The 139,592-nt window shown below is 53.3% G+C and overlaps 5 protein-coding genes across 13 annotated transcripts; 4 read left to right on the forward strand and 1 right to left on the reverse strand.

Annotated features, from left to right (window-relative positions):
- The first annotated feature begins 40,065 nt into the window (after window positions 1-40,065).
- On the forward strand, window positions 40,066-62,624 carry LOC118725889 (rho guanine nucleotide exchange factor 18-like). The gene is made up of 11 exons (XM_036450093.2): window positions 40,066-40,164; window positions 48,512-48,636; window positions 54,604-54,863; window positions 55,789-55,939; window positions 56,457-56,571; window positions 57,737-57,794; window positions 58,030-58,074; window positions 58,653-58,730; window positions 59,724-59,829; window positions 59,924-60,065; window positions 62,467-62,624. The coding sequence occupies exons 1-11, from the start codon at window positions 40,089-40,091 to the stop codon at window positions 62,622-62,624; spliced, it is 1,314 nt and encodes a 437-aa protein (XP_036305986.2). The 5' UTR covers window positions 40,066-40,088.
- A 3,933-nt stretch (window positions 62,625-66,557) lies between these two features.
- On the forward strand, window positions 66,558-114,097 carry ARHGEF18 (Rho/Rac guanine nucleotide exchange factor 18). Of its 4 annotated transcripts, none has more exons than XM_045585974.1 (20): window positions 66,558-66,695; window positions 94,178-94,316; window positions 95,083-95,195; window positions 95,311-95,451; window positions 97,309-97,559; window positions 99,216-99,341; window positions 100,666-100,783; window positions 101,530-101,778; window positions 103,145-103,221; window positions 104,239-104,417; window positions 105,460-105,551; window positions 107,622-107,804; window positions 108,874-109,011; window positions 109,393-109,517; window positions 110,070-110,126; window positions 110,213-110,260; window positions 110,378-110,848; window positions 111,132-111,396; window positions 112,065-112,190; window positions 112,263-114,097. In XM_045585974.1, exons 2-20 carry the CDS (start codon window positions 94,249-94,251, stop codon window positions 112,394-112,396), a joined length of 2,961 nt encoding a protein of 986 aa, XP_045441930.1. In that variant the 5' UTR covers window positions 66,558-66,695; window positions 94,178-94,248; the 3' UTR covers window positions 112,397-114,097. The 4 variants fall into 4 exon arrangements, with proteins under 4 accessions (XP_045441930.1, XP_045441929.1, XP_036305977.1 ...); XM_036450084.2 differs by lacking the exon at window positions 66,558-66,695 and having other exon boundaries at window positions 93,934-94,316; window positions 112,263-112,412; window positions 113,474-114,097; XM_045585973.1 differs by lacking the exon at window positions 101,530-101,778 and having other exon boundaries at window positions 66,581-66,695.
- Window positions 114,098-115,594: 1,497 nt separating this feature from the next.
- Window positions 115,595-125,459, reverse strand: PEX11G (peroxisomal biogenesis factor 11 gamma). 5 transcript variants are annotated; one of them, XM_036450095.2, is made up of 5 exons: window positions 125,197-125,308; window positions 121,538-121,726; window positions 118,943-119,121; window positions 116,655-116,714; window positions 115,595-116,198 (listed from the first exon to the last, which is right to left on the reverse strand). In XM_036450095.2, the coding sequence occupies exons 1-5, from the start codon at window positions 125,254-125,256 to the stop codon at window positions 115,964-115,966; spliced, it is 723 nt and encodes a 240-aa protein (XP_036305988.1). In that variant the 5' UTR covers window positions 125,257-125,308; the 3' UTR covers window positions 115,595-115,963. The 5 variants fall into 5 exon arrangements, with proteins under 5 accessions (XP_036305988.1, XP_036305990.1, XP_045441933.1 ...); XM_036450097.2 differs by lacking the exon at window positions 116,655-116,714; XM_045585978.1 differs by lacking the exons at window positions 115,595-116,198; window positions 116,655-116,714; window positions 125,197-125,308 and adding exons at window positions 117,656-118,067; window positions 125,328-125,459.
- A 7,944-nt stretch (window positions 125,460-133,403) lies between these two features.
- Window positions 133,404-135,894, forward strand: LOC118725887 (testis-expressed protein 45). Its single transcript, XM_045585975.1, has 3 exons — window positions 133,404-133,980; window positions 135,391-135,509; window positions 135,589-135,894. Exons 1-3 carry the CDS (start codon window positions 133,425-133,427, stop codon window positions 135,805-135,807), a joined length of 894 nt encoding a protein of 297 aa, XP_045441931.1. The 5' UTR covers window positions 133,404-133,424; the 3' UTR covers window positions 135,808-135,894.
- Window positions 135,895-135,960: 66 nt separating this feature from the next.
- On the forward strand, window positions 135,961-137,939 carry LOC123651047 (testis-expressed protein 45-like). Of its 2 annotated transcripts, XM_045585980.1 has the most exons (4): window positions 135,967-136,228; window positions 136,561-136,762; window positions 137,151-137,236; window positions 137,680-137,939. In XM_045585980.1, the coding sequence occupies exons 1-4, from the start codon at window positions 136,208-136,210 to the stop codon at window positions 137,890-137,892; spliced, it is 522 nt and encodes a 173-aa protein (XP_045441936.1). In that variant the 5' UTR covers window positions 135,967-136,207; the 3' UTR covers window positions 137,893-137,939. The 2 variants fall into 2 exon arrangements, with proteins under 2 accessions (XP_045441935.1, XP_045441936.1); XM_045585979.1 differs by having other exon boundaries at window positions 135,961-136,228; window positions 137,151-137,820.
- The last annotated feature ends 1,653 nt before the right edge of the window (window positions 137,940-139,592 follow it).

A 139,592-nucleotide genomic window follows, 5' to 3' on the forward strand; every position in this document is an offset into this window, starting at 1 on the left:
AAATGATACATCTAATAAGAGGTTAATTTCCAAAATATATAAGGAACTCATACAACTTACCAAAGGAGGACAAACATTCCAATTAAAAAAATGGGCAAAGGACCTACATAGACACTTCTCCAAAATGGACATATAGATGACCAAGAGACATAGGAAAAAATTCTCAAAGTCACTAATCATCAGAGAGATGCAAATTAAGAAGACAGTGAGGTATCACCTCATACCTGTCAGAATGGCTCCCGTCAACAAATCAGCAAATGATAGGTGCTGGTGAGGATGTGGAGGAAGGGAACCCTGGTACACTGCTGGTAAAAATGCAGACTGGTGCAGCCACTATGAAAAGCAGTATGGTGTTTCTTCAAAAAATTAAAAATGAAACTCCCATTTAACTCAATGATCCCATTTCTAGGAATATATTCTAAGAAACCTGAAATAACTATCAGAAAGAATGTATGCACCCCTATGTTCATAGCAGCACAATTTACAATGGCTAAGATCTGGAAACAGTCCAAGTGACCATTAGTAGATGAGTGGATAAAAAAAGCTGTGTTACATTTACACCAAGAGATCTATACCATAGTAAGAAAGGATATCTTACCCTTTGAGACAGCATGGAAGGACCTGGATATTATTATACTAAACAAAATGAGCCAGTCAGAGAAAGATGTATCACAGGATCTCAATCGGATGTGGGATCAAATGAAGAAAATAAACTGAAGAACAAAACTGATCCAGAGACATAGAAGCATGGAACAGACTGACAAATCTCAGAGGGATGGCGGGAGTGGGGAGGGTGGAAAGATTAGCTGGGGAAACCATATAAATATATGCATAGCCCATGGATACTGACAACGGTGTGGTGAAGGCCTGGGAGAGGTGGATGGGGATAGAGGGGGTCAGTGGGGGGGGGGACATCTGTAATACTTTCAACAATAAAGATAATTTTGTAAAAAATATATATATATAATCTCTCTCTTTTTCTTAATCCTCACCAAGGACATGTTTTTTGTTGATTCTAAAGAGAAAGAAATGGGGAGGCAGGAAGAGGGAGACAGAGAAACATTGATGTGAGAGAGATAAATTAATCAGTTGCCTTCCATATGCTCTCCAACCGGGGATGGAACCTACAACCTGGGTTTATGCCCTGACTGGGAATTGAACCCATGACCCTTTGGTGCACAGAACAATGCTCTAATCAAGTGAGCCATACCAGCCAGGGCAAGATTCTCTTTGTCTTTAACCTTTGCCTTTTTAATTATGATGTGTCTTGATTGGGCTTTTTTGGTTTCATATTATTTGGGGACTCTGCACTTCCTGAACTTGTGTGTCTTTTTATGGTTAGGAAAGTTTTCTGTCATTATTTCTTCAAGTAAATTCTCAATTCCTTGTTCTCTCTCTTTCCCTTCAGGTATTCCTATTATGGGGATGTTGGTACATTTTTCATGTTGCACCCAAAGTCCCATTAACTATCCTCATTTTAAAAAAAATTTTATTTTGCCATTCTAGGTGTTTTCTGCTACCTTGTCTTCCAAATCATTGATTCAGTCCTCTGCTTCATCCAAACTACTGTTTATTTCTTCTGGTGTATTCTTTACTTTGGATATTGTGTGGATCAGATCTTCTTACTGGTTTCAATGTCCTTTTTTGTGCTTTTGCAGTCCTCAATAAGTTCCCTGAGCATCCTTGTAACCATTCTTTTGGACTCTATCTCTGCTTGCCTCCATTTCACTTAGCTCTTTTTCTGAAGCCTTCTGTTCTTTCTTTTGAGGCACATTTCTCCCCATTTTGGCTGCCTCTTTCTGTAGGTAGATCTGCTGTGGCTCCTGGTCTTGGTAGGTGGCCTTCAGTAGTATGTGTTCTGCGGGAACCTGTTGGGTAGTCTACTTGATCCCCTGAGTTGAGTGTTTCACCAAAGTCCCTTGTAGGGATTATGTGGGCCCTCCTCTTATAATTGAGACTTGATTGCTATTGGCCCATTCATGGGTGGTCTCCACTCTCAGCCTGGCTGGATAGGAGAATCAACCCTGACCACAGTGTGTGAGCTGCTGGGCAATGCTGATCACACAGAGTGGTATTCTCCTCGGCCGGGTCCGATGCCTGCCAAGATCTTCCTTCGGATATCCCACTTGCAAAGCTGACTGGATCCTGCTCTGATACTGTCTGAATCTGGCCACTGGATGTATGGTTCTGGCCTCGTGGGAGGGACTGAGGGACTGTTGCTCAGAGTCAGTCAGATGCTGTCTGTGACTGGCCCTGAGCAACCTGTTTGGAGCAACAAAGGGACCTACAGTTTGTGGCTACCTCTGCTGGGGTGCGTGTGGCAGAACCCACCTGTGCAGTAAGGCTGGCTTTTTTAGCACTAGGCCCGGGGACAGGTCAGCAAAAGTCCCAACGCACCCTGAGGTTCGCCTCCACCTGCCTCTGCTTGCCGGCTGCCCATCAGGCTGAATCGCTGAAAGAGCCTCTGGTGCTGCTCCAGTTGGACAAGGCAGGTTCTGTCACCAGGTAGGCGAGTGGTGTTCAAACTCGGTGCCAGTGCTGGGTCTGAGGCCACTCAGCACATGTCCCAGGGTTACCAAGTCTAGCTGCCTCCGTCTGGTGCTCACACACTTTCATGGTGTGGCAGAGTCTAGGGAGTCGGCAGGGTGAGGCCAGCAGAGTTTATCAGGTCCAAAAAGAGCAAGATTTGGCCCTGTGAAGGGAGGGCTCCGCACGGGTCAGATGTGTGAGGGGACAATGTTTTATTAGATCCACACAATTCAGTCTGTGCCAGTCTGTTCAATCACAGCAGAGGGCAAAGAGAGGGTGGGGCTGGCAGATGGTAGATTTCCTGTGAGGGGAAGGAGCAGGCCAGGCCTGAAGAAAGCTGGTGTGAGTGGCCTCGACCCCAGAGCCACACAGCAAGTCTGTCCTGGTTTCTGCCCAGACCTCAGCAGGAGAGGCCAGGAGTCAGGAGGGTGGGCTCTTGGGTCTCTCCTGCAAGGGAGGTCACACCAGTCAGATTCACTAAAAAGTGGGTGGAATGGCCTCCACTTCAAAGCCACACAACTCAGTCACTGATACCCCTTGAGTCTGCTAGGCCTTCTACACCCAGGCCCAGGCAGCCGACTCCTCAGCGGGGCCTCGCTCTTCAGGTTGGGTATCAGGGAGTCAGAGGATGGGCACTGCGTTCCCCCAGGCGATGCTGCATGGAGGGGAGTTCTCCACCCGGAAAGGTAGTGCCTTCCGTGTGGGAGATGGACTCAGCACAGCAATGCTGGCGGCTGTCTCTTCAGCTTCCCTGTAGCCACAAAGCCAGTCTCTCCTCAGGCAACTCTATTCTCTCCACCCTCCCTCCACCAGAGCCCAGGGTGAATGGCGGAGAATGATACAATACTTTGTGTATTGGCCCTTTAAGAGGGTGCCTATGGATCTAGCGAACTCCCATCTCTCCCAGGTGGACAAAATCCCCGCTTATTTTCACAGCCAGATGTTACGTGGGTGCCTCTTCCCAGCTCTGGTGCTTTGGCCTGGGGAGCCCAGCTGGTGATTGAAACCCCATGCTTCACAGGGGGGCCCTTTGCAAGCTGAGATTCTACTCATGGCAAGTTCAAAGGCACAGGACAGGCAAGACTGAGAACGGGAAGCTTGTCATCAGTGGAAAGCCCATCTCCATCTTCCAGGAGCGAGATCCTGCCAACATCAAATGGGGTGATGCTGGTGCTGAGTATGTGGTGGAGTCCACTGGTGTCTTCACTGCCAGGGAGAAGGCCGGGCTCACTTGAAGGGCGGAGCCAAGAGGGTCATCGTCTCTGCCCCTTCTGCGGATGCCCCATGTTTGTGATGGGTGTGAACCATGACAAGTATGACAACCCCCTCACGATTGTCAGCAATGCCTCCTGCACCACCAACTGCTTGGCCCCCCGGCCAAGGTCATCCGTGACAACTTAGGCATCATGAAGGGACTCATGACCACCGTCCATGCCATCATGCCTCCCTCGATGGCCCCTCTGGGAAGCTGTGGTGTGATGGGCGAAGGGCTGCTTCTGCTGGCCCTGCCAAGGCTGTGGGCACGGTCATCCCTGAGCTGAATGGGAAGCTCACAGGCATGGCCTTCCGTGTCCCCACCGGTTGAGGATTTGACCTGCCGCCTGGAGAAAGCTGCCAAATATGTGACATCAAGAAGGGAGTGAAGCAGGCATCCTGGGCTACGCTGAGGACCAGGCTGTCTCCTGTGACTTTCACAGTGACACCCACCCTCCACCTTTGATGCTGGGGCTGGCGTTGCCCTCAATGACCACTTTGTCGAGCTCATTCCCTGGTCTGACAATGAATTTGGCGACAGCAACAGGGTGGTGGACCGCATGGTCCCCATGGCCTCTATGCAGTAAGAACCTCTGGACCACCAGCCCCAGCGAGAGGAAGAGGGGCCCTCAGCTGCTGGGGAGTCCCTGCCCCAGATCGATCCCAACACACTGAGAATCTCCTGACCACCGTTTCCATCCCAGACCCTCTGAAGAAGGGGAGGGGCATATGGAGCCCTACTCTGCCATGCACCATCAATAAAGTTCACTGTACCCAGCCAAAATAAATAATAAATAAATAAATAATAAACAAATTTCAAGATTAGGTAGAAACTCATATATTGCAATTAAATGAATTTCAAAATATGAAAATTCCTTTGTACTTGCATTAAGTTTCAAAAAACTGCTGGAACTGTAGTTCAAGCTCAGAAAATAAAGCAACTGGATGTGACTTGTGATTGAATGAGCCTTAATTGTCATTGAAATGACTTTACCATACTGTAAGTTTCACCTATGAGCACTGTATTGTCTTGTAATTTTAGGCTGAGTTTATTGGACATTATCAAGTCTGCATCAAAAGCTAATTTCCAAAGCTATTTACTTAGTGTTCATTAATGGTAGGTTGAAGGCAAGTTCTTCTCTGTCAGAAAAGTTTCAATCTCAACCTGAAAAAAATTGCAATAAAAACTTTACCACTGCTAAGCCATTGAACTGCTTTGTGGGAGGGTGAGTTGGACTATTAATACCATCCTTTAGGCATTTTAAATTCAGTACTGACACCACAAACAATCAAAATCTATACAGTATCTATAACATCTGTTGACCTGTCAAGAGCTAAGCTAAACCACTCAACATCATTTGCCTTCTTGTTTAACTGACTATTGATATTGCTTTCAGTGTCCCCCACTATTAGAGCAGCTATTCACACCAAACGGCTAACAGTTTTAAACAAATGTGTCTTTTCCTGGACATATTTTTTCAGCTGCTGTAATTAAAGATGATTTGATTAATTCACCATCGGTAAATGGAGTTCCTTGCTTGACTGACAAATAAACCAGCAGAAAACTTAAAAAAAAATAAATTAAAAAAACTTGTAAGTAAACAACTCCAGTCTGGTTACCTCCTGGAATATTTGGTTTGGAATATTTCAATATATTTTTATTGATTTCAAAGAGGAAGAGAGAGATAGAAATATCAATGATGAGAGATAATCATTGATCAGCTGCCTCCTGCACACCCTCTTCTGGGAATCCCAACCGGAATTAAACCCGGAACCCTTCCAGGGCCTCTTTGGATGTTTCCATGCCAATTGTCACACGTGAGCTTCATAAATGCCCCTCGAAAGGCACAGGTGATTAAGTAAAAGGGTGAGCTTGGCTGGCTTCTAGAAACTGCATTCTGATTTAAAATTACCAAAAGGACAAGATATAACAAGTGCTGCCAAGATGTGGAGAAAAGGGAGTCTTCAGGCACTGTTGGTGGGACTGAAAACAGCAGGAAGGTTTATCAAAAAAATAGAAATAGAACTACCACATGATCCAGCAAAACCCATTCCTGGGTATTTAGCTGAAGGAAATGGAAACACTATCTTGAAGCAATATCTGTACCTTGTTTGCATTGCAGCCTATTCACAACAGCCAGGTTAGGGAAACGACCCAGTGTCAGGGCAGGTAAATAGATAAGGAAAATGTACACTAAGAAAAGAGAAATATGTAAATTAATCTTCACTTTGAGACACACACCAGCCAATCAGGAGTGAGTATGCAAATTAACCTGACAAAGATGGCCACGGCCCTGCCCCCCAGCAGCTCCAGGCCTCTGGGCAGCAGTTATGCAGGCGCTGAGGGGTGGGACACCTGCTATGAGGGGGAGGGGGAGGGCAGAGGGAGCTACAGGAGCTAAGACTGAAGGCTCCGGCCAGAGCCAAGGCCTGGGTCCCAGGTGCCAGAGGAAAACTGGTGCTGACAGCCAGGGGAAGGAAGGCCTATTGCACAGATCTTTGTGCAACGGGCCTCTAGTATAGTGTATATACAGTGAATTCTTTTCAGCCACAAGAAGGAAATCCCACCCACCGGTTGCAACAACATAGATGGACAGAGAAAGACCAGTCCTGGATGACGCCGTTATGCGAGGAAGCTAACAAACAGAAGGAAGCAGAGCAAAGCCCCGTTCCCAGGTGCGGAGCACAGGCTGCTGGGGCCACAGGCAGCGAGGGGGCTGGGACACGGGTGAAGGTGGTCACAGGAAACACGCCTCCAGCGCTGCCGTGTGGCTCGGCTGGGGGCGCAGTGTCCCCCACGCTGCAGGGCGGCAGGTGTGCCTCCTGGTCAGGGCGCACACCTGGCTTTCACATTCCATCCAGGTCAGGGCTTGTACGGAGGCACCTGATGCCTGTTTCTCTCTCACGTTGATCTCTCTCCCCTTCCTCCCTCTCTGAAATCAATAAAAACATATACTCATATGAGGATTCTTCTTTTTTAAGGGACCCAAACCTCCAGTTATAAAATAGACTAGTTCCGGGAGGTTGTGCAGTCATGTGACTATAGGTGATAATGCTGTATTGTAAACTTGAACCTTGCTAAGAGACTGGGTCTGCAAAGCCCTCAACACAACAGTTTTCAAGAATGCAGCAGAATAACCTCCTCTCAGAACTAAACTAGAAAAAAAACGAAATCGGGGAACATTCATCCTGAATTACCAAGTGAAGACAAGGAAGGGAGGGGTGGTGAGAGGGCTGGCCCTCACCCAGGGACCCAGCCTGGGCCCCAACCACCTAGCACCCAGCGCAGCTCTGTGGGGACAAAGGACTTTTCTTAAAGGGCCAGAGCACGGGCTCCTTGCTCTTAGCCACTCCCCCGGGGCTTTGGGAGGGAGAATGGAATGGATTGGAGTCTCGGAGGAGAGCCTGGGGTGGGAGGCACTGGGGAGAGGCAGGGAGAGCAGCTGCCAGGCTCCGGTGCTGGGTCATCTCTCCCCGACACCATAGCAACCACTTTCCCACTTTCCCCGGGGCCCTGGCCCCCCCACCTCCTCCCTGCAGCCTGAGGAAAGGCGATCACCCCTCTCCCTGGGACCCAGCTCACCCCGCCCTCAGGAATCCCGCTGGCCCCTCTCTGGAATCCCGCTCACCCCACCCTGCATTTCCATCCCTGCTGAGAAGGCAGCGGTGGAGGCCAGGCCTCTGGGTCTGAGCAGACACAGGGTCTGTCCCCCACTTTCCCGGGAGCCTGACTGTGCTTCTCCGGCATGGGGAGAGCCGATACACTCTCCTGGCTCCCACAGACCCGGGCCTGCCTCCCGGAGGCTCCCCATGGCCCAGGTCAGGGAATACCCCGGGACAGACTCAGACACGTGGCCCTGGGACAGGGGACCACTCCACCATCCTCCCTGCACCCTCCCACCACGGAAGAGCCCGAGGCCCCATCCTCCCAGTTCCCCCCAAAGCCCTTTCAGTGCCAGCCAGCCGGCCAGCAGGCAGAGGCAGGTGGAGGCAGTGAGGTGCCTTGGGCCACTTGCTGGCCTGCCCCTGGGCCCCAGGGTCTAGAAAGCGGCCTTAACGTGCCTCCTGGCACGTCCCTGCACAGCCCAGCCCGCCCGGCAGAGGCAGCCGCACGCTGCGGATTGCTTGAAGCTTCAAACACGTTGCCAAGAGCAAAACGTGGACAACTTCTGGCATTGATTAGCAGCAAAGTGCCTCCCTGGAGGCCCAAAGCTGGCCTACAACGCAGTCCCCTCAGACAACACAAAAGCAGGAGCCAAAGGGAGAGCCCAGGACGCTCTGCACTCGCTGAGACACACTCAGCTCACCTACCTTTCCTGGCGTTCCTTACTTGTTCTTTCAAATTGCTTTATGATGATTATTTTCTCTCTTTTTTCTTTAACATCTCACGTTTCTCTTTCCTTTTTCTTACCCTGCTTTTTTCCTTCTCTTCTTTTTTTTTTTTACTCATTTTCCTTATCTGCTTTTTTCCTTTACTTAATTTTTTCTTTCTTCATTTCTTTTTTTTGGTAATTTTTCTTTTTCTATTATTATTTTTGTTTTTCTCTCTCTTCTTTCTTTTCATATTTTTATTTCTTCAACTTTTTCCTTTTAATGTTTTTTGTTTGATTATTCTTGTTCCCATTTCTCTTTCCTAATTCTTTCGTGTGTGTGTGTGTGTGTGTGTGGTTGTTATTGTTGTTGGGTTCTTTTCTATGTCTTTGTTTCCTTTCTTTTTTTCTTTTGTTCTGTCAGCACTCATACAACAACCACACTATGTGGTTGGAGTTGAGACTCACAGTCAACCAGCCTGAGGAGAGATCCCAGGCCTGAGTGGGACAGCAATGATTAAGACTCAAGTTACAACAAGAGGCCCAAATATAAGGTGACCAGACGTCCCGCTTTTGGCGGGACAGTCCCGATTTTTAACAATTTGTCGTGTCCCGCGGCATTTTAAAAGTCCCGATTTTTGGAAAGAATGCACGACAAGCTAGGGAATGGCAGGAGAATGGGAAGGGAATATACGGTTTTTGGCGACCATGTGGCTATTTAGCCAGGATATAAATTTTATACTGATTTTGTTAATTTTATAATGTTAAACTTTAATAATAACAATTGTTGAGAACTGATTATTGAAATATAGTGGCAACCATACTTTGGTAAAAACTGCTGTTTGAATTTAACCTTGCTATCTGACTTCGACCTTCGATTACTTGCTTAAACAATAGGGTAGTTACAGGAGATTGACTCCCACTGACTCAGTAGCTTGAGGGGTAGAAACTATAGATAACCTTTAGTTCTGCTTTTGTATTATGGGCAAGATAGGGCCACATTCCAATGTTCAGCAGGATGTGACTGGGAGCCTGTCTTTAGAGTGTAGTCTTTAGGATTTAGGAACAAAAGGAAAATGCTTGCGGTTTGAACCTTTAAAAGGAATTGCCTACCCCTGAAACGGGGCAGTCGTGTGGAGTCCACCTGCGTGTGGTGCTCCTGTGGCTGTCCTGGCCACTCAATAAATCCTTGCCTGCTTTTTTTAATTAATTAATCAGCCTCCGGTGGTCTTATTTTTGAACCCAGGGTTCAACCCCACAACAATTATCAAGAACTGCTTATCAAAGTTCAAATTGTTGATCAGTTGTTAGAATTTGACCACCATTGTTTGGACTTAATGAACAATGGCATTTTTGGGGATTGGCAACGATGAAAACATTTTGTAAATGTCTCTCAGACGATACACATCGTACTGTGTGCTAGTAAGCTAGTTAAACAAGTGATGTCATTACAAATCAGCTATTCAGATAATTTACGTAAGTAATTTATTTATTTCATAAATACATAAATTTTCTTGAATTTAGCAGACAGTACTCGTATTATTTATATTTTATAGTGGCAGCAAAAAGTTTTGGAAGTGACACTTATGACTTACGTTACAGCAAATTCAGAGGAAAAATAATACAAGTTAGTATTGTTATTATCTAGAAAGAAATATAGGATTAAAATTTAAATAATTTTTAAAATATAGTTACTTTATAACAATCAAATTAATTTAATTTATAAACCAACAATAAAATATGTTCATATAATTATTTACCTACTTATTGTGTTTTTAAGCAATATGTATATAATAATTTATAATATCATATAGACCAAATTTTTAATCAAGAACCCCCACCTTCCCACCAGTCAATGGTGTCCCATTTACCAATGTTAAAATCTGGTCACCTTACCCAAATAACCCACACAATTGGGACATTCCTAGAACATCCAACTCAGGAGCTCAAAGAGACTGCACTGCTGGGTCCCACAGGACACGTTCTACGTAAGGCTGCCCCGTGAAGACGCGGAATTGTGGACAAAAGGGACCACATGCTAACCTGACAAGCTCAGGGGAGGCCTGCATGACAGTCTTGCAAACTCTGGGACCTAAAGAAACCACAAAGATGGTCTGAAATTAAACTTTAAATGCAGTTATGGTGGGTAGTTACATCCTAAGCCAGTATCTTCACTGACAAAGATCAACTTAGGTCTTTACCGAGCCCATTTGCCTTTTGCCTCTAAGATAAAACATCTGTGAGATGTTGAGGTAACTTGTAACTTCCTTTTTTCTGGAGCCCCTGAGGCACAACCGGATGTGGTGGGCGCCAGGACAGATACCACAAATTCCTTTATTATCATGTTAATTGTTCCTGCATTCATCTAAGTATGTGTCCATCATTTTACTTTTTATCCAATCCCAGGATTTTGCCACCACTTCACTTTATCCCACCTCATTAATCTATCACCAATGAGTTTCATGTAACCCACCTATGTCCCTCCTTTTATTGCAATGTATAAATAGAAATGTAACCCGCCATTCTCAGGAGCATTATCTCAATTCATTGAGGTTCTGCTTCCCGGCATATGTCAACAGTTTAGCTCAAATAAACTCACAAAAATTCTTTACAGGTTTCAATGTGTTTTTTTTTACATTAACAGAATCATAGTAGTTGTATTTAATATTCTAATACATAGAAACAAATACAAAGAGACAGTTAAAATGGGGAGACAAAGGGAAAAAAACAAATGAAAGAAAATGAGGAAACTCTAAAAAAACAAAAACAAATAAAATGGAGGCAAACAATTTATCAGACAAAGTTCAAAGTAATGGTTATAAGGATGCTCAAGGAACTTACTGGAAACTGCAAGGAATTAATGGGAACTATACACAACTTAGTGGTAACTACATCAGCATAAAAAAGGACATAGAGCCCTGACTGGTTTAGCTCAGTGGATAGAGTATCAGCCTGCAGACTGAAGGGTCCCCGATTCAATTCCTGTCAAGGGCATCTACCTTGGTTGCAGGCACATCCTCAGTAGGGCGTGTGCAGGAGGTAGCTGATCAATGTTTGTCTCTCATTGATGTTTCTAAATCTCTATCCCTCTTCCTTCCTCTATGTAAAAAATCAATAAATATAATATTTTTTAAAAAGGACATAGAATCCATGGAAAGAACCAATCATAATGGGAAAATAGCATATTTGACATCAAGACTACACTGGAAGGAATTAAAAGTAGGGTGAATGAAGCATAGAATCAAATCAGCAATTGCAAGAAAAGGTAGAATAAAATCACTCAATTAGAGCAGCAAAAAGAAAAAATGCATACAAAGCATGAGGATAGTTTAAGGGACTTCAGGACAGTGTGAAACAGAGCAACATCAGTACGTATCATACGGGTACCAGGGGAGAAGAAAGTGATCAGGGCATTAAAGAACTCATTTGAAGAAATAATGACAGAAAACTTCCCCAATCTGATAAATAAGAGTCACACAAGTTCAGATAGCACATAGTCCCAATAAAGATGAATCCTAACAGATCCATACTGAGACACATCATAATTAAAAGGACAAAGGTTAAATACAAAAAGGGAATCTTGCCGAAACCGGTTTGGCTCAATGGATAGAGCTTCGGCTTGGGGATTGAAGGGTCCCGGGTTCGATTCCGGTCAAGGGCATATACCTTGGTTGCGGGCATATCCCCGGTGGGAGGTGTGCAAGAGGCAGCTGATTGACGACTCTCTCTCATCGATGTTTCTAACTCTGTATCTCTCTCCCTTTCTCTCTGTACAAAATCAATAAAATATATTTAAAAACAAAACAAAACAAAAAACAAAACCAAAAGGGAAACTTAAAGACAGCAAGAGAGAAACAGATAGTTAACTCAAGGGAGTTTCCATAAGACTGACAGCTAATTTTTCAACAGAAACTAGACCACCTTCTTCCACAGCACACAAGAACAAACTCAAAATGGATTAAAGACTTAAATGTTAGACTCAAAACCATAAAAATCCTAGAAGAAAATATAGGCAGTAAAATCTCAGACTTTTATCTTAGCAATATTTTTTTCTGATATATCTCCTTGTGTAAGGGAAACAAAAGAAAAAAATAAACACACAGGACTACATCAAACAAAAGAATGATTGCAAAGCAAAAGAAACCATCAACTAATGAAAAGACAACCCACTGAATAGGAGAACATATTTGCCAATGATGCATCTGATAAAGGCTTCATCTCCAAAATTTATAAAAACATAAAATTCAACTCCAAAAAAACAAATAATCCAATTTTTAAAAATGGACAACAGACCTGAATAGACACTGCTCCAAAGAAGTCTTACAGATTGTAAATAGACATATGGAAAAATGCTCCCTGATCATCAGAGAGATGCAAATGAAAACTACAATATGATTTCACCTCACACCTGTCAGAATGGCTATCATCAATGTAAGTCAACAAACAACAAGTGCTGGCAAGAATGTGGAGAAAAGAGAGCTCTAGAGCATTGTTGATGGAAATGCAAATTAGTGTAGCCACTGTGTGTGGAGTTACCTCCAAAAATTAAAAATGGAACTGCCTGATGACCCAGGGATTCCACTTCTGGGAATTCATCCAAAGAAACCTGAAATACTAATTCAAATGAATATATGCACCCATATATCCATTGCAGCATTATTTACAATAGCCAATTTTTGGAAGCAGTTCGTGTTTCCATCAGGAGATGAGAGGATAAAAAAGCTGTGGTACATTTACTCAACGGAATACTTCCTGCCATAAAAAGGAAGACAATCTCACCCTTTGTGACAGCATGGATGGACCTAGAGAGCATCATGCTAAGAGAACTAAGCCAGCCAGAGAAAGACGAGTACCGCAGGATTTTACTCCTATGTGGAATTTAATGAGCAAATTGAACTGCCAAGCAAAATAGAGACAAACTTCGAGAGAGCAGGCAGACAGCACAGAGGGATGGCTCTAGTGAGGGTGGCGAGAGGGAACACGTGGACAGGGCAGCACTGGGCCAGCTGTGCTGTAAACAATACATTGACTACCGTGTCTGCTGGCTCCGTCCGGGCGGTCAGCTTGGGATGCTGGGATCAAGTAGCACCGCCTGGGCAGCTGGCCGTCCACGACCCAGGTGCAGGCAGTCAGTTCCCTGTGGTCGGTCTCCATGGCCCTTCCTCTGTTGTCCCTCTTTGTGCCCTCATCTCCTCTTATGAGGACCTCAGTCAGATTAGGGCCACCCTGCCAGGCTCACTTTAACTTAATTATCTCTCTGAAGGCCCGATCTCCAAATGCACTCACATCCTGAGGCGCTAGGAGTTAGGGCTTCAGCATATGAATCTGGGGGGGGAGGGGGGAGGACACACAGTTCAGTCCATAACATCTCACTGGAAAGTGGGAGTCCATTCTCTTTCAACTGGAAAGTAACAGAAACAGCTACTACCCCATTCATCTTGCCTTCCCATACATTTTCCTTTATCTTTGTTCTTCAAATGTCCAGGCTGGAAAAAAACAGCCGGAGGGGGATGTAATCACTGGGGGTGACGGTGAGATTTTAAATAAGGTGGCCAGAGAAGTCCCGAACGAGTCAAAAACGAAATCATGTGGACATCTGGGAGAAGACTGGTCCAGGCAGAGAGGGAAGCATGTGCAAAGGCCCTGAGGCAGAACTGTGCCCCAGCATGCCGACAGAACAGCAAAATGTGCACGGGGCTGGATCTTGAAAAATGGACCACCCTGAGCAGCCCTGGTAATAAAATAACAACCCCCACCATTACCACCAGGTTATCAACAGCCAACAAAGCTCCTGGGACTCAGCCTCGCCATTCTCCAAGGACCTCAGAGTCCAAGGGTGGGTCTGTCTGACGCCTTGATGCACGATCTAAACCCCGGCCAACCACACAGTCAGTCTGGAAGTCCCCCAAACTCTGCCCACGATCAGGCAAGGCCAGAGCAAGCAGCAGCTGGCGAGCTCTCTCCATTCTGAGCAGTTCCCATGCCCAGCCCTGGCGTGAAGAAAGTCACTTCTCTCTCCTTGGCTAAGAAATGTGGATGTGCTCAATGGTGGAGAAAACAATCTATATACATATATAAAAAGCCAGGGACTGCAACACTGTAAGGACCCGGATGACTGGTTGCTATGATGCCCACTGTGGCCAATCTCCCTCGACCCCTCCTCCCAGCCAGCTCTGCCCCCAAGCAGCCTGCCTCACACCAAACAGGGGTGGGACTGGGCAGCCAACCACCCATGGCCCTTCCTTCCCCTCCCCACCAGCCACTGACCCCTGATTGGCCCCCCCACATCCTTATTGGCCCTCAGCCCCTCCCCATGGCTGGCCCCACCCCAATCAGCCCTCCCACCCCAATCGGGGGCTGGGCCCGCCAGCCAATCACCAATGGCCCCTCCCCTCCAGGCTGGCCCAGCCCTGATTGGGCCCTGATCTGGGAGAGGCCAGCTGGCCATCCTCCGCCCCCCCCCCCCTCTCCTCCTCCTGATCAGGGCCCATCCTGCTGGACCCCACCTGTGCATGAATTCATGTACTGAGCCTCTAGTAAATAGATAAAATGATTAGAAGTGGGAAGTTTGTTAAGTTGGGACAGGGTTTCGGTTGACATTGGGGACCTGTGTGGTATGGGATGGTTAGCAGCATTGCTGGCCCCGTTTTCAGATGCTAGTAGCACCCTCTTCCCAGTCAACAATGTCTCAGACTTAGCCCAGTGTCCGCTGGGAGGCAAAATGACCACTGTGAGAACCACTGCATTAGAATGCCAGCTGCTCTAGCAAATAAACCCAATGATTTAATCATTTCATCTCACTTATGTGATCATCTCTTTCTAGACCTCAGTTTCTACATCTGTAAAGTGTGTGTTTACAGAACAAGGGCCATTTTTTGTGAATAAAGTTTTATTAGCACACAGCAATGCCCTTTCATCTACATATCATTGTGGCTGCTTTTTCGATACAACAGCAAACCTGAGTAGTTGCGACAGATACCATTTTATATGTAAAGGCTAAATATTAACTCTCTGGCCCTTTAAGAAGAAGTTTGCCAAATCCTGCTATGGAATATTACACCTTCCTTAAAAGTAGCATGCTAAGTCATGTTTTCCAGTAATAACATGGAAAGATAAACATGATCTATTACTAGGTTGAAAAGAAGTTGCAGGAAAGTATGCATAGTAAAATCCCATTCTGGCAATCCCATTTATGAGTGATAGCATTTTTTTTAGCATTTTATTTTATTTTTCATTTAAATTCTTCATTGTTTAAAGAATTACATATAATATTATGTAAGTCTCTTTTTCCCCCCATTGACCTCTCCCTGGCCACTCCCACCCTCAGCACATGCCCTCACCCACCTATGTCTCCATCCACTGGTTATGTTCATATGCACGCGTACAAGCCCTTTGGTTGATCTCTTAGCCCCTCCCACCCCCTCTCCCCTGCTTTCCCTCTGAGGTTGGACAATCTGTCTGATGCTTCTCTATCTCTGTATCTATTTTTGTTCATCAGTTTATGATGTTCTTTATATTCCAAAACGAGTGAGATCATGTGATAGCTATCTTTTTCCGACTGGCTTATTTTGCTTAGCATAATGCTCTCCAGGTCCACCCATGCTGTTGTAAATGGTAAGAGCTCCTTCTTTTTACAGCAGCGTAGTATTCCATTGTGTAGATGTACCAGTTTTTTAATCCACTCGTCTGCTAATGGGCACTTGGGCTGTTTCCAAATCTTAGCTGCTGTAAATTGTGCTGCTATGAACATAGGGATGTACATACACTTTCTGATTCTGATTTCTTGGAATACAATCCTGGAAGTGGGATAACTGGGTCAGTATGGGTGATATTATTGATTTATTTGAGTATAGATAGAGAACATAAGAAAGTGCATGTACAGGTATGTATGTGTGTTGTTTATTGCATTCTGGGAGGATATGTACAAGTTCAGAGTGGTTGAGATCACTGTAGGGGACTTCCACATCCCAGATTTTTATGGTGTGTTTTTTCCCCCCAATATGAATTATTTTTTTCAATTCATCAACTTTTAAAATTCTTAAGTTGTGGTAAGATACATATAACATAAAATTGACCATTTTAACCATTTTTAAAAATATTTTTTATTGATTTTAAAGAGAGGAGAGAGAAACATCCATCAGCTGCCTCCTGCACACCCTCCACTGGGGATGGAGCCCAAAACCCAGGCATGTGCTCTGACTGAGACTTGAAGACTTGGACCATTTGGTACCTGGGACAGCGCTCAGCCAGCTGCCCACACTGGCCAGGGCACAGGGGACCCTGTTTGAGTGCCCAGTTCAGTGACATTAAGTATACACAATGCTGAGCACCATCCTCCACCACCAGAAGGTTTTCCATTTTGCAAAACTGAAACTTTATCCCCATTAATCACTAACTCCTCCACCTTCTCCTGCAGCCCCTCACACCCACTACGTTCTTTTTTTTAAATTAAATTTATTGGGGTGACATTGGTTAATAGAATCATATGGGCTGTAAGCATATATTTCTATGATACAAAATCTGTATATTGCACTGTGTGCCCACAACCAAAGCCGAATCCCACATCTGAGTGAAATCATATGGTTCTTAGCTTTTTCTGACTGGCTTATTTCATTTAGCATACTGTCCTCAAGGTCATCCATGTTTTTGCAAATGGTAGTATTTTGTCTTTTCTTACGGATGAGTAGTACTCCATTGTGTATATGGACCACATCTTTATCCAGTCCTCTACTGAAGGAGACTTTGTGTGTCTCCATGTTTGTCCACCATGAATAATGCTGCAATGAACATAAGGTTGCATATATCTTTGAGAATACATGTTTTTGAGTGTGTGTGTGTGTGTGTGTGTGTGTGTGTGTGTTTTAGTATATACCCAGGAGAGGGATTGCTGGGTCATATGGTGACTCTAGTTTTGATTTTTTGAGGAATTGCCAGACTGTTTTCCATAGTGGCTGTCCCAGTCTACACTCCCACCAACAGTGAATGAGGGCTCCCTCTTCTCCACAAGCTTCCCAACGCTTGTTAGTACTTGTATGTTGACAGTGGCCATTCTAACAGGTGTGAGGTGGTATCTCATTGTAGTTTCGATGTGTATTTCCTAATTGCTAGTGAAGTTCAACATCTTTTTATATATCTGGTGGTCGTTTGTATGTCTTCTTGGGAGAGGTGTCTGTCAAGGACCTCTGCCCTTTTTTAAATTGGGTTGTTTGTTTGTTTGGTGTTGAGTTTTATGAATTCTTTATATTATTGGATATTAAATCGTGGTTGGAGCTATTGTTTTGCCATTACCATCTCCCATTCGATCAGCCACCTCTTTGTTTTGTTTCTTTGTCGGCTTCTTTTGCTGTGCAGATGTTTAGTTTGATATAGTCCCATTCATTTGCTTTTGCCTTTACTTCCCTTGCCTTTGGGGTCGAGTTCATAAAATGTTTTCTGTGACCAAGATCCACAAGTTTAGTGCCTGCTTATTTCTATGTGATTTATTATTTTGGATCTTACATTTAGGACTTTGAATTAATTGTTGTACATGTAATCCAGTTTCTTTTTTTTTTTTTTGCATGTGGCTTTCCAATTTTCCCAGTCCATTTAATGAAGAAGCTTTCTTTTCTCCATGATGTTTCTGGCTCCTTTGACAAAAAATAACCTGCCATATACATGTGGTTTTATTTCTGGGCTCTCAGTTTTGTTTTACTGATCTGCGTGTCTGTTTTTCTGGCAATACCATGATGTTGTTTTTAAATATATATATATATTATTGGTTTTTTCAGAAAGGAAGGGAGAGAAAACATTCTATAATATATTACATTATATATTGTATAATGTAAATATCTGTCTTTTCTGATGGTCTTAGACTCTACAGCAGTGGTTCTCCAGCTGTGGGTTGCGACTAAGACCATCAGAAAAGACAGATATTTACATTATGATTCATAACAGTAGCAAAATTACAGTTATGAAGTACCAACAAAAATAATTTTATGGTTGGGGGTCACCACAACATGAGGAACTGTATTAAAGGGTCACAGCATTAGAAAGGTTGAGAACCACCAAGTTAGGGCCATGCTGTTTTGATTATCGTAGTTCTGTAGCGTAATTTGAAGTCAGTGTGATATTTACAGCTTCATTCTTTTTTCTCAGAATTGCTTTGGCTACTAAGTGTCCTTTGTGGTTTCATACAAATCTGATTTTTTTTTTGTTCTATTTATTTTTGAAATGACATTAAGATTTTGATGGGGGATGGCATTAAATCTGTGTATTGCTTTGGGTAATATGTCTTCCCATCGATGAACATGAAATATTTTTCCATTTTGCTGTATCTTTTTCAATCTTTTTAAATAATGCTCTTCAATTTTCAGTATATAGCTCTTTCACACCCTTTGTTAAGTTTATTCCTGGGCATTTTACTCTTTTGGTTGTAATTACAAAGGGAATTTTTTTTTTTATCTAAGCATTTCTGTATACCACATCCCCTAGGGGGCCTCAGCTTTCTCACCTACAAAACAGGACCAGTGGGACCTGCCTCCCGGGGGGCTGTGAGGATTAAATGAGTTGAAATGAGCCCCATAGAAAGTGTTCAGAGAGTGAAGACCCCACTTTTATGGTCCACAACCAGATCTGTAACCAGAGTCATTTTGGGTGCATCTTACAGTTGGAAGTATGAGAAAACAATACTGCGCTTCTGTGGGCATCTCTTATGGGACCACTGGCTTCTATAAAGATGTGGTTTCCCCGCTAACCGGTTTGGCTCAGTGGATAGAGCGTCGGCCTGTGGACTGAAAGGTCCCAGGTTCGATTCTGGTCAAGGGCATGTACCTTGGTTGCAGGCACATCCCCAGTGGGGGGGGTGCAGGAGGCAGCTGATTGATGTTTTTCTCTCAGCGATGTTTTGGCTCTCTATCCCTCTTCCTTCCTCTCTGTGGAAAAATCAACAATATATATATATATTTTTTAAAGATGTGGTTTTCCTTGTTGAAGCCCCTGAGTCTCCTTGTGGTGTCCCTGGGAGTTCCACAGCAGGGAGAGGAGTAGTTCTTGAGCAAGGAATGGGCAGGAGGGAGAGTACAGTGTCCCCCAGCCTCATGCTTCTACCTGAGCTTGGGAAACGGGCCCCAGGGTCTCGGGGATTACCACAAAGGTCCCTGAGCAGGGTCCCTGAGCTAATTGCTGCTATTAGCAAATAAAAACAGATTTTATCTGGCAACACTGAATCTTAGGTGGGCTGGAGGACTCTCTTGACAGAATAAATACATAACATCTCCTACATGTTTATAAGTCTATGTTTTGTAATGTGGGCAGGTGTAATTTTTGTTTTTTGAAATGCAAATGGATTAAAGGCATTAACGAACTAAGGGTTTTGCCTACACACACACACACACACACACACACACACACACACACAAGTTATGCAGCTGAAAGGAGACCAGAACACTGTTCCAACGAAGGGAACTGCAGAGGGAAGCCCCGGAGCTGGACAGCTGCTTCAGAAGAAGCTGAACGAAGGCCTGGCTGCGGCCTGTCAGGCCAATCCTGTTCCGGGCCCTTCGCCGCATGGTCCCATCTACACCCGTGAGATGGGAATATTACCAAACAGGAGCTGCAGCCGGACAGATGGGACTCTGCCACACAGGGCTCACAGCAAGTGATTGGCAGGATGAGGTCACCCTGAGCCCTGCACTCTTAGCTCCCGCAGACCCTGTAACCTCCATTCTCCATTTAGGAATATTAAGACTTAGAGGCAAGCTTTCTGATGTTATGAAGGGACCCTAACACAGGAGAGACCACTACACACCAATGGCTAAAATTGGAAGGTGACAGTATTAAGTGCTGACAAAAGTGTGGCTAGCGTGAATGTAAAATGGTGCATTTTTCAAACCGTTTGGAAGACAGTTTACCATGGAGCCAAGCGTCAGAGTCAGCTAGAGCACTGCTCAGGCCCACTGCTCTGAGTCGCCCTGAGTCCATATATTCTAAATTCTTCCCGACTATGCCAGAGTAGGTTCCTTCTTAAATCCTGCTTATACACTAACTGTTGGGAACTTAGTCCAAGTCCCTCCTTTATCCTCTGCTCACTGGTTACAGGTGTCGGGTCTGAACCCCTCTGCCAGGGGCTGGACCTCCTAGGACCCCGGGTCTCAGACGGAGAAGCCAGGAGAAGTTGTAGGTGGATAAGAATGAGTCTTTAGTGCAGAAACCAGTGGTTATAAGTCATCAGACAAAACAATCCTCCCAGCAAAGCCCATACAGGCAACCGCACACTGCTGGTCAGCATTATCCTTCCCACACGCTAGTAGCAGACTCTGTACCCACAGCCATTCTCTGAGCAGCCGCACGCTGCCTCCAGACCGAGAGCTCTCCATCACAATCGTGCCTGAGCGCTCCCTCAGCGCTACAGCCTGCGGAGCCTCTCCAGCCTCTCCTGTCTCCCCCGCCCAGCACACACCGCTGGCCTCTGCAACCTCACATGGTGGCCACCTCTGAGCTTCCCTCGCAGCACACTGGCTGGTTAACGCGGCAGCTATATCCGAGCTCTCTATGAGCTCTTAGCCTTACATGGTAGCAGTACCAGCTCTCAGCTCTGTCTCAGCTCTCGCCTTTTCCCTCCTCGCTAGCTTACTAGCTGGTCAGTACAAAAGAGGCTTCCAGCCAACAACGCCATCCATCATTTGGCTGGAGGAAGGCACATGACATCGCTGTGGCCTTGCAGCTGTGTTCAGAGCGGCCTTGGACATTCCAGAATACTATCAACAAGGCCTCCACACTAATTAGCCTTCACTATCCTGGCACTCTGGCGTGGGTCCCACACCCAGCAATGCCATTCCTAGGTGTTTTCCCAAAAGAAATTAAAGCATATATTCCCACAGAAAACTCCTCACAAATGTTTATAGTGGCATTATTCACCATTGCCAACAACTAGATATAAGCTGAGTGGCTTTCAATGGGTGAATGGATAAACAAGCAGGTATAGACTGTGCGGTGGAACCCTACTCAGTGGAGAAAAGGACTCACCGATGCACACAGCAACGTGGACAACTCTCAAATGCCTCGTGCGAGGTGGATGAAGTCAGACTCAAGTGGGGGGCTACACTCCACTTACATGACATTCTGGAAAAGACAAAGGTGAAGGGACAGAGAAAAAGCCAGGGGTTTCAGGAGTAAGAGATGCCTACAAAAGGGCAGGAGGGAAATTGGGGGTAGGCAATGGAATTGTTATATATCTTGATGGTGGTGGTGAATACACGACTGTATGGATTAGTCAGAGCTCATAGAATTGTATGCTAATGGATTGAATTGTACTATATACAAATCACATCTCATTATTTAAACACTGAAAGAAGGGGGAAGCCTATACTGAGAGAATGTAACCCTACTGCGTACCTTCCTCTCTGATCTTACATGAAATGGGAAGGGAGGTGATACACAAACCCAGGGAGTGAGCTTTACCCTGAAATAAGATGACACAGAGCAGAGGCTGCTGACAGGCGACCTCAGCTGCAACTATTTATGATCTAGACTAGGGGTGTCGAACTCAATCAGAGAAAGGGCCAAAATCTAAAATCCAGCCTAAATCGTGGGCCGAATGGTTTACTGAACAGTCATAAACTGTCATTGTGATGGAAACGCAGCGGAGTGCAGTGATGACAGCGCGGTGCGGGCCACATTGCAAGGCCTGGCGGGACAGATTTGGCCCGTGGGCCTTGTGTTTGACACATGTGATCTAGACTCTTTAGAGCAAGAGTTTCCAATTATAGGACAACTAGTGGTCAGTGCACAAATTTGTGCACATTAAAAGGAAATTATTGTAATTAGAAGAAATATTTTAATATCGCTATTCACCCTTTCTCTATAATAGAAGTGTCAACCAAATTCATGATCAATAATGACAGACTGATTTGCCTAAACTGGTTTGGCTCAGTGGATAGAGCATCAGCCTGCAGACTGAAAGGTCCCGGGTTTGATTCTGGGCAAGGGCATGTACCTTGGTTGCGGGCACATCCCCAGTGGGAGCTGTGCAAGAGGCATTGATGACTCTCTCTCATCGATGTTTCTAACTCTCTATCTCTCTCCCTTCCTCTCTGTGAAAAATCAATAAAATATATATTTAAAAAAAAAACAAAAAAACAATGACAGATTGAAACACACGTGTGAGATTGGAGCCAGTAAGAGCTTTATATGTATCGTGCATGTGTGAGTCAACTTAGCCTTTTATAGAAATAGAATAAAAGCTTGCTTAATTAGACCTGCTTTCTGATTTAACTAAACCTTTTCCAGCCCAGTGAAGCACCCCAACTTCTTTTTCAGGTAATTGTCAGCAACACAGCAGTAAATACCAACACGAAGCAGATTATTATTGTAGGTCACGCAGGGAGAACAAAGGGTAAAAAAATTAACTGCAGCAGTGCTTGACTATATTCTGTGCAGTGAGAAAACCTAAAGTCATTTTTAAGGTCCACCATTTCTAACTTCTTTTCAGTTGGGTCAAGTTTCTAAGCTTTCTAAATCTTCGTTTTCCGGCTAATGAAAAGAAAATGGAATTCCACCAAGTCTTCTATCTACCTACTCCAGGACTTCTGTGAAGATCAAATGAGATGAGGCACGGGAAAACACTTCACGGACATTTAGTTAAAGTGTGAAATGTTTGCACCTGGCTCTAAAGCAAACCGTGTTCCTGGGCTGAAAAAACTGCAGGAGGCTAATCGTCACTAAGTAGAGGAAGCTGGGCATTGCTACATGATGTCATTATCTGGATTGTTGAACACTTAGCATATTAGCCTTTTATATAGATAGATATGCATCTCTGCCAGCAGAGGTAATCAACTTTTTATTTGTTGTTTTATATTTTGTGTGTTTTTTTCAAGCAGTTGAGCACAAATATTTTAATTATTTAAAATAAAATTTTCTCTAGGAGTTAACTATAGATCAAAGCTCATTTTTATAAGATGTCACATTCATCACCCTTTTAAGAGACAGCCTATATAATAAAAGACTAATATGCAAATTGTGCCCTCAGGATTTGGACCACTCACTATGATATGCACTGACCACAAGGGGGTAGCATGGAACAAAGGAAGGCCCTGGCTGGCATCTGACAGTCTGGGGAAGGAAGGCCCTGATTGGCCCTGATCACTGGCTAGGTCTGTGCACAAATTTCATGCATTGGGTCTCTATTCCTATATAATAAAATCCTAATATGTTAAATATCCAGTCGTCTGGTTGACAGTTCAACCAATCAAAGCATAATATGCTAATGATATGCTAAAACCACTCAATCACTCACTATGACGTGCACTGACCACCAGGGAGCAGGTGCTCTGACCGGTAGGTTAGCTTGCTGCTGGGGTCTAGCCAATTGGGACTGAGTCATATGGGCTGGACACGCCCTGAAGCCCCCCTGTGGGCCCTCCCCAGCTGGCCAACCTCCTATATCTCTCCCAAGCCCCAATGGTGCACCAGTGGGGTCTCTCAGCCTAACCTGTGCCCTCTCACAATGCAGCTCCCCTCAGGGGATGTTGGAGAGCTGGTTCTGGCCCAATCCCGAAGGCCAGGCTGAGGGACCCTACTGGTGCATAAATTTGTGTGCACTGAGCCTCTAGCAATATTATAAAAGGATAGCAACAGAAGCTACCTAAGCTTTTTAGCTATGGGTTAAGATAAAGTTAAGGGTATTTTCAATGTGGAAATCCAAAGATAATCAGAATGAAACAAATTTGACACGGTCCTGCAAGTCTTGGTAAAAGAACCAGAGTGGAAGCCCAGGCTGGTGAGTAGTGGGAGAAGGCAAGAAAACATGGTTCAAACAAATGGCACAAGGCAACTGGTGCCTAGGTAATCCCTATTTTTTGGCAGAAGTAACTCTAATAATAGTCCTGTTGTTACCAAATCAGTCCAGATCCTATCAGGTTAAAAAGAAGTTTCTTGCCCTAGCCGGTTTTTCTTGGTGGTTAGAGCATTGGCCTGTGGACCAAAGGGTTGAAGGCTCAGTTCTCAGTCAAGGACACGTCCCACGGTTGCAGGTTCCATCCCCAACCACCATCAGGGAGCATGCGGGAGGCAACCAATCCATGTGTCTGTCATGTCTATGCTTTTCTCTCTCCTCTCTCCCTTCCATTCTCTCTAAACATCAATGGAATCATGTCAACCAATGTCACCCAATAAATTTAATTTTTTAAAAAATCAATGGAAAAATAAACTGGGGTGAGGGTTTAAAAAATAAAAATTTTAAAAAAGTTTTTAAAAGAATTGCCTCATCAATTTGTTGGGTGTGGGTATTAATCCATGTTCTTCCACACCAAGCCGGATCAGTTCTGGCCAGAAAGTTCACTAGGCCTGAATGGTACTGTGGGTAGGATGTCAGAGGCCAGGCACTCCCCAGTGATGCTCTGGTGACTGGGGTTCCAGGTGGGGGGAGAGTGGGCCTTACTACTGACTCGAATTTTTGGCCTTGAAGAAGCAATGCCTGTAGAAGCCTTGTGTCTAGTCCAGAGAGACAGAGCATTGAGGAGCTGCTCAAGTGCAGTGTTTGTAACTCTTTGATATCACACCTCTCCTCTTCTCGCTTCTCTGAGGAGGAAAAATCACTAATGACAGATTTCTAAAGGTCTGCTAGGCTTCCTTGCTCCACTTGTAAAGGTCTGAGACCCGTACCTCTTGCAGTCTCCTCACCCTGCTCCCACCTGCGCTCGGAGCTTCACATCCGAGCTCACAGAGGGCTCAGCCATCCACCCCGTTCCCTTGCTCTCAAAACACACTGTTGAGCATGTCGTAATCTTCCGTGGTAAAGGCAGGTTTCTCCTTGGTTGCATCTTCCTTGGATACCGTCTATGAGCAGCAGAATCTGTGACCTTCCAAGGGTGAGCAGGCCACAGCACCCCCCAGGGTGGGGGGTGATCTGTGATGTGCATCTTCGGGGAGGTACTTGCAGGTGGACTGAGATGGCGAGGACCAGCTGGGCAGGAGCAAAGGCAGCCACACTAATTGGCGAGGGCCGACCTGGCACTGCCACCCCAGGCCGCTCGGCTCCAGACGTGGCCCTTTCAGGTTTCTCAGCACCTTCATGTTTGTTGTTTTGTTTTACATGTTTTACAATAACTGCTGGGAAACTTTCCTTCAATTTTAGAAAATATTTGAAATCATGGACCAATTAAACTTGTAGAATTTCACACATTTTCTGCTTTTTACCGCAATTCCAACTACAATAAGGTGCTAATCAAATACACGCTGTCACTCAGGTGGCTGCTGTCGCCACTCTCCTGGGTGGGAGATGACAGCCCATTATTCCTGAAGTCCACACTCTCTGGGCGCCTAGGACTGTATTTTCATGTTCTTTGTTCTTGGTTCCGAGATGTTTATATTTTTTCTCAATTTCTATTTATGTTTGTCTTTTTCTTCTCAATGTGAGGAAATTCTTTATACAGGGTGTCCCAAAAATGTATACACACTTCATTATTTTTAAAATATATTTTATTAATTTTTTACAGAGAGGAAGGGAGAGGGATAGAAAGTTAGAAACATCAATGAGAGAGAAACATCGATCAGCTGCCTCCTGCACACCTCCTACTGGGGATGTGCCGGCAACCAAGGTACATGCCCCTGATTGGAATCGAACCTGGGATCTTCAGTCTGCAGGCCAACGCTCTATCCACTGAGCCAAACCGGTTAGGGCTGTATATATATATATATACACTTTAAATGACTATAAAGTCAGTGTTTATGAAGGTACAGTTAATTCTCAAAATGTAAAAGAATTTACAGAAATGAATACTTTTTTTTTTGTCAATGCCTGTTTTCAAACTGATGGCCGTTCTGGTCTAGTCACTGCTTATAACACAAAGCAATGGAATTGTAAACATCAGGAATAATTTCATTTGGTATTTATAGGCCATCATCAATTCGACAATTTCCCATTTTGTACTGTAATCTCATATGTATCGCCATTAAAAAAAAAGTCTAGTGGCACTTTAGAATAAACTGTCTTTGTTCAAAGTTTAGTCTGGCTTCACCCATTATTTTATATCAGTTAAACCTGAAGAAAAAAAAGAGAGAGAGAGAGAGAGAAAATTAAGTGAGATATCAGCAGTTAAAGTGTGTATACATTTTTGGGGAACACCCTATATATGAATGTATTAACCTTCTCAGACAAAACATGGGACAGTGCATGGGCTCAATCCACTGAGCCACACTGGCCAGGCAGAATTTCCTTCCTTTTCATAATGAACAATATTCCCTCGTATGGATGGACAACACTGCATTTATTCATTCATGCGTTGATGGACACTGGGTGGTTTTCACCTTTTGGCTACTATGACTAGTGCTGCTATGAACGTGAGTGTGCAAATATGTGTCCAAGTCCCTGATTTTATCAATGATGAGAGAAAACCATTGATTGGATGCCTCCTGCACGCCCCACACTGGGGATGGAGCCCACAACCCAGGCGTGTGCCCTGACCAGGAATCGAACCATGACCTCCTAGTTCATAGGTCAATGCTCAACCACTGAGCTATGCGGCTGGGCTACAGGCTATTTTTACAACTAAGGGTTGCAAACATTAAAAAAAAGAAAACAGAAAAAGCAAAAACAAAACAAAAAGACAAACAAAAACGAAGACAGGAAACCTGGAAGCCATGAATAAATGCTGTGTTGTCCATCCACACGAGGGAATATCGATCGATTATGAAAAGGAAGGAAATTCTGCCTGGCCGGTGTGGCTCAGTGGATTGAGCACTGGCCCATGTTTTGTCTGAGAAGGTTAATACACTCATATATAGGGTGTCCCCCCAAAACGTATACACACTTTAACTGCTGATAACTCACTTAATTTTCTCTTTTTCTTTTTTCAGGTTTAACTGATATAAAATAATGGGTGAAGCCAGACTAAACTATTGGTTTTGTTTATAAATATTATTTCCCTAAAATTTTTATTAGTTATTTCTGTCTTCCACGTTTTTGGTCTTTATTTTTATTTATTTATTTTTTGTTTTGTTTTTGCTTTTTCTGTTTTCTTTTTAAAAATGTTTGCAATCCTTCGTTGTAAAAATAGCCTTGCAGCCCAGCCGCATAGCTCAGTGGTTGAGGATTGACCTATGAACTAGGAGGTCATGGTTCGATTCCTGGTCAGGGCACACGCCTGGGTTGAGGGCCCGATCCCCAGTGTGGGGCATGCAAGAGGCAGCCAGTCAATGGTTTTCTCTCATCATTGATGTTTTTATCTCTCTCCCTTTCCCTTCCTCTCTAAAATCAATAAAAATATTTCTAAAAAATAGCCTTGTAAATTCCTTCATTATTTTTATTAGTTTTGTTTTGTTTGCATTTTATCTTTAGTCCATCTGGAGTTTATTTTATTTTTTTCTTTAACACAGATATATTCCACTCAGCTGCGCCTCTATGAACAGCGGGAAGAGTAAGGGCAATCTTACTGGCTTCCTGTGCCCACATCCATGCCCCTCACTGCTCAGGCGTGGCCTGGCCGCTAGGTGGTGGGTGTTCCATCCCTGGTTTTCTGTTTTTGACCTATCGTGGTAACTTAGCCAGGGAAGCCCTGGGAAAGCACTGCCCTCCAGTGGCCACTAGCAACTACAACTGATGACAAAGACATCTCTGAAAGCTGAATAGATCTGTTCAGGTCTGGGTTTAAAATTCTCCAGGAGTATATTCCCATAAGGATTGAAATCAGGGACTTGAACACATATTTGCACACCCACGTTCATAGCAACACTAGTCATAGTAGCGAAAAGGTGAAAACCACCCAGTGTCCATCAACGCATGAATGAATAAATGCAGTGTTGTCCATCCATACGAGGGAATATTGTTCATTATGAAAAGGAAGGAAATTCTGCCTGGCCAGTGTTGCTCAGTGGATTGAGCACTGTCCCATGCACCAAGAGGTCACCAATGCAATCCCGGTCAGGTCACAGGCCTAGGTTGCAGGTTAGATTCCCAGTAGGTGGTGTGCAGGAGGCAGCCAATCAATGTTTCTATACCTCTCCCTCTCCCTTCCTCTCCTTTAAAAATCAGTAAAAACCCATTTTTTTATGGATGGAAATTCTAACACTTGCTTCAATGGGGATAAACATTAGGGATATTATTCTCAGTGCTGGGGATTGAACCTGCAACCCAGGTAGATGCCCTTGACTGGAAATAGAACCTGCAACCATACAGTGCATGAGCCAATGCTTTAGCCCACATGTGTCAAACACAAGGTCCGCGGGCCAAATCCGTCCCGCCAGGCCTTGCAATGTGGCCCGCACCGCGCTGTCATCACTGCACTCCGCTGCGTTTCCATCACAATGACAGTTTATGACTGTTCAGTAAACCATTTGGCCCGCGATTTAGGCTGGATTTTAGATTTTGGCCCCTTCTCTGATTGAGTTCGACACCCCTACTCTAGCCACTGAGCACCACCGGCCAGCACAGATTCACCAATCTTATTTAACTTTTCAAAGAACCAGCTCTTGGTTTCATTAATGTTTTGTTTTGTTTTTATGTCATTTATTTCTGCTCTGATCTTTATTATTTCCTTCCTTCTACTTACTCTGAGCTTTTATTGTTCTTTTTCTAATTCCTTTAGATGTAGGGATAGAGTGTTTATTCAGACTTTTCTTGCTTTTTGAAATAGTCCTGTAATACTATGTACTTTCCTCTCAGGACTGCTTCCACTGTGTCCCATAACTTTTGGGTCCTTGTGTGCCTATTTTCACTTGTTTCCAAGTAATTGTTTATTTCTTCCTTGAGCTCATTGGTAACTCATTCATTGTTTAATATCATGCTATTTAGCATACAGGTGTTTGAATATTTTTTGACTTTTTTTTATTGTGATTGATTTCTATTTTCATGCCATTGTGATCCGAGAAGATCCTTGATTCATAGCTTATTGAATTTATTAAGACTTATTTTGTGTTCTAACATGTGGTCTATCTTTTAGCATGTTCCATGTGCATTTGGAAAGATTGTATATTCTGCTGTGTTGGGATGAAATGTCCTGTAAATGTTCGTTAAATCCATCATTTCTAGTGTGTCATTTAAGGTCGCTGTTTCCTTGTTGCCCTTTTGCCTGTCTAGTGATGATGCGGGGTGTTAGCGTTCCCTACAATGAAAGTATTGCTGCCAGTCTCTCCCTTAAAGTTCACCCCAAGCTCTAGCCAGTTTGGCTCAGTGATAGAGTATCGGCCTGTGGACTGAAGGGTCCCGAGTTTGATTCTGGTCAAGGACACATACCTTGGTTGGAGGCTCCTGGCTTTGGTCAGGGGCATGTGGAAGGCAACCAATTAATGTGTCTCTCTCACATCAGTGTCTCTCTCTGTCTCTCCCTCTCCCTTCCACTCTCCCTAAAAATCAATAGAAAAATATCCTCGGGTGAAGATAAAAAAAAGTTTTGTTTATATATTTAGATGCTCCTAAATTAGGTGCTGATATGTTTATTAGAGGCCTGGTGCACAAAAATATATGCACTCAGGGGGTCCCTCAGCCCAGTCTGGGCCCTCTCGCAGTCCAGGACACGTCGGGATGTCCAGCTGCCAGCTTAGGCCTGCTCCCTGGGGGATCGGGCCTAAACTGCACTCAGACATCCCTCTGGCAGCCCGGGGGCCCTCGGGGGACGTCCGGCTGTGGCTTAGGCCTGCTCCCCTGCGGCCGCCTCTGTGGAAGGCGTGGTGCTGGGACTGGGACTGGTCCCATGCCACAGCCTCTGTGGAAGGGGTGGGGGGCGCTGGGACCACCAGGGCTGGCCTGGAGGTGCAGGCTCGCTGGCCCCGCCTCTCACCAACTGGTCATTCCAGCAGGTCATTCCACCATCCCGTCTAATTAGCACATTAGCTCTTTATTACATAGGATTATATAGGATAAGGATTATATCCTCTTGTTGGATCAGTCCCATTAGTATTATGTAGTGACTTTCTTTTATGGCCTTTGTTTTTAAGTCTATTTTGTCAGAAATAAGTATTACTCCTACAGCTTTTCTTTTTTTGTTTCCATTTGGATGGAATATTTTTCCCAATCCCTTCACTTTCAGTCAGTGTGAATCTTTTGTTCTGATGTGGTTTCTTATAGAAACATATATGTGGAACATGTTTTCTTATCCATTCAGCTACCCTATGTATTTTGATTGAAGCATTAAATCCATTTACTTTTAAAAGTTATTATTGATAGGTACTTATTACCATTATTTTCTTTATGCCTATGTTCCTTTTTCTCTCTATTTCTTCTTCTTCATAAAGCAATCCCTTAAGCCAGTGTTCGGCAAACTGCCTTAAGCATTTCTTGAAATGCTGGTTTGGTGGTACTGAACTTCTTTAATTTTCACCTTCAATTTTAAATGATAGCCTTGCTGGATAGAGCAGTCTTGGTTGCGGGGTCTTGCTTTTCATCACTTTGAATACTTCATGCCATTCCCTTCTGGCCTGAAGTGTTTCTGTTGAGACATCTACTAACAGCTTTATGGGAGCTCCTTTGTAGGTAACTAACCATCTCTCTTTCAATGCCTCTAAGAGTCTTTCTTTATCTTTAACTTTGGTTATTTTAATTATGATGTGTCTTGGCATGTATCTCTTTGGATTCATCTTGATTGGGGCTCTCTGTGCTTCTTAAACTTGTATGACTTTTTCTTTCACCTGTTTAGGGAAGTTTTCTGTCATTATTACTTCAAACAGATTCCCTACCCCTTGCTCGCTTTCTTCTCCTTTTGGTACCCCTGTGATAGAGATATGGTTATGTTTCATGTGGTCCTGGAGTTCCTTAAGCTATTCTCACTCTTCATGATTCTTTTTTCTTTGTGTTGATCTGATTGGGTATAAGACGTATAAGACGACTTTTGAAACTAGTAAAAAGCCTGCTCAGATTGGCCAGAGTCAGAGAGGCGGTCTATTAAAAAAAGAACTGGTGTTGCCTCGGAAGTGGAGGGTAGTCTTATACAGCGAATATAGGCATAAACCTATGTTTTAACTGTAAAATTAGGGGTCGTCTTATACGCTGGAAAATACGGTATTTTTTCCTACTTTATGTTCCAAATTGCCAATTCAATCCTCTGCTTCATCCAACCTACTTTTAATTCCTTCCAATGTAGTCTTGATATCAGATATGTATTCTTCTTTCTGACTGGTTCTTATCCATGGTTTCTATATCTTTTTTCATACTGTTGTAGTTCCCCCTAAGTTCCTTGTAGTTCTAAGTTGTTTGAGCATCCTTATAACTGTTACTTTGAACTTTGTGTCTGATAAATTGCTTGCCTCCATTTTATTTTGTTCTTTTTTCTGGATATTCTTTCTTTCTTTCATTTGATTGTTGTTTCTTTCCCCCCCCCCCCCATTTTAGCTCTCTCTTTGTATTTGTTTCTATGTATTAGATAGAACTGTTATGACTCCCAGTATTCATGGTGAGATCTTATATACCATATTTTTCGGACCATAAGACGCACTTTTTCCCCCCCAGAAGTGGGGGGAAAAAGTTCCTGCGTCTTATGGTCCAAATATAGCCTACACATATACTTAAAAAAAAATTTTTTTTACTTGCCCGGCTCTGTGTGGTCTCTGTGTGCTTGCCCGGCTCTAAAATGGTTCTGAATGCTGCTGTTTACTTTACAGGGTTGATTACATGTGTTTATGACTGTGATGTTGGGTTTTAATGCACATAAAATATTTTAGGACACTATTTGTTTCAGAATCTTTTTTTCTTCATTTCCCTTCTCTAAAAACTGGTGCGACTTATGGTCCGGTGCGTCTTATGGCCCGAAAAATACGGTAGTAAGTGTACTGTGAGACCCAGTGATGCAATCTCCTGAGCTGGATGCTCTAAGAATGTCCCTTGTGTGGGTTCTGTGGATCTGGATTGCTACTGGCCTACTTTGTGGGTGAAATTGATGCTCAGGCTGGCTGGCTGAGGTTCAACCTGACCACACAGTGCAAGCTGCTCGGCAAGTGCGGCCTGAAGGTGTCTGGTTGGACTCAGTAGCACAATCTTCCAGATCACCTGTGCTCCTTGCTATGGGATGTTTCTTAGGGGTTGGGTGCACCCCCTGTTTTAGTTGCCTCTTGAGGAATGCTGTTGGCCCTTTCCAGGGTGGAGCTAACCCTTCTGGCTGGGTGGCTATGAGGGTAAATCACCAGGTATGCAATATGGTGGAGTTGTTCCCAGAAGGGTCTGGTGCCTACTGGAGTCTTCCTTTGGGTGTGTTGCTTGTGTGGCTGGTTAGGTCAAGTTCTGATGTGGTTTGAAGCCCATAACCGGTTTACTGGTTTGGGTCCACTTGGTTGGGGTTTGGGTATAGGTCACTGTTAGACGTTTTTTGCAACCAGTTTGGGGCTACCTGTCTGAAGCTTCCACACTGTTCACTGTTAGTGTCTCCATGTAGTGGACCTGGGTGTGCATGTGTAGACGGTCAGCTTCCTGGGCTCTGAGCTGGAGTCAGACGAACAAAAGACCTGGACTCCCTGAGGTTGGCATCCACCTGTTCGCTGCTCTGCTCCCCCTCGAGGTTGCCTGGGTTCCTCCAGTGTCTTCTGCAGGAAGGCTGTAGAGTGGGCGCACGCTGGCCATGCCCCATGGCCCTTCCGCAGGGCTCAGGCTTGGTAGGCTGGGGCTGCCAGGTCAGGCAGACGGGATCAGCGGATGCCCTGGTTTGGGGCGGCATGGTCTGGCACTCAATGGGGAGAGTGTGGTCCCTACTCCACAGCCATACCAGTTAGCCTCTGCCAGGGTCTCCAACTCTACCTCCCCCTGGAGGAGGGCGCCACAGCTGCCCTCGCTGCAGGAGGGCAAACAGTTTGGGAAAGCCTTCTTTTGGGGGTGGTACAAAATGAGCCACCGGAGGGGGGCACCTGCACTCCTCCTCTTAGCTCTGCAGCCACACCTGCCCCAGCCCCGGACTGGAGCCTCTGAGGCAGATGCACTCTGAATGTCCCTACTCTGAGCAGGGCCTCCCTCCCCGCTCAAACTGAGCCTGGCAGGATGGGGCCAGCTGGGCTTTCCCCGCTCCCTCCCCAGCCCCTGCAGGGTGGCCCTCCCTTGGGGTGGTGCCAGCCCTTGGGAGCGGATAGAGCTGCTCACCTCCATCTATCTCTGCAGTGACTGCCAGAGACCCAGAAGGTTCTGAGGGGGCCACATCAAATGTCCCAGCTCTGACTGTGAGCCCTGTCCCCACAGATAGGAGTTTAGCAGACGGGACCAGCAAGATTTGGGGATGCAAATCCCATCCGCCCTTTGGTTGGGGTGATGTGGGCCCTTGGCCCTCAGGAGGAGAGTCAGCTACCTTCTCCTAGCCCGGTGGTGTCTGCTCGTGAACCTGGCAGGCGGCTCCTGGTGGGTTGTGCCAAATGTCCCCTTTCCGCGTTGTGCTTCCCTCTCACCGAGGAGCTGCACTTGGCAGGCAGGTGCCAGCAGGTTTGGGGGTGCATATCCAGGGCCATAGGAGGGGTGCAAGTGCACGCCTCCACCCCCCCTTCCACCCCCACCCTCACCCCGGCTCCACAGCTGCGTGAGACCTTAACGGGGCTTCTTTCAGTGGGTTGGTGTGGCACCTGCTAACCTGTGGAAGGGGGGACCTTAGGCCCTTGTTCCAGAGCCGCTCAGCTCAGTGATCCCCTGAGAGTCTGTCTGCAGTTTCTCCAGAAAAGAGTGCACCTCGGTCCCTGTTGGGTGCAGCCTGCAGGCTCTGATGCGGGGCTGGAGTTGGCAGGTGGTGTCGCCCGCCGTGTTTGGAGGGCGGGTGCGTGCACCTTCTCCAGCTGGTGCTGTGGGAACAGCGATGGACTGGGAGGAGGTGCCTGAGGCGGGCGGGATGATGAGGCAGGACCAGGGCGTCAGCAGCCTCCCCTCCAGAGCCAGGCCACAGCTCCTCTCCTTGTGGCTTCCAACGCCCGTCTCCTTCCCTCTGCAGAGCCCAGGTGAGGGCCCCGGGAAGCCTGGTGTGCTGGCCTCCGGGACCGCTCCTGGGACAGTAGCCGACCTCTTACTCTCCCCAGCAGACAAAGCCCCGTTTGTTTTGCTGCCAGATGCCGTGCGGGCTCCTCCTCCCGGCCCTGGCGCTCTGGGCTGGGGTCCCGGCGTGGGCTGAGACCCCACTTTCCCTGAGGGGACTGTTGCCGCGGTGATCTTTCTCCAGCGTCTCAGTCACTGTCTCTGGGTGCAGAGCCCGCCCTCTCTCCTCTCCGCCTTCTCAGCAGTCTCTTCCTTCTCACCAGCAGCTTCCTCTTTCCATCCTCGGACATGACACTCCTGTTCAGCTGGCCTGGTGCTTACACAGGTCGATGGCCCTCGATGTTAGCCACTAACCCGGTCTGGTGCCGGAAGGAGGTGCGTGTTGCTTTCACCTACTCCACGCCCACCTTACAACCCCGCCTGAGCCATTTTTAAGTGTATTGTTTTTAGCTGCTTAGGTACCTGGTGATGGGTTTAAGTGGTTATTAATAATACTTTTGTTCTTAACATAATATATTTAACTGCCAATTCGTATAATTAAATTTTTATGACAGCTGCATTGAACAACAGCTTGCAAAGTCCATGAACATTTAACAACAGGCTCTGTGGGCTGAGACGAGAGACTGAGCCTGCCTCTGTGTCTCCTCACAGGCCCCCTCCGTCCTCAGAGTCCAGGTGTGTGCTCCCATGTGCCGGCGCGTGGTCCACATGTCACCACGCACCAGCTGTGTGTGCCGTGCACCCAGCTGTCTCTATGGGCAGACCGCTCCCTCTGCACGCCACGTGTGTGCCGGCGTCCCTGTGCCTGAGTCCCCTCCAGGGCCGGCCGTGTGAGAGCCCAGCTGGGCATTTCCCCCTGACTCCGCCCTCAGTGACCTCAGGCTGGCAGAGGAACCAGCTATGGTGGGAGTGTTGGTACCATGGGAAGCAGCAGGTGCTGAATACCAGGGTTTCGTTGTATTCTTTCTTTCTTTCTTTTTTCTTTTTATTTATGTATTTATTTTTGTCAGAGAGGTGGTTATTGACGATTTATCAGCATACCAGGGGACCCAGGTGCCTCCGTGCCCGATGTAACCAAGCGTGTACCCACACCGGTGAGTGCTCATAAGTGTGTCTGAGCAACTGTCTCTGGATGCACGTGACTTAGTGTTCCCATGAGCCTCTGCCAGTGTACCCATGCGAGGCCCAGAGCCCTGTTCCTCTTTAGCAGTTGGCTCCACAGGAAGCTGTTGGGGTGGGGGTGAGGGTGCTGAGGCTTCTCCCATCCCCCACTCCTCCCTTCAGGACACTTGCACCCACTGGCTGAGTGGTGGAGGTGAAGACCTGCTTTCAGAACCCCAAGCCTATGCTGTGCCCAGACCCCACCTCAGCCCGCAGCTGGGGACAGAGGCACCAGCAGGCAGCCGGGCAATCGAGGAAAAGGAAGGTGAGGTCACCGGGACTCTGACCCACTGAGGTTCCCCAGGGCAGGCGGGAGGCCTCGGCCCTGGCTGTGTGCCTGCAGCAGTGAGGACACGTCTCCACGTGGTGAGTGCCCATCCTGGGGGCTTGGGAGTGGAGGGACAGGTGGGCCAACAGGGACAGACTGGCAGCGAGGTCTGGGGCAGCCTGAGGGGCAGTGGCCAGACAGCCCATGCCTTTCTGTCCACCCTCTGGTCAGCCTGTTTTCAAGCTGCGGGCGAGGTGGTTTGACCAGCTTTCTTGTCCTGCAAAGTCTGTGGTCCTAAGAGGTCTCTCCGGGGGCTGCAGTCCATGACAGCCCACCAGGTACGACAGGAGGATGGAGCCCCTTGTGGCCAAAGTCTGGGAAGAGACAGTGGATGAAGGGGAGGGTCTTAGCCTTCCAGCGGCAGAGTTGCCAGGCACGCTTTGCTTTTAAACTAGAGATGTTGGAACACACACCCCCACACCCCATGGACCTCTCTGAAACAGAATCTGAAAGCTGGGGCTGGGGTGTCTGACTTTCAAAACAAACACTTCTGCTTAAGGCTGGTGTCTGAGTGGCAGGCCTGCGAACGGCTTCTCCCCAAGCCGGCATCCCAGGAGGAGAACCCTCCGCCGGGCAGCCCTCCAGGTCTTCCCCCACCAGGGAGGCGCTCCAGGCTCCACCACGGCCCACCGCCCCCCGGCAGCGTGGGGTGGGGTGCAGCAGGGAGGAAGGCTGTGGTTTTGTTCAGGACACACCCAAGCCTCTGCTTCCTCCCAGCCCCCAAGGCCACACGGCCACCAGGCCGCCTCAGGCCTCTGGGGTCCGGAAGGTGACCCGGGAGCAGCCGGGAAAGGGTGCATTTGGAGCGGGTGGCTGAGGCCCTGCAGCCGGTGAGTGCGGCTGGTTCACCTCAGAGAAGGCCTCCTGGGCCACTCAGGCGGCTGGTCCCACTGGCCAGGCTCCCGCAGCCTAAGAAGGCTCGACCACCAAGCAGACCAAGGGAGGACTGCCCTGCCCGCCATGGGCCTGAGCCCTCTGGGGGGCTTCTGGACAGAGGCGGGCTGTTGCTGGGCCTTGAGGCGCCCAGGGAATGTCAGTGGCAGACCCACTAGTATGTCTTGTGGCAGCCGTGTTCGCACACCCTGACTCCCAGCCCTGAGGGCTGGCCCCTGCAGCGCTCAGTATCGCTACCCAGATGACAGGATGGTTCAAATCCCGCCCTTGCCTCTGGGCAGCGTGGGCAGGTGACTTCCCCTCTGGCCTCCCTTGGCCACACTGAAGCGCCGTCACAGACCTTGCAGTAAGATCACAGCTCAGGCCAGCACGCAGCTCGAGCTCAGAGAACATTGTCAGGCGGCCCTACTCCCTCTCACTGCCCCTGCAGGCAACCTGTGTGCATCCTCAACAGCCTTCTGGGGCACCCAAGGGGAGTCCAGTCGTTACTGAGTTCGCAGGGTGGGCTCCTGAGGAGGACTGGACAGAGATGACGGCCACAGCCTGGGCCTCTTTCTGGTCCGTTTCCCAGGCACTTACGAACCGCATTGATATCAACAAACTCCCTGTGAGGGAAACACTGTATCACGTCTGCCTCCCTGCCTCCGGGACCCTGACCTCTCCAACCCCAATGCCTCCCAAGTGCGGGCGGGGTTTTCCCTCCAATCTGTCCGCTTCTGCAGCTGCTCCATGGGAGCTGGATGTCGGTGTATGGCGCGTTTTATGCCTTTCTACAACAAGCTAGCGTGCCACTGTGAGGAATGGGGATCCTTGTATTTGTAAGGCTTTTCTAAAGCCTGCACTGCCTCCGGCACCTCATCCCCCTGGTTCGGCCTCCGGGCTCCTGCCTGTGTGTCAGGGGCTCGGTGGGGCTCTTCCCGGCTTCTCCCCGCCTGGGTTCCCGGCGCCCTCACAGCTGCCCTCCCCCCGGGGCCGAGGGGCCAGAGGCACGGGCAGCCCTTGGGAAAGGTGTGAGGTGGACGATAAGGAATTCAGACCTGCAGCACCACAGATGAGGTGGTTTTTAATATCCCTGAGCTGTTCTCTGGGTTTCTATGTATGCGTCTGACTGTGTATAATTATGCGTGTGTGTCTGTGTGTCTGCCATTGTCCACGGGTGTTAACCTATGGAGCAGGGGTCTTCAAACTACGGCCCGCGGGCCACATGCGGCCCGCAGAGGAGTCTGATCTGGCCCGCCAGGTTTTCTGGGCAGTGAGCGCAGCCGAGGTGTTACAGTAGGAATTAGTAGTTCATATAGTCCGGCCCTCCAGCTCTCTGAGGGACCGTGATCTGGCCCCCACTTTAAAAAGTTTGAGGACCCCTGCATGGAGTGTGTGTGTTTTTGTTTTTGTGTGACTGGAAGATTTGGGAGCCACCTGCGTATGATAGCAATGAGGGGGGTGCAGGGGGACCCCAGGGCCCGGGGGAGAGCAGGACGTGACCAGGACAGAGCCCTGGGAACACAGAGTTTAAAGGTCAGGAAAAAAGGAAGCTTAGGCCAGCTGGTGTGGTTCAGTGGTTGATCTTCAAACCATGAACCAGGAAGTCATGGTTTAATTCCCATCAGGGTGCATGCCCAGGTTGCAGGCTTGATCCCTGGTGGGGGGAGTGCAGGAGGCAGCCCGTCTATGATTCTCTCTCGTCATTCATCCATCCAGCCTGTTGCATCACAGGAGGAATGAACTTCTAGAAGGGCGTGGTCAGGGGGCCCAGCAGAGGAGAGATGGGGAAGCGCCCATTGGACTTGGCCTCAGAGAGAGCTAGAAGGCTGAGGGGTGGGAGGGACTGCAGTGGCTGTGCAGGGGAGGGTGGCACAGATGGGAGTGTGCAGAACTCTCTGAGAAGGGAGGGGAGAGACTGAGAAGTCGCCCGCCAGCCAGGAACTTTCCAGAGAGGAGTGAAAAAGGAGGCAGCACTCGGCCGCTGGCGGGTGCACGGCCGTAGCCCTGGGGCACCAGATCTGGCCCCGACACGCAGACACAGAGCCAGGCAGGCACAGAGCCCACAGGGGCAGGCAGCTCTCCTCAGGCCCAGAGGACACAGGCAGGTCCCACCCTCAGAGACTAATGGGCCTTCACACCCACGCACCCTCACACACACACACACACACACACACACACACTCTCTCTCTCACACACTCACACTCACACTCACATACACACCCACACACACACTCACATACACACTCACACACACACAACACACACACTCACATATTCTCACACACACACATTCTCACACATTCACACACACACACACACACACACTCTCTCTCTCTCTCTCTCACACACACACTCACACTCACACTCACATACACACCCACACACACACTCACATACACACTCACACACGCACACACACACACTCTCTCTCTCTCTCTCACACACACTCACACTCACACTCACATACACACCCACACACACACTCACATACACACTCACACACACACAACACACACACTCACATACTCTCACACACACACATTCTCACACATTCACACACACACTCTCTCTCTCTCTCACACACACTCACACTCACACTAACATACACACCCACACACACACTCACATACACACTCACACACACACACACACTCTCTCTCTCACACACTCACACTCACACTCACATACACACCCACACACACACTCACATACACACTCACACACACACAACACACACACTCACATACTCTCACACACACATTCTCACACATTCACACACACAAACACATACATACTCACTCACGCGTGCACACACTCACACACACACTCTCACACACTCACACTCACATACACACACACTCACATACACACTCACACACACACTTACACACACATGCATATACACACTCTCACACACACACTCACACACTCACCACACTCACACATACACTCACATACACACACTTACCACACACACACTCACACACTCACATACACACATACTCACACACACTCACCACACACACTCACACACGCTCACCACACACACACTCACACATACACTCACTCATATACCACACTCACATACACGCACACACACTCATACACACTCACATACTCACATACACACTCATACACACACACACTCACACTCTAAGTTTTTTTTTAAAAAAACTCATAGTAAGAAACATCAGGTTTGCTGGGGGGGGGAGTGGGTAAAGGGGCAATAGGCACAGACTCCCAGTTAAAGATGACTGAGTCCTGAGCTGCCATGCTCAGTGCCGTGCACAGTGCCGTGTGCCAATTCCATCAAAACACCGGACTGTGTGCCAGTTCCATCACCAAACTGCGGGAAACCACAGGTGCTGAGTGTCAGCACACGCACGGACATTCAGACACTCAGACCTGAAAGCACACGCTCTACACACCAACACAAACAGACAGCGGGACTCACCCAGCCTTGTTACCGAGGACCCCGGAGCGGCCACTCCTCCCACGGCTCTCAGCCCCTCGGGAGGTCTTGTCCAGCCCAGTAGGAGGCTGGGAGGCTGGGGTGGGGGCTGCCAGAGCTTGGCCTCCCCAGGCTGGAGTCCGGTGGACCGTAGCCAGACCCAGCCCCAGGTCCCTCGGCGCTGCAGCTGGCAGCCTCTGCAGCAGTCCCCGCCCCTCCCGCCAGCACGGGTTCCCGCTGAGCTGCTCCATCTCAGCTGCACACTCTCCCGCGAGCCTGCCCATGGCTGCCCCAGGGCTCAACCACTCCTGGCCGGCCTTCCCTAAGCTGTGGCTGAAGCGGTGGGCCTTCAAGAGAGGTAAGTGGGCAGCAGCGAGCAGCGGGCACCGGCCAGCAGACGGGTCCCACCGCGAGCGCTCCTCGGCCTGGGCACGGATTGCCTGAGGCAGCCCCCGGCTCCTCGTCCCCGGGACCCCATGGGACACCCAGACTGTGGGTCCCTCTTGTCCGGGAGGAGACATCTCCCCAGGCTCCGCGTGACTTGTCTCAGGAGGTGCGTGTGCAGGAGAGGATTCACCTTGTAGCTCCTCGGGGCAGCCTCGTAGCGTCCTGGGCCCTGACACTGCCAGCTCTGGCGGCTGCCGGGCAGAGGCTCAGCAGAGCGAGCAGGGCTGAGACCCAGGGGTCCTGGTAGGCACCTCCCCTGAAAACACACACACACACATTGGACAGTGACACGCACCCCCGTCCTGGGCCTCAGTTTACCTCTGCGGTGGCTAGAGGGGCCCTTGTGTTATATCCTCCCGCCTGGGTGTATTGCTTTTGCAAAAAGGTACTTCTTCAATCTCAGGAGGAAGTTAGCCGTTGAAGATAAGCCGATGGTGTCCGGGGCCACGGTGTGTGGGACACTCTGTGATAGCAACACCACCCCCCCCACCACCACACACACACACACACACACACACACACACACACACACACGGCTCCCCCTACCTTCCCACAAGCGTCTCCGAGGCAAGCCAGCCCCCTGCTCGGCCTCAGCAAATTCTGGCCCCATTACGTGAGAGAGCTGAGGACTTGTTCAAGGTGGCAAAGGATGCCCACTCAAGAGGGGGTAATGAGAAGGTTCGTTAGTTCTTTTTCCTGCAGACTCCCTGAGAGCCCATTGTGCGCTTGGCACTCCGCTGGAGGAGATAGTGATGTCAAGGGACCTGAGAGTGGGGCTGGGGAGAGAGAGGGTGACAACTGAAGAGCAGTCATAATGATGGGAATTGCTGCCAGCTGTGAAGTCTCATGCAATTAGACTCAGAGAGGCTGACTGACTTGCACAAGGTCACACAGCAAGGACTAGCTAGAGGAACCGGCATTTAAAACCAGTTCTGTCCCAAGGCCACCTTTGAGGTATGTCCTGCCCAATGAACAAAGCTGCCAGTGCGGGCAGCTGGAGGGCCTGGGGCGGGTTTTTAAATCCACCAGTGGGTGGCAATGCTGCAGAATTGAATGCCTCAGCTGCAGATCAGCAGGGCACCCGCCTGTGACCCAGGTCCTCGCAAAGGCCTACCAGCTCCCGGTCACCCAGCCCGGTCAGTCTCCCTGCCCGGCTAGGCCAGCAGGTGAGACAGTGAGCTGTGGGAACCCGGGGTGGCTCTTAAACCGCTTTGTGGCGGCGGCTGCAGATGCTGCTGGAGGGAGAGGCTGCCTAGGACCTGAATCCGGGCTGACAGGCAGCGTCTTCAAGAGGATCTTGTCGGGGGAGGAGGGGAGCAGAGTGACTCCCCACGAGCGTCCTTCGTCTTTAGCCCTGGAGGGCGTAGGGAGAAGCCCTGTTTGTGTCCCTCTTAGGCTCTGTCACAGCTGCCTGGACCTTCCTGGGAAATGGTGGGGTTGGATTTGAGGAGGCAGACAAGCAGGGGGGTGGGGGACCTCCTGGGAGGCTCCTGCAGCGGGGCTGCCCTCCCCTTCTTCGCTGTCGTCCCCGATACCCCTCTGGCCACACGTTCCCACTCATTCCCCCAAGTACAGTACGTACAAACCTAATGAGTGCCTCCTGTGCCTCAGCTTGGCTTCTTTCTTACCTGGCCTCTCTGCCATGATTCTGACCCCATTCCATCTACATCTCTCACCGGCTCATCCCCTAAGAATGCCATCTCCTGCTGTAATTCCTCACTGCCTCTGGGCCCTGCCACATCACCTACCCCTCCCCCCCCAACTACCCATCCACCCCTTGTCCATCTATTCGCCCGTCTCACCATCCATCCATCTAACCATCTTCTATTCAACCAGCCAACTGTCCTTTATCCATCACCTAACTGTCCATCCATTCATCTGTCTACCCATCTAAACATCATCTACCTAACTATCCATTCATCTAACATGCATACATACATACATACATACATCCACCTGAGCATCCATCCATCTAACCATCCATCCACTCATTCACCCATTCATCCAACCAACCAGCCAGCCAACTATCTATTCATCTAACCATCCAACCAGCTAGCAACTATCCATCCATCCATCCATCCAACAATCCATTTACCCATCCAACCACCCACCCATTCATCCATCTAACACTTATTCACCCATCTATCCACTCATAAGCTCACCACAGAATGACCTGTTGCTTATAAGTCCTTTGCTTTGAGTTGGAAAAACCTAGGTTTACATCCAGCTCTGGTGTGACCTTGAGAAAATCAGTACATCTCTCTGAGCCTCAGTTTCCCCTTCTGTATAGTAGGGACTCAAAGGGTTGCTTTGAGAATATGAGAATGCAATTGTGTGAAGGCCTTATCACTAGCCCAGGCAATAGGAGTTGACTAATACACTAGCTGATTTGGGTAGTGTTGGTCTGTGGGCTGAAGTGTCTCCTGAGTTCAATTCTGATCAAGGGATGCATGCGGGAGGAAACCAATAGATGTGCCTCTCTCACATCCATGTTTGTCTCTCTCCCTCCCTTCCACTCTCTCTAAAAATCAAAGGAAAAATACCTTCAGGTGAGGATTAAAAAAACAACAGCATAAGATTCTACTTGGGGCTTGGAGATATGAAAGGGAATCAGATACAGAACCTGCCCTTATGATCCGGAGCAGGGGTCAGCAACCCTTTCATAAAGGGCCAGAGGCTACAGATATCCGGCTCTGAGGGTCATGTGAGCTCTGATTCAGCTCCTGGATTTTGCTGTTGCAGCAGGAAAGCTGTCATACAGAGGGCCTGGCTGTAGGCTTGGAGCCACATTGGGATGTTGGGACCCCTGGTGCAGAAGGGCACAAATGAACCAATTGCACTACCGCAGGCTGAGGGGAAGGGTGCGTCCTCTGGCACAGACTGTCCGCAGAGGACCAGAGTCCCCGTTGTCAGGCGGGGGGGAAAGAGTGGTGAGGACAGCCCCGAGGCACACGGGAGAGCACTGAGTGTGTGGGGGCAGTTGAGAGGGCCGTGACATCCATCCTGGTGTCACAGACTGAAGCTCAGGGCTCAGTCTACGACTGAATGACAGCCTATGACTCCATGACACAGAGACTGGGCTCAACATGCAACACCAGCATCAGAGTTGAGTCTGTCATCAGAATTTAGCTCAGCCTGTTCTGGGGTCAGAAATTTCTGTCAAAAGCCTAATTCATCTCTGGCCTTTCACCTTTAGCCTTTGGGTGGCAGACCTGCAGGGGGCAAATGCCAGGCATGAGTTTGTCTTTGGCCCCATGAACCCCTGCAGGGCACCGCAGGCAGGCCCTGCAGCCTCTCCAGGGGCCTCTGAGGACGTGGCCCAGAGACGGGTCTGCCTCTCCCTCCCAAGCTCCCATCAGCCTCAGGACCCTCCTCCACACCTGCTCTTTCTCACCCTGCAGCCTGCTTGCTTTATTGCAATATCCCCCTGAGTCACAGATGCTGCCCTGGCTTCAGGTGGGGGAGGGGCTCGATGCAGGCGTCGTGAGGGCAGAACAGGGTCCCTCTATCCGCCTGGGGGCGGCCGGGAAGCCGGGGTGATGGAACTGTGACCTGGCCACACCGTGAGGCAGCCAAGGGCAGCAAGGCTCACCTACCTTGGAGCAAGTGGAGCTGAAGCCTGCAGGCCCGCCCCACCATACTCTGAAAGGGGCCCCCACAAGTTTTTTTAGTTACAACTTCACTGAGATACAATTCACACACCATGTAAGTCACCCACTTTACGTGTGCAGGCCTTTAGTATATTCACAGCTCTGTGTAGCTGTCACAATGTTAGAATATTTCCACTCCCCCCCAAGAAAACAAACCTGTATCCTTTTCCTACCAGCCCATGATCCCCCATTCCCCACCCCAGCCTCAGGCAACCACTGACCTCCTTCCTTAGACCCTATAGATGCACCTGTTGTGGGCACTTCACACAGTGACTCACACACCACGTGGTCTTTGTGACTGGCTCTTTTGTTTTCAAGGTCTGTCCATGTTGCAGTGTGTGTCAGTGCGTCACTCGTGTTTCTGGCTGTATGGATGGAGCACACTTTGTGTATTCGTTTATCCATTGATGGGTATTCGGGGCTATTTCCGCCTTTTGGCTATTAGAAATAGTGCTGATATAAACAGTTGTGTTGGGGTAGACATACATATGAGATTATTTCTCTTGGGTAGATAGCTAGCGGTGGAATATCTGGGTAGTATGCTGACACTATGCTCAACGTTTAGAGGAACTGTCAAGCTGTTTCCCAGTCTTCTCAGTTTCCTGTATAGGTTTTTGGGGGGTGGGGGTTGCACACATGTATGTGTATATGTATACTCTTTTCATTCATTTATTCATCAAATGCGTTTATTTCTGCCTTGACTATATTTTGCCGTTTTTGCTTCCAAAGGCCCTAGCAATTTTGTATTCATAATTTTGTATTCTTTTTCTTAAAGGAGGCCTCCCCAAATTGTATAAACTTCAGCGTGCCCCCCACCCAAACTTGGGGCATCATGCAACTGGGAGGAGAGGGATTAGTGGGTATGACAGCCCTGTGCTGTCCCGCTCTCTCTGCTCACCACACATTGGAATAGAGAGGATTCCCTCGCCCCTCTCACCTGCTGACGGGCACTCAGGCTGCTTCCAGATCTTAGCTATGGTGAATGGTGCTGCTGTGAACATAGGGGTGCATCTGTCCTTTCTGATTGGCGTTTCTGGTTTCTTGGGATATATTCCTAGAAGTGGGCTCACTGGGTCAAACGGGACCTTCATTTTTCATTTTTGAGGAAACTCCATACTGTCTTCCACAGTGGTTGCACCAGTCTGCATTCCCACCAGACGTGCACGGGTTTCCTTTTTCTTCGCATCCTCACAGCACTTGTTCTTTGTTGATTTGTTGATGGTAGCCATTCTGACAGGTGTGAGATGGTACCTCATTGTCGTTTTGATTTGTATCTCTCCAATGATTAGTGACTTTGAGCATTTTTTCAATTGCCTCTTGGCCTTCTGTATGTCCACTTTCGAAAAGTGTCTATTTAGGTCATTTGCCCATTTTTTAAATAAAATTATCTTCCATTTGTTAAGTTGTATGAGTTCCTTATAAATTTTGGAGGTAAACCCTGTATCAGATGCATCGTTTGCAAATATGTTCTCCCATGCAGTGGGCTCTCTGTTGCTTTGTTGATGGTTTTGCTGTGCAGAAGATTTTTATTTTTATGTAGTTCCATCCGTTTATTTTCCCTTAGTTTCCATGTATCAATAAACGTATTGCTATGACATATGTCTGATATTTTGCTGCCTATGAATTCTTCTAGGATGTTTATGGTTTCCCGTCTTACAGTTAAGTCTTTTATCCACTTTGAGTTTATTCTTCTGAATGCTGTAAGCTGGTGGTCTAGTTTCATATTTTTGCATGAATCTGTCCAATTTTCCCAACACCATTTATTGAAGAGACTGTCTTGACTTCATTGTATGCTCGTGCCTCCTTCGTCAAGTATTAATTGAGCACAATGGCTTGGGTTGATCTCTGTGTTGTCTGTTCTGTTCCATCGGTCTATATGTCTGTTCTTGTGTCAGTACCAGTTTTGAGAACAGTGCTTTGTAGCATACTAATAACTTGATGCCAGGGCTGACTTGAGTGGCCAATGAACAAATTACTCAGACTCACGTTTCTGTGAAAGAGAGGCTTAGGGGCTTGCTTATTTTAGGAGTAAATAGCCCTGATTGCCTGCCTCCTTGGCTTTTTATTGTAACAGCAGCGTGAACTCAAATTAACCTCTAGATACAATAAGCATCCTTGAGAAAGCACAGGCTTTTACACGGTCAGATCTTTAAAGACTAGACAGAGATTCTAGAAAAACACCTGGGGGGGAGGGATCAGACTTGTTTGGAAAAGTAAAGGTAAGAGCTGCTGCCTTCGGCAAGGTCCCCTAAGGCCCCCCCAACCTTTGGGAGAATCCTCCTTACAGACATTTCAACCAAGTTCTATGCTTCCCCACATCTCCCGCTTTTTTGTTTTGCTGGCTGCAGAGGGAGGCAGCGAACTTCCTGCTTTGGAGGGTTGGGGTCTGCGAAGTGCGTTCACTGCTTGAGTTCTGATTTTATAGACTATAAGAAAAACAAAGAGAATTATAGTGACAGCAAGGGTTAGTCCGATAGGTACCAATTGGTTTTAGTAAACCATGTGGTGGGGTCTGTCCACTCTAAATGCTCCTTTATGATATTCCAAGCAGTAGTCTATTGATGGCAAGTAAGGACTCTAATTTGCCTAATTACTCTAAGTAATTTTTAAAGTAATTAAGTTTTTTATTAACATAACATAATTATTTTATAGATCAACCGAAAGACTTGTATACATACATAAAAGTACAACCAATGGACACAAAACTCTGGGGAGGGAGTGTATGTATTGGGAGGGGCAATGTTAAAATATGTACACAGATAATAATTTAATTTAAAAAATGTAAAAAAAATAAAAAAATAACATAATTATTTTAATAATCTATATTGTAAGAGGCTGGTGGTCATAACGCTGTAGTCACCAGGAGGCACATGGAGCACCTCTTGGTCCCTACTCCCCCCCTCGCCCAGCCCAGAACAGAAGTTCTTGGGGCACAGTGGGAGGCGGGCGCCTCATGCGATTCCGCACACTGGGCCTCTAGTGTGTACATAAAATCTTTGCTTCTTAGGCAAATACAGTAAAAACCTTTTTCCCCCCCTTACTTTTAGAAATAGGCTTATGTTTCCAATGGAAAATATACTTATATTTTTAAGAAGCATAACAGAGATAACATGACCTTGGCAGCTCCTAGGAGGCTGGAGAAGGGTGGGTGTGTCTGTGGGGGGACAGCAGGCCATGGGTTTGTTCCCTGGAATGCAGTGACTCCTGGGCCTCTAACGGCTTTAGTGTAAAAGTACCAGTTTTTTCTAACAAAGAGAGTGCCCCCACACTCACACCTTCCCCGCTGCTGCCATCTCTGCAGCCTATTCAAGGGCACTTTTGTAGCTCCAGTCCTTTAGGATGAATACTTGGGGAATTTAATAATTATTTCCCACATTTTTTCTTTCTGAGTAGACTAACAATATGAAATCGTGTATATAAGAAGAGATCTTAAAAACAGAAATAAAAAGTCCCTACAGTAAATGAACGAGTACTCACACACAAAAAAAAGAGAGACTGGGACATTAACTTAGAATCTTATTTTATACCAGTGGCCTGGTGCATGACATTCGTGCATGGGGATGGAGGGATCCCTCAGCCTGGCCTGCACCCTCTTGCAGACTGGAACCCTTCAGGGGATGTTCACCTGCCAGCTTAGGCCTGCTCCCTGCGGGGTCCTCTCTCTTAGTTTCCTGGTGAGTCTGGCTAGAGGTTCGACAATCTTATTTATCCTTTCAAAGGATTTTTTTTTTTTTTATCTCTATGTCATTTATTTCCTGCCTGGTCTTTATTATTTCCTTTCTTGTACTTTTCTGGGCTTTTCTTGCTGCTCTCTTTCTAGTTCTTTAAGTTGTATGGTTAGATAATTTATTACCAGTTTTTCTTGTTTTGGGGGGTAGACCTGTAATGTTTTTTGAGGTAGACCAGTTCCTTCTCAGGACTGCTTTCACTGTGTCCCATAGATTTTGAATTGTTGTGTTTTCATTGTCATTTGTTTCAAGGGTGTTTTTAATTTCTGCTTTGATCTCTTTGGTAACCCATTCATTGTTTAATAGCATGCTATTTAGCCTCCACGTGTTTGTTTTTTATTGTTTTTGTTGGAGTTTATTTCTAATTGTATGTCATTGTGATCTGAAAAGATGCTTGATATGATTTCAATCTTCTTGAATTTGTACAGACTTAGCCTGTGTCCCAATATGTGGTCTATTTTTGAAAATGTCCCATGTGCACTTGCGAAGAATGTATATTCCATAGCTTTGGGATGAAAAGTTCTGAAGATGTCAATTAGTTCCATCTGATCTAGTGAGTCCTTTTGGATTGCTGTTTCTTTGCTGTTTTTTTCTTTTTTCTTTTTTCTTTTTACTAGAAGATTTATCCAGTGATGTCAATTGGGTTTTAATTCCAGGTTGACGTTCTCCGATTTAGTTGTTTTTCTAGTCTGGCTCCAGGATGAGGTACATGACACAACTGCCTATTGGGGCCACCATTTTCTTTCCTCCTTCTCAAAACCATCATCTCATTTTAGAGATAAGAAAACTGAGGCCTGTGGAGAGCCATGCCAGATGCAGAATTCAGGGCTCCTCACACCTTCCAGCTCAGCCTGACACCTTGTCCTGCCTTTCTCCACAGGCTCTGAGTCCAAGCCATGTGTCCAGTCTTTTGACACTGGGGCTGCAGACTTGACCACCAGCAGCAGCTGTGGATCCTGGAGGCCTGGGCACCTGGACTTCTTCTCCACCATGGGGGATGAGCAGGCAGGTGTCTGATGCTGAGGCAGGCAGAAGCGAAGGCACCAGGACCAGCAAGTACACTTTACTTAGCACCTGCCTGTCACCAGGCACTTGGTGTGCACCATCTCAGGGGACCTCATTATAACCTGGCAAATTAGTTATTATCCCATGTTACAGACGGGGAAACTGTAATCATTTTGGAACAAGAAGGGAGAGGGAAGGGTGGGAGGGAGGAAAGATGGGCAGAGAGATGAATGGGTGCATGGACAGCTGGACAATGTATGGAAAAAAGGAAGGAAGGAAGGAAGGAAGGAAGGAAGGAAGGAAGGAAGGAAGGAAGGAAGGAAGGAAAGGAGGGAGTAAGGACAGATAGACAATGGATGAAAGGATGGATGGAAGGGTGATTGGATGGGTGAGTGGGTATGCAGACGATGGATGTAAAGGGAAGAAAAAGCTCACATGGGAGCTCTGAGCTGGAGCCACCTGCAGAGCGGTCCAAAGCCAGGCTGAGATGGCCAAGTCATACAGTCACACATCAGTCAGTGTAGCAGGTGGGCGACTCAGGGAAGGATGTGATTTCCCAGAGGGGGCTGACAGCGGCAACCATCTGCTGACAGTCCCCACAACATCTGGGCAGCAGGTCCTCACTGAAGGGATCTGCGTGGCATTTTACACTGCCCACCACTCTAAGGAAGAGCATTCTGTGTATCCACCTCTGTCATCCTGTATAAGAAAAGCCTAATGTGCAAATTGTCCCCTCGACCAGGAGTTCAACTGGGAGTTCCACCAGGGGGTGGGCTGGCCAGCCACCTGCCTGCGGCCCCTCCCTCTGGATGGTCCCACCCCAGCTGGCGGTGGCAGCAGGCAGCCAGGGAAAGGGAGGCTCCAGCTGGCAGCCAGCAGCCACGAGGGACCCTACCCATGCACAAATTTCATGTACTGGGTCTCTAATCTATATATATAAAAGCCAAGTGACCAGAACACCAGAACAGATCAGCATGACCAGTGGTAATGACACACACTATAGTGGCCAACCAGCCCCAATTGGCCCCCCCAAAACCTCTCCCAGCCCTTCCCCCAGCCCAGGCTGGCCCCCAATCAATCTCCCCCACCCTGATGGGGGAAGGGCCAGCCGGCCAACCTCCCATGTCCCCTCCCTCCACTAGGCAGGCCCCATCAGCCCCCATCCAGGCCGGCCGGCCAGACCCCACCCATGCACGAATCCATGCACCAGGCCTCTGGTTTCATATAAGAGACGCTAGAGCCAAGCAGGGAACTAATTGGCTCAAGTGTCAGGGACTATCCAGGATAAACAAGTAGGACAGAGATGCCAATTGAGTTACAGCTCCTTCCAGGGTTCTGGGCCTCTTGAGTAGGAGCCATGGGCTGCAGACAAACAGGCCAACAAGATGGTGAGGGAGAAACTGCCTGGGGGAGCAGTGAGACTCAGCAATGCAGGGAGGCTCTGCACCCAACACCTCCGTGTCTCAGCGTGGCACTCAGTCACCATCGCTGGAGGCAAGGGGAGCCATGGTCCTTGCCCCTCCTTCCCATTCCAGCCCCAGCCCTGTGAGTGCCACCCTGCACAGCCTCAGTTCCGTCCACATCTCTCCCTCCTTCTCCAGGCCCCTGGCAGAGGCCGCCATAACCACTCTCAGAGGTGTCCTCCCTGCTCCACCAGCTCCCGTCTTGCCCTCCTCCACCCACCACCAAGCCCATCTTGGCTCTGCATCTTGCATAATCTTTCCAAAGGCAAATCACAGCCCCTAAGTCCCTGCCACCACTGTGAGCCTGAAGGTTAAATTCTTAGCTGGCCCACCAGGCCTCCTGGTCCAGCCCAGCCCCTCCCTCCACATCTCCAGCCACCAGGAACTCTTCTCCTGCCTGCTTCTGGAGGTGCTGTGAGCTCTCAGGCTGTGGCTTCTGAACGTGCTGCTGGGTTTTCTTGCCTGAAATGCCCGCACCCATGGCCTCTGCCTACCCAACTCCCATTCATTCCTCGGGCTTCACGGCTGTCACTTCCTCTAGGAAGCTGGCCTTGATTGATTGATTCAATTTCACATTTAGTAGGACTTTTTATTGAAACCCTATGAACTAATAAGATGTAGATCATTTTAAGATACATGAAACGTGGTCCTGGCCGGTGTGGCTCAGTTGGTTGGCATTGTGTCCTGTATCAAAGGTTCGCCTGTTGGAATCCTGGTTATGGTACAAGCCCAGGTTGCAGGCTCATAGGAGGCAACCAATCAGTTTCTTTCTCACACATTGATGTTCCCCCTCACCACCACCTCTCTCTCCCTTCCTCTCTCTCTGAAAGTCAATTAAAAAAAAATGTATGACACTTGTCCAAAATGGACAGTTAAAGAAATAATTTTTATGTCATGTGGAGACTATTTTATGTGGTAGGAACTAGGGGTTTTTTGGTTGGGTTTTGGCTGTGGAAGCTGTCTAAAGGTTTCCTGGAACATCACCTATTGTAATTGCTGGATTTCATCCCCAAAGCTCCAGCAGCCAAGGGCTGCGTGGCTTGCCCAGAGAAAGGGCCCTGACTCCTGAAATAGGAAACTTGGGACATAAAGACAGTAACCACCTGATATCTGCTCCCACCAGTCGAGCAATGTGCAAACCTTGTCTCATGTTACCTGCAGAGCCATCAGCCCATTTTAGAGATGAGGAAACTGAGGCCCACAGGAACTTGGCCGTGGGGACACTGAGCTGGCTAATAAAGCCATAACAGGACTGCAGACCTTGAGTAAGGACTTTCTACCAGGCTGCCATTCGAGAACCATCCCTCCTGGTATTTATCTGCTATTTTATTTAAAACCGGCTCCCTTTGGCCATGGTGAGATAGTACAAGGGAAACAGTATGTATGCAGTTGCTTTGTGTGCGGTATTTAAACCTGCGCAGTGAGCCCATCTGCAGAGGGGGATCCCGGGCTGTCTGGCCTCTGGGTCTGCACGGGGAGCCCATTCCCCAAGGTTCTCCCTCCACGGCCCAGAGAGCAGAGCCTGAGCCAGCTGCAGTGATGAGTCAGAGGCCCCGAGAGGCCCCCGTGGGCCGGTCACACGTTCTCTCACCAGGAGATGCTGGAGGGAAGGTGTGGCCCCAGTGAAGCCTGCCAGTTCCTCCAGCAGTGTGCCAGCTGCACTGAGCGGGCATCCTGTGCCCTCCGCCTGCCACCCGGCTCTGGCCGGGTGCCCACGGCTGCCTCCCGTGAGGGACACCAGATGCGAGAGAGGGAGAGGGTCCCGGCCCAGGCCCAGAGGCTGTCCTGACGTGTTTATATGTATAGGAGGATGGAAGCCAGAACCACAAGGAAATGTTCGGGGCAGTGGCTGGGGAGAAAGGAGGTCGCTAGAGGCTGTGCAGGCACCCGGGGTGGGACTGGAGATCTGACAGGAGGCTGCTGCCAAGGTCCCTCCCAGGAGGCCAGGCGTTTTGACAGAGACTGAAGAAGGGGCCCTGGTGAGCCAAGGACAGAGGGCAGGAGGGGAGGCAGAGAAGGAGAGGCCGGGGAGGTGGGAGGGAAGCAGACCTGGGCACAAAGGAGAGATTCCGGAAGAAAGGAGGCCTGGAAAAGTGTGGCAGGTCCTTGAAAAATCAAAAATGCAATTACCATGCGCTCCAGCCATTCCACTTCTGAATATCTGCCCCAAAATCCTGGAAGCAGGGACTCACACGTATCGGCACCCCCAAGTCCAAAGCAGTGTTATCCACAACAGCCAGCATGTGGAGACAGCCCAGTGCCCCCAGCAGATGACGCATGCACACCACGTGCTCTGTCTACACACACTGTGCCGCCCACCCACACGGCGGCCTGTTATCCGGCCTTAAAAAGGAATGGAATCCCGCACTTGCGAGAACAGATACACCTTGACAACATCAGGCCAAATGACATAAATCAGACACAAAGTGATAAATACCCTGTGGTTTCCCTGAGAGGAGGTCCCTGGAGGCATCCCCTCCACAGAGATGTGGAGTAATGGTCCCCAGGGGGCGGGAGGGGGCGGGAGGGCGCGGGAGGGAGGAGGGAAGGGGAGTGGTGTTGGACGGAGACTGAGTGTCTATTTGGGAGGATGACAAGCTCTGGAGCTGGATGGTGGTGACATGACGTGAGTGCACTGAATGCCACGGAGCTGCACACGTACAAATGGCAGGAACTGGTCCACTTTCTCATGCATATTTTGCCACAATCCCAAGAATGACGAGGGAGAGGTCAGAATGCAGAGAGAGCCAAGTGGGTGAGGTCAGGAGAGCAGGCCGGGCCGCACGCTCTCCCTCCCTTACTCCGAGCGCGTGCGGCCTCCGCTGCCTCCTGCCAGCCAAGACTCCTCGGACCCAGAGCCTGGCTTCCTGTTAGCAGGTATTTTTCCACTTCGAACTGGAAACGTCCCCACCCCAGGTCTCTGCCGGAATCCCTCCCTTCTCCCTCATCCGGTAAAAAGACAGGCCGTGTCACATGGTCCGGGGGTAGGGTTGCAAGATTGCACAAATAAAATGACAGGACACCCAGCTGGATTGAAATGTCAAACATTGCCACATTTGTGATATACCTATACTAGAAAACTTACTTGTTGTTTATGTAAAATTCAGTTTAACCAGGAGTCCTGTATTTTATCCAGGAATCCTCTCCAAGGGCCCTCTTGCAGAATTCATGCAGGGGACACCCTCAGGCCACCAGCTGGGACAGCCCATTGAGGGCTTCCTGAGATCACATGACACCTGGGGTTTACCCATCTGGAGACGGTCCTAACAGAGGCCTGGAAAGGGACAGAGGGACACCTGGCCTAACCTCAAGAGGTTGGGACAAGAGCCTGGAGGGCATGCCAAAGTTGGGTTTTGTAAGATGAATAGGAGTTCACCAGGCTGACTCTAAGTGGGCTGGGAGAAAAGGGTCTCCAAGAAGAAGAAAAGGCAGGTGTTGCAAAATTGACAAACAGAATGACTGGGAGGAAGAGAGAGAAGGGCAAAGGTAGCAGGGGGAAAGGAGCAGAGATCAGAGTAAAGAAAGAACATAGAGCTTGGGTCCAGACAGACCAGAGTTTGAGCTTCGCTCTGCTGTTTACGGACTGCGGACTGCGTGGCTCTGGGTTAGTCCTTTCTCCTCCCTGCCGCTTTGTCTCCGGATCCGGAAAATACTGCCCCCTGGTGGAGCTGCTGTGGGAGACACATCTGCGCAGCTGGTGTCTAACCCTGCCTGGCATGCTCTGCCTCCTGGGTGGGAGGGAACCTGAGGCCACGCCTGGCCAGAAGCAGGGGCAGCCGACCCTGGAGCCTTTCGTACTGTGCTGTGCGGAGGAGCTGTGGCGTTAGGAGCAGCCGGGGAGCTAGGAGGGAAAGGCAGTGGAAGGAGATGTGTCCGAGTCCTCTCTAGGAGGGGGCAGAGGTGGGGGAGCTGAGCGAGGAGGGTGCGGGGTCTAGTACTGCAATTCCTTAAATGCTGAGAATGTGATCATCACGAATCTCCTTGCATTGCTTTTGAGTTGCTTTAAAAATTACATTAAGACGTTATCTTGATTCCTGAGTTTTGGGTCCCCCCTTCAGCTCTGTGCCTCGGGCAGATGCCACACCCTAGTCCCAGCGTGGTGGGGAGACTTAGGGCCAGGAGCAGCTGAGCCCCAAGCAGCCCGGAGACCAGGAGCCTGCAGGCAGCGCAGCAAGGACAGCGCTCCTCTGTGCGCTGGGCGCTCGCCAGCTTGCATCTGCAGCCTGATCTCCCCTGAGCCTTAAAGGAGCAGGGCGAGCAGCAGCGCAGGGCTACTGAGGACCATGGGTCCATCGGAAACTCAGAGGAGGCGGGAGCCCTTTGGGGGAATAAGGCCTAGAAGGCCCAGGTGAGACAGGGGCCTGTGGGACTGCCCTCCACCCGTGCCCCCCCACCCCTACCCCCTGAGAAGGCGCTGAGCTCAGGTGGGACAGAGGGATACGGGCAGGCTGGGTCTGGGGCCTCTGCTGCCTCCGCCAATGTGCTTTTCTTCCACCCCCTGCAGGAGGACGCGGTTCCGGGGCCGCTCGGGGACAGCACAGAGGACCTCAGCCTGGACTGGGGGGCCCTTCAGGGCAGCCAGTATCTCCAGGACCTGGGCCTCGAGGCCCCTGCCCACGGCCAGACTGGAGCTGCCGGGGCCAGGGACCCGCCCAGCGGAGCAGCAGGAAGCGGGTCGGCCTCCTCCGGCTCCGCGGGCCCCCGGGGCCGGCCGCGGAGGGGCAGCTGGGCGAGGCCCCGCAGCTGCTCGGACAGCTGGCAGAGGTTGGTCCCCGCCACGGAGCCTTCCGTGACCCCTCTGGGATCAGGGGCGTCAGCACCAGCAGAGGCAGCCCCCTTCCAGGACACACGTGCATGCCCACACGCACATCCACGTGCACGGGAAAACATGAGTGTGCGCAAGCCCCAAACGACACTGTGCACACACCGCGGGCAGGGGCGAGCCCACGTGTGCACGCTTGCCCACACACACCCAGTGTACCGCTGCCCACGTTCACGCACAGGCTGGCACATGCACTCGCTCTGACCCACATCTATTGGTTCACATGTCCCACTTCAGGACAGTGGCACGTGCATGCACAAAGCCACAGATGCCCTTGGAATCAAGACACACATTACCCTGGCTGGTTTGGCTCAGTGGATAGAGCATCGGCCTGCAGACTGAAGAGTCCCAGGCTCTATTCCAAACAAGGGCACATGACCGGGTTGTGGGCTTGATCCCCAGTGGAGGGGGAAGGGGTTGCAGGAGGCAGCCGGTCAATGACTCTCTCACATCACCGATGTTTCTCTCTCTCCCTCTCCCTTCCTCTCTGAAATCAATAAAAAAATATATATTTTTAAAAAGACACAAATGAATGCTCTACTTCACACACACCACAGTGGCAGCCCTAAAGAGTGGAGGCGGGTGCGTTAGCCACCACCCACCCAACCCCGCAACCCTCTCACCCCAACCAGAAAGCCAGTCCCTGTAAGAATGGGGGTCCGTGACGCACATGTAGCTTCAGCAAATCCACCAGCCTGGCTCCTCCCCGCGCCCCCTCTGATACAGGGAGATCTGGGCCCCGCTCCATGGCCAGAGTGCCATCCTCAGGTCCTCCCCTGCCCCCCCCCCCCCCCAGATGCTGGAGCCGAGCGGCCGGTGCCGGTGGAGGAGCCCTGCTGAGCCCTGAACCCCTCCCTTCTCCCCCAGGTGCAGCCTCGACGCCTCGGCCGTGAGTGAGGGGCCGTGTCTCCCGCGGACGCTGGCTACCCTTGCTCTGAACCTTCCTGGGGAGAGTCCGCAGGCCTGGACCAAGGAGCGTCTCTCTGGGGGCGGGACCCCAGCGGAGCACCCAGGCAAGGTGGGTGCGGCCTGCAGCCGCCCGTCAGTCACACTCCTCCGCGGGGGAGGAGAGCCTCACCATGGGACACCTGCCATGGCGGGTCCGTGCTGGGGCCCACGCCTGGGGAGCCCTGACGTTGCAGCCGGGCCTGAGGATCCAGAGCGCAGCCCATTGGCCGGGGGAGGGGGCTCGGCAGGCGGCCTCGCAGCGGGAAGGGGGGAGTCTGTGCTCGGAGTCTGCACCCCGAGGCCTCTTCTCAGTCCGGTCTCCGGCCCACACCGGGAGGGAGAGCCGAGCGCCTTGGCTCCTGGCTGGCCTGCGGACGGGCTGGTACTGGAACCTCACTCACAGTGGCAGGGGCAGGGGCAGCCCGGGCAGGGGGCCGGCGGCACACCTCTGGGGAGGGTGCGGGTGCGGCTCCAGCTCCGGGTCTGGCTGCTGGGAGCCCACTGCCCTGTGCCGGGGGCGCCCGCCTGGGTCGGAGCCTTCCTGCAGCCCTGGCACCGCCGGCTCAGTGAGCTGCTTGTTCCCGCAGGAAGGTGCCGGCCTGGAGGAGAGGGTGAGGTCACAGTCGGTGCCCGTGACCTTGGATGAGATCAGCGCCGTGGAAAGCTCTCGGGCTTCCGAGGTGCCCGCTCGAGCTGCCCAAGGTAGCCAGGCCGGGGTCCCGCACTCACACCGAGCAGGGCGCTGGGCCCGGGGATGTGGAGTCCTGGGGGAGGGGTTCCAGAGCAGGGGAGGGCCTCTGCCCCTCCCTCCCCTCCCCTCCCCTCCCCTCCCCTTCCCCACAGGTCTCGAGCCAAGGCCCCACCACCGCCATGGCCTGCCTCCCTTCTCACTCTGACTCTCTCTTTGGTCGCCCCCTCTTGTCTCAGACCCTGGGTCCTGAGAGTTGTGTCTCCCAATGTCAGGCAGGCCTGCAGGCCAGACCCACACCGTGAACTGAGACAGTGTGCCTCCTCCAGCCACTGGACACACACACACACCCTGACACACACACACACACCCTGACATATACACCCTGACACACACACACCCTGACACACACACACCCTGACACACACACACCCTGACACACACACACACCCTGACACACACACACACACCCTGACACACACACACCCTGACACACACACACACACCCTGACATATACACCCTGACACACACACACACCCTGACATAATACACCCTGACACACACACACCCTGACACACACACACACCCTGACACACACACACCCTGACACACACACACACACACCCTGACACACACACACACCCTGACATAATACACCCTGACACACACACACCCTGACACACACACACACCCTGACACACACACACCCTGACACACTCACACACACACCCTGACACACACACACACCCTGACATAATACACCCTGACACACACACACCCTGACACACACACACACCCTGACACACACACACCCTGACACACACACACACCCTGACACACACACACCCTGACACACTCACACACACACACACACACACACACCCTGACATATACACCCTGACACACACCCACCCTGACACACACACCCACACACCCTGACACACTCTCACACACACACACACACACACACTCACTCACTCACACACAACACATCCTAAGCTCTTGTGAAAAGCTGGGGATACCTCCATCCCTGCCCTCTTCCCTCTCCCGCCTCTCCCCCTGAGAGTGGCAGGGCCCGGGGCCATCTCCAGTTCTGCAGGGCGGTCAGCGGCGCCCCCTGCAGGAGCCGGGGTGGGGGCGCTCCTCCCGCCCGCGCTCCTGACATGGGTCACTCCCAGGCCTGGAGCCCCCGGGGCCGGAGCGCCTGGAGGAGGACCGCGTGGAGCCAGATCACCTGTGAGTTCTGCCCCCGCCGGGAGGAGCCCAGGACCGTGCCGGCAGCCACGGTGCCTCTCGGTCCCCATGACCTCATCCTCTCCCACCCACCTTCCCCCGGGGAGGGACAGGCCCTCCAGAGGTTCCCACAGGCCGCGGGCGGGCCGGGCTCCTGGGCAGCGTCTGCTTCAGGACCACGGGGTGGCCACCCCTCTCCGGGGGGCAGGCTGTAATGGGCGCTGTCATTCCCGCCCAGGCTGATGGTGCAGCAGGTGCTGCGGGAGCTCCGCCAGTACCATGGGTGAGCGCAAGGAGGTGGCGAGGGGCGGGGGAGGACAGGAGTGGGCACAGGGGACGGGGCGGGATGGGGACAAGTGCGGGAAAGGACAGGCAGTAGGCGGCTGCGGAGAACACAGGGTGGAGGACAGATGTGGAGGGACAGGTAGAAGAGGAAGGGGTGGGAGTCAACAGGTGTGGGGGGGAATGGGGCAGGACAGGTGGGAGGGGGGCATGGGAGGGGAGGCTGGTAGGAGGGGGGCTGGTGGGAGGGGGGCCAGCGGGGAAGGGAGAAGGGCCATGGAGGGAGGAGAGAGCCGCGCTGGCCACGAAGCCTCTGCAGATGGAACCGATGCATCGCCGCCAACACTGCGTCTGTTAGGAAAGCTCCCGGTTCGCTGATTCTGTTCCACCCGGCGTGGCCCTGCCCTCTGTCGGAGCACATGCCTCGATGACCACACATGCAAGCCCGCATGGAGGAAGGGCGGGCTCTGGGGCCATGGCAGCGGGCAGCGGGCTCACACCTAACCGCAGACACCCTGGGGGAGAGGGCGTGGGGTGGGGAGGGGCTGCTGACCGGAGCCTGTCCCTCTGGTCCTGCAGGGCTCAGCAGAGGGCTCACCTGTCGGTCAGCCCCAGAGAAGCCCCCTCCAGCCTCACCTGGTTTGAGTTCCTGTCTGAGTAAGTAGGCAGAGCTGCTGGGGGTGGGGGGGGGGAGAATTGGGGGACGGGTGGGAGGGGGGGAGAGACTGCGGGCGGGGCAGGTGGGAGCCCAGCACAGCTTTGCACAAGCGCTACTGGCAGCCCTCGGACCCTGGCCTGGGCTGGGGGCAGGAGCTGGGGGCCCCATCCTCTTGCTGGAACCACCAAGGGCAACAGCAGGGGTGAGGGTGGGGCTCCTCAGACACCTGGGGTGAGGGAGGAAGGCTTCCTGGAGGAGGTGGCAGCTGGGACTGGGCTCTGAGGGAAGGTCCAGTTCGCCAGTCAGGGGCTGAGGATGGGGGAGAAATCAGTGCCTTCTGGCCTGGGGACTGGGGTCAAGGTGGGCTGGGAGGAGGGACAGCGCAGGAAGTCAGCAGGGGCCAGTCACCTCTGCAAAGCTGAGGCCACAGCCGCCTAGTGACTGAGGACGGTGAGCACAGATGGCGGGGCAGGCAGGGTGCAGGCTGGGGGTGCAGAATCCCCGCCAGGGAGCAATTCTGCCCAGCTGGGCTTGTTTGCCATCGACCTAACAAGTATTTATTAAGTAAGATGTGCCGGTGATCAGGCGAGCCAGGGCAGTGATACGGGGAGGGAAGGAGGGCAGGGTTTGAGAGAAATCCCGCAGGAAGAACAGGCAGGATTTATGGGCTCATTAGATCTGGAGGGGGGGGGGGTGATCAGAGGGAGAAGCAGGGATGGCAGCCCAGGCCCATCAGGGGACCTCAAGCTTGAGATCATGTCCTTGCCCACCTGCAAACCCAATCTCTAGGGTCCCTGGGACTTTGCAAACAGCTTCAGATGTCTGATGAGTGAGAGAAGGAGGGAGAGAGGTGGGGCAACAGAAGAGGTGGAACAGGAGGAGGAGGCCACAGGGAGGTGAAGGCAGGTCAATTCCAGGATTGAAGTGCAGGACTGGCTCAGAATGGCCCTCTGACCCTGCTGCTCTCCCCTCCCCCACCTTCCCACCCTCAGGAGCGAGGACGGAGCCAGCAGCATCGAGAGGAGTGACAGGGGCACCACCAGGGTGAAGGGCAGACTCAGCTCCCTCCGCAGTCGAGTCACCAGGCACAAGGACAAGGTCAGGGGGTAGGGCAGGGCCCCTCTGCCTGCCTCGCACGTCAGCGAGCCCTGGCCCTGGAGCCTGCGATCCTCAGTCTCCCCTCTGTCCCCAGGGAAAAAGCCCGGGCCCTTTGAAGGACAAGGATCAGGATGCGCGAGAGAGAAGGGAGCGTGTCGACGGCCACCAGCTGTCCCGAGGAGCCGCCTCTGGCCACTCGGCCTGCCCCCCGAGCAGCCCTCCCGCGCTCAGCCCCGGTAAGTCTGTCCCGCCTGTCCCCGCGGGCGGCAGGCCCTTCACTTCTCTAAGCCGCTCCTGTGGCCGCCTCCGCTCTCTGCACTCCTGCCCCATTCCGCCCTCGCCAAGGGCGGGCGGGCTGACCGTGGCTCCTGGAGAGCACCAGCCTCCGTCCCCAAGGGCAGGGACCGTTTGGTTAGCGGGGGGCCCCCAAATTCCCTTTCAAGTTTCACGTTGGTCGTTATCAAAATCCTCTTGCGAAGGGTGAACTCGGGCAGGGAGTTAGCTGGCGAGGGCTGCAGGCGAAGTCCTCCGTGCGGCCTGTTCTCTCTCAGCTCCTCCCGCAGGCTCTAGGGATGAGGTCAGACAGCCTGGGTCTCTCTCCGTGCGTCTGGCCGCCCCCGGGCCTATGGCCGCTGAACTGCAGGCTCATATCCTGTCTTGCCTGCCTGTGTGCCTGTCTCCCAATGTCCCCTTTCCTAAAGGACGCTAGTCGGCCACATTGCATTAGGGGCCCATCCTCCTCCAGTGCCACCTCATCTGAACATACGACGTCAGCAATGACCCCCTTTCCAAATAAGTCCACCTTCTGAGACACTGGGGGGACGAGGACTGCAACCTCTGAATGGCAGTGTTACCAGGAAGGGGACTGGCCCGGAGTGGGTCTGCCTAGGGCCTTGGTCGGCAAACTCATTAGTCAACAGAGCCAAATATCGACAGTACAACGGCTGACATTGCTTCTGAAAGCCACATTTTTTAAACTTAAGCTTCTTCTAATGCCACTTCTTCAAAATAGACTTGGCCAGGCCGTGGTATTTTGTGAAAGGGCCACACTCCAGGGGCCAAAGAGCCGCATGTGGCTCTCGAGCCGTGGTGTGCCACATGAGCCTAGGGCCAGCTGGTGCTGTGTGGGCTCTTGACTTGGTGTGGGACATATTTCACAGCAGGAGTCCGGGGACCACGAGGGACCGTTAGTAAAGCTGGGGCAGGAAACAAAGGGCTCAGCGTGGAAGCAGCAGGAGAGCCAGGCTGGGCCGTCCTCACTCTCGGGGAGTCAGGGAAAAGGGGGCCGTGGGGCCAGGCTCAGGGCTTAGCCCGGACGAGCTGCCGCTGCCCATTGCTCCCCGGGTTGCAGGTTCCTTAACGTTCAAGAGATGCATGTCTGTGGGGGAAGGAGAGGGAAAGGGAGGGGCGGGGCCGCTCCCCGAGGAAGAGCGCGGGCTGGGTCCTTTGTCTCGAGGCTGAGAGAGAGAGAGAGAGAGAGAGAGAGAGAGAGAGAGACTCTTCCTGAAACGGTAATACAGCCGTCCAGGTGTGGGGCCTTGAACCGGTGGCGGATTCTGAAGGCCTCTGACTTTCGGGGAGGCTTCCCTCCCCGTGTCTGTCGTGGTAGACGAAGTCTGGCCTTTTAACTGGCTTCTAATAGTTGGGCCCGCCCCCATCCCCAGTTTCCTAACAGCTTCGGTCCCTTAAGACAGTGTTTTTCAACCTTTTTTGGGCAAAGGCACACTTGTTTCATGAAAAAAATCACGAGGCACACCACCATTAGAAAATGTTAAAAAATTTAACTCTGTGCCTATATTGACTATATATAAAGTAATTCTCTTGAATAGGAATCAAATAAACACAAAGAAAGTATTTTATAATTACTTTATTATGAAATATTAAGTAAACAAAATAGTGAAAAATTATAAAATTCTTGTCTTGTCTGCACCTACGGCACACCAGGCAACATCTCGCAGCACACTAGTGTGCCGCGGAACAGCGGTTGAAAAACGCTGCCTTAAGAGGCCTGGAGCAGGAGACAGTGTCTCTTCAGGAAGAAATGAGCCCAGCCAGCGTTTCTGGGATCAAATTCTATTTCCCACAAGTTTCCAAGATCCAGGGACAAAACCCGTTTATCTCTCGGAGCACTGTGCATGTGGGGCTTCTCTCTATGAGCTATCCCTGCGGGGGAGCACTAGTGACCGGCGGTGACATTGTGTGACTTACTCCCCAGCCAGCCGCGGGCTCAGGCAGGGCCTCCCACCTAACAGGCGCAGGGCAGACTGCCGCTCGCCGCAGCAGCCACGGAGCAGAGGGCGGCTGCTTCTTTGGGAAGTAGCTTTTTGGGGTGACCTTTCTCTGTCCAGGAATTCTCTGTTGCCCCCTCCCCCAACCCTTGGTGTCCAGCCAGGAGGTCCGAGGGGTGCCTTGGCCGGGGAGCTCACAGGGTGCTGTGGGCCACCCTAAGTCCCAGGCCAGGGCCACCGAGTCTGACTGTCCCTCTTGGGCCTAAGCAGGTGGGGACACTTGGGGTTTCACAGCCCGGGAGTGAATTCCAGAGAACAGGGAGTGCCGGCTCTTCACATTTGGGCTGTGAGCCTTTCCTAGGTCCCCGGCCAGGAGCCTGGGGTCTCAGTCCCCTCCCCGCACTTATAGAAGCTGGGAGCCCTCTTCAGCCCCCTCCTCCGGGCCCCGGGATCAGGAGCCGGACCACCGGGAGCCCGGGAGCTGCTGAGAAGGCATCTTCTCCTGTGGCCGTGTGCTCGGCCCCGCTGTCGGAGTCTGTGCACCGGCCGCCAGCAGTGCAAGGCTAAGACAGGAAATGGACCAGGACAGGAGAGAGGGGCAAGAGGGACAACCCCCGTGTACCCCCCATGCACCCCAGATGCAGGCCAGAACAGCTGCTGAACAGTACTTCCTGGTGAAGTACTAGATATTAAGGATCACATTTAAATTTTGGGTACAAGCCTGACACTGTCATTGATTGCTTTGAGTGGCTAGCAGAAACCATTGAGCAACCAAGTCTAGAATACAATGCCAGGCAGGGCAGGAGCCATAACTAATGTTTTATTTTGTTACAGGAAAAATCAACACTAATTATGTCCTCTAGAGGAACTAACTCCTAGGTAGAAATTTTAACATTATAACAAACCAACAGGCTAAGCTTCAAAATGGCCCAACTTGTAACTTGTAGCTGGACTATTTTGCTGCATTTTGGCAATACAGTATACCCCAACTTAAGAGTGTACAACTATCTTAGGATGCTTAACGTAACTAACTCCTCCTACCCCTCCATGGGGGGACCCCCTCTTTCCCCTAAACTATTAATTCTAGATGTAACGGAAGATGCAAAAAGAATAAAGAGGGTCCCCTTGTATCTTTCACTCAGCTTCGCCTTAACCTCTTATACTAGTACTAGAGGCCCGATGCACAAAAATTCATGCAAGCGTGGGCCTTCCTTCCCTGGGCTGGCTTCCCTCGGGCCGCCCATAGGCATCCAGGATGGGCTGGCTTCCCTCTGGCCCCGGCTTTTGTCAGGAAGGACATCTGGAATGACACCCGGTCTAATTAGCATATTACCCTTTTATTATTATTATAGATGACCACAGTACATTGGTCACAATGTAGCAACCAACATTGGAACAACACTACTTACCAAACTCCAACTTCAGATTCCACCAGGTTGCTGTTGTTGTTTTCGTTAGAGTGATCTTCCTATTTTCGGATCCAGCTCAGGACACCCTATCGTTAATCATCCTGTCTCCCGTCTCTCTGGTCTGTGACGGTTTCTCAGCCTCTTCTTATTGCTCATGACCATGACAGTCTTGAGAAGGATTAGCCATGTGTCTTGTACAGTGTCCTCCAGTCTAGCTTTGTCTGATGTTTCCTCATCATTAGACACAGGGGTTATGGTTTGAGGAAGGCAAACCATAAACAGAGGGCAAGTGCAATGATCATGACATCCCTGGGGATGCTAACCTTCATCCCCTAGTTAAAGTAACGTCTGCCAGGTTGCTATTTTTCCTTCTTCCTATTCTGTTGTTTAGAAGCCAGTCACTCAGTTGGGTCTACTCTCAGGTGGGAAGAATTCAAGCTCCAGCTCTTGGAGGCATTTGATTTTCGAAATAACCCTTTGAGCTCAGGGAAGATTCAAGCTTGTGTGAAAGAAATTACGTAGGTAGCACTTAGCATGGTGCCTGGTATGGAAGGGCAATGGTAGCATCTATCGTCATCATCACTCTTTGTTGTTGTGAAGGCAAAGCTAGCATTTCAAGCAGAGCACCTAAGCCTGGGCTTTGCCACAGCCCCCACACCTGTCTGAAGAGGCTCGGGGAGCCAGAACAGCTGTGTCTCATTCCCTACAGGCTGAGAGCAGGCACCTCCAGGTATAACTCACCACAAGCTCATCCACCATGGGAGACGTGCAAAGCCACACATCACTCCCTGTCCCCTAGAGCAGTGTTTCCCAAAGTGTGGTACGTGCCCCCCAGGGGTACGGGAAGAGTTTGGTGGGGATAGGCACTGCACCGTGCTTAGCTGCGCCTGATTCTATGTTCTCATGAGTGCGAGGGGTACTCAGCGTTACGAAAATTATAGGAAGGGTACACATATGTCAAAGGTTTGGGAAACACTGCACTAGAGGAAGCAGCCCACAGTGAGTGACACAGAACAGGGAATGACTCAGTCTCAGGTAATTACAGGAGGTGGGTCTCCATGGTGAAGCTGACATTCTTTCCCAGAGACCAGCCCTCCAAAGGAATACCATTCCAGACAGTCCTGTCCCTGGCCTTGGCCTCTGAGGCCCTTCATGGTCTGGCCCCGCCTACCCCTCCACCCTCTCTCCCACTGTTCAGCCACCTTGGCTCCGAAGCTCAGCCACCCTGAGACCTTGTGGCTGCCCGTTGTGCGGAGTGCCTGCTCATTCCGTGCTGTTCCTGGAACTCCCTGTGCCACCTAACTCTTACTCACCTTTTAAAACACAATGCAGATCCACTTCCACCGTGAAGCCACATTAGGTGACGGTATGTGTCTGCGTGTCTCTTAGGCCAGCTGCTGTCAGCTGAGGGTCATTCTGTCCTCCTAGGGACATTTGACAATGCCCCTGACATTTTTGATTGTCAGGACTGGGAGTGCTACTTATATCTAATGGGTAGAGGCCAAGAATGCTGTTTAACATCCTCCAATGTACAGGACAGCCCCACAACAGAGAATTTTCCAGCCCAATTGTTGATAATGCCAAGACTAAGAAATACTGCTGTAGACTCAAGCTCTCCGTGTCTCCTTAGCTCTTAGTAAATTCCATGCCCCATGATAAAGACTCCATAGAAAGAATGGTTGGGTGGGTAAAAGATGAGAGATATCTCTCCTTGCCACTCTCTTTGAGAAAGGCAAGTTCTACATTTAGGGGAGAGCTATGTCACCTGAAGGTTTCTATAACCAAGATGGCTGCAGAGTAAGGGTCATACCACTCTCCCTACTTAGAATCTCCAATGGCTTCCCAGTGCCTTCGGGTAAAGTCCAAAAGCCATAGCAATTCAGAGAGTGGACGTTTACCAACCCTGAAGACCTCAAAAGACCCAAAATGGGGCTTCTGACCTAGACCAGAGTTGGGTGTCTGGTGAAGCATGTCCTTGTATTCCTAGAGTCTCCAGTTCCCTCGATGTGCTGCTTCTCTTGACCACAAAGACCAGACTTAAACTGAAGGCAGGCCATTTGAGGATCCCCCACCCTCACCCCCCAGTTTCTGAAGTGAGGGCTCTTGACCACAGATTGTGTGTGCGCGCGCGCACACACACACTAACTGAATTTGATTTGGGGAGATCTTGGCCTGGTGGAGCAGCTTGAACCTCGGTGAGAGGGACTTGGTTCCTCTCCTGATTACTGTCCAGAGGCCCCATCTGTGAAGGACCTGGGTCAGACCAGCAGCCTCAGGGCAAGGATGTCTGGCGGTACCTGAGGAGGTGCCAGCACTGGGGAAGACATATCCAAGAACACCTGTGTGCGGTGTCTGGCATGTGTTTCAGACTCTGGACACCTGTTTCAGAGTATGTGGTTACATCTGTATTGAGGGTATCTGGTTTGTGTTTTGGGAGAAGATCTGAAAGTTGCTGTGTGGGGTCTCATAGGTTTCTGGGTGCCTGAAAGCCTGTTTGGGGGTACCTGATGGCTCCTGGGTGAAGGTGTGTGATACTTTGGGGATATTTGGCATGTTTTTCAGATCCTGAATGCTAGCATTGGGGACCTAACAGTTGTCCGGCCTGAAAGTATCTGATGGCCCTGCCTGGGGGTCTGGCACGTGTTTGGGGTAGCTGGGGTACCTATGTCAATTCTGTCTGTGGTCTACACCGACCCTTCTTCAAAGGTGACACCTCTGTTCTCTCCATTTCTTGTGCCCTCCCTTCTCCAACTCCTTCCCTCAGACTCGCCCTCAACCCGGCCAAGGTCCCCAGGCGCCGCTGACCTCCTGCCCCCGCTGACCTCCTGCCCCCGATTGCCGCTCCATGCCCCCCAGCCCCACTGTCCTCCCCACCCGGAACCCCGCCCCGCCAACTCCCGGGGCCGCCGTGGACCCCGCCCCGCTGGCCGCCCCTCGAGGAACGCCCTCGCCCGCCCCCCAGAGCCCCCGCAGTGGACCCCGCGCCCCCTGGTCTGCCCTGCGTTCCAGCTCAGCCCGAGCAAACCCGGCGCCGACCGCGAGGCCCCGCCCCCGGCCACACCCCCTGTCCGCCCGGGGGCGGGGCTGCGCCTGCGCGACTCCTCCGCGCGGCTTTCCGCTTCCGGCTCCGCGGAGCGAGCGGCTGCGGCTGCACCGAGGTGGGCGGCGGCGGCGCCGGGAGGCTGGCTGTGCGGCGGCCCGCGAGCGGCGTGCGAGGCGCCGCGCCGAGGTGAGGGCGGCCGGACGGGCGCGCCGGGGGGAGGCCTCGGCCCCGCGGGGGCCGGCGGGCACCGGGCGGCCTCCGCCCAGCTGGCGGCGGGGCGCTGGCGGAGGCACAGGTGCAGGCGATGCCCGCGTTCCTCTCGGAGCCCAGCGCTGGGCGGTGCAGCGTCCTCTCGGCTGCAGGTTGAGGGGCACCTGGGGCAGGACCAGGGCGGTGGCGATAACCGAAACAGTGACCGGCACCGGCTGCTGGAGTCCTCCTGGAGAACCCACTTCCTGGAGCAGAGGTCCGCTGTGCCGCCGAGCGTGTGGGTAACAGGACCGCACCGTGTGTGTGTGTGCTCTGGGCACCCGCACTCCTCGCGCCTCACGCTCACCCCGGTGTCTGGCGGGAGAATTAGAGGGTGCGGTGCAGGGTTCCTTGCGGGCACAAATGAGAGGCCCGTGGCGTCTGCACGGGTTGTTGTAGCCGACTTAACCTTTTCACTTGTTGCTCTGCTGAGACCGAGCCCAGAAGGTAGAATGTTTTCCTGAAGTCTTACCCACGGAGTGAAGAAAACGGCTTTCCCGCCCCGAGGCCTCGGGGGGAGAGCGGAGCGCCAGCCGGCAGGCTGAGGGCAGTCCCTTCTGGTTGACCAGGGAGCGTTCAGGACAGTGTGACAGCCCCATGGCCAAGGGCGATTTGTTTGGGAATGATCTTGCACGTATCCGGGTGAATGATTAATCCTGGAGCTATATGGAGAAGTGTCCGGAGCACAGGCAAATCAGAACTTGGTTCTGGTCCCAGTTCCTACCGCCTGTGAGCCAGGGGACCTCGCTGAACCTTGGTCTTCCCATCTTTAAACTGGGGATAAGGATCTGTTGAGGATTTGATGTGTTAATATATGTAAGGTGCGTGGCAGAATGCCTGGCAAATGGTGGATGCTCAATAAATGTTGTATATTTTGTGCATATGCTTGTGTCTCGTATCTTTAGGTTATCTTTTTAGGTTGCCCTTCCAGGTAGCGCAAAGTCTAGAAAATTTGAGCATTTTGGTTGTTGTTTGGACTGGATAAGAGTTTACAATTTCCACAGGCCAGGTCCTCTTGAGAGAGAGAAAAAAAGTTGTTTTAAAGCAAATAAGAGCCTACAGCCAGAAGGCATAGTCACTTAGTTCTTGTATAGGTACTTTGTTTTACTTTCAATTAGCTTTTCACTTTTAAATGCCACCGCAGCCTGTGATTCCTTTCTCTTTTCTTAAGTTGATTTGAGAATGCCCCGCCGTGAGAGCTGGAGTCCCCACTTTGTTTCCGGCAGAGCCAGGATATAATTTTTATTCTTGTCACACAGTAGCAATTACCATTTTCCTTGTCCCAGCCCCAGGACTAGGGCTGTGGTCACCAGCCTGCCTCCCTGGGTGTTTACCTTCCACATGTTCAGCATATTTCTGATCCTTAAGTCAGAGTCTCCTTCATTCTTCCTCACTCCTGCGGCCAGTTTCCATTTCCTCAAGTTCCAGCTGACTTTTGAAACACTTTCATCACAGCTTTAAAAAAAATAAACAAATAACTTAAAGCCCTGAGAGCTTAGTAAGTTCAAGCAATCGTGATTTCTTTGTGATTTGTTAAACTTCACTTTCCCCTTGGAAGGAGTGAAGAGCTGCTGTTTTCAAAACCCTCTCCAGGTGCAAAATAATTGCAGTCACAGCTCCAGCGCTGCCTGCGGGACCTTTCTGGAGAAGGAATGTGGGTGACGGGGGAGGGTGCAAACTGATTAAGACAGTGTCCTCCCTCCAGAGAGTCAGGGGAAGGAGCCCTGCAGCTCTGCTCATTCTTGTTGTTGACATTGTGTTGGGTGAAAACTAAACGAAACCTGCTCACTTCTCTGCTTTTATTCTTAGGTAGGTTCATAGTTTCCACTAAGAATAAAGTTGCAGTTGGTTATGTCCAAAGTAACAAATACCTCCTCTGATTTACATCATGTTTTGAAAAAAAAAAATTATTCTAAAGGTGTAAGCGTATACATTTAACACACTGTGGGGAGGTCATGTTTTGAAATCATGTCACCTTTTCAGCGTAACAATTTTACTGATATAATTCACATACCGTGTCATTCATCCTTTTAACGGTGCCAGTCAGTGGATTTTAGTACAGGGACAGAGTTCTACATCTGTCAACACTGATTCCTGAACATTTTACCAGCTGTCATTCTTAGGGGGTGGGGACGAGGAGGAGAGAAGGTAAAACACATGTGGTCTAGGCAGGTGCCTCTCCATTGCAGCGTGGGACGGAGGGAGGGTGGACCACAGCCACTCACTTGGCTGGGATTGGGCAGGAGCCTGCACACAGGACAGTTCATTGCTGTGTGTGGAAGTGGCTATGGGCACGGGCAGAATTGTAAGAAATGGTTTGAGATGGGGACGCTAGAGGCCGAGAGGCCAAGATCAGACAGCTCTGAAGAAAGGGGACAGCTTGCCAACTTCCTGGTTTGCAGCTGGATTCTTGATATGAATAGATTCTTATTTTCCTACAGTCCAGTATAGGCTTCCTGCCATGTAGCAGAGGGTTACAAAGTCCTCTGTGCCATCCATTGTAACAGGGCTTGAGACAGGGATGTGGGGTCAGAATTTCTTCATGGACGGAGCCCAGGCACGGCAGGAAAGCCCGCTTGGTCCTGTGGAGTGGTGGTTAGGCCATGCTCAGCAGCTATTGGCTGAGTCAGGGGACAGCATGCTGTTGGTTGGGTGGAGCTGACACGAGCATTTGATAGACTGGTGTGTTACTTGGGTGACTTCCTGGCTGTTTCCCTCAGTGGGCTTGGAAAGGGCGGAGGCTGGAGACGGGTCAGTATTGGGAGATGCCTGGATCTAAGCAGTGTGGGAAGAGGCCAGGCTTAGCCCATGTGGAGACAGGGTTGTTGGGCTTAGTGACAGCGTGAGAAAGAGTTTAACAGAGGCGGCCGGATAGGCGATGGCCTTGTCATCAGCTAGCTGAACTCTTTCTTGCACTGCCTGTGAGTAGATGACCAGTTCACACTTCTCTAGCATTTGTCTTGCAGCCGAGAAGGGGAAACTGTTCCTTGCCCTGGGGTCTCTTTTCCACTACCCCCACCTCTTCCCAAGGTCTTTGGGTTCAAGCACAGTGAAGAGCAGCCCTTCACAGGCAGGCCTTCAAGGGCCTATGAGCGTTGGCCTGCCGACTGAAGAGTCCCGGGTTTGATTCCAGCCAAGGGCACTTGCCTGGGTTGTGGGCTCGATCCCTAGTGTGGGCATGCAGGGCAGCCGATCAATGATTCTCATCACTGATGTTTCTCTCTCTCTCTCTCTCTCTCTCTCTCTCTCTCTCTCTCTCTCTCTCTCTCTCTCTCCCTCCCTTCCTCTCTGAAATCCATAAAAATACTTTTTTTTTTAACTGAAGTGCAATCAGAAATTTGAGGAACAATCATATGTTACATCTTGTAAATTACTGCTTTTAGTTTGTCATTAGCCCCACCTAGCCTACTATCAGGAAGCTAAAACTTTTTAGTGTTTCTCCCTCTTCTAGAATGTTCCAAAAGCTCTTCAGGGGAAAGCCCTCCTGCTTCCCCTCTTGATGAGAAGAACACTGCTGTCCATAGGGTCAGCCATTCTGCTTTTTAAAATTGGGGTTGTAATTCACATACCGCAGTATTCAACATTTTAAAGTGTATAATTCAGTGTGTGTGTGTGTGTGTGTGTGTGTGTTTTCATTCTTATCACCCCAAAAGGAAGTCCTGTACACATTAGTAGTCATTTCCCTGTCCCTATGTCTCTGGCAACCATGAATCTACTTCCTATCTCTATAGATTTTCCTAATCTGGACAAACTCCTATAAATGGAATTCTACAGTATGTGACTTTTTGCGTGTGGTCTCTTTTACTAATGTTTTCAAGGTTCATCCACATGGAAGCCTGAATCTAGCTATTTTTAAAATATATATTTTTATTGATTTCAGAGAGGAAGGGAGAGGGAGCGAGTGATAGAAGCATCAGTGATGAAAGAATCATCGATCGGCTGCCCCCTGCAGGCCCCTAGGTGGGGACTGAGCCTGCATCACCGGCATGTGCCCTGCTTGGGAATTAAACTATGACCTCCTGGCTCATGGATTGATGCTCAACCACTGAGCCACACCAGTGGAGCAATCTAACAGTTTTTTTTAAATCCATAACAACATGACCATTAAAGGAATAGTGACATGGAACATGCCAGCGGGGGGCACAGTCTGCCCAGGGGCAGTGTCCTGTTTTATCTAATGGGTATTGACAGTTTCCTGGCCTGACTCCTTGGTTGGGGGGCTTCCTGGCCACTGCCTCTGCCTCTGGGTCCTACCTATGCTGTCCCAAAAACACAAGTGAACTGGACAGCTGATCACAGTCCAGGTGAGCAGAAGCACAGTGAAGATGAAACATAAAGGCCTTCTAAATGGGAACACTAACCAAACACCGAGGATCTTGGTCCCCGGAGATTTTAAGAACTAAGGTTGTTTTCCAGTAGTCAGAACGTTCACTTTATAGATGGGTCCAAAGGTGGGGGCTTCTGGGACTATATAGCACAGTCCCTTAGATGGGCGTATTTCGTTATGACTGTGATCATAATGAAAACTCATTCTTTGCCCAGCGACCCTGCACACACGAGGGCATCCAAAGTTTTACCGAAGAATATTCACTTTCTTTACTCATGATAGACACTGGCATTTTCTGTTATGTTTTATTTTGTGAGAAACTGTTTTTTCCATCTCACCAGTGGGTCACAGCTTACAATGTCAGAATGCAGCCTTGGAACCCGTACACCATACAGTAGGAAATGTTTAGAAAGAAGTAAGCGCTGGCACTACATTAATAGCTTGGACTACCGAGTACCTGCCTGTGTTTCCTAGGGCTGCTGTGATGCATTACTACCCCTGGGGAGCTTTCAGGCACAGACACTTGTTCTCCAGGGAGTCTGGCATCAAGGTGTCTGCAGGCCACCTTCCCTCAGAGGCTCTGGGGAGACCCTTCCTTCCTTACCTCTTCCACTTCTAGAAGGTGGCCCTGGGCGTTGTCCCTTTGGCCTGTGGCTTCATCTCCAGTCTCTGCCTCCATATTCACTTGGCTTCCTCTTCTCTGTGTGTGTCTTTCTGTGTCCAAAACTCTTCTTTACAGACACACCAGTCGTTGGATCTAGGGCCCACCCTAAATTCAGGATGATTTCATCTTAGAAGACCGTAATTCCAAATAAGGCCACAGTCTGAGGTTCTGAGTGGACAGAAATTTGGGGGGCACCCTATTCAATCCACCAGGAATCTTCTCTAATAACTGGTACTCATTCCTTAGGTTCTTTTTATTTTTCCTTTTTTTAAACAGAATCTTTTTTTTTTTATATTTTTTATTGAATTCAGAGAGGAAGGAAGAGGGAGAGAAAGATAGAAACATCAATGATGAGAGAGAAACATTAATGGGCTGCCTCCTGCGCACCCCCACTGGGGATCGAGCCCACAACCCAGGCATGTGCCTTGACCGGAATTGAACCCGGGACCTTTCAGTGCACAGGCTGATACTCTATCCACTGAGCAAAACCAGCTAGGGCTCTTAGGTTCTTTTCAACACATAGTTCTTTTCACATATTTTTAAGTTAAAATACGTGTTCAACTTAGGCTTACTCTCGGGAACCCAGTAAGTCAAGAGAGGAAAGGGGAGAAGATCTTAAGAAGAACTAGCTTCTTGTTTGAAAAGCTTCTACAATAAATCTGATGTGTCGCTAGGCAAACATCACAGAGGACACTTACACAAACCCAGGTGTGCAACCTACCACAGGCCTAGACTACTGCTCCTCGGCTACAGCCTGTACTGTATATTACTATACTGCATACTGTGGGCAGTTGCAACATAACGGTAAGTAGGTAGGATGTATTTAAACAGACCTAAGGGTAGGAAAGGTAAAATTAAACACAGTACAAAAGATCAAAAATGGGCCCAGCCGCCATGGCTCAGTAGTTGAGCATCGATCTGTGAACCAAGAGGTCGGTTTGATTCCCAGTCAGGAAATACGCCTGGATTTCGGGCTTGATCCCCAGTGTGAGGCATGCAGGAGGCAGCCAATCAATATTTCTCTGATCATTGAAGTTTGTATCTCACCCTGTCCTTTCTCTGAAATCACTCAGTCAATCAATAAAAGATAAAAAATGGTGCTCCTGTAAAGGGCACTTACCACTGCTGGAGCTCGCAGGCCTGGAAGTTACTCTGAGTGAATCGGTGAGTGAAGGCGAGTGAGTGCAAAGGCCTAGGAGCCTATTGCACGCTACTGTGGACTATAAAAACGGGACCCTTAGGCTACACGACATTAAGCCTTTGTTAATCCTCCCTCTGAGGATGTTTTTCCATTGCTTTTGAGAGAGGGAAAGACAGAGAGAAATACCAATGTGAGAGAAACACGTCAATTGATTGCCTCTTGCATGCACCCCAAGCAGGGCTTGGGCCGTGGAGGAGCCGCAGCGAAGGTACGTGCCCTTACCTGGAATTGAACATGGGACCCTTCAGTCTGCAGGCTGACTATCCACTGAGCCAAACCGGCTAGGGCAGACTACCCTACATTTATAAAACAACCTGAGATTAAATCAAGCGCAAAAGAAAAGGATACCATCAAGAGACAAGTATTATGTCCTGTACATAATCGCATGTGCTATACTTTTATACCACAAGCAGCTCAGTAGGTTGGTTTATGCCAGCATCACCACAAACTTGTAAGGAATGCATTGCACTGTGACATCATGATGGCTACAGTGCCACTAGGTGATAGGAATTTTTCAACTCCATCGTATACGAGACCATGGGCATGTATTTGTTCTGTCATTAACCATTATATGGCATGTGACTGTATAAAAAGATGCCTGTCAAATGTTTGCCTGTGCTCTATATTATATAGAGTGCATTAAAATACCACTTTCACCAAATATAAAAGTTTTATAGACTGTAAGGGGGAAGGGGAGGCATGTTCTGTCTGTCTAGCCCTGCACATGACTGTTTTCTTCCTGACCTTGAGACGTGAGTTGTAAAATAAATTCAAGGTCACACCTTTGCAGTTCTAAAAAGAATGCTAATGAAGGTCTTTGCAAGGTTCTGGCATTTTCCTAATGTAGGAGCTGGTTGCCATCTCCCTTAACAGTTATAGCGAGCATCCTTAGGATTGTAGGGATTTAGAGATACTCGGAAACCACCTCTTACCTATTTGCCACCAGCATGCGATCTTTGGGCCTCTGGAATCCAGTAATGACTTCACAGGGTCAGTCACCACTTTACTCCATTCTCTTCTGCATGCCAGGGATTAGACGGGGCACTTCCCATGAGCCCAGCAGGCTGCATTTTGATTGTTGGGAATGTTCCTCCTTCCAGAACAAACCAATTAGATACACTTATGAGGGATCTGCAGACTTTTTCTGTAAAAAAGCCAGTAGTAAATACGTGAGACTTTGCAGACCACAGTCCTTGTCACAGCTACTCCACTGGAAAGAGCGGCCCCAGACCACACGAAAACCAGTGGGTATGGCTATGTTCCCATAAAACTATTTACAAAGCAGGTGGCTTGCCCCTATAAACCCCATGGTTGTTACCATTCTGTTTCCAGGGCCATGACTTTGACCTTGTGAGGTTGGTGAGAAACACAGGTGAAGGGGACAGGTGTGGCTTAGCACTTAGAACTCCCTGTGGAGGATCCTTTCCCAGCCCCAAGGACGCAGGTACAGCCCGGTTGTCTTTTTACAGAAACGCATTGCCCTTGACTAATTTCCCAGGCCATTGAAGGCAAACAGGTTCTTTCTGGCATTGTTGTGCGTGTTTTTCTTTCCTGCCTTCCGCCTTTAACTGAATGCTTTTTATCTGCTGAAAGACAAACCCACAGGCCCCTCTCCAGTGTTTGATTTCCTCTGCCCTTCTTACAGCCACCTCTGCTGACATTTGCTCTTTATTTCTCCCATCAGAGGTTTTTTTTTAAAAAAAGGAATAAGGCCAGTTGGGGAAGATTGCAGATGAATAGTAGCTGAATTAGTCTGTTCAAAATCATTTATTTTCATTAAAATGTTTCTCGACCACGTCATTTTGATTTCTTTATAGTCAGTTGAATTAACATAATTATTTTTAAATGCCTGAGATGAAGGTCAGCTGCCCTTCCTAGCAAGGCTATAGGGGGCGGGGTGAGGAATGTCTTACGGGGTCCCAGCAGTTCAGCATCTGGCCTGGTGCCCAGAGTCACGAGAAGCACTCACAGGCAAGCGCTTTTAATGGGTCGGACCTGCCTGTGTGTGATGTTGAAGGTGCCTCCTTTCTGACACCAGAAAACAGTGTGAAATCCAGCAAGGGGCCTACAGGTGACCTCAGGGACAAGCCTGAACTGTGCAGGGCTGAACTGTGCAGGGCGTCTGCTCTTTTGCACGTTCTTTTTCAGGTATGTTAATAAGGAAACAGAACCCTGAGCTCTTGTTTATCACTCACCTTCCGCTCTTGAGGCCACACCTCTGTCCTCCTGTCCGGATTTGTCCCACTTCAACTTGTCATCAAAATGCTGTTTCCACTGGTGGTTGATGTCACCCTGTGGAAGTGATTCTTGCGAGATCGGCCTCTGCCAGCCCCTTGTGTGGTTGTTAAACTTGTTCGTCAGAGTGACTCGAAACATCAAATGGAGCCGATTCCGTTCCCATATTTTCCATTAACCATTCTTCTGAATTGCTAAGGCAGTTTTGGGGAGTGGATGCTAAGAGGCATGGACAGGGACCTTCCAGCCCCGTGTGTTAGAATTAGTCTCTGGGGAAAAAAAAAAAAAAAAAAAAAAAAAAAAAAAAAATATATATATATATATATATATATATATATATATATATATATATATGTGTGTGTGTGTGTGTGTGTGTGTGTGTGTGTGTGTGTGTGTGTGTGTATAAATATATATATATATATATATATATATATATTTTTTTTTTTTTTTTTTTTTTACAGAGAGGAAGGGAGAGGGATAGAAAGTTAGAAACATCGATGAGAGAGGGGAAAAAATCGATCAGCTGCCTCCTGCACACTCCCTACTAGGAATGTGCCTGCAACCAAGGTACATGCCCTTGACCGGAATCGAACCTGGGACCCCTCAGTCTGCAGGCCGATGCTCTATCCACTGAGCCAAACCGCTTTTGGCAGAATTAGTCTCTTGATGAACCTCCTCAATCCTGTCACTCAGGACAGTTGTCATTAAAGAAAGTGGAAAGAAGTTCTTAAGGCCGTTTTGCCCGGTCTGTCATGGGGAATGTCCTGTTTGTGGGAAAAGTCTCAATGCACCATGGTTGTGGAGTAGCCATTCAAGTCTCCTGAAGCATTGCTTATACCTCTCTCCCTCCCTCTCTCTCTCTCTCTCTCTCTCTCTCTCTCTCTCTCTCTCTCTCTCACCATTATTAAATGTCTAGTTCAGTGGCATTAGTGCCTTCACATTGCTGTTCACCCATCCCCACCATCCATCTCTGGAACTTCCTCATCTTCCCACTTGAAAACTCTGTCCCCAGTAAATGCTGACTCCCCAATCCCCAGCACTGGCACCCATCCACTTTCTGTCTCTGAATTTGACTCCTCTAGGACCTCATATGAGTGGAATCACACGCCTGTTCCTTTGTGACCGGCTTATTTCACTGAGCACGACACAATTTTTTGGTTCTTCCATGTTGTGGCAGGTGTCAGAATGTCCTTTTTAAGGCTGAATCCTATACACCACATTGTTTATCCATTCATTCGTCAATGGATGCTTGGATTGTTTCCACTTTTATGAATAATGCTTCTGTGAACCTGGATATACAAGTATCTGTTTGAATCCCTGCTTTCAGTTCTTTTGGGTCTACACTCAAAAGTGGAATTCCTGGGTCATATGGTAATTCCATGTTTGACATGTATTTATTTATTTATTGAAATCCTTACCTGTGGGTATTTTTTCCATTGATTTTCAGACAGAGTGGAAGGGAAAAGGCAGGGGGAGCGAGAAACATCTCTGTGAGAGGGACATCAATTGGTTGCCTTCCTGCATAAACCTCAACCAGGACCGAGGATCAAACTCACAACTGAGGTACATGCCCTTGACCAGGAATTGAACCTGTGACCCTTTGGACCATGGGCTGATGTTCTAACCACTGAGAAACCCAGCCAGGGCCCATGTTTGACTTTTTGCAGAATCACCAAGCTTTTCCACAACAGCTGCACCATTTACATTCCTACCAGCAATATATGAGGTTGCCAGTTTCTCTACATCCTCATCAACACTTATTTTCCATTTTTTAAAATTATATCATCTGGATACACCAAAGTAGTGGATGCATAAATAAGTGGAACAACAAATGGATCTTTTTCTCCTTCCCTCCCTCCCTCTCTCTACCTCCTTCATTTCCTTCTCCCTCTCTAAAGTCAATACATAAAAATTAAAAGAAAAAATTGTGTTGTGCTATTAGGTATGAGGTGGCATCTCATTGTGATTTTTATTGCATTTTCCTAATGATTTGTAGTGTTTAGCATCTTTTTACATGCTTTTGGCCATTTGTATGTCTTTGGAATAATGGCTATTCAAGCCCTTTACTCATTTTTGAATTAGATTGTTGTTTTTTATCATAGAATTCAAATGTAAGAGTACTCAGCCCAGCTGTGTGGCTCAGTGGTTGAGCATTGACCTATGAACCAGGAGGTCACAGTTTGATTCCCAGTCAAGACATATGCCCAGGTTTTGGACTCAGTCCCCGGGTGTGTGTATGTGTGGGGAGGCGGGGGGTGGCATGTACAGGAAGCAGCTGATCAATGATTCCCTCTCATCATTGATGTTTCTCCTCCTCCTTCTCTGAAATATATATATATATATATATATATATATATATATATGAAAATGTGTGTATGTATATATATATATATATATATATATATACAATATAATTTTTTAAAGAGTTCTCTATACCAGTGTTTTTCAACCTTTTTGGCAAAGGCACACTTGTTTCATGAAAAAAATCACGAGGCACACCACCATTAGAAAATGTTAAAAAATTTAACTCTGTGCCTATATTGACTATATAAAGTAATTCTCTTGAATAGGAATCAAATAAACACAAAGAAAGTATTTTATAATTACTTTATTATGAAATATTAAGTAAACAAAATAGTGAAAAATTATAAAATTCTTGTCTTGTCTGCACCTACGGCACACCAGGCAACATCTCGCGGCACACTAGTGTGCCGCGGAACAGCAGTTGAAAAACGCTGCTCTATACTAGTTGCATCTGACATGATAGGATCTTGAAAGAACTTAAAAACAAGTCTCAGATACCTACAGCCTTTGACATCTCGAGGCATACCACCAGAAAGCTGGCATCTGTGAGTGTGGTCCCAGGCCCAAGAAGGAAGCAGAATTAGATGTAGTGTCCCAGCTAGAGACGGCCCACTTGTCATCCTCCTGTCACCCTGAAGAATGGAGGTGTTAAAGAGGCAGCTGCGTTCGTTCATGAGCATTAAAACCAGCGTGAATCACCAGGAAGAAATCCTGCCACATCAGCCTCATTTCCCCTTCGGACAGGCGGTGACATCTAGCCCAGTAGATCAGGGAAATAGGGGAACATGTGGAATGGGAGGCACCTAATTGTCCCCAATGTTCCCGGGGCGGGAGGAGAAGCCCACAGGAATATTGGGTAATTCTGAGCTGCTCATTCTTCAGCCAGGCTCACACTGAGTTGGATAAAGGTTCCCAAAGGCCGTTGATTAGGGGACTAACGTCAGGTCAGAGGTGCACCACCCAGGTTCCATCCTCCGCTCATCCTCATGGCTGTTTACCGTGTGATTTAGAAAGACCTTTGGGAATGGACTTAAAGCTGCTGGCACCTGGGGTGGCCTTCTTCTCCGCGGCACAGAATGAGGACCCAGAAACCTCAGGACTGAGCGCACTGGCTGCAGCCAGCAGGGTGTTTCCCTCCCCTGCCTGGTCTGGGTCAGCGCTCCCCAGCGGGCAGTTCCCTGGGGGGCCCTCGGCGGCTGAGTGCCAGCAGCATTCCCCCAAAAGCAGCTCTCAGAAATGTTTCCGCGCTTTGCCAGATGTCCCTTGGGGAACAGGATCACCCCTGTTGAGAACCACAGGTCTAACAAAGCAGCTGTGTGAGTGTAAGATGATGAAATAGGACCAGTGACAGCCTATGAGAAAGCAACTCAGAGATTTCAGTTGGTAATAATATCAACAATAATAACAGTTTGAGCCAGTGGTTGTGAGATACCAGTCCTCCCCTCCCCCCACAAAACATAAAAGTTAAAAGAATGCAGTTAGCCTGTTCTGGTACCAGGACCACTTGCAATAAGCAGGGACCTAAGAACAGTTAATTCCATGCCTTATCAATAAGGCTCGTCCCACTCAGTCAGTCCCCAGGCAGCTCTGCAACAGCCTCTCTACCCCTGGAATCTCACCTCCTCCTTGGCTCAGATACCTCCTGTGCCCAAATGTCCGTCCCTCGTCTCAGCCTCTCCTGGCGCCACGCTCCCCGTTCAGCTGCCACCTGCCATCGCCCTGCGTCCTCTTGGGCAGCTCCGGTGACTTAGAAACGAGACTGGCCACCGCCCCATCTCCCAGTCTGGCCTGCCCTTCCCAGGTCGCCGTCCGGTCCTGTCCCCTGCATCTCCCTGCAGCCCTCCCCGCCCACCCCGACGCTGCAGCCACTGTTTCCAGGGGCAAATCTGACCGAATGCCTGCGCGTAAACCTCTCTAGCTTCGTTTCAGTGGTGAACTATGAACTCCAGTTTGAGTCACTCGACAAGCCCATGCCCAGCGGAGTGGGAGCATGGGGGGGCGGGGAGGGCGGAGGGGGCCGCAGGGCGCTGTGGACATCTTCCTCTGCCTCCTGGCTTCAGATCCAACGTGAACAAGGGTCCTTCCGGTGGAGCGCTCGGGCCGCACTGTCACAGTTTTGTGCTGCTGTTGGCGATCTCATTGAAATTGGTGCCGAAGCTCCGGCTAGCATTCCGGAGCACAGGAGGGCCAGGGTGCCGTGCAGAGAAAACACTGTGTTAGACAGACTTCATTCATGTCTCAGCTATCCTGCTGTTGGCCATCAGTTCAGGGTGAATGAACCAACAGTATATATTAAATGAGGCATCTTTCAACCAGAACATGCAGAGCACAGTGATGGGTTGATGGGTTGACCAAAACATGACCCTGGATTCCCTCAGGAGCAGTGGCTCGGGATTTGCCAGTTCAGTGTTCTCAGCCACTTTATAGACACAGCTACTGAGATGATGAGCATTAACTCTCCATCGTGTACACGATGGGGGTGGTGCTAGGAGGAAAATAAAACCAGAGGGGCATGTGTGTGTTGGGCTCATGTCCTGGGGCCTCTGAGGAAGGAAGTGGGGGGCAGGCTGAAGGAACGGTGACTGCAGGAGCCCAGCGGAGTGTCTGTGTTTGGGGGACATGGATGAGGCCGAGGTGGCTGGAGCCAGGACGGGGGAGATGAGAGCAGGGAGATGGGCCAGAGGCCAGCTGACTGTAAGGTCTCATAGCAAACAGGTTGGGCTTTGTGGGCCACTTCCATCTCTGTCACATATTATTTCTCTCCTTTTTTTTTTTATAGCCTTTTAAAATGTAGAGCATAGTCATGGCGCAAAGATGCTGGATTTGGCCTTGGGCCACATTTTGTCATTCCCTCCCGGAGGCTCTGGAGGGAGATGGGAGCCTGGCGAACCCTTGGTCAGGGGAGGAGTCTATTGGCTTGGTGTTCCCGGCATCGTTCTGGCAGCTGCTTGGGAGTGAGCAGTCGTATAGATAGGCAACACTAATACTTACATCATGACAGATCTATTCCAGAATGTTCTCCATCCATTACAGCCACCTTCTGAAGAGGGTTCTTCTGTTACACCCATTCTACAGATGGGAAAATGGAGGCAGGGAGCAATTAGGTCATTAGTTCAGGATCTCATAGGATGGGACTTGAACCTGAGGGGCCTAGCTCCAGCTCCTGTATTCCTAATGTTGCCCTGAACTGCCTTGAACTGTTTGCCAGTAAAGTAAGGACTGTGTTGGATTTAGAAATGTGGAGAAGAGGGAGGGCCATCTGATCCTTATGGATTCGAGGAAGAAAGAGGGAAAGAGGACGTAGAGACAGTGTGGAGAGGGTTTCTTTGAGTTTCTACAGATACAGATGGTCCCTGACTTACAGTGATTTGATTTAGGATTTTTCAACTTGACAATGGTGCGCAAGCAATATGCATACTCCGAGTTTTGAATTAGGATCTGGAGATACATGCATGGTCCGATACACTTCTATGGTGCTGGGCAGCAGCGTGAGAGGTTTGCCCAGAGGACGGGCTGAGTTGTGATGTAACTTACAATGGATTTATCAGGCATAACCCCATTGTAAGTCGAGCGGCATCTGTACTTGTTTAGGGGGGGTCTTTGCTGTAGTAGTGGCGAGGTCTCCTGCCCAGCGTCTCCACAGCCCAACAGTCCAGCTTCACAGCATAGACTGTCACACTTCTCGTTGGCCAGAAGCTTCGTGAAACAGGCCAGGTCTGCCTTGTACTCCAGCTGCTGGTGAGCGTACTGGGGTCTGGGTCCTCAGACCTGAAACATCTATTCAACACATCTCTATTGGGCACCATGGTACACTGGGAACACACGGCCCTCGAGTTATGTTTGACACCCAGACATGACACTCACTTCCCCGGCAAGGTGCCCTACTCCGCATCACTCCATTGTCTCTCCATGTTCATGGTGGCCCTGCCCCATTCTCTCATGGAACCACTGCTCATCTGCGTAGGGCCCTTCCCTCAGGCCGGCAGCACAAGCCCTAGTCATTTAGCCAAGGCTGTGGCCTGTTTGGGTGGCCACTCCCACCCCTCACCTGCTGCCTGCGTGTCTCCCCACACCTGACTGTCTGCCTGGCTTTGGTGTGAAGCCCGGACTCCCCGGCCTGGTGGTGCCCCTCTTTGGGATACAGGCCCCCACTGGCCTCATCTCGCCAGTGTTTAAACCCTGAACCCCAACCACACTGACAGGCAGCACGGACCTCAGAGTCCCTGGGTGCCCTTGGCCAGCTGGCTTTGGGGTGAGGCCAGAATCCCTCGGGGCCACTCTCCTCTACTCCCCGCCCCCACAGCCTAGGCCGGCCCTGCTTCCTTTACCTGTCACTGCTGACTTTAATTGCACTGCCTCACTGAACCTTGACCTTCTCGAGGGCAAGGTCTGGTGCCACTCATCAAGGGTGTTAGCATTGCCTTGTATCTGAGTGCTCTGTCAGCCTGCTCCTGGGTACACAGCTCTGGTCCCTCCAGGGAGGGCATCCAAAGGTGAGGGTTACGCCCATTCTTGGCTCTTTCACTGTAAAGACAATCGGCTATTGAAGGACTATCGCGTCGGTTAAAGAAAAGAAGGCTCTACGTAGACTGTGTGGCTGCTGGACTCTGATGGAAGGTGGGGCAGGAGATGGTCAGGAAGTGGCTGTTAACCCTCACGGCTCACATCTCAGTGAACTGAACGCTGTGTGCTGACCCGGCTCCCCCCGTCCTGGGTTCCCTGCAAGCTGACCTCTCAGCCCCTCTTCTCCTTGGGCCTCGGGGGGGATCCTGCTGCCCTGGCTGATCTCACAAGGATAACGCTCCTCCGTACCTGCCCACAGGCATTCCCGCCCTCAGCCCCAACATGTGGGCCTTCCTGACAGTCTTCTTTTTAATACTTTTAAATTTATAAGCCTATGTTTTATTGTCCACAATGTTGTCTATTTTAATGAATAGTTCACATGCGCTGGAAAAAATGTGAATTTTTCTGCTGTTGTTGGGTGGACTGTTCTACAAATATAAAGGAGGGGACACTGGTGGTGTCATTTGTAATCCCCAAGATCTCCCTCAGGCTCTACAGACCCAGAATTTTCTTTTTAAATATATTTTATCGATTTTTTACAGAGAGGAAGGGATAGGGATAGAAGAGTAGAAACATTGATGAGAGAGAAACATCTATCAGCTGACTCCTGCACACTCCCTACTGGGTATGTGCCCGCAACCAAGGTACATGCCCTTGACCGGAATCGAACCTGGGACCCTTCAGTCTGCAGGCCGATGCTCTAGCCACTGAGTCAAACTGGCCAGGGCTGGAGGGTTCTCATTTTCTTTTCCTTTTTAAAAAATATGTTTTTATTGATTTCAAAGAGGAAGGGAGAGGGAGAGAGAGACAGAAACATCAATGATGAGAATTACTGATTGGCCGCCTCCTGCACACCCCCCACTGGGGAATCAAGCCCACACTCATGCATATGCCCTTGACCGGAATCAAACCCAGGATTGAATTGAACCCAGGATCGAATCTAGCCATTGAATAGCCAAACCGGCAAGGGCTGAATTCTCATTTTTAATAAACCGTAACTTCAAAGCTTTTTTGGGGGGGTGGGGAGACTGCCCACTTAATTATTTATTGGTAAATAAGGTATGTCTCTAATTAATGTCTAATACTAAGATGGCATTTCTCTAAGTTATTCTTGTTTAATAATGTTAAGAAGGTGCCCTGGCCAGTGTGGCTCAGTGGGCTGGGCGTTGTCCTGCATCTCAAAGTGTTGGTGGTCCAGTTCCTGGTCAGGGCACATATCCGGGTTGTGGGCCTTGATCCCTGGTAGGCAATATACAGGAGACAACTGATCAATGTTCTCTCTCACATTGATGTTTCTCTCTCTCTTTCTCCCTTCCTTTCTCAAAAAATCAATAAAAATTCTTTAAAACTAAGGCAAACTGCTTAGGTGAGTCATCTTAGGGGTGAAAAGAACAAGGTGGAAGGAACATTCTTGGGCACAGATCCAGCCAGCTGCACACAGAGATTCCTGGCTGATGAAAAACAGCCCCATGAAACACTGATAAGGGCACAGGAAAACATGTCGCCGATGCCTCTATTACCTGAATCTGATGCCTCTTGGTTAATAGCAGTACCAGAGCGAACTTCAAATGTGAAAGAGGGAACATTAAAACAAAGTGAAAATTAACCGTATTCTAACCACCTCTTACAACTGTCTCTGGCCCCGCCTTTATTTGCATGGGTGTGTGTATTTATAACCACAGTGACTACAAATGCTGCCCATGTTTCACCATGCTGTGGTCCTTGTAAATGCTGTTTAATCATTTGCCTTCCAGTTGCATACACGAGTCTCAGAGAGACAGAATTATGGAGGCAAAGGTCAGGTATGATCACCAGACTGCTTTTCCAAAGTGCTGCACAGACTAGTACATGGTCCAGGGCGTGTGGAAGGCCGGCCTCTGTGCAAGTGATGGGCTGCAGGCTGGAGTGCCCCATGGGGTGAATCTCCAGGGAAAGGGTTTGGGGAGGGGGTGGATTAGAGAGGAAGACTCGGGAGATGCCGAAGGCAGGCTCCGGTTACAGGCAGCCCACAGAGGGCAGCTCCTGAGACAGGCTGGGCACCAGGAGGCCTCTTCAGGCAGAGGCTCCCCGGCTGGGGTGAAGGGACTGCTGGGGTGCTTGGGGTGCGGGGGACAAGTGTGGGTTGAACGGAAGACATACCTCCAGTGCCAGAAGGCGCAATCTCTAAGATAATGGACATGAGTGTTCTGTTTTTTTGTTGGTAGTACTTTTGTTATTTTAAACTTTTCCTTTCAAAATCACTATAGATTCACAGTTAATTCAAAGGTAGGTACAGAGGAGTTACATGTCACCTTAACCCAGTTCTCCCCAATGCTTACTTTTTAGGTAACTGTATAGGATATCAAAACCAGCAAGTTGTCATGGGGACAGTGTGATCTAGTTCTGTGTGCAAAATGAAATCGCACTGCAGGTTCCCATCACCACCACCGTCAAGATCAGGACTGTTCCATCATTTCAAAGATCACCCTTGAACTTGAACTTTATGATCACACCTGTTCCCCACCATCACTAACCCCAGGCAGTCGCTTATCTGTTCTCCATCTCTGTAATTTCATTTTCCTATTTCAAGAATGTTCTGCAGCCCAGGCCAGTGTGGCTCCGTTGGTTGAGCTTTGTCCTGTGCACTGAGATCACTGGTTCGATTCCCTGTCAGGGCACATGCCAGGTTGTAGCCTCTATTCCCAGAAGGGGGCGTGCAGGAGGCAGCTGATCAATGTTTCTCTCTCCCTCTCCCTCTCTCTAAAACCAATAAGAAAAAAAAATAAAAAAATTAAAAAAAAAAAAAATATATATATATATATATTTATTTATTTATTTATTTATTTATTTATTTTTAGGAAAGAATGTTCTATAAATGGAATCATGCAGTGACTTTTTGCTGAGAGGTGTTCCATGGGCCACAGTTTATCTGACCATTTGCCCAGTGAAAGACATGTAGGTTGTTCCGGTTTGGAGCTATTAAGAATAAAGCTGCTACCAACAGTTGTGAACGGGTTTTTGCCTAGACACAAGTTTTGCATTTCTGAGATTAATACTGAGAGGTGCAGTTATTTCGTTTTCTTTACAAACTGCCCAAGTGTTTCCTGAGCGGCTGCACCGTTTTATATTCCCACCAGCTACGTGCGAATATTCCAGTTTCTCCACATCCTCGCCAGCATTTAGCGTCGGCACTGTTTTTTATGCTCAGCGTTCTGTTTGTGATAACTCAAGGCGCTTTTAATTTGCATTTCTCTAATGGCCAGGGATGTGGAACACCTCTTATACTTTCTGGTCATCTATTTACTCCAGGGAAATGTATCTTCATCTCTTTTGCTCATTTTCTAAATGGGTTGTTTGTACGTTTACTCTTGAGTTTTGAGAGTTCTTTGTTAGACGGGTGGTTTGCAATATTCCCTCCTCCCCCTAGCTTGTCATTTATCCTCTTCACAGGCTTTTCCACAGCAAAGGTTTGCATTATTATGAAGTCAATTTATAGATTTTAAAATGTGGACTGGGCTCTTGGTGTCATATCAAAAAACCCTTCAATATCCAAGCTGTAGTTCCTGAAGATCTGTGGAAAGTTTTATAATGTTACATTTTCCAAATAAATCTGTGCTCCATTCTGATTTTTGTGACAAGCATGAAGTTTAGGTTGAGGTTTATTTTTATGCTCACAGACATGGGTGTCATTTTTCTTGCTACCCATAGAGTAATACAGAATATGGTTTTGTGGTATTGTACAGCTGACCCTTGAACAATATGGGTTTGGACTGCATGGGTACATTTAAGTATATTTTTGAGATTTTCTTACTACCGTGAAGCAATTGTGTCAATTACACGAGACCAGAGGTCACCAACCTGTGGTTCGTGGACACTGGTGGTCTGTGAGGTCCGAAAGGTTGGCCACATAAAGCAATCATATTGCTGCTGCTTCATTATCAGTGCCTGACTGTTACACATGTAAATAAATATGAGTGCCTTTTGCACAATATCTTTTCATGTTTGAGGTCTAGTCTTTGTGATACATAGAATATCTACAGTGTTTCTGTATCACATAGGACAATATTGATGGTGGTGCTGACAGATAATTTATCTTGTAAGCAGACAATATAAACTTATAGTATGGATAAATACAGTACAGTGCTGTAAATGTATTTTCTCTTATGATTTTCTCAATGACATCTTTTCTCTAGTTTGCTTTATTGTGATAATACAGTATGTAGTACTTAGAACACACACAATATGTGTTACACAACCGCTCCTGTTATTAGTGAAGCTACTGTCAACAGCAGGCTATTAGTCGTTAGGTTTTGGAGGAGTCGAAAGTTCTATGCAGATTTTTTACTGCCGGTGTCAGCACCCCTAACCCCACGTCTCTCAGTGAATGGCATATCTGCATGTCCTGTATGATGATTATGCAAAAAATATGTTTACTATTAATATTATTCTTTTGCTATTTGTGAGAGATTTTTCAACACAAATCCCCAGTCATCATTACTAAACATTATTTTTCAACTTATAAAACTATTTATACCAGCAATTAACTGTGGATTATTTCTACTTTTATATCTTTTTGTGGTTTTTAAGTTTTCTGCACACATAGACAAGCAGATACCACAGTTTTTTAAACGTTATTCACTGGGTTTGCCACATTTGGGGAGTACGGGACTCGTGTGCTTTTTATTGGGTAAGATCGGGTTTAGAAAGAGTATTCTTTCTGGCTCACGTTATCTGCTAAGCCACCAGATACCCTTTTTTCCTTTGTGCCCCAAAACGTGGGTTATGGTGTTTTTCTCCTCCTATAGTTTTACTCTTTGTTATAGCACCTTGCTTGTGTGATATCAAAATGAAGCAGATCAGAGAAATCAATGAGTCATCTTGGCATCGATTTAGTCTATTCTCAGGTGTCAGAAAAGACGGGGACTGTGAACTGAAAACTTCATCTTGTATCAGAGCTTCTTAATTGTCTCTCTAACACTTACCCATAGCTCAAGCTTGCTAGAACTCTCCAGAGACCAGCGACGACGCTGTCAGCCTGAAAGTTTGTTGAGATAAAGAATGGGGGCAGGGCGGGGTACACAGGCCCTCACTGCCTGTGAGAAAAGGAGCAGTTATTTCGAAGCCACGCCTTGGGAACAGCTGTTCCTGCCTAAAAGTGCAGCTTGTCTGGCCCGTTTGTGTGGCTTTTTGCAGAAAACGGCAGAACCTCTGTGCCAGGGTCCAGCTGCCCTCCAGAGATGGTGCCAGCTGCTTTTCCGTCAAACAGCAGGGAGACTCTGCCATTTAGAATATAAATTCTCGTTGAAAGTCAATTTTTCTAGAAGCCAGTGTGTTTTGAGATGATAAAGGACCATTTAAAACCAATCAAGATGATCACTTGATAGGCCAAATTAAGCTTTCTCAAAAAATGACTTTCAAAGGATTTGTAGCTATTAAATCTCATTGCTCTTTCTAACGAGGGTCCTTAGAATTCCTACAAAGGCTAATGGGGTCGTGTTTGTGTGTTAGAGGGGAAGGTGTGTGACCTAAGGGACTCACGGTCTCAGGAGGAGCATAACTGCGCTGGAAAGTGCCCCCGAACCTGACCGTGTTGTGGAGTCCGTTGTCAGGCAGGACCCTGGTGTCTCACACGGCTCGGTCTCATTTGCTCGGAGACTCCTCTTTGGTTCAAGAAACGAAGCTAAAACAGGCTTTAAAAGATCACGGGAACAGGCTGCCATCTGTGTGTGTCGCTGAGACGGGGAGTGTGTTTTCCTCCATTTTCACTGTCACGTCTTACCCATCCCTGCTGCTCCCTGGCTCGTCAGGAACAGCTCAGTGTGAGGCGATGGGCCTCTCAGCAGGGGGCAGACAGTGCTAATGAGGCTCTGGAGGGCGTCCCGCCCCTGCAGACAGCGGGGGCAGCGCTCACTCACCCTGCCCATCTGTCCCAGCGTGGCTGTCTGGGTTAGGAAAGCATGATAGCAGGACACACGCGTGTTTCTGTCTCACAAACACAAGCATGATGACTCCGTGTTAAACTACAAACCAAACGCCATGTTCCCCTGGAGAAGGCCGGCTGGTCCTCACCAGAGTTTATCCGTTTAATTCTCATTCCATCCAATTCACCCATTTAAATGTTCAATTCAGGGCCTTTTAGTATAGTCAGAGTCAGTGCAATTAATTTAGGACCCAAAAAATAACCCACGCCCACCCTCCAGTCTTCCCCAGACCTAGGCACCTCTTACTCTACTTCTGCCTCTGGGTTTGCCCGCTCTGCACACTTCCTGTAAAGTGGTCTGTGGCCGACCCTTCCCTCAGCGTATTTCCAAGGTCCACCCTCATTGTGGCAAGTATCTGGGCCGCAGCGAAGCCCGGGGTCTGAGGGAGAAAGGGAGGGGGGACCTGAGCCAGGGAATGCCTGCGGTCTCCCCGGGAGGAGAGGGTGAGGCAGGGCCGACGGCATTCGGACAGGCTCCTGTGAACGGTCCCAGCGGGCTCTGGGGCACAGGGCCTGGGAGATCATGCTTAAGGCAGGTGGGTGGTGGCCCTGAGTGTGAGAGCTCATTGGGGGGGGGCGGGGGGGGCGGGCTCTGGGCTGGTTGCTTTGCTTATTTATGAATTTAACTCCTGTAGGTGAGTCCTTACACCTCTAGGACTGGCTGCCCCTGCAGTAGGGGCAGTCCTTCAGGTGAGCGGGGCCCCAGATGTCAGACCATCAAAAATACAGAAAAAAGACACCGTTCACACAGCTGATCTCTGGCAGAGATACTGATTCATGTCTTGATCAAGCCGTTATTTCCAAGGCTGCATATGTCACAGAAAGACTCGACTGGTGGCTGTGTATCTCATTTTAAAAGTCTTAAGTAGCCGAAACCGGTTTGGCTCAGTGGATAGAGCATTGGTCTGCGGACTGAAAGGTCCCAGGTTCGATTCCGGTCAAGGGCATGTACCTTGGTTGTGGGCACATCCCCAGTAGGGGGTGAGTAGGAGGCAGCTGATTGATGTTTCTCTCTTATCGATGTTTCTAGCTCTCTATCTCTCTCCCTTCCTCTGTAAAAAATCAGTAATATATATATATATATATATATATATATATATATATATATATATATATATATATAAAGTTCCCCCCAAATAAAAGGCCATCTCCTATACTTTTTGGAAGTGTATGTGTAATGAATTATAAAGAAATCCGTGCTCTGTGGTGTGTGCAAATACAGGTGGTCTAAAATATAACTTCTCATTTAACACAATTTAGTCAATCCTTATTATTCACAGATTCTGTACTTATGAATTCACTTATTTGCTGAAATGTATTTGTAACCCCCAAATTGATACCAGGGGGGAGAAGGGGAGAAAGTCTTTTGCAGACTTGCAGAACAGCCTGGCCAGTGTGGTCCATTGGTTGAGCATCAGGAGCTTCCCAGTCTGGGCACATGCCCGGGTTGTGGGCTTAATTCCCAATGAGGAGCATGTGGGAGGCAGCTGATTGGTGGTTCTCTTTCATCATTGGTTGTTTCTATCTCTCGCCCTCTCCCTCCTTTCTCTGAAATCAAGAAAAACATTTTTTTAAATGAGTTGCCCAATGTGCATATTCCCAGCGAAGATGGAACAGGCAGCACTTTGGCAGTTCATGCTGTAACAAGTGCCCTTTGTGCAGTGTATTTAATGCGGGTATTTCCCTCACTCTGTACTCTTGGCGGCGATCTCACAGTTTAAAATGTCCTGTGAGCAGTACTGTCTAGTGTTCCTGAGCACAAGAAGACTGCAGGGTGCCTTATGTAGAAATTTATAGACATGAGGTACAGTGTTGTTGGGCATAAGTTCAGTGCTAATAGATTGACGTTGTGTTTGAATAAGGTGTCATTTAGCCCGGCCAGTGTGACTCAGTGGTTGAGCATCAACCCATGAACCAAGAGGTCATCAGTTCCATTCCCAGTCAGGGCACATGCCCAGGTTGTGGGTTTGATCCCCAATAAGGGGTGTGCAGGAGGCAGCCGATCGATGTTTGTCTCTCGTCGATGTTTTTCTCTGTTCTTCTCCCTTCCTCTCTCTCTCTAAAATCAATTAAAACATATTTAAAAACAAGGTGTCATTTAACAGAAACACATATAATACACGGTGATGTATTGAGTGGTTGATGAAAAAGTGTAGCTAAACAGTGATAGAGCCCTAACCAGCATTTCTCCTGTGAGCATACTAGGTTCAGTATTCCCTAATTCAGCGTCCACTGTGACTTTTTAGAACATCGTTATTGTGAATAATTCGAATCAACTGTAACTTTTTTAAAATACTTTTTTGTTGATTTTGGAGAGAGATAGGAAGGAAAAGGGAGACAGAGATGGAAACATCAATGACAGAAACTTTCATCAACTGCCTCCTGCACATTCCCTACTGGGGATTGAGCCCACAACCCGGGCCTGTGCCCTGACCTGGAACTGAACCGGCAACCTCTTGGTGCTTGGGATGATGCTCAACCAACTGGGCCACACTGCTGGACTCAACTGTAACTTTTTATTTTGAAATAGTTTAAGAGTCAAAGAAGTTGTAAAATAGTAGAGTCTCCGTGTACCCACCACCAAGTGTCTCCCAGTGACAATCTAATGTAACTATAATCCATTGTCAAAACCAGGACACTGATATTGGCTCAATGTTAACTTGAGGATAGACCCTATTTATTTTGCCAGTTGTTACATGTACTCTTGTGGGGGAAAGTGAGTATATAGTTCTTTGAAAATTTCTCCCACGTATAGATTTAAGTAACCAACACCACAGCCAAAATAAAGAAGCATTCCAGCACCCCAAAGAAACAATCATTTCTTTTTTTTAATAGTGATAAAATATACATAGGTACAGTTCATTAGTATTAGTACGCTGTCATACAACCATCCCGCTGTTCATCTCCAGAACGTTCTCATCTTCCCAAACTGGAACGCTGTCCCCAGTAAACACCAGCTTGGCCCCCCTTCCCCAGCCCATGGCTCCCATCGTCCACTTTCTGTCTCCGTGGTCTGACTCCACCAGGATAGGGATTTGCAGACTTTTTCATCTTGTGGCACAGATAAGCTAATTACGTACTGTAATCCTGTGGCACACAAAAAATATGTACATTTTGCCAATCTGACAAAAAAAATATATAGTTTTGATTCATTCACACCAGATAGGTACTATTGTATTAGCTATTGTCACTTTTAAATATAAATATAAATATATAAATATAAATATATGTATTTTTTAATTGATGATTTTTTTTTTTACAGGGAGGAAGGGAGAGGGAGAGAGAATTAGAAATATTGATGAGAGAGAAACATCAATCAGCTGCCTTCTGCACACCCCCTACTGGGGATGTGCCCGCCACCAGGGTACATGCCCTTGGCCAGAATTGAACCTGGGACCCTTGAGTGCACAGGCTGATGCTCTATCCACTGAGCCAAACCAGTTAGGGCTATTGTCACTTTTTTATTTAGTCAGTGCTCCTGACTAATTAGTCAGGTATTGCATGTTTTTAAAATTCTCTGTCCCACTGTTTGAAAATGGTTGCTGTCGGAACTCGGATGAGTAGAACCCTGCAATACCTGTCCTTCTATGGCTGGCTTATTTCACTGAGTGTGATGGCTCAAGGTTCATCGATGTAGGGTGTGTTAGACTGCCCTTCCTTTTTATGACTGAATAGCATTTCATGAAAAAAACGATTCCTTTACCTGTTTTGTAGGAGGCATGTCCTCCATTCAGTTGGGGAAGCAGACTGATCAGAATAAACAAGTGCAGTTGACCCTTGAACAACCTCTTGAACCAGTGATTCGTAGAGAAAGTTTTTCTTCTATGGACTGTTTGATTAAGATAGAATCCATCCACTTCAGGCAACACCAAGGGTCACAGGAACAATGTGTCAGGCCACCAGGATGCGAGGCAAAGGGTGCATTTCAGGATCTGCCTCATGTTTGTACGAGAAGGTCCTGAGGGCCTGGGCGGAGTTAATGTGGTGCAGAAATGGCAGCATTGTCTGCCCTGGGCCCCAAGGCCTCGGTTTCCTGGTGATTGCCAGCTGCTGCTGATGGTGATGTCACTCTGATGTCACTGCCCGTGGTATCCTCACCAGGCTGAGCTCGTTAAAGAATGAGTAGTGGGACAGTACGCTTTCTGTGCATGTGCGAGCTTTCTCATTCCTCCTCTACCAGAACTTTCCCCTGGACACATGCCCGCCGGCACACTGGCAAGCTCCCTGAATTTCCACCAAAACTAAAACTCACCCAGCAAGCTGAGCCCCGCACCCACTCATAAAGCTCCTAAAAGAAGTACAGTTTCCTGCGCCCACCCCTCGGGACAGCCTCGCTGCTTCTGAGGCCAGAGCTCCAGCCACTTTCTTCCAGAAACCTTGATGGGGACCCAGAGCCAGGTCGGGAACGCCACCAGGCAGATTTCTTTTTATGCTGCTGTTGATCTTGGAGCAAAGCTTTCAAATGTGGCTTTCACCCTGAGAATAAATTAACCAAGCAGCCTACTCAAGGCTTGAGTTAAATGGTTGACTAGGAAGGGGAAACCAGCCTAGTTAATGATAGCTTGGTTCTCAGAGAGTTGCTTCCATCAGTGGGAAGGTATCACCAGGGTAGGTGCTTCCTAGTAGCTCAGCTCTCAGAGGAGAGCGGGCAGCGCTTTGGCCCCTGCTGCACGTTGGGTTGGTGTGCAGCCACCCTACGGAAGAGGGTCCGCCTGCCGGCTACTTTGGTGTTAGATTCTACCAGAATTCTTATGGACCGTGGTGGCCTCAGCCTCAGAGTGTGTGTGTGTGTGTGTGTGTGTGTGTGTGTGTGTGTGATATCAGCACAGCCACAGGAGCACGGAGCCGTGTGTGTGTGTGTGTGTGTGTGTGTGTGTGTGTGTGAGGTCAGCACAGCCACAGGAGCACGGAGCCGTGTGTGTGTGTGTGTGTGTGTGTGTGTGTGTGTGTGAGGTCAGCACAGCCACAGGAGCACGGAGCCGTGTGTGTGTGTGTGTGTGTGTGTGTGTGTGTGATATCAGCACAGCCACAGGAGCACGGAGCCGTGTGTGTGTGTGTGTGTGTGTGTGTGTGTGTGTGAGGTCAGCACAGCCACAGGAGCACGGAGCCGTGTGTGTGTGTGTGTGTGTGTGTGTGTGTGTGAGGTCAGCACAGCCACAGGAGCACGGAGCCGTGTGTGTGTGTGTGTGTGTGTGTGTGTGAGGTCAGCACAGCCACAGGAGCACGGAGCCGTGTGTGTGTGTGTGTGTGTGTGTGTGTGTGTGTGTGATGTCAGCACAGACACAGGAGCACAGAGCCGTGTGTGTGTGTGTGTGTGTGATGTCAGCACAGACACAGGAGCACAGAGCCGTGTGTGTGTGTGTGTGTGTGTGTGTGTGTGTGTGATGTCAGCACAGACACAGGAGCACAGAGCCGTGTGTGTGTGTGTGTGTGTGTGTGTGTGTGTGATGTCAGCACAGACACAGGAGCACAGAGCCGTGTGTGTGTGTGTGTGTGTGTGTGTGTGTGTGTGATGTCAGCACAGCCACAGGAGCACGGAGCTGTGTGTGTGTGTGTGTGTATGTGTGTGTGTGAGGTCAGCACAGCCACAGGAGCATGGAGCCGTGTGTGTGTGTGTGTGTGTGTGTGTGTGTGTGAGGTCAGCACAGCCACAGGAGCACGGAGCTCCCTGTTTCATGATCTTAGCTTCTCTACAGTGAACAGACCTGCTCTCTGCTGTTGACTCCCCGCTGAGACAGAGGATGCTTTGTAGCTGTTATTCTACCAAAGGAAAAATGCGGTGCGATTTGCACCCTAAACGGTCACAGTAGGGACCAATTTCCTGTTTCCAGAGCGGCTGCTGTGGCCAATACAGTAAGAGCAGGCGCCACTTCACATTTCTAGAAGGATCTCACGGAGGCATAAAACTGCAAGGGTCCCGCAGCCCCGGCCGCCAGCATGGGGAACGCGCATTCCAGAGGCGGCGGCAGAGGCAGGGACAGTGGGCTGCACCGGCCCGAGCTGTCCTTCTATGGCTCCTTCCCTCGGAGATGGAGCGAGAATGTCTTTCTGAATAACGAGCTGCTAACCTCCAAGGTCCTGTCCATGCTGCGGCCACGGTCAGAGCAGGGCTGCCACTACCCTGCCCACTTTCTCAGCACCAACCCCGCCTTTGCCTCCGTCACAGCGTCCGTGAAGGAGCCGCCGAGGCCCACCCTCCTGTCCGACGGCAGCCTGGCCCTCTCCAGGAATGCCGGCATGACGGTCTCGCAGAAGGGGGGTCCGCAGCCAGCACCCAGCCACGCGGGAGCAGGGGCGAGGCTCGGGTAAGTGGTCCTCCCGCGGTCGGTGCGGGGGAGGGAGGGGCTGGTGTGGCAGTGCACGGGGACCTGCCGGCAGCCTCTCTGGAGGGAGACCTCGGGTGCGAGTCTGCTTGTGGGCCCCAGCCAAGAGGTGAGTGTCCGTGGACGCTTGTTTCAGAGCCACTGCTTGTCCTTTTTAAAAACAGGGTGTGTGTGCTTCATGCTCTCGGAGGACCCTCGTCCAGGGTCCCTTTCTTTACTCAGGACAGCGAGGCTAGAAGGCCCACTGAGGTTGCCGTGGAGCCTGCACCCTGTTATTTATGCCCCCACCCGTGTTTCCAGGACTCCGAGGTGGTTCGCTTTATACTTCCATCGGGGAGTGCCTGGTGCTAAACAGCGTCTTCGTGTGACCCTTGTTGGAGTGGGGCGGGGAGGAGCGGGTTGTCTTTCTCTGAAGAGGTCTCCCTCCGCCCGCTGAGTCAGGCTTTGCCTGGGAGCTCGGAACTCTCGCTTGAAGGCATTTGGGGTCCCTGGCCAGGAAAAGAGGCAGACACTTACCCACTCTGACCCGATCTGAGCATGGAAGCTCGTTTTGCTGGAAGCAGTTGTGTTGACAGGCTTCTAACTTTAAAAAGTGATTTGTGACAAAGTTAAGGTTTATATTAAAATCCACAAAGTTCTCAACTCATATTTAAGCAGATTGATTAACAGTCTGATTTGCCTTCATCGGATGGGGTGTGCATATTTAATTCAGTGTTTTGAAATGATTGTTTTTATGGTTTTTCTTTAGACCAGTCATAGGAGAGATGGATGAAGCCGACTCTGTATTTTTGAAATTTAAGCAGACAGCTGACGACTCCCTTTCACTTACATCCTCGAACGCCGAGTCCATTTTTGTAGAAGGTACAGTCACCCCAATTCCTCCACCCGCCTTGGGATGCTGGGACCACGTCAGTTTGTTGAGGGGATGCAGGCCAGTCAGGCTGCACGCTGAGCCTGCCCTCTCGCCCTTCCCCAGACTCCTACGCGGCATCACTGCGGAGTGAGATCGAATCGGACGCCCACGAGTTCGAGGCCGAGTCCTGGAGCCTGTCTGTGGACCCAGCGTACGCAAAGGAACAAAAGAAGGAGGTGGTGAAGAGACAGGATGTGATTTATGGTAAGAAATGCTAGGCCTCACACTAGCACTTCCTTTTTTTCTTTCCTTTTTTTCTTTTTCTCAAATTTTTCCACCTCGAATCTGGGCTCCACTGCTGACACCCCCTGAGACTCTGTCACCCGCTCACTGCTCTCCCCAGCACAGCCTGCCTTTGGGGCCAGGGAAGAGGTGGCCAGGAACATCCCCAAGAGTCAGGATGGCCGACTGCCCTGGCCTGACTCATACCTTGTTGGTGACCCTGGAGAGAAGGAAGGCTGAGCGCGGCTGTGACTGGGTGCTGGGGAAGCATGTCCTTTCTCCCCATGTGACTTGAGCACCAGCTTCATGGCAGGCGCTCCTTCCCATTGGCTGTCAGGTACCCGGGCCATGGGCAGCCACTGTCCTGAGACCGGAGGTTGTAGGTTGCAATGAAAACCGCAGCTCCTAAGGCACAGAGCCGTTCCCAGGCCAGGAGCCCCAGCCCTCCAGGCCCCTCTCAACAGGGTGACAAAGGCCCAGGGCAACCCACTGAAAGGGAGAGAAACATCGATTGGTTGCCTCTTGTACGCACCCCAGCCGAGGACTGAGCCCACAACCTAGGTAGGTGTCCTGACGGGAATCGAACCAATGACCTTTCGGTGTGCGGGATGATGCTTCAGCCAACTGAGTAAGCCCAGCCAGGGCTATTACTGGTTCTTCTCAGGGTCTTCTTCATGGGAACCATCCCCAACAATGAGTGTTGTGTCACCTGAGGGGGCACTTTCCTGTTCCTCAATGGCATTCTGGAAGGAAACTGCACTTCCTAAAGTGTCCTCTCTGTATCCCACACGGCAGGTCTAGCCCCGAGAGCTCCGTGTGCCACTTGGTAGTGTCCACTGGCACTCACATCCTACGTTTCCCACGCTGAGCTCCTGCTGGGCTGAGCGAGGTGGGTGTGGCTGTGGAGGAAAACCTCGGTGGATGCTTTCCCTCAGGGCCCAGAGCCAGGCCACAGATGCTGCAGAGAGGGACAGGGACCAGCCTAGATCCCCTTCCATTGGGCAGCCAGCTGCCACGTGACCTGTACTGCTGGGCAAACCCAGACTGCTTCCCGCCCTCCTCCAGCCCCACTGGACTCCTTGGCCCAGCCCCGTTGACCTTGGTTTTGTCTCGAACAGCTTTAAGGCCTTGCCTTGAAATAGAAAAACTCTTAACATAAAACCTGATCTTTCTTTGCCTTTTCAAATCTCACTTGCCCTGGCCAGGTGGCTTAGTCCGAGTCTGGCCATGGACATGCACAAATGTGCGAGTTTCACACCCAAGGAGTGGTGTTTATCCAGACAATCTTCTGGCTTAGACAGCCTTGAAATGTCTTTGTTCGACTCTAGGCACAAACCCTCCTGTGGCCCCAGCTGAGTTGTCTCAGTGGATAGAGCATTAGCCTGAGGACTGAGGGTCCTGGGTTTGATTCCTGTCAAGAGCATGTACCTCAGTTGTAGGCTCGATCCCCAGCCCCAGTTGGGAGGCAGCCAATAGATGTGTCTCTCACACATCAGTGTTTCTCTCCGTTTCTCCCGCTCCCTTCCACTCTCCCTAAGAATCAAACGAAAACTATCCTCAGGGTAGGATTAACAACAACAAAACGCCCTCCTGTGAATCTGAGGACTGAGCACACATCCTGGGTCCTCTCTGTCCTGATGTCACCCCATCCCTTACACTGGGCCCCTGCAGCCCTGGGGGAAGCCTGGCTCCTGGGCAGGAAGGCTGAGGAGGAGGACTGAGAAGTCAGCCTGGTGCGTGGTGGGCAGGCAGAATGCACAGTGTCCCCGGGGGACACACGAGGAGCCGGCCAGCGTGTGCTCCCACTCTGGGTAAGGTCTGTCGCCCGTGTCCCCGCAGAGCTGATGCAGACCGAGGTGCACCATGTGCGGACGCTCAAGATCATGCTCAAGGTCTACTCCAGGGCCCTGCAGGAGGAGCTGCAGTTCAGCAGCAAGGCCATCGGCCGCCTCTTCCCGTGTGCGGACGACCTGCTCGAGGTGCATGGCCACTTCCTCTCTCGACTGAAGGAACGCCGCCAGGAGTCCCTGGAAGAGGGCAGCGACCGGAATTACATCATCCGGAAAATCGGGGACCTCCTGGTCCAGCAGGTGGGCAAGGCCCGAACAAGCCCCGCCCCCTGTTTCTCCCAATAACAAAAACACGGCTCCCTGCAGTATTGTAATTCATAAAACATACACCTGGTCTTCATCCAGCTTCCTGGCTCACAGCTCCCCAGCCCTGGGACTGCCTGAGTGCTGGAGCACAAGGTGTCTGGTGTGTGAACGCGGTAACTTTTCGAAAGAGCGTAGGATGGGAGCCGATTGCCAGGGGGCCCGACCATGTCTCTGAGGGTTGGAATTTTGTCCCACCCCCGACACTGGGCGGGAAGAGGGGCTAGAGGCTGAATCAGTTGATCGTGGTCAGTGAGTTAACCAATAGCCACGGTGTAGTGAAGCCTCAGTGAAAACCCACTGCGGTTGGGGGAGCTTGCAGGCTGCGAGCACAGGCAGGTTGGGGAGTGGTGCCTGGGCAGGTCAGGGAGCTCTGTGCTTTCCCCACCCTGGCCCCACGCCTCTCTCCTATCAGGCTGTTCCTGGGTTACATCCTTTACACCAAACCAGTGACCTAGCAAGTCCCATGTCTCTCCCTCTGTGAGCCCCTCTAGCAAATGCAGCAGACCCGAGAAGGGGATGTGGGAACCTCTGATTATCGCCCGTTGGTCAGGAGCTCGGTGACACCTGGTGTCTTGGGGAGGGATACTTCTGAGGGGCTGAACCCTTAACTGGAATCTCATGCCGTCTCCAGGTCGACAGTGTCAGACCCTGCTGTTGTCTGAGAATCATTCCTGTGGAGGAACTGGGCCCAGGAACCCTTTCCCCCGATTGGTGGAGAGCCTGCCGCTCTCGAAGACAGTGAGCCAGGGCCCTTCCTGCCGCGAGTGCGGCTAATGGTCTGACACAGCGGTCAGCAAACCTCGAGCCACATGCGGCTCTTTGGCCCCTTGAGTGTGGCACTTCCACAAAATGCCACGTGTGGGCGTGCGATTGAAACTTCGTGGCCCATGCCCAGAAGTCGGTTTTCAGCCTGGGCGAGTCTATTTTGAAGAAGTGGTTTTAACGCCGAGCCACACTCAAGGGGCCAAAGAGCCTCATGTGGCTCAAGAGCCGCGGTTTGCCGACCACTGGTCTAACACCACAAACATCTAAATAGCAACACACTTGTGCAATCACTGTCCAACTGTGAATTCTGGACTTTTCTTTGGTTAGTTGGCTGGTCTTTATTTTTTTATCTTGGTGGCTGTGTTTTGATTATTAGAAGCGTATCAATGACCCAATGCCATTCATGGGGGGTTGGGGGGGTTGGCCCTGAATTGACTTTGGAGTCAACCTCCGAGTCTTGGCCAAGATTGACAGAGGATCTCATTACCCCTCATCTGACCTCAGAGTGCCTTTAGAATCAGCTCATTAGAACTAATTAGAAGATCCCCCTTTTGCTTTAAAATTTTTCTAACATTCTTTGGCTTAAATTTCTTTTTCCGCCTCAGATTTCAGGAAGTTGTTACAGCACTCTGGTGGCATGAAGCCGTGAGCACTTTGCGTTCCTTGTGCCTTGCCGTGAGGCACCTGTAATGAAGCATGCTGTGTCTGTCTGTGTGTTAGAGAAGGAAGTGAAACTGAGTGAACTTAGTATTTGTTTTAGGAAAAAACAGATGAGCTGGAAGCAAACTTTCCATGGTGGTTAACATCTGCACTGTCTTTCTTCAGTTTTCAGGTGAAAATGGAGAGAGGATGAAAAAGAAATATGGTGTCTTCTGCAGTGGACACAACGAAGCAGTCAGTCACTACAAGTTGCTGCTGCAGCAAAATAAGAAGTTTCAAAACTTGATCAAGGTAAAAATTTATTATTATTTTCATTAAAAACATGTCCTCTTTGCTGTAGGTTTTTTCCCACAGAGCTGTTTGGGGATCCTTGATGAAGGTACCTGTGTTGTTATTTCATTCTTAATGACACGCTCATTCAGAACAAGTCAGTGGAACCTTCTGGAGAATCCCCAGGTGCAAAGTAGAGTTGGAGCTTTGTTCCTCCCCACACCAGGGTGGCCCCTGAGATGCCCCAGCAGAGCCCACTGGCCATCTTTCTCAGTGTTGAGGTAACACAAGTGTGGTTTCAAGGGGCACCCTTCCCTGGAAACCACCCCCTCCAGAGTCACCTGTTAGGGCTTCAGACACTCCAGCTGATGCACGAGTGCCTTCCTCCAACCCTTTGCCTCCTCCCCTCTCCGGTCCCCATCTGTTCCCTGACAGCCTGTGCAATGACCACACTCCTCTTTGGCCTCTCAGTGTGTGGACACTCAAACTCAGAACTAAAAATATGTCCCCAGCCTGGGTCAGCCGGGTCGGGCAAGGCCCACCTCCCATGTTCTAGAAAGTACACCTGGTCTAGAAAGACCGCTGGGCTCCGTCGGCGTGGCTCCGCAGCAGCCCTGCCCCGATCCTGAAGGTTCCACCTCCTGCACCTGCACCCTGAGGTGACGTTCTCTCACTGATGGTCATTTCACTCTGTTATCATCCTAGTGCGTAGGCATGAAAGGGAGAGGGCACTGCGGGGCCTGAATGTATCCGTGCTGAGAGTGGGACAGGCCACCGACGTCATGAGCTAGAAGCACCTGGAAAGTGGGAAGGCTGTGATGAATCTCACATCCCACCGGGCCTCCCCAGGCCTCTCAGTGCTGGCGTCTTTGAAGCAGGCGGACGGGGGGTTGGTACGCTCTGGAGAGCTGCTCCCAGTCCCCACCCGGGAGTGGCTTCTGAAGGCCCCTTCGTGGGCTCTTACCACGGGTGTGCATCAGACGCCAGCAGGGAGCGGTTCAGGAGGCCCCGGCCCAGTCGTTCCGGAAGGTTCCAACAGCGTCAGTCAGGGTTGGGGATCTTCCCACGTAGGGGAGCGTGTGTGCATCACGCAGCTCTCCTGGGGGTCCCATAGCCGCTCTCAGCTGGTCTCTCGGGGGCCTCTTTGCAACAGGCGTGGCTGTCTTGGCCTTTGTTGCCTTTACGCATACGGCCGGGATCCCTGCTTTTAAAATCTGGTGAGGTGCGAGGAAAGGTCCCCATCAGCCAAAGAGGAAGGAGCTCCAGCCTTGGGATCTGAGCGGGTTCAGTGCGCTGGCTCGGCAGGAATAAGGGTCAGTGTGTCATGTTTCTTTCCATCGCCTAGAAACTCGGCAGCTCCTCCATCGTGAGGCGCCTGGGCGTACAGGAGTGCATTCTTCTGGTCACTCAACGCATCACCAAGTACCCCGTGCTGGTGGAGCGCATCATCCAGAACACGGAAGGTGCGGCAGCCGCCCCCCCTTGCCCACTGGTGCGGGGGGCTGTCTCCGATAAGTGTCCCTCGGGTTTGTCCCTGGTTCTCTGAATTCAGCTGAGCGTGGCGATCGTGAGCTGAGGGCCGCCATGCGAACCCACTGTGTTGGGTGCTGGGGTTTCCAACAAAGAAAGATGGGCACTGAGTCTCCTTTGCCTGCCATTACCCCGGCCCCTGGCACAGGCATCTGGGGAGCGGATGAATGATGGAGAAAGTGCCCTTGTTAAGGTCACTCCTGAGTGATCCAGACGGGCACAGAGTCCATGGCCAGGGCCACGAGAGGGACTTGCCTACATCATGGAGGGCAGAGAAGGCACGCCCCCAGCTCCGTGGCCAGCACGCCCTGGCACGCTCCCTCGCCCCCAGGGGATTTGAGCGTGGGGAAATGAGCACGTTTCCCAGCACGAAAGCCGGACCCCCAGCCCGTGGTAAAGGCGGGTGCCGGGAGGCTGCTCGCCGAGCGGGCCCTCGGAGCTGGCAGGTGCTTCTGCCCTGCGGTGCGCGCGCCTCGCTGCGACAGAAGCGCCTGGAAAAGCCAGGCGCTGGCCGGGCGTGTTGGAGCAGCATTTATGTTTTGGGAAATTCAAGTTGGGAGGTGATTCTGGAGGGTCCTTCAGGCAGTGGCCTCGGGGGAAGCGCTCACAGGCCCGTAGCGTGTCCACCTCTCCCGTTCACGAGCGCCGACGAAAGCACTAACTCTGCTCTGTGTGGCAGCTGGCTCCAAGGACCACGAAGACCTGACCCAGGCCCTGAACCTCATCAGAGACATTATCTCCCAAGTGGACACCCAGGTCAGCGAGTGCGAGAAAGGCCAGCGCCTCAGGGAGATCGCAGGGAGGATGGACCTGAAGTCCTCCAGCAAGCTCAAGAACGGGCTGCCCTTCCGCAAGGAGGAGATGCTGCAGCGGCAGCTGCAGCTGGAGGGCCCGCTGGCCTGGAAGACCACGGCCGGGCGCCTGAAAGGTGACCTGCGGCACGGCAGCTCGCTCTGGGAGGGTGGCCCTCTCCGAGGAGCGGCTCCCGTCTTCGACCGGTGGCACCTTCTTGGTTTGGTGCCACCTTCTTGAATGGGTGCTGCCACCTTGGAGTGCTGCCATGACCTGGGAGGAGGAGGTGCCCTCTGGGTCAGCGAGCACCGTTTAGGGTGGGAGGATGCCGGCTGCCAGAGCCACTGCAGCCTGGCTACTTGGTGGCTGAAGGGAGGGAGCGTGCAGAGTCAGGATGAGCACGGCAGTCAGGAGTGGAGTGAGAATGAGATGCACCAGCACCCCCACCCTCCAGGTGTGAGACGGTGTGATGCACACCAGGAGGCCACAGGGCTCACACTTTTGAACAGAAATCCAAAGCTTCATGAGGCCCAGGTTACTTCCAGATGGTGCGCCTGCAGAGGGCCCACCAGCAAAGAAACTGCACAGACCTGGTGTCCCCAAGCGTCCCAGTCACTGCTAAGGGTGTGCTCTGAGCCCAGCTTTCAGAACTCATGGTCTGATCTCACGCTCGAGGTTCCCCTCCATTGCATGAGCCTCTAGAAGCAGCCCGGCCTGTCCACGACCTCGGCACCTGTAAGATCCCAGAGGGAGCGGCACAGTCTCCGGGCGTCCGACGACGGAGAGTGTGTGTGCGTTTTGCAGGACACGCGTCCAGTAGAACAGTGTAGTGCTTCCTGTGTGCCAAACCCTGCAGTGGGTGGTAGAAGGCCCCGCCCTTATGGGGCTCCAGTCAGCGGGCAGAGAGAAGCCAGTCCACAGAGACGGGGGCGAAGTGTAGAGAGTGCTTTGGAGGCAGCCGGAGGCTGGTTGAGGGTGTCTGGTTCTCCCCAAGAAGGAGGCCGTGTTCAGGGCATGAGTGTTCGTGTGGGAAACACGCAGGACCTGCACCAAGTGCGCGGGTGCTGTGAGGTGTTCCTGCAGGGACCAGACACCGCCTGCTGCCCGGACCCGAGGCTCAGGCCGCGCCGGGATGGGAGTGCATCACTGCGGTCAGAGGCAGCAGGCCAGGCCCACCACCTCAGGTCCTGGGTGGCCCGGGCAGGTAGAAGCAGGAGAGGGGTGCGGAGTTCTCATCTGAGAAATCACAGTGAGAGAACCGCGAAGGCCAGGCCGGCAGGCACCATTACAGCAGGGGATTAGGGCCAGGCCTGGCAGTGCGGTGCAGACACGTGGGGACCCAGGCAGGCGGTGGGAGGCGTGAGAGTGAAAGGAAACCTCGGGCTCCTGCAGAGCGTCCTGGCTCTGGGCTAGTGGCCAGGCTCCTCCGGTCCCGCGCCTCCCGGCTGCCAGCAGGCCGCTCACGGCCCCGCCGTGCATTGCCTCCTGTCCTCTCTCCGCAGATGTCCTTGCCGTCCTGTTGACCGATGTGCTGTTGCTGCTGCAAGAAAAGGACCAGAAGTACGTCTTCGCTTCTGTGGTATGTGTCCTCTCTCCACGCCAAGAGCTGCTTTAAAGCGACTGCGCAGGAGGCGCTGGTGGGGAGTGGCCGGGCTGCATCCACAACGAGGCGAGAACAGCACAGAGCGAGGTGGCGAGATAAGCCCATCCCTAAGTCACGTGCTGTCCCCGGTCCTGCCAGGGCCAGAAGGTTCCGGAAGGCAGTTGTAGACGTTCCCCAGGACAGGGGTCTTACCTAGTTGGTCTGGCGAGGCTGCGCGGGCTCGTGCGGACACCCTCTGTCTGCATTTCTGTCTTTCTGTCACAGGCGCTCAGAGCCTCAGGCCCCGGCATCCTTGCAGGAAAGCACCTCCCCCCTTCCCAGGGACTTTCTGGCTCGTCAGGCAGCCACCACCCTGTGTTGTGCCCAGTTGATCCCACAGCAGGCTGCCCCAGAGACCTGGCTGTGGGAGCCACGCCTGCCACGGGCTCCGCGCAGCCAGAGGGTTGGGGGCTGGGCTGGGATGCCAGTCACCCTCCCGGCCCACAGCCCCGGGATTTGGCTTCCTCCTCTGCTCCCCTAGAGGGCCCCGGTCCTCGGGGTTTAACAGCACAGCCCTCCCTGTGGGGAGGCGTTAGTGCCCCTGCCAGCCTCCAGGTCCACCTGACGAGGAGGGCAGCGCTGGCTCATTATGAAATCATGTACCTTTCCCAGGTTTAAAAGCCTCCCATGTTTCCCAGCACACAGACGGGGCCAGCCAACCACCACGGCCCCTCCCCTGGCCAGCCCCGCCCCCGATCAAGGGCAGGGCCAGCCCACAAACCGCCAGCAGCCGCTCTGGGCCCCACCCAGGCACGAATTCATGTACTGGGCCTCTAGTTGATTATAAAACACATTTGTTTGAGTCCATTAAACAGATGGCATTAAAGCATACAAGGATGTCATTGCAATAGTGTCTCTTCCCCCAGATGGTAAAATACTTCTTCTCGGGATGGTTTGAAAACCAGGGGGTGCCCTGCAGTAAAAGGTGACACTCCCACCTCGTCCCCCATGCAGGACTCGAAGCGCCCCGTCATCTCGTTACAAAAGCTCATTGTGAGGGAAGTAGCCAACGAGGAAAAGGCCATGTTCCTGATCAGCGCCTCCCTGCAAGGGCCTGAGATGTACGAGATTTACACGGGCTCCAAGGAGGAGAGAAACGCCTGGATGGCACACATCCGAAGGGCCGTGGAGAGGTGAGCAGGGCCTATGTGCTCCTTTTTGCCCTTGGCTGTGACCTTGCCCTGCCCCAGAGAACACCAGAAATCACAGGCAGACGGACCTTTGCTTTCCCTCCCACTTTTCACCTTGTGTTTTTCCATCCCTCTATTTAAAAGATGCCACCATGCCGACTCCTCTGAAAGGGCCCCAAAGTGTCTCGCCAGGGGACGTGGAGCCAGGCAGCTCTGACTTCCGTTCTGGTGGGACACCACCTAGCACCCAGGCTGTGCCCATCCTGTCAACACCCACCTCCCTGCACCCCACCCTCATTGGGGCCAGACCTGATGGAGCAAATCATGGCATCCTGTCCTCCTCCGGCCAGGGAGCCTCAGGACCCCAGCCCTGTGCTTCTGCGGGGTGCCTGGCTGCTGTTCCACCCAGCAGATGGGGAAGGTGGCCCGGCCCCCCCACCTGGCAGCCTGCCACTTCCTCTCTGCCTGGCAACCTCCCAAAGCCTTAGCCTGCCTGGCACTCCCTCCCTCCTCGCCTCAGCTCCGCCAGCCTTGCGGCCTCCGTGCTGGGTGGTCCCTAGGGAACGAGCTGTCCCCATCTCTTCCTCCAGCCATGGCCGGCAGTTAAAATGTGTGGCTGGTCCTGGCCCAGTAGTTCAGTTGGTTAGAGCATCGTCCTGATACACCAAGGTTTCAGGTTTGAACCCTGGTCCAGACACATACTAAAATTAACCAGTGAATGCATAAGTAAGTGGCCAACAAATTGATATGTATCTTTCTCTCTCGAAATCAAATTTAAAAAGCGGTGACATGGCTTTCAAGGCATTTTAAGTAAACAAACAAATAAATAATAAAGCCCGGGCTGGTTATATCCCAGCACTGAGATTAGGTTCGTGCTCATGGCTGTCTTTCTCTTCCCTGTCCTGCTGCTGCAACACTGCCGAGCTAATCCTACCACAAAATGAGATCCCCTCTAGCAGCTGGTTCTGCAGATACGCTTCTCGGGGCCCATTTCCGAGCCAGTCAGCTCGTGAGCGTTCTCAGCCATCTGCCCCCCTCCCCGCAGCTGTCCGGTCGAGGACGAAGGGCCCTTCATCGAGACTGAAGAGGAGAGGAAGGTGGTGGAGGCCCGCGCCCTGAGGTTGAGGGACTTCCAAGGTAAGAGGGAGGGAGACTGGGCACCTGCACCCACAGATGTGCCCCCTAGTGGTGGTGACATAGCCCTGCAGAGCACTGCTTAGGCAGCAGGCCTAGCCCCACCAGTGGTGTTTCTCTTCTGTCCCATTGGGATTGGCCATGGCGCAAGTGACCGGTGGTCTGCTGTGGGGGGGGCATGGCCACCCTGCAAACCACCACAGGCCCCTCGCCCGGGCTGCTCCATGCCCCAAGGGAACCCCCACCCTGATCCAGGACACCCTTCAGGGCAAACCAGCTGGCCCCACCCATGTACCAGGCCTCTATCCTAATAAAAGAGTAATATGCAAATTAAATTAACTATCACTTCAACGCACAAGATGGCTGCCCCCATGTGAACACAAGATGGCCACCACAAGATGGCCAGCAGGAGAGGGCAGTTGGGAGGGATCAGGCCTGCAGGGGAGGGCAGTTAGGGGCAATCCGGCTGGCAGGGGAGTGGTTAGGGGGTGATCAGGCTGGCAGGCAGAAGCAGTTAGGGGCAGTCAGGAAGGCAGGCAGGTGAGCAGTTGGGAGCCAGCAGTCCTAGATTGTAGAGTGATGTCCAGCTGCCCATTTAGGCCCAATTCTATGGTAGGATCAGGCCTAAATGGGCAGCCGGACATTCCTCGAGGGGTCCCAGATTGGAGAGGGTGCAGGCTGGGCTGAGAGACTCTCCCCCCCCCCTCCTCCCCTCCTCCCCCCAGTGCACACATTTCTTGCACCAGGCCTCTAGTTAATTAATAAAAACGTCCAAAAGAAAGGAGAGGAAATCCTTTGGACCCTCCATCCCCCTCCGTCCTCTACCCTGGAGTATTCATTTCATCTCATTCTAACTCACAAATTTCTCTGATAGTAATGAAATATATGTCCTGCATAGACACTGTAGAGTTGCACAGTAATGTCTCTTCATCATTCATTCCCAAGATTCTTAGTGAATTAGGACTACAAAGATTTTTTTTTTATCAAGATATTCTTTCTCATCTTGGATCAAAAGTTGAACTCAACCTTAACTTTGAGACACTCTCAAAACCAGAAACTAGTTAATTGGAGCCAGGTGGCCCAGTTAATTGGAGCATTGTCCCCTACACCAAAAGGTTACAGGTTCGATTCCCACTTAGGGCACATACCTAGGTTGTGGGTTTGATCTTTGGTCAGGGTGCATATATAAGGCCGATTAATATTTCTCTCTCTCCCTCGCTCTTTCTCTAAAATCAATTAAAAACATATCTTCCTGGTGAGGATTTAAAAAACTGGAGCCATCCATTCTCGATTATCATCTTCATCTTGGCAGTCCCAGCCAGGGAATGTTGGGAGAGACAGAAGTAAGATATGATTGAAAGGGTAGCAACAGAATTATGTTGTTTTGTGGGGTGGGGTGGGGGGTTGTTTGTTTGTTTTATTTTTCTTTGTTTTTTAAGAAAATGGGTGAATGTGTTTAATTTATAGAAGTGAGCAAATTCCTTGTATGAATGCCAAAAAAAAAAAAAACAACAGAATCAGGAATCAGAAGTGATTCATCAAAGCATGTGTAAAAATGGTATTAAAATATGCAGAATTATGGTTATTTGCCTACAAAATACAATAGAACCAACTGGAGGATGATTAGAACGGATAAGAGTGAGTTATTTACCTGAACGTGATGTAGATGTGCTAACAGTCACCAGTGAGGAAGTCTAAGCCAGAGTCACAGCGATGGCAGCCGCACAAGCATAAAACGGGAAGGCTTGTGCGAAGGCGTTTGACCTAAATGCCTGAAGGAGGACGTTCACGATTAGAAAACTAGATCTTATGAGGCTCTCAGTTTGTCCCCAAATTGGCCTGTCATGGTCTCACCACACCCCGCTGTGTTTGCTTTTTATGATTGTGGGAAGCGATCCGAGGCAGGGCCAGGCCCTCACTGCTCTCGAAGGTTGGATGGAGGGAGCAGTGGACCTTGGGGTGAGGTGGATCAGCAGGGGTCCCCGGAGGCCAGCCCCACTCCGTGCGGTCCCCCAGTGCCGCCTCCCGGGGAACAGTCCTGAGAGCCTGACCTCCACCCCCGTGGCTCCGCAGAACGACTGAGACTGAAAGACCAGCAGATTGCACAGAGCCTGCGAGAGAAGCAGCAGATCTTCCTGGAGATGGCCGAGATGAGCGGCCTGGACGACCAGGCTCAGCCGCGCCTCCTCTTCCGGGGCGGGGACCTCCCCGAGAACCTGCAGGGCGAGGTGATCCTCAAGTCAGCCATGACCGAGAGTAAGTGGCCTTGCCCCAGGTCCTTGTGGGACAGCGCCTCCCTCTCCAGCACCATTCTGCCCGGGGGTAGTTCCTTGGGGACCACAGGCTGGGCACGTGGCCCAGTGTGGCCACCTCGCCACCCTCTCCGAGGGACACGTCTATCTGGCTGGGGGCTGGGCACCCTCCCCAGCACCCGTTAGAGCCTGAGGGCCGTTAGACAGGACCCACAGCGAGCCCCTGGTGCGGACTGAGACCGCTTCCTCGCACATTGGACACCCCGGTGCCTGCCTCATGAGGGCCCTGTCCCGGGCCCCAGGCGTCTGGAGTCGACCGAGACGAGTTCCCACATTCAAGAGGTGACTCTTCCTCTGAGTGGTGGGTCATGGCGATAGAGCCAGAAACACGCCAGCGTGCACATTTGGTGGGTCATTCCGAGGGCCCCTGTGTGCGTCCGGCCAGACCTGCTTCACAGAGCAGTCAGGCCCATGCCAGAGCCCCCGCGTCAGGCCAGGCAGCCGTGCTCATTCACCCGAAGGACAGCCCACACCCCTCTCGGCAGCAAACGAGGCAGACACAGCCCTCCCCTTCACCGTGAGGGTAACAGCAGAGGGGCTCCCACCTGCACTCTGCCCCGTTCCGTCTGGCTTCCGCAGCCATAGCCGTTCCTCCCATTCCTCCAGTGGCGGCTGTTCTCAGCCCCCTGAGGCCTCTTGTGTCCTGGGCCTCCGCCAACCTCGCCGGCCAAAGCCTGTTTGTCCTGGAGCACGTGGTGTGGCCAGCCCTGGCCCCAGGTCCTTCCTCCGTGACTCCGAACATTCTGGATGACTCATCACACCAGCAGTGGCCACGCAGGTCCTTCTGGACCCAGCTTACCCTCAGCCTAGGGGCCAGGATGCCCCGTCCACATGCTGCCCACAGAGCTGGTCTCCTTTGGACACGGAGAGGCCTGACTGGGCAGGGCGCCTGTGCAGGAGTGCACAGGGTCAGTGGAGCTGGAGTCCCCCTCCGTCCTCTGCCCTGGCCCTGCGCCCCTGACACACAATGTGACTGCACAGAGTTTCTGCATCCCTCCTGTCTCCTCCCACAGTTGAGGACATCCAGAGCCTCATCTGCCGGCGGCTAGGCGGCCCCCGTGGCCTGGCAGAAGATGGGGGTGCCTCTGCGGGCCTGCACCAGAGGGCAGAGGCCTTTGGAGGCTCCGACAGCACCAGGGACCCTGGCAAGAGTGAGTGGTGCCTCCTCCCCAGGGCGGGACCCGGGTGCTTGGGAAGGAAGGCCAGGAGCAGCAGCAGGTTCCGGTCCCTCAGATGTCCCCTCGGCAGAGCCAGCTATTGCTATTTGGCATCTCTGCTGCTACTTCCTGTCAGCGTCCGTACAGTCTCTGTGGTCAGGGTTTGGGGCCGTCCACCTGTTGTTGGTCATGCTTGACAGCAGCCAGGCCTGCTCCTGCCGATCTCTGCACCACAGATGCCACAGGCCTAAGGCAGCAGCCCAGCCACAATTCCAGTGGCTGTTGGAAATTTTCTACCGGGGCTGGGGGCAGGGGGGGGGGGGGGGTCCTAGACCCAGGGGGACCCCAAGCGTCCTCATGAGCCTGGGGTTTTAGGTGACAGTTTCAGGAAGAAGGTGTGTGGCGGCGACCTCAGCCCAGGAGACTGGCAAGACCCTGTGAGCAGTCCAGACGTGAAGCTCGGCGACCCCCCTGGCGCCTCCGAGGAAGCACCGTGGGCGGTACGTTGCTCCCTTGGGCCAGCCCTGAGCCCAGTGCAGAGCCGGCCCCGTCCGTGTAATTGCTAGCAAGTGTGAACATCTGTTCAGCTCTCCCCTCGCAGCCGGCAGTGGCATGTGCTGTCCGTTCATGTGCATGGCCATGTCTCAGCCCCGGTCAGCGAGCAGGCAGGGGAGCCTCATGTCTCCCTGCAGGCCCGGCAGGTGGGAGGCCGGGAGGGGCGGGCGAGGGCAGCAGCCACGGCCTCCCCCTCGGGTGAGGAGCACCATGCGGGGCCGTGAGCTTCCAGTGTCCTCACAGCCATGATGCCAGTCACGCTGGCTGCTCCCCCTGCTTCAACCCAGAACACCCATCTTGCCAAGCATCGGGGTGAGAGCAGGGCCAGCAGTGTGCCATGGCCAGGCCCCTGGCAGCTGCCTCCGCCTCCTGGAGCCACCCTGCACCTCACGGCCCAGGCAGTGAGGCAGGGCCTGCCCGTGCTAAGGCAGTCGCGTCAGCAGTGGAGTCTGGCTTCTTCCTCGGCAGCTGTGGGCTCTGACATTGTGTGTCCACAGGTGGAGGCACCGAGCACGGAGTCTGGCCCCCGTCTGCCCGTTGTCCTGGAGTTGGAGGTAGGCTCAGGCTTGTCCATCTCCCGGAACTGGCATGCACACCAGGAGGGCTTCGGGCAGAAAGCCAGCACTTTGTCTCTCCACAGCTTGTCCAGCGAATCCAGACGCTGTCCCAGCTGCTCCTGAGCCTCCAGGTACAGGGCTGTGGGGAGAAGCGGGGGGGGGGCTGTGACAGGCTGCGCTGCCCTTCCGGTTTGAGGTTGGGATCCGGGAGAGGGCACGGCCAGCGCCTCACGAGTCCACTCCCCCAGGCGGTCATCACCCAGCAGGACAGCTACGTGGAGATGCAGAGGGCCTCCATCCAGGAGCGCGAGAAGCAGTTCCGGCTGCAGTCGACGCGCGGGAACCTGCTGCTGGAGCAGGAGCGGCAGCGCAACTTCGAGAAGCAGCGAGAGGAGCTGGCGGGCGTGCAGAAGCTGCAGAGCCAGCTGCGGCTGGAGCAGCAGCGCTGGGAGCGCCAGCGGGAGCAGCAGCAGCAGGAGCTGGACCTGGCCGCGGCCCACCTGCGGCAGCGCCAGAGCGAGGCGGCGCTGCAGCGGGAGCGGCTGGCCCAGGAGCGCGCCGAGCTGGAGCAGCAGCGCCAGGCCTACCAGCACGACCTGGAGCGGCTCCGGGAGGCCCAGCGCACCGTGGAGCGCGAGCGCGAGCGGCTGGAGCTGCTGCAGAGGCTCAAGAGGCAGAGCACGGCGCCCGGGGCGCTGCCGCCCGAGCCGCCCTCCGAGGTGAGCGCGGGGAGTGCGGCGCCCGTGTGGGTGCGTCCTGCGGCGCACGCGTGAACTCCCTAGTGCCTGCGTTAGTGCTGTGTGTGTGTGTGTGTGTGTGTGTATGGGGACAGGCCGTGAATGGCAGCTCCATCGGCCGCAAGCCGCTGGCCCAGGGTCCGGGGTGGACAAGGCTCTCCCGGAAGCCCGTGGGTGGGGGTTGCTGAGGAGAGCACTCCCCGTCCGTCCCAGGAAGGCTTCCCGGAGGAGCAGCTCTGGGATGTGTCTTCTGTGGCTCTTTCAGGCCCAGCCCCCCAGCCACCCCCCCAGCTTCAACGGGGAGGGGCAGGAAGGCCCTGAGCGCCCCGAGGTGGCTCGCCGGGACAGCGCCCTCGCCGAGAGCCGGCCAGCCAGGAGCGACGTGCCTATCCAGCTGCTCAGCACCACCAACCAGATCCAGAGGCAGGCGGCCGTGCAGCAGCAGATCCCCACCAAGCTGGCTGCCTTCACCAAGGGCGGCAAGGACAAGGGCGGCAAGAGCAGGGGCTCCCAGCGCAGTGAGAGTTCGGGTGAGCTCCGTGCCTGGGGCGGGCGTGGCGGGTGGGGCCCAGCTCAGTCCTCCGGGACAGGTGGTCTGTGGGAGATGGGTGACCTCCAGGCCTGCCCAGCCCTCCCGGACTAGGAGATCGGGTCGTGAGCAATCAGTGACACCGCAGCACCTCCCGTGGGTGAACCACAGGCCAGGCCGTCCTCCTGCGGAGATGCAGCTGGCCGTGCTGAGGCCCCTCCCCAGTCCGCGGGGCGGTTTATCCTCCCGAAGTGACACGACGTGACAGACCCCAGGGCCGTTCCCACCGCGGTCCTCAGACTGGACCAGGAAGGGCCGGGAGGCCCTTTGGGTGGCCCCAGAGACCAGCAGTCAGAGCACCCTCGTCCCTCGGGACACTGGTGACGATGCCAGGGGCTCTCTGGCACAGCTCCTGGCAGGGGGCCCTCCTGGACCTACGAGCAGGGCCTGTGTCCCAGGACTGCAGGACCCAGAGGTTGGCTTATTCTGGGGGCATTTTGGGGTCGGCTGGAGGTGTTCTTCCATTTTGTAAAGTCACTGCATTTGGGCTTACTGTCTGAGGGGGTCCCCCTGAAACAGGATCCTGGGAAGTGCTCAGGAGCTGGGGGTGGGGCTGCCGTGTGCGGGAGCCGGGCTGAGCACCCAGGTGCACCCTCTTTCCTCTGTCAGCCTCGTTCGACCTGAAGCAGCAGCAGCTTTTCTGCAAACTCACGGGCAAGGAGGAGCACGCCCCTCGGAGCCACAGCTCCCTGAGCCCCATCCGGCGCAGCAGCCACAGATCCGCATCCCCCCAAGGTGAGCCGGCCGCCCCGGGGCAGGGCCTCCGCAGGGCCTGGCAGCTGCCCACACCCACCCTCTGTCTTCCAGACTTCTTCACCCAGGCGCCCAGCCCAGCCGTGGAGGACACGGCCCCCGAGTGCACCCCCTTCCTGCCCGCGCCGCAGCCCCTCTCCCCCCTCAACAAGGAGGAAGTGAGCAAAGAAGACGTCATCTTCTTCTAGGCCCACGGCTTGGGGTGCAGAGCCCGCGCTGCCCAGCACACCCCGTGGCTGACCGCCTGGCCTGGCCCGGCCCGCCTGTCTCCAGGCTCTTGCTGTAGGGATTGATCAGCAGTGGTGCCTTTTTTTATACAAAAAGGAACATTTTTAATTGAAGGTTGAACCTAAGCCAACCGAGGGGCTATTTTAATGGTAGGGAGAGACCCACTCGAAGCAGTTTTTCCAGGGTGGTCACAGACGGGTCCCACGTGGCGCCCGATGGCGGGCCAGACCTCGGTCTGGGGAGGGGGGCCGCCCACAGCCGTTCGGAGACCGGGGCTGGACCGGTCATTAGGGCAGCAGAAGGGCCAGGGTAGTGTCAGTTGTCTCCCTGCAGAATCAAAGCCGAGATCTACATGGGTTCATGGTGAGCTCAAGGCCAGGGCACGGGCAGACGAGAGCGCACCCAGCCCCCAGGGACTGAGGGAACGTGGGGCAGAGTGGCTGCCAGCGGCGGCCAGTTGTACTCAAGGCGAGTTCTTCAGGCAAACTCATCTCGAAAGGGTCTGACTGGAACTGTGCTAACTGGATGGGTGTTTTCAACCTGCTGTCGGCGATCTCGGGGCTTCCCCAAGGCACCTCACCGAGTCCGCATGGCGCTCAGGTGCTCGGCCTGGGGAAGGCAAATCCGAGGTTCGGCCAGGCCAGCACAGCCCCCAGTCCCGGCCGAGGGAGGGCCCTCAGTCCCCGGAGATGAGCCCGTTTGCCCAGAGCCTCCCAGAGGAAGCCCCGGGCTGGTCTCAGGCCGATGGGCTGATGCAGGTACAACACAGAGCAGAGCGGGGGCGCTGCCAGTGAGGGGAAACGTTAGGAGCACACGTGGCCTGGAGACCTCCAGTGGACAGGCAGGCGGCCACCTCACGGGCCACACGTCCGTGAGCCGCCGTGGCTGGCTGTCCCCTTACCCTGGAAGCGGGCAAGGCTGTCGGCATTGGGGCGTGTCACACGGCCAGCGTGGTGACTGAGCCACGTCCCACCTCCGGCCAACCACGAGCTCGGGTGCTGGTGCCGGAGGGGGACATTACTGTTTCTGCATCCCAGGCCCTCCGCGGGCCGAGCCCAGCACCTCCCACAGCGTCGGCAGGATAGGTCCTGAGCTGCCCAGGGTCAAGGTGACAGCCAGTGAGTGACGAGCTGACAGCAGCCGTTCAGAACCCTCCGGCCCCGCCCTGCTGGCCCTGCCCCTCGGCTCTGCCTGCGGGACCAGCGGCATCAGCAGGGCCCAGAGAGAAGTGACTCCGCCATCCCCTGTGCTGGATCTGTAATCAGTGTTTTATGTTTTTGAACTGAGACGAATCAGAGCACTTTAGGAAATTCTCCTTTACTTCCTTCCTTCCTTCTGTGACGAGCGCATTCCTGGGCCTCAGGCACACAGGTCCTCGGAAGCCACGTCCTGGGATTCTCCTGGCTCGGCATGTGGTGGGGTCTCCGGCCAGGCGTGCAGCGGGGCAGGCGCCTGCGGCCGCTCCCGGGAGGGCCCGGTGCCGTTTGTAAAGCTGGCGGCCGAGCAGTGTCACTCCTGCGGGATCTGTGTACATCTTCGGTGACTGACTTGATCTCGGTCCACCCAGTGATGCTATGATCGCAGTATGTCCTCACGCGGGATGTTTCGGAACTGCCTTAGCACTCAAGCCTGATTCTAGCAATAAAGGTGTCTGAAGACGAGCTGGCAGTGGCTGTCCTTCCTGTGCTCAGGTCGGCTGTTGGAGGGCTCCCCCAGGCTCACCCCACCAGCGGGGCGCACGCCAGGTCTGCGGGACTTTTAGGGAACCAGAGTGATGTCCCTCCCCGTGGGCCCAGGACACCTGAGGCGCCCCCTCGGCTGCTATCCCCACTCCTGTGCTGCAGCTGGGGCGGGGAAGGCAGGATGGCGGCCTCGGGACCAGCTGCCTGTGCCCGCGCCTGTGGTGAGCGGAGCTGCCGGGACCACAGGGAGGAGCCTGGGCCCGTCAGCCTGCTCTGTTGTGAGAAGTCCCCACAGGGCCCTGTTTGGACAGTCAAAGGTAGAGGCAGAAGGCCCAGAGTGAACCCCCCAACCAGAGTCAGCTTTGGGGGAATGCCACCACGCCCTCCCGCCCTGGCTAGCCTGGCCCTGCGCCCCTGGGGTGGTGGCCCCCTGCTCCCTGAGCCGTTGGCCACCGACATGCTCCTAGGACCAGTGAGGCCTTCCCCCCAAGGAACTAGCCGTGGGCGGGTGTGGCCACTGCAGGCAGGGTCATCCCAGCTGCCCAGGGTGTGCCTGAGCCTGGCCGGCAGCGGCCCCAGGCTGGCGGGCAGCGTGAGCCTGGGACCTGGTGTGGCACAGCCGGGGTCCGCGTGGCCCGCCCACTCGTGCAGCACCCAGGCGTTCCCGTGCTCCAGGCGCAGGCGGGGCTGCTCCGACCCCGCCTGGTCACGCTGGTTCCTCGGCGCTGGAACGTGCCAGCTGCTCGGCTTTGCAATAGGGAGGGGGAGGCTGAGCCAGGTGTAGGGTGAGGTCTCTGCACCCCACGTGACCCCGCAGCCCGCCAGCCCAGCTGTTCCCATCCTCCCTGTAAGAGCGCCATCTGGCTGAAGTCATGTGCGGCTTCAGACAGCAAGCACAGGTCTTGTTGGGCCCTTTGGGGACATGAGGCAGAGCCGGGTTCCCTTTTTCCCGCTGGGACTAAGGGCGAGGGTCCAAGGACACATCGAGATGGCCCGGCCACCATCTGCCAATACCGCGTGCACACACGCACTCCCGGCCTCCAGTGTCACCGAGAACAATCGCAGGGGCCCTGCCAGTCTCCGTGAGGTGGGAGACAGCGGCCTCTTTAGAGATGCGCAGGCTGGCCCGGGGGTGATGGCCCTGGTCCCAGCTGGGGCTGCGTGTCAGCTGCTTGGACCACAAGCAGCCACAGTGACGGGGAAGGACGCCATGTGGGCACGGCTGGCCGGAGACAGCGTGGTGGCAGCCGGCACAGCGGGCGGCCTGGCAGCCGGCAGCGGATAGGGCCCGGCCAAAGACCTCCAGGAGGGACATGGGAGCGCAGCTCCCCCTGCAGCTCTGCCCCCTCAGGAGCCACCGGGCACATGGGCCACCACGTCCAGAGGTGGCGCCCGCACGCCCCTCCCTAGAAGGCGCAGGGAGGGGGCCTCGGACGGCGGGGCAGGGAGCTGGTGAGTTTAGGAAAGGACTCGCCGGGGCCTCGCACCAGCACCAGTTTTAATTGGTTCTCATTCGGCTTTCCTGAGGCCCGTTGGGCGCGTACCATCCTACCTCCTGCCCATCTGGGCACAGGATGCGGGGGCGGGCTGCGGCTCTGCTGAGGCCGCGGTGCCTTTTCGTCTGCGTGGCGTCCCGGGGCCTCTGCCTGGCCCGAGAGTCGCCTCCTCCCAGCGGGGCAGGGGGCCTGGGTGGGGGGCCTCAGCCACCCTGCACCCTGCCTCCCGGAGCTTGTGCCCGGTCACTCCGTGTGCTCTTGTTTGCTCAGACCCAGCGCCTGCCCGGGGACTGCAGTGCGGGGAGGCCCTCCCTTCAGAGGCTCCGCGGTGTCCGTGCGCCTCTGGCCGTCAGGAGGCGGCCTTGCCAGCCCGGCCGCTGGCCCGGGCCGCCTGGAACACGCCGAGGAGGGAGGAGATGGTGCCCAGGAGGCCCACCAGCCAGGGGGGGAAGCGGCCGGCCCACAGGAAGCCCGGGGGCAGCCAGTGCACGGCGTTGGCCAGGTCGGCCAGGTTGCTCAGGACAGTCACGAGCTCCGACTGGATCCGGGCCTCCGCGGCCGCCCGCGTGCTCCGGGGCCGCTGGCTGTGGGTCAGAGAGGGGAGGTTCAGGGCTGCCCATGCTGGCCGGACAGGCAGGGAGGGGAGTGACCAGACCCTGTTTGTGAGCGAGGAGGAGTCCCCGTCACCCCCAGAGGGAGCCCACGGGACCAGGGCACAGGCCTGTGTGGAAAGTCTCAACTCCACATCTGCCCTGCTGAGCCCTGCAGTCAGTCAGGGAGGTGGGGCAGGGCCGGCCAGGCACAGCGCCAGGCACAGGCTCTCCGGGAGGAAGCGGCACTCCCTGGCCCTCTGCTGCCCTGCGCTCTGCGGGCACAGCGTGAGGACTCCGCCCGGGGCCCTGGCTCTGCTGTCCCGCCTGGGGGGCCTCGCTGGCCCCAAGGAAGAGTGCTCCCATCACCGGAGGCTGTGGCATCAACGCCCCCACCACGGCCTTGTGCAGGGACGGCTGATAATGCTGCAACCCTCGGGAGGGAAGTACCTGCTGACGGCCGCCGCGCTCCTCAGCTGCTGTCTCAGCTTCAGGACCACCCACAGGGACCTGCAACACCAGAGGATGAGGGGCCGGCCAGAGGGCAGGAGAGGCAGGGTGTGCAGGGTTCCATTCCCAGTGCCGGCCTGGGGGAGGCTCCACCACCTGCCGCTGTGGGCGGAGGTTACCCACAACGGGCACCGGGCACCGGGCTCTGCTGCCAGTGACTCCACCCAGCCTGTGGAGGTGGCCTGGCGGCTTTCTGGGCTCTGAGGGCCGGCATCGGCAGGCTGAGGGAGCAGCCAGCAGGAGGCAGCCTGGTGCTCCCCGAGGACTCTCAGGCCCACAGCGCGCCCGCCCGGACTGCCCGCTTGGCCCTGCACCCTGCGCTGGGGTGGCCGGTAAGTGCAGGTGGCAGAGCCCTGCCGTTTGGGGAGCTGAGCCAGCCAGACTTCACGATTGGGAGGTCTGGGCCCTGGTCACATCTCCCAGCCACAGTGGGAGGCCCAGAGGCCCAGCAGCCTGTAACTAGAGCATCTGCCCGCGCACAGAGTGGGACACGGGCCCCGCCTGCCGGGAGGGACGTGGGTCTGCACCAAGGCCGCCTGGGCCCTAAGGCCACACCAAGGCCTCGGCGCTGGGTCCCGGACCAGCGGGGTCAGACCCTCTGGGCACCTGGCCCAGGCGTCCACCCCGGCCTTCCCTGCGCCTCTCCGGCACCCGGGGCTTAAGGACATGGGAGAGCGCACACGCTAACACCAAACAGAAAAATCATGGGAAAGCAACACGCTCCGAACATGAGCGGCGCCAGGCCTGTCGGGACGGAAACCGCTCTGTGATGCTGCGGTGGGTGTCAGGTCACATCTCACCAGCAGAGCGCCCCTCACCGAGGCCCGGACCACCGACAGGGTGAGGAGCCACGTCCGTGCGGGCTCCTCGCCTGTGACAGGTCCCTCTCGCACGCACGCCGTGCCGGCTGGGAGGCTGGGAGGGGGCAGGCGGGAAATGGGAACTCTATTTTCAGCTCAATTTTGCTGTGAACCTAAAACCGCCCTAAACTGTAACCTATTTTTCAAAATGAACAGCATCGAGGCTGCCCCAACGCAGGAATGGTAGGTCCCAGCGCCAGAGTCACAGGCCCCGGGAGCCGCAGCCTCGGGAGTGTCCAGAGCCCAGCCAGGCCCACGGCAAGGTCCCAGACAGTGACCGTGAACGTGAGGAGAGCTCAGGTCAAGACAAAGCCCAGCCTGTAACGAGGAGATCAGAGCAAGGACGAGGTGTCCGCAGAGTGCAAGGTCAAAGGGCAGAGGAGGCATCGGGTACAAGCGGGATCTCTGGGTCCCCCCGGTCTGGGGGTGACCGGAATCCTCCACTTGGGGTTCCTTCGCTTTCCAGACTGAGACGAACGTGTAACGAGAGCACCTGTAACGGGGAGAACAGGCTACTGGCTCAGGGCCTGCGGCACTGCCACCTCCCGGGCCCTGCAGGCTGGGGGTCGGCTGTCCCCTCCGGGGAAGGGACTGTTGATGAAATTCTGCCACGGGAGGCCCCTCGCCCCACGTTTTCTGAACAAACCCACTCAGCAGCTGTGCAGAGAGGAGAAGGTTCGGGAGGAAACCGTTACTTTAGAATTCTAGAATATGATTCTGAAGCTATTTTATCCGGGGCCGTTTGCTGCTGACAATGTGAAGGACTCGGGGACCCAGTAAAGGCAGCCACGCCGGCCACTTCCCTCCAGGCCGCACGTTATTCTCCCTGAGTCCACGGCACCGTCATGGCCCCGAGGATGCCCAGGCCCTCGCCCCCGGGCCCATGAGTGCGTTCTCTTGTGCAGCAGAAAGAACTCTGCCGCCGGGACCAGCGAAGGGCGTCGGGAGGGTGCCCGGTGGCCAGTGTCATCACCGGGGGCCTCGGAGCGGGAGGCAGGAGGGGGGAGCCAGAGGAGGAGACGCAACAACAGGAGCGGAGGCTGGAGTGATGGCTGCAGAGACAGAGGAAGGCCCCGAGCTCAGGAAGGCAGGAAGGAACCCTAGAAGCTGGAAAAGGCGGGAACATCCTCCCTGGAGCCTCCAGAGACCCCCGTCCTGTCCACCCTGAAGTGAGCCCAGGAAGACCACACGGGGCTTCTGACCTCGGGACTCTGGGACAGGCAGCGGGTGCTGCTCAGAGCCTCGTCTGCGCGGTGCTGGGTGCACACAGTGAGGTGGCAGCAGCGGAACAGCCGGGGCGAAGGCCACACCGCCGGCCTGGCTGCCAGCCGCTCCCTCCGCCAGCCTGCGGGGCAGCGCCGTGCCTACCTGGCAATGCCCAGGAGCAGCGAGAGGCCCCACAAGGCCGTGCTCAGCGCCCACCACCGGGCCGAGTCCACGTGCAGGATCCTGGCGTCGGCAGCCCAGGCGATGTGCTCGCAGGGGTAGTACAGCTGGTCGGCCAGGTTGCCCAGGACAGACACACAGCGCACCAAGATGTCCTCCTCCTGCAGGACCAGAGAGGGAGCCGGGCCTGGGGTCCACCTGCCTACCCACTGCCCATATTGGGGGCCCAGGCCATGCTGCAAAAAGGCCCTGGCTTCGGACCCCTGCCTTGGAGCCTTCCTGCCTGCCACAGGCTCCAGGTCCTGGCCACAGGTCTCCAGGCCCGGCCCCTGCACAGGCCCCTGGGGGAAGCAGGCGGGCAGGCGACAGAGAAGCCGGTGGGCAGGGCCGGTGGGCAGTAACACCAGCCCGCAGGGCAGGTCCCTCTCCCAGACCAGGGGGTAGTCACCATCCTGGCAAACAGGCAAACAGGAGCTGGGCTGAGCTGCCACCTGCCGCAGCCATTTAGGGACGGGCCCCGGGGCCAGGACTGCAGGGCTCTGTGCTGCCCTGTACCCCTGCCCTCCAGCCCTGAGCTCCTAACCTCACCCCTGCACCAGCCAGCAGGGCAGCTGAGGCTGCAGGTGCCCCAGGTGGGGGCAGGTTCTCTCCCTGGTCAGGAGCGCAGAGCTGGCACCCTGTGGGGTAACGCAGTGCTGCTAACCCAGCCGAACAGAAAGAAGCTGCATGCCCGTCAGCAAGGGGCTGGCTCCGGCCATGAAAAGGGAGGAGCCTTTGGCCTGGCAGGGCGTGCCCTCCGCGGTGAACTGCTAAGCGAAAAGAGCAAGGCACACAGCTATTCACGCCGAAGTGGGTACTGCCACCCTCCCTGGTCTGGCTCAGCGGCTAGAGCATCGGCCCTCAGACTAAAGGGTCCCGGGTTCGATTCCTCAGCCCTGGTTGGGTGTGTGCCGGAGGCAACCAATCGATGTGTCTCTCTCATATCGGTGTTTCTCTCTGTCTCTCGCCCTCCCTCCCACTCTCTCTATAACTCAGTGAAAAAAATATCCTCGGGTGAGGATTAACAAATAAACAAAAATGAAAACCTGTGTGTTTGCCTGTCGGGTACAGATCTCAGGAGGAAAGAGAAGCTGACGGCGGTGGCTGCCCTGAGGGGAAAAGTGGGGACTGGGGCGTCAGGAGAGAGACTCCTACATTACACAGCTTTGAGGACTGTGTGACTGTGTTCGCTCTTTTTTTTTTTTTTTTTTTTTTTTAATATATTTTATTGATTTCTTACAGAGAGGAAGGGAGAGAGAGAGCTAGAAACATTGATGAGAGAGAAACATCGACCAGCTGCCTCTTGCACACCCCCCACCGGGGATGTGCCTGAAACCAATGTACATGCCCCTGACCGGAATCGAACCCGGGACCTTTCAGTCCGCAGACCGACGCTCTACCACTGAGCCAAACCGGTTTTGGCGTGTGTTAGCTACTTTTTAAATTTAGTTCAGATGAGAACCTCTTATCATCTGAAAAAGGAAAGTAAAACTGGAGAAAGTGAAGCCCGGGCCGCACCCTCACCTCTGCCCCCAGGCCGTACCCTGTGCACAGGAGCCCTCACCTCCGCCCCCAGGCCGTACCCCTGCGTGTACAGGAGCCCTCACCTCTGCCCCCAGGCCGTACCCTGTGTACAGGAGCCCTCACCTCTGCTCCAGGCCGTACCCTGTGTACAGGAGCCCTCACCTCTGCCCCTAGGCCGTACTGCGTGTACAGGAGCCCTCACCTCTGCCCCCAGGCCGTACTGCGTGTACAGGAGCCCTCACCTCTGCCCCCAGGCCGTACTGCGTGTACAGGAGCCCTCACCTCTGCCCCCAGGCCGTACCCCTGTGTGCACAGGAGCCCTCACCTCTGCCCCCAGGCCGTACTGCGTGTACAGGAGCCCTCACCTCTGCCCCCAGGCCGTACCCCGTGTGCAGGAGCCCTCACCTCTGCCCCCAGGCCGTACCCCGCGTGTACAGGAGCCCTTACCTCTGCCCCCAGGCCGTACCCCCGTGCACAGGAGCCCTCACCTCTGCCCCCAGGCCGTACTGCGTGTACAGGAGCCCTCACCTCTGCCCCCAGGCCGTACTGCGTGCACAGGAGCCCTCACCTCTGCCCCCAGGCCGTACCCCTGCGTGCACAGGAGCCCTCACCTCTGCCCCCAGGCCGTACCCCGTGCACAGGAGCCCTCACCTCTGCCCCCAGGCCGTACCCCGTGCACAGGAGCCCTCACCTCTGCCCCCAGGCCGTACCCTGTGTACAGGAGCCCTCACCTCTGCCCCCAGGCCGTACTGCGTGCACAGGAGCCCTCACCTCTGCCCCCAGGCCGTACCCCGTGCACAGGAGCCCTCACCTCTGCCCCCAGGCCGTACCCCTGCGTGCACAGGAGCCCTCACCTCTGCCCCCAGGCCGTACCCCGTGCACAGGAGCCCTCACCTCTGCCCCCAGGCCGTACCCCGTGCACAGGAGCCCTCACCTCTGCCCCCAGGCCGTACTGCGTGTGCAGGAGCCCTCACCTCTGCCCCCAGGCCGTACCCTGTGCACAGGAGCCCTCACCTCTGCCCCCAGGCCGTACTGCCGCGTGTACAGGAACATGGCGGCGTCATCGAAGAGGCGCAGGGTGGTCCGACAGCCGCTGAGCTGGGAGGACACGGCCAGCAGGCGCGCCCCCACGTCTGCCCGGGCCCGGCCTTGTCCCACCAAGACCCCGCCAACCAGCTGGCAGCAGTACCCCAGCGTCCGGATCTGCGGAGAGCGGACAGTCAGCCGCTCTGCCCGGGCGGAGCGGGCCCTGGCCTGGGGAGCAGGCGGGAGGGTAACCCCACGAGGTGATGGTAAAAGCTGGACGTGTAAGAAGAAACGTGCGGGACAGGTGGGAAGCCGGGACATCGTGGTCCAGAGGCCACGCGCTGGCGCTGGAGACAGGGTGATGGGGACAGGAAAGGGAACCCCATTTCCCACCTCCGGGGCCTCCCTTTCCCGGCAAAGGACTAGGCAGAAATGCACAGACCCACCATGGGAAAGGGGCCCGGGGCTGGGAGAGGGGGACCGGGGCTGGGCTGGGAGAGGGGGACTGGGGCTGGGAGAGGGGGACCGGGGCTGGGAGAGGGGGACCGGGGCTGGGAGAGGGGGACCGGGCTGGGAGAGGGGGACCGGGCTGGGCTGGGAGAGGGGGACCGGGGCTGGGAGAGGGGGACCGGGGCTGGGAGAGGGGGACCCGGCTGGGCTGGGAGAGGGGGACCGGGGCTGGGCTGGGAGAGGGGGACCGGGGCTGGGAGAGGGGGACCCGGCTGGGAGAGGGGGACCGGGCTGGGAGAGGGGGACCGGGCTGGGAGAGGGGGACCGGGGCTGGGAGAGGGGGACCGGGGCTGGGAGAGGGGGACCGGGCTGGGAGAGGGGGACCGGGGCTGGGAGAGGGGGACCGGGCTGGGGAGAGGGGGAACCGGGGCTGGAGAGGGGGACCGGGGCTGGGAGAGGGGGACCGGGGCTGGGCTGGAGAGGGGACTGGGGCTGGGAGAGGGGGACTGGGGCTGGGAGAGGGGGGACCGGGCTGGGAGAGGGGGACTGGGGCTGGGAGAGGGGGACCGGGGCTGGGAGAGGGGGACCGGGGCTGGGCGGGGAGGGGAGAGGGGGACCGGGGCTGGGAGGGGGGGGACCCGGCTGGGAGCTGGGAGAGGGGGACCGGCTGGGCTGGGAGATGGGGACCGGGGCTGGGCGGAGAGGGGGCCGGGGCTGGGAGAGGGGGACCCGGCTGGGCTGGGAAAGGGGGACCGGGCTGGGCTGGGAGAGGGGGACCGGCTGGGCTGGGAGAGGGGGACCGGCTGGGCAGAGGGAGAGGGGGACCTGGTCTGGGAGAGGGGGACCGGGGGCTGGGAGAGAGGGGGACCGGGCCGGGCTGGGAGAGGGGGACCGGGGCTGGGGAGAGGGGGACCGGGGCTGGGAGAGGGGGACGGGGACGGGGCTGGGGGGAGGGGGACCGGGGCTGGGAGAGGGGGACCGGGGCTGGGAGAGGGGGGACCGGGGCTGGGAGAGGGGGGGACGGGCTGGGAGAGGGGGACGGGGCTGGGAGAGGGGGACGGGCGGGCTGGGAGAGGGGACCGGGGCTGGGAGAGGGGGGACCCGGCTGGGAGGTGGACCGGGGGCTGGGAGAGGGGGACCGGGGCTGGAGAGGGGGACCGGGCTGGGAGAGGGGACCGGGGCTGGGAGAGGGGGACCCGGCTGGGAGAGGGGGACCGGGGCTGGGAGAGGGGGCCCGGGCTGGGATGAGAGGGGGACCGGGGGCTGGGAGAGGGGGGACCGGGCTGGGAGAGGGGGCCCGGGGCTGGGAGAGGGGGACCGGGGGGCTGGGGAGAGGGGGACCGGGGCTGGAGAGAGGGGACCGGGCTGGGAGAGGGGGACCGGGGCTGGGAGAGGGGGACCGGGCTGGGCTGGGAGAGGGGGACCGGGGCTGGGAGAGGGGGACCGGGGCTGGGAGGGGGGGACCGGGGGGCGGGGAGAGGGGGGCCGGGCTGGGCTGGGCTGGGAGAGGGGGACTGGGCTGTGGGAGAGGGGTACCGGGCTGGAGAGGAGGGGGGGACCGGGCTGGGAGAGGGGGACCGGGGCTGGGAGAGGGGGACCGGGGCTGGGAGTAGGGAGGGGGAGGGGGCCGGTCGGGCTTGGGAAGAAGGGGGACCGGGGCTGGGAAGAGGAGGGACCGGGCTGGGCTGGGCAGAGGGGGGACCGGGGCTGGGAGAGTTGGACCGGGCTGGAGAGGGGGACCGGGCTGGGCTGGGAGAGGGGGACTCGGAGCTGGGAGAGGGGGGACCGGGCTGGGCTTGGAAGACGGGGGAACGGGGGCTGGGAGAGGGGGCGGGGCTGGGCTGGGAAGAGGGGGCCAGGGGCGGGAGAGGTGGGGACAGGATGTGAGCGGGGGACCGGGCTGGGGCTGGGAGAGGGGGGACCGGAGCTGGGAGAGGGGGACCGGAGCTGGGAGGAGGGGGACCAGGGCGGGCTGGGGGAGGGGGACTGTGCTTGGCTGGGAGAGGGGGACCGGGGCTGGGAGAGGGGGACGGGGCTGGGCTGGGGAGTGAGGGGGACCGGGCTGGGAGAGGGGGGCCGGGCTGGGGCTGGGGAGAGGGGGACCGGGGCTGGGAGAGGGGGGACCGGGCTGGGCTGGGACGAGGTGGAGGCCGGGGCTGGGAAGAGGTGGACCGGGCTGGGCTGGGGAGAGGGGGGACCGGGCTGGGCTGGGAGAGGGGGAGACCGGGGGGCTGGGAGAGGGGGACCGGGCTGGGCTGGGAGAGGGGGACCGGGCTGGGCTGGGAGAGGGGGACCGGGGGCTGGGAGAGGGGGACTGGTGGCTGGGAGCTGGGGGACTGGGCTGGGCTTGGGGGGGGGGGGGGACCGGGCTGGGCTGGGCTGGGAGAGGGGGACCGGGGCTTGGGAGAGGGGGGGCTGGGGCTGGGAGAGAGGGACCGGGGCTGGGAGAGGGGCACCGGGCTGGGCTGGGAGATGGGATGGGCTGTAACCTCCGCCCGGTGGACAAAGGGCACCTGCATACGTTATTTCAGTGAGAAGAATTCAGGGTGCGGTGACCTGCGTCAGCTTTGCCCCCCTTCTCTCCTGACTTCACCTGCTCACCCCGTTAGCTTATACCCTGTGAGCCCTGGTGTCTGCCTGCCTCTCTCTCTCTCTCTCTCTCTCTCTCTCTCTCACACACACACACACACACACACACACACACACACCCTGGCAGGACTGCAGGTGGAGCTGAGCCCTGCCTCTCTCTCTCTCTCTCTCTCTCTCTCTCAGGTGGAGCTGAGCCCTGCCTCTCCTGCCTCTCTCTCTCTCTCTCTCTCTCTCTCTCTCTCTCTCTCTCTCTCTCTCTCTCTCTCTCACACACACACACACACACACACACACACACACACACACACTCACCGGCAGGACAGCAGGTGGAGCTGAGCCTGCGCCCAGCTCCGGAGCCTGCAGCCCTGGGGACCGATCACCCCGATGCCAGCCAGAGCGGATGAGTCCACGCCCCCCCAAACCCTAACCCGGGTTTCCCTGCGGGGCCGGGCGGGAGCGCACCGGCCCAGCGGCGCCGCCTCACCCGCCGCCCACAGGCCGCCGCCCACTGGCCGCGGGCCCCACCGCCGCCAGGGCCCCGCTCGGCGGGCTGAGCCCCGGCCGGCGATCCCAGGCGCCCGGGCCCGGGTCCGAGGTCCCGGCCTCACCAGGCGGTCGCGGCCGCGGTACGACTCCAGCGCCGACGCCAGGCCGCTCAGCGCCGCCATGGCAACCCTCCCGCCCGGGCCTCTGCGCAGGCGCCGAGCCTTCCTCCCGGAACCGGCCCGTTAGTCCTCACCTTTCACCCCCTTTAGAGCGAGTGGCGGGGAGGGAGGGGGTTAGAGACAGAGAGAGGCATGGATTGGCTGCCTCCGGGGGCGGGGTGAACCTGCAACCAGGTAGTGCCCTTGACCGGGAATCAAACCCGCGAGCGCCGCTCTAACCACTGAGCCCACCGACCTGGCCCTTTCACGGACTGCGTTTGCTGCGGGCCGTGCGCCCTGCGCCCTCTGCCGGCGGCCGCGCGCGTGACGCCCCACGCGGCTCCTCTTTCCCCCCCACACACAGTGAAACCAGCCTCCCCTGCCACAGGGAACCACTATTTCAAGCAAAATCACCAAAGCGGTTAGCTCGGACTCAGGCGCTTCCCTGTCTGTGTCGCCCTCTCTGCGTTTTCTGCTGAAGTTACAGAGCGCAGGCTCGCTCAGAGCGCAGAAAGAATCCGAACCCGAGTGGCTCCGAGGCTATGAGCTGGGAAGGGGAGATGATGGTAAACTTCACTTTGTACCACTCAGAGCCTTTGAATTTTGTGCAATATGCATGCACTGTCTCACCAGCAAGTCGAATCCTTTTATTTTTGTTTTCAAAAAGTTAGTACAGCCTGTTTACTTTTTATTGTAATAAAAGTGTCCATTTTAAAAAGAACAATTCAAGGGCAGTTAGCACATTCAGGGCCCATAAACAGCACTCCTTTCTATCAATAATGCCCTGAGAGGACAGGGTGTCACCCAGCAGGCCCTCACTCCCCGCCCCCGCCTGGCGACTGGCATCTGCCTCTGTTTCTGGAGACGCCTGTCCTGGCGTTTTGTATAATAAATCACAGCATGTGACCGTTCGTGTCTGCCTTCTCTCCCTCAGCATAGTATTTCTGAGGTTCGTCCACACTGGGGTTTATATCTGCACTTCATTCCTTTCCAATAACATTCCATCAGACGATGGGCGATATTTTGTTACCTGTTGATTAGCTGATGGACATCGAGGCTGTTTCCACTTTCTGGCTGTTGTACTTGTTCAAGTCCCTGCTTTCGGTACTGTTGGGTAGAGACCTAAGAGTGGAATTGCTAGGTCATATGGTAATTCTATGTTTGACTTTTTCTTTAATATATTTTTATTGATCTCGGAAAGAAAGGGAGAGGGGAGAGAAACATCAATGATAAGAGGGAATCATTGATTGGCTGCCTCCTGCACGCCCCCCACTGAGGACTGAACCTACAATCTGGGCATGGGCGGTTGACCAGACACAAATCCGGGGCCCTTCAGTCCACAGGCTTGCTCCATCCATTGAGCCAAACCAGCTAGGTTGGCAACACATTGGTCAACAGAGACAAATATCAATAGTACAACGATTGAAATTTCTTTTGAGAGCCAAATTTTTAAAACTTAAACTTCTTCTAACCCCACTTCTTCAAAATAGACTCGCCCAGGCCGAGGTATTTTGTGGAAGAGCCTCATGTGGCTCACGAGCCGCAGTCTGCCGACCATGGAGCTAGGGCTGTGGCTGACTTTTTGAGAAGTTAAAACACTGTTTTCCACAGTGGCTGTACCATTTTACCACCAATGATGCACAACATTCTCCGCATTCTTGCCAACACTTTTGTTTTGCTTTTCAAAGTTATTATAGTCCTTCTACTGGATGGGAAGTGGCATTTCACTGTAATTTTGTTTTTGCCTTTTCCTAATAACGAATGATACCTACTGATTGCCTTTTGCAAAATATTTCCTCTTGATTTCAACTCCCATTACTCGTTCTGCCTCGCTCACTCCTTTCCAACCACGGCCTGCTTCCTGTTCCTTAAAGCTGCAGCACACCCCGCCTCAGGCCCTTTGCACTGGCTGTTCCCTCTGCGGGGGGGGGGGGGGGGGGAATGCTCGCTTCCAGACACCCGCTGGGCCCCTGCCTCCCTCCTCCTCAGGGTTACTCAAACATCATCTTCTCCTGGGACCTCCCCGCCCTTCCCACCCTGTCTCCTGCGTCTGATTTTTCTCCTTGGCTTCTAACACTATCGAGTGCACCGGTATGTCTTGTTGCATTAGCTGTTTGGCTACTTACAATACTTGTCTCGTCTCAACGGAGTGTGAACTGCACCAGGGCAGGGGTTTTTATCGTCTTGGTCGCAGCTATGGCACCAACCCAGGGCCCAGCTGCCTGTCCCAACTCCCTTTGCTCATGCTGAGCCCACTGTCCTGGGGGCCTGTCCACCCCCACGACTCGCCTGGCCTCCTCTTCACTGCCTCTCCCCTCCCCCATCCTGACCAGCCTCCAGCTGCCACCTGGACGTGTCCCTGTGCACCCACAAGCCCCTCACGCCAGCAAGTCCCACACTGACCACAGCGTCACCCCACATCTCGTTCTCCACGTCCCACCCCGCCTGCCACGGCCACCCGGCCACAGAGACCGGAGTGCCATGCTTCCTCTTTCCCTCCTCACACCTCCACCCACGTCCCAACCATCACCAAATATCCCCTGAGCCCACCGGTCCTTCCCAGCCCACAGCCCCCTCCACAAGGAACCCCACCTCTCACCTGGACCCCAGCCCCTGCTGCCCCAGGCCTGCCTGCACACAGCACCCCGAGAGACTCTTTCGTCCCCGCGCCCAATCCCAGCCCTCCTTGCTTAAGGCTGAGGTGCAGGGGGTGGTATGCCCTCCAGCCCCCAACTGGAGTCACTGTTCCTTCCCAGAAAGAAATCTGAGCCAAGCTCGGGGCCTGCAGAGCCGGCCTGAGCCACGGGCCCTTCCCCTGAGCCTGTGGTGTCCCGGCCACCTTGTAACAGCGCCTGGGCCTGGCCCTGAGCAGGCCAGGGCGCAGCCGTGAACTTCGCAGACCCTACCCAGCCTCCCAGCGTCCCCCACCATGTGGCTGGGGCTGAGCTTGACCTTTGAGGAAGAGAGAGGAGCTGGCCTGCTGTTCCCGCTGACCTTGGTGTTGCTGAGGGCCGGCCTGGCAGTCACAGCAAGGCCCGGGCTTGCTTTCCGCGTGCCACCGTCAGACAGGGCCACACGGGGACCGGGAGGAGCAGCACAAAGGAAGGCCCTCAGTCCCGTCCGACCGGCGAAATGCGAGCAACGCCCACGAGCAACAGCGGCCAGACGCTGCTCCGGGCCAGCCTGACCGCTCCGCTCCTGACCAATCCCAGCCTGACCGCTCCGCTCCTGACCAATCCCAGCCTGACCGCTCCGCTCCTGACCAATCCCAGCCTGACCGCTCCGCTCCTCGGCCTGCGGGTAAAAAGGTCAATAATAGTCCCTTCTCCCTCGCTTCCTGCCGCACTGGGATGCAATTCGGGGACCCTACCTTCCCGCAGGCGGGGACTCGGCTGGCCGGTGCACGTGCCCGCCCGGCTGTACCCGGAACACGAGACCTTGTCCCCAGGCCAGAGGAAATCACAGCGAAGTGACATAGTCAGCTACAAAGGCACTCATGATGCAATGCGAGTGATTCGGCTCAACGGGCTCTAAACCTTACACTTCCATATGTTGGATGTCAACTGACTCTCAAAAAGAGAACCCACCCAGTAGGTGATGGGGGGTATCGTGAACTCAGACGGGTTTACTACGTTTATATCTTTATTTCATGTTTGTCTTCTTTCCTTTTACAGATTCGTTATTGTGGTTACATATGCATTCAACATGCGATTGCCGTCTTAATCATCTGTCAGCGTCCAGACCAGTGGCATGAAGCGCATCCACACTGCCGCCCACCTCCAGAGCTTGGCTGTCACCCCAAACTAACGCTCTGCCCCTCACACACGCACTCCCACCGGCCGTGTGGCTCAGGGGGTGGGTCAAACCTATAAGCCAGGAGATGACGGTCCGATTCCCGGCCAGGGGGCATGCCCGGGTGCATGCTGGGGAGGCAGCCAACCCATTATTCTCCCTCATCGTTGTTGTTTCTCTCTCTCTCTCCCTCTCCCTTCCTCTCTGAAACCAATAAAAATTAAAACTAATTCCGCATCCTCTTTCCTGCCGTGTACGTTCTTATTGGTCAGACCTAAAAACAGAAAGTCAAACGTCTGACCAGCAAACGCCGGCGGTGCAGAAAAAGTCCTCTTTTCCTTCTCCTCTCCTTTTTCTTCTTGTTAATCCTCACCCCGGATTTTTCATTGATTTTTTAAAAATATATTTTATCTCTTGGACGGAAAGCGGTGGAGGGTGGGTGAGAGGTAATCAACCCAGGACCTGTGTGCATCTGTGGGTGGCCCAGGGCACAGACCACGGGCGCTGAGGTCTGGGGGAGGGGGCGGGCTGGCTGGAGGGAGTCAATGGGGAACAAAAGGGGACAGATGTAATACTTTCAATAATAATTATTTAAAAAATAAAATAAAAAATATTTTTATTAAAGCTTCCAATTTTCTAATCCTTTTAGGTTTTTTCTTTCTTTCTTTCCCTCGTTTTTATTTTTATTGATTCAGAGAGGAAGGGAGAGGGAGATAGAAACATCAATGTGAGAGAGAATCATTGATCGTCTGCCTCCTAGGGGATCGAGCCCGCAGCCTTCAAACTGTGACCCCTTGGTTGATAGGCCAGCTCCCCACCACTGAGCCATTGATTTTTAGAGACAGTGTAAGGGAGGGGGAAGAGACAGAGAGAAACATCGATGGGAGACACATCGATTGGCTGCCTCCCACTCGTGTCCTGACCAGGGCTGGAGACCAAACCTGCAATCCAGGTGCGTGCCTTTGACCGGAATCAAACCCGGGACTTTTTTGTCAGGGAATAGTCAGGACCCAGGATAATTGCAGAGGCAGGGCCACCAGGAAGGGGTATGGCAAGCTGATGCTCTATCCACTGAGCCACACCGGCCAGGCCAAAGCCCCCTTCGTTAAACCTCCCGGAAGCACCTGAGACGAGTCCACGTCCCTTCACACCCTCCTGAGACGCCCGCAGCTGCCTGGCGTGTGCTCTGCCCCGCTGCCTGAGTCCTAAGCCCGGGTTTGTCCAACCGCACGCGTGTTCCTCGTGGCCGTGGGCCGTGGGAGGGGCGGGCCTGGCGTGCTGGGTGCCTCGGAGGTCGGAGGGCCCTGCAGGGACAGAGGGCGGGAATGACCGATTTCCCAGCTGGCCAGGGGGCTGGAAGCAGGTGGAGAGGAGAGCTCGGTCACTGAGGAGACCCCGCAGCCACTGTGTGGATCCCCTGCTGCTTTCTGAGTGGCTGCCATCCCAGCTCCACCTTCCAGGGGACAAAGCAGACTGCGGGACCCTCCGGTCTGCTCCCTGAGGCCCGGAGGCAGGGTCCGGGGTCTTGCCCCGGAGTTGCTGGGGGCCATTGTGACAGCGGTGTGGTTGTCACAATGGAGGGGCCGGAGCACCCTGAATGCGGTCTTGGGAGGAGCCTGAGAGGGTCCTCTGGGCGGGACAGAGGGCGCCCTGAGGGCCAGCCGTGCCACGTGCATTGTGGGAGGCTCGTGAGCCCCATGCCGCCCCTCGAGGTAGGTGCCCGCCTTCTCCACCCCCGAGGACGCCGAGGCGCTCAGGAGCCCAGCCACGCACTGCAAGGCGGCTCAGCAATCACTCTAATGGTCAGATTCTTCCGTAAACCATGCCCACCTCCTTCACGCTCACCTGTTCAGGTGGCAAAATGATTAAAACAAAAACAAAAACTCACAGCTGAGACACTAGCCCTGTGATTTGGTGAGAGCCCTGATGCAGGCTCTCCTGAGGCCGACAGGAGGAGTGGAGGTGGGCGGTGCGGGCTGGCGGGCTTCCTGGAGGAGGCGGGCCCCGCCCGGTCTCCGCGGGGCAGGGAGGGGGCGGTGGGAGAGACACCTCCGCTCCGAGGAAGAAAGTCCCAGCGAGGAAACAGGAGCCGGAGCTGCGGGTCAGGAACGGGTGCGAGGCGTCTGCGGACAGGAAGGGGCCGGAACAGTCAGGACAGCTGCAGAGGCAGGGCCACCGGGGAGGGGACGGCAGGGACATGGAGGGGTGAGCCCAGGCCCGACACGGACTGGGGGCGAGGGGAGAGGACGCCTCTCAGACAGACACACTGCAGGGCGCAAGGTCAATCCTCGGCTCTCCCTGCTCCCCGGGCCTCCACACCTCTGACCCCTGCTGACCCCTGCTGACCCCTCTGACCCCTGCTGACCCCTGCTGACCCCTCTGACCCCTGCTGACACCTCTGACACCTCTGACCCCTGCTGACACCTCTGACCCCTGCTGACACCTCTGACCCCTGCTGACCCCTGCTGACACCTCTGACCCCTGCTGACCCCTGCTGACACCTCTGACCCCTGCTGACCCCTGCTGACACCTCTGACCCCTGCTGACACCTCTGACATCTCTGACCCCTGCTGACATCTCTGACCCCTGCTGACACCTCTGACCCCTGCTGACACCTTTGACCCCTGCTGACAGCTCTGATCCCTGCTGACACCTCTGACCCCTGCTGACACTGCTGACACCTCTGACACCTCTGACCCCTGCTGACACCTCTGATCCCTGCTGACACTGCTGACACCTGCCAGGAGTGCTGCCCTGCAGGCGCCAGAGGCCCCTCCCACCTCCTTCAGGCCTTTGCTCACCTGTCACCTCAGAGATGCCTTCCTTTTTACATCCGCAGCCTCCCCCCCAAACCCACATCCTCCCACCCTCAACCCCATCCTTCCACCCTGAACCCCAACCTCACACCCTGAACCCCATCCTCCCCCTGAACCCCATCCTCCCACCCTGAACCCCAAGCCTCCATCCTCCCACCCTTAACCCCATCCTTAACCCCATCCTCCTACCCTGAACTCCCATCCTGAACCCCATCCTTCCCCCTGAACCCCATCCTCCCACCCTGAACCCCAAACCCCCATCCTCCCACCCTGAACCCCCATCCTTAACCTCATCCTCCCACCCTGAATCCCCTCCTGCCCCCTGAACTCCAAACCCCCATCCTTCCATCCTGAGCCCCATCTTTCCATCCTGAACCCCATTCTTCCACCCTGAACCCCATTCTTCCACCCTGAACCCCATCCTCCCACCCTGAACCCCCATCCTCCCCCTGAACCCCATCCTGAACCCCATCCTCCCACCCTGAACCCCCATACCCCCCTGAACCCCATCCTCCCCGCTGAACCTCATCCTCGCACCCTGAACCACCATCCTCCCCCCTGAACCCCCAAACCCCCATCCTGAACCCCATCCTTCACCCTGAACCCCATTCTTCCACTCTGTGTGACTTGAGTTTCCACAACACTGGTCACCTTCCACTTACATTGCAATGCATATTATTATATTATACATAATAATTTATTTACAATTACTAGTTTGTACTATAACTGTGATGTGTAATAGGTTTACAGAGCATCATTCTATTACAATATTGTCATGTGATGTTATGGTCTGTCACCTCCCTGCCCATTGTCAACTCCTCAGAGCAGAGCTCTGGGCCTTTTAAAAAGATAGATAGATAGATAGATAGATAGATGTTTTTTAATTGATTTCAGAGAGGAAGTGAGAGAGAGAAGCATCAATGATGAGAGCGATTCAGTGATCAGCTGCCTCCTGCACGCCCCCTACCGGGGATGGAGCCCGAAACCCAGGCCTGTGCCCTTGGCTGGAATGGCAGCTGGGCTGGTGCTCTATCCACTCAGCAAACCAGCCAGGGCTTGTCTGCTGTGTGAACTGAGCTCCCCGCTCAGCCCGCGCCCCTCCCCTGGGCGGGCACCCCGCTCAGCCCGCGCCCCTCCCCCGGGCGGGCACCCCGCTCAGCCCGCGCCCCTCCCCTGGGCGGGCATCCCGCTCAGCCCGCGCCCCTCCCGCGGGCGGGCACCCCGCTCAGCCCGCGCCCCTCCCGCGGGCGGGCACCCCGCTCAGCCCGCGCCCCCTCCCCTGAGCGGGCACCCCGCTCAGCCTGCACCCCCTCCCCTGAGCGGGCACCCCGCTCAGCCTGCACCCCCTCCCCTGGGCGGGCACCCCGCTCAGCCCGCACCCCCTCCCCTGGGCGGGCACCCCGCTCAGCCCGCGCCCCTCCCCCGGGCGGGCACCCCGCTCAGCCCGCGCCCCCTCCCCTGGGCGGGCACCCCGCTCAGCCCGCGCCCCTCCCCTGGGCGGGCACCCCGCTCAGACCGCGCCCCTCCCCCGGGCGGGCACCCCGCTCAGACCGCCCCCTCCCGCAGGTGCCGCGGAGCCCGGTCATGGCCGCGGGGGCCCAGCGGCAGCGCCCGGTGGTGGGGCGGGAGCTGCTCCAGGCCTCGCACTTCGCGCTGGGGCCGGACGCGCGGCTGCAGATGCGCGGCCAGCGGCCCACGGCGCACCGGGACTTCCCGCCCTACGGCCCCGCCGCCCCCGAGCCGCCCAGCGCGCCGCCGCCCCGGGCCACCCTCTTCCAGCGGGACGCGCGCTGGGCCGGCGAGGAGCGCGTGTCCGAGTCGCACGCGGCGTTCATGCCGCACGCCACGCAGTCGCGGGAGCTGGAGCGGGAGCGCACGCTGGCCATGCAGGCCAGCCACCTGCACCTGCACGCCGACCCGCGCGGGGGCGTCCCGCTCTCCACCGCGCGCGCCGACTTCCGCTGGCCGCAGCTGCCCGCGCGCCACAGCCAGCAGGCCCGCGGCGCGCGCCTCATCTTCCACCGCGACTCGGTGCCGTTCGGCGACAGGGCCAAGCTGGGCATCCCGCCCACCACGTACCAGGCGCTCTTCCCGCCCTGCGAGGCGTGCCCGCAGCCCCGCGCGTCCTGCCACCACCTCGGTGAGCGCCCGCGCATTCCGCTCCGTGCGCCACCCAGAGGATCGCGAAGCGGGCGGGACGCTGCGCCCGCCCCCAGGGGACACCTGGCAATGGCTGGAGATCGGTTTGGTTGTCACAACTGGGGGAGGGGGTGCTGCTGGCGTGAAGAGAGGCCGGGGTGCTGCTTACACCCTCCCGTGCACAGGACAGCCCCCCGCACTGATTACCCAGCCCCGGACCCTCACTCTGCACCCATCCTGGATCCCATGGGGCTGTGCGGGGGCAGGAGTTCTGAATGTGTCTGGGGGTCAGTGACCCTCGCCCACCCCGGCGCTGCTGCCTCAGGACTTGAGCACCTGAGCCGTTGACCTCTCGGCCTTAAGCGGGGCACCGGCAGAGCTTCCTTCGCGGGAGCTGGTGAAGCAGAGCCCACAGTGCGGGGTGCCCCTGGCAGAGAGTGAGCGCTCCCCAAAGAGCAGCCTTCATTCACCGGTTTCCAATTCTTAGTCCAGGGCAGTGGTCGGCAAACTCGTTAGTCAACAGAGCCAAATTATCAACAGTACAATGATTGACATTTCTTTTAAGAGCCAAATTTTTAAAACTTAAACTTCTTCCAACGCCACTTCTTCAAAATAGGCTCGCCCAGGCCGTGGTATTTTGTGGAAGAGCCACACTCAAGGGACCAAAGAGCCGCATGTGGCTCGCGAGCCGCAGTTTGCCCACCATGGGTCTAGGGGCCCTGCTTGTGGAGATCGCTAGTCAGAGTCCCTTCAGTCAGCGAGGAGCGCGCGGGCCCAGGGATTGTCAGACCTGGACCTGACTCAGCTCTGGTTCTGAATTTCTGTGATTTCTGTGATTTCTTTCCTCCTCCTCCTCCTCCTCCTCCCCTTCTCCTTCTCCTTCTCCGTTTAAAATTTTTATTGATTTTTTAAAAAGAGAAAGGGAGAGGGAGAGGGAGAGAAACATTGATGTGAGAACCAAACATCATTCTGCCGCCTCTTGCACGTGCCCCGCCTCACGCGCCCCCCCCCCCACCCTCACCCCCACCAGGGATGGAGCCTGAAGCCCAGCAGTGCCCTGTGCCCTGACCGGGAATGAACCTGCAGCCGTTTGGTGCCATGCCCAGCCCACAGCCCACGGAGACACAGCCGGGGCTGCATTCCTGTGATTTCTAAGGGCTCTGAGGCTGCGAAGTGAAGGAGGGGCTAATGCCAGCACCCCCCTCCCACCCCCAAGGAGGTGCAAAGCACTTACCCTAGATTTCTGGCTCAGTCCTTGCTAGTTGTTATTGTATTGTTATTGTTATTGTTATTGCTATTGGTGTTTGCCAAGCAGCCCTCAGGCTAAGCTAGGCCGACTGCTTACTGCCACAGTGGGCCTGAGGCTGCAGGGACCTAACCCCATTCTCTCCGGGCGATCTTGCCCCCTCAGGGGGCCCCTCCCCCCTCAGGTGGGATCACAGGAGATGGGACCACAGATGGGACGACAGGACCTCCTACCAGAGACAGTTCCAGGCCCTGAGGGGCCCGCCTGCCCTGATGTGTAAGAGGGTAAGTTAAGTCTGCAGTGCGGCCGGGAAGGGCAGTGGTCGGGCTGGTGGCCTTGCCTTCCACCCCTGTGCACTCACAGGACTCCTCCAGTGTGTCACTGGGAGACGTCAGGATTGGCTATGGGCCCATGCATTCCGAGCAGAAGCAAGCCTACAGGCCCCCGGATCTGCCCCTAGTCAGGTACCGAGGGGCCATGGCCCACCACCAGGACAGGGCACAGGGCTCTCAGCAATGGGTAGTGTGCCACCAAAGGCAGTGGGCCAGCCCTGTGCCTCTGTGCCTATTGCATGCAGACTAGGCCCCCTGTGCGCCAGGCCTCCCACCATTAGCACCACCGGAACCCTGCCCCCATCCCTTTTCCTGGGAGCTTCCAGGGCCCAGAACAGATGGTTGCCTCCCCCTCCTCCAACCCCCGCCCTTCACATGCAGGCATGACAGGGCCCAGGCCGCAGCCTGCGTGCACCCTGGCAGCATTGGAGACGGCCGCTTCCACGGCAGGACCACCAGTGCCGAGCACTTCTACGGGCGGGAGCCAGGTGAGGCTGAGGGCCGGCCGGCCGGGCTCCCGGGCGGCCTCCTGAGCTGCTGAGCCCCGCTCTGCCCCGGCAGAGCCGTTCGTTCTTCATAGTGACCAGACTCCGAAGTCACACATCCTGGAAGGGGACTGGCGCCCTGGTCCAGGCAGCCTCACCACCTCCATGAACTTCTTCTACGGCCAGGTCAGTGGGGGAGGAGGCAGGGCTCATGGGGCGGGGGGAGCGGGAGGGCTTCCCAGGTAGAGCAAATGGCATGTGCAAAGGCCCTGAGGCAGGAGTAAGCTTGATGTGTGTGCAGTGCTCTCCTGAATCTATTTGTGTGACCTAGGGTCAGCCCCTCAACCATCACCAGCCTCAGGGACCCTGTCTGCGAAACGAGAGAAGACCAATCTGAATGCCATCAAGTGGGGTCCAGAGAGGGTGGGAGCTGTCTTAAAGTCGTACACCTCTTCCCTCCGACGGGGCCTGGGGACATCCCGGACATGGGAGCTTCCTAGTGTCATGTGGTCCCGCAGCCGCCACCGGTGACCAAACCAAACAGCCGCCACCTTCCTCATGAGCAGCTGCAGGATCACGTGATCCTAGGGGAGTCCAAGTTGCTGGGACAGTTCTTCCAGACCACCATGGGCTCGGACTATTACCCCACCAGCGCACAGCGGCCCGAGGCAGCACCCAACCTGCACCTGCTGCCAAGCAACGTGCCGAAGGGCACTGGCAGTGAGTGAGACCTCCTCCCCGAAGTCCCCCTCCCCCAGCTCTGGCCGCATCCTGGTTCTACTCCCAGGAGGGCTACCTCCACCCACTGACCAAGTCCCCAACCCTGGCCCTGGATAACCCGCCCCCCGTAGTCATGGCTACCCACCCCCCACCTCCTCCTCCACCATTGCACCACCCTCTCCTCAGTCAGGCTCTGGCTGGGTTCCCACCTGCCTGGCCTCACCCCCAGCTCACATCTACTGGTCTGCTGCCCGCCTCCTAATGCAACCTCAGCGCTGGCCCAGCTGCACCCTGAACCCCTACCCATTCCCGACCTCCTCCGTTCCTCCCTCCGCGTCCACCTCTCCCCTCAGCCCCTCCGTTGAGCCACCCACACTCAAATCTCCAGAACCAGATTTGTTAACCACGAACCAGAAGATGCTGAAACCACACAGAATAGCTCCGGCCTCGGTGACCCAGGAGATGCTGCAGCGGGTGAGGGGGGAGGGGCACCCCCTTTCCAGGGAACCCCCAGTCAGTGTGGAGGTACCTCAGGAAGCTTATAATGTCACTGCAGACTCAGAGTTAGTGTCAGGTCCACTCCAAACTCAGGGTTATCTCTGTCACCCCAGACTCAAGATCACCCCAGCTCCTCCCAGGGCCCTGCCAGGGCCAGCTCAGAAACATCTCTACATCCAGCCCACGGTCAGACCACACATGAGGGTTAGCTCAGGGTTGCCTGGAGTCACACCAGCCCTTGGGGTTGTTCCAGCCACTCCCCCAGTTGCTCATTCAGCTCCTGGGTCAGCCCAAACTGGGGTCCCTTTTGCCCGCCTCCCCAGAGCCCATGACCAAGCTTTGATCCTCCCGGGGGTGGGGGTGGGGGAGGTGAGCCCCCCTCCAGGCTGCCCTGCCAGGCTACCACCCCGATTCCACAGTGCAAGCACAGCCACGTGGAGCCCCCGCTGGGTAGACAGCGCTGCTTCTTAAGCCAGTACAAGGACCAGTACACCTTCAAGTACAAGGGCCCACCCGCGCTGAAGTCCACCAACTTCCAGGAAAGCCACCTGACACTGGGCTCCTCTGACCTGGCGGGCTGCTGGGGTGGGAAGGTTGAACCTCAGGCCCCCCGGTGCCCGACCCAGCAATAAACACCACCCTGGCAACACCCAGTCCCTCTCCGTCAATCAGACAGGAAAGAGGATGCGTGGATGAATGGGGGCCGACAGGAAAGAATGAGGTTGCCCCACTCTGGGTAGGGAGGCCTTGCCAGTGTGTGGGCAGAGTGGGTATAAAATGTTCAGTTGCCATGACAATTGATGAAGGACATGGGGCGGACGGAGTTAGCGTTGAACAGAGGCAGCGTGGCAAGACATTGAGAATGCAGGCTTCTGTGGCCGACGGACAAAGTCCAAATCCTGGCTTCTCCATGCCCTAGAATAGGTTATAGCATTGGGCAAGTAAATTAACCCTCTGGCCTCAGTCTGGTCATCTGTAGAATGGAGGTAAACAGCAGCTCTCTCGGTGAATGTCATAAATGAGAAATGTGTGGCTGGGGTAGAGGAGGGAGAGAGCTTACCTTCTGACAGTAAAGGTGAGAAGGTGAAGAAGATGAAGGTGTGAGGGGGTTTCAGTCCTTAAAGAACTGGGTAGCGCTCAGAGCGGGTATGAAGGGGTCAACACGATAGATATTGGTCCCCAGTCCCTCCCTGTGGGCAGAGGCTGCAAGAGCATTGGCTGGATGGGTGACTAGTCAGAACTCACAAAATCCACCAGGACATGGCGGGGTTCAAGGCGCAGGTGTCCAGCAACAAGATGAAAGGGTGGGAAAGGGATGCTGAAGCCCATGGGTAACCCATTTAGCAAGGATGGAAAGGACCAGAACCTGGGACAGCACCTACCTCGAAGGTCTGGGGTCTGGCAGGTCACCAAGAAGCTGGGTGGTTCAATCAAGGATAAGGTGGGTCTTGGTGGCCATCCCCGGGACCTGCCTCTGTAGGCTGTTGAGAAAGAATGAATGTGGCCCTCGCTGGTTTGGCTCACCGCAACATGAGGAACTGTCTTAAAGGGTCGCGGCATTAAAAAGGTTGAGAACCACTGGGTTAGAGCATTGGCCTGCGGACTGAAGGGTCCCGGGTTCGATTCAGGTAAAGAGCACAAGCCCTGCTTCTGGGGGGCGTGCAATCAATGGTCCTCTGTCATCGCTGATGTTTCTATCTCTCTCTTCCTTCCTCTCTGAAATCAATTACCGTATTTTCCGGCGTATAAGACGACCCCCAAATTTTTACAGTTAAAACATAGGGTTAGGCCTATATTCGCTGTATAAGACTACCCCCCACTTCAGAGAAAAGACTTACTTTGCCGTCAAGATCTGCAGGTAATTTTTGTGCAATTTTGGTCTTTTGCCCCCGATTTTTGGTTGACTTTTTTTCGTTTCAAAAGTCGTCTTATCTGCCGGAAAATACAGTGTGTGTGTGTGTGTATATATATATATATATATATATATATATATATATATATATATATATATATATATATATTTATACACACGAGAGGCCCGGTACAGGAAAATTCATGCAAGAGTAGGCTTCCCCTGGCTGCTGGCACGGCTTCCCTCCGGCACCTGGGCCCTGGGCTTCCCTCCTCTGGCTGCTCACAGGCACCAGGGACCAGGCTGGCTTCCCTCCTTCTCCAGCTTCTCCTCCTCCTCCAGGAAGGACGTCTGGAATGATGTCAGGAGGATGGCTGGTCTAATTAGCATGTTACCCTTTTATTATTATAGACATGATGAATATGACTCCCTGACTCTGCAGTCAGATCTCCAAAACACCACCCTGGCAACCCTAACCCT

This window comes from Pipistrellus kuhlii, unplaced genomic scaffold (genome assembly GCF_014108245.1).
Source record: "Pipistrellus kuhlii isolate mPipKuh1 unplaced genomic scaffold, mPipKuh1.p scaffold_m20_p_21, whole genome shotgun sequence".
Lineage (NCBI taxonomy): Eukaryota > Metazoa > Chordata > Mammalia > Chiroptera > Vespertilionidae > Pipistrellus > Pipistrellus kuhlii.

Excerpts from the sequence above, each read along its gene's own strand:
- LOC118725889 (XM_036450093.2), top strand. The coding sequence starts at position 40,089 with ATGGCTGCCCCAGGGCTCAACCACTCCTGGCCGGCCTTCCCTAAGCTG. Across the intron at positions 40,165-48,511 it reads GCGGTGGGCCTTCAAGAGAG|GCTCTGAGTCCAAGCCATGT; the intron begins GTAAGTGGGCAG and ends CTTTCTCCACAG. Across the intron at positions 59,830-59,923 it reads TCACCAGGCACAAGGACAAG|GGAAAAAGCCCGGGCCCTTT; the intron begins GTCAGGGGGTAG and ends CTCTGTCCCCAG.
- ARHGEF18 (XM_045585972.1), top strand. The coding sequence starts at position 93,949 with ATGGGGAACGCGCATTCCAGAGGCGGCGGCAGAGGCAGGGACAGTGGG. Across the intron at positions 109,012-109,392 it reads CACCAGGGACCCTGGCAAGA|GTGACAGTTTCAGGAAGAAG; the intron begins GTGAGTGGTGCC and ends CTGGGGTTTTAG. Across the intron at positions 112,191-112,262 it reads CAGATCCGCATCCCCCCAAG|ACTTCTTCACCCAGGCGCCC; the intron begins GTGAGCCGGCCG and ends TCTGTCTTCCAG.
- PEX11G (XM_045585976.1), bottom strand. The coding sequence starts at position 125,256 with ATGGCGGCGCTGAGCGGCCTGGCGTCGGCGCTGGAGTCGTACCGCGGC. Across the intron at positions 119,122-121,537 it reads AGTACGGCCTGGGGGCAGAG|GAGGAGGACATCTTGGTGCG; the intron begins GTGAGGGCTCCT and ends CTGGTCCTGCAG. Across the intron at positions 118,068-118,942 it reads CTGCTCCTGGGCATTGCCAG|GTGCTCTCGTTACACGTTCG; the intron begins GTAGGCACGGCG and ends TCCCCGTTACAG.
- LOC118725887 (XM_045585975.1), top strand. The coding sequence starts at position 133,425 with ATGGCCGCGGGGGCCCAGCGGCAGCGCCCGGTGGTGGGGCGGGAGCTG. Across the intron at positions 133,981-135,390 it reads CGCGTCCTGCCACCACCTCG|GGGGCCCCTCCCCCCTCAGG; the intron begins GTGAGCGCCCGC and ends TTGCCCCCTCAG. Across the intron at positions 135,510-135,588 it reads CTGCCCTGATGTGTAAGAGG|GACTCCTCCAGTGTGTCACT; the intron begins GTAAGTTAAGTC and ends GTGCACTCACAG.
- LOC123651047 (XM_045585979.1), top strand. The coding sequence starts at position 136,208 with ATGAACTTCTTCTACGGCCAG. Across the intron at positions 136,229-136,560 it reads TGAACTTCTTCTACGGCCAG|CCGCCACCGGTGACCAAACC; the intron begins GTCAGTGGGGGA and ends GTGGTCCCGCAG. Across the intron at positions 136,763-137,150 it reads CGTGCCGAAGGGCACTGGCA|AACCAGATTTGTTAACCACG; the intron begins GTGAGTGAGACC and ends TCAAATCTCCAG.